Source organism: Danio aesculapii, chromosome 7 (genome assembly GCF_903798145.1).
Source record: "Danio aesculapii chromosome 7, fDanAes4.1, whole genome shotgun sequence".
Taxonomy (NCBI): domain Eukaryota; kingdom Metazoa; phylum Chordata; class Actinopteri; order Cypriniformes; family Danionidae; genus Danio; species Danio aesculapii.
Window position 1 is genome coordinate 62,681,657 of NC_079441.1, and position 144,179 is coordinate 62,825,835.

A 144,179-nucleotide genomic window follows, 5' to 3' on the forward strand; every position below is an offset into this window, starting at 1 on the left:
AGAACACATTTCACACGGCATTGATTTGAATGTGTGTTGTCGAGTGTTGGTGACTGATCGGCGATTCTCTCAGATCACGTCTTTGATCGTTTACACTGTGTGACTGTTACTCACGTGAACAAGTACCAATTTGAGTGTGATTTCAGGCATTTGTCAGGGATTTCTCTAAACCTGTCTGCGAGTCAGAATCGGGGCTAAAATCATGCAGTCTGAACTCGGCATAAGGGATCCAGATACAGTTTTGTTGCTCATTATAGCCTGATTTAAAGTTCTGCATGATTTTGCGCATGATCGCCTTATCTCATGGCGCATATCTTGCCAAGCATTGTGAGCATTTCTACTTCTGCATTATGTCCACGATGCTCTGATATAACACTCCTGAAATGCTTGGCAGTAGGGTTTCTCAATCCAATACTCAACCCACTGGCCTTGTTCCACTCCCATGGGTTTTGGTCTAGCCCACACTCATTGCCGATATCAACCCGGCCAATCACAGATCTTACATTTTGTGTTGTCACAACAAGGTACAGTGAAGCAGACTCGATGCAGAAGTATAAATTTGCCTTTAACTACCACATGCTTCATTGTTGTAACCCAGGAAACCTTGACTGCCAGTGGTCAATGGTTTATGAAGGCTGATCACTGAGGAGTGTCATATTGGCCCATATTATGTGAACTGCATGTGTAGCTAATTGAAGATGCTAGTTGAGCAATGCATTTTTGCTGACTGAGCAAGCCAGGAGGGAACAAAAACACACCAGCATCCAAAACGTGCTGGACCCTGCTATGCTGAAATTTTCAGCAAGGTAAGCATTTTGTTTCTTATACCAAATATAGTCAGTGTGCCACGTTGGACCCTCAAGGGGCCACGTTTGGATTTTCTGTTGCTCTCTCTGTAACCCCATTATAATAGTTACTAGCGAAATGCCACCAGTTCCCAGAGACACTAATCAACACAAGACAAACTTGGATGATGGCTCCTGCCGGCAAGGACCCCTTCATGGAGGTGTAGACGCTGCTTCAAGCTCAGTTTGATATGGGAATAGAGTCTTCAAACAGGATGTCCTGGACTTTATTGGGGCATGCTAAGCATTACAGCATCACACTTCCTCACTGGGAGTTTGAAAAAGGGATTAGTAGCATATGGCTCATTGAACAAGAGCTCTGCTTTTCATTAGCTAACCCCACCACCCAGCATCATCCAACCAAGCAACTCAACTCATTTCTGTCTGTGAAAAAAAAAGCATTCCACATATGTGTGTGTGTGTGTGTGCAAGAGGGTCTGTTTTGGTGAGGTGGGGGTCGAGTCATAGGAGGGAAATCTGGTTTTGGTTTAAATATTCATTCTTTTTCCAAAAGCAAATGTGTGATTTTGACACCCAACGATCCCACAGTTGATATACGGGAATATTAAGTATGATAAAATGGCATCGTTTTTTATTTTTCTTTGGGGCACTTCACACACTATACCATTGTAACACAAAATGTCTTGTGGAAAACAAGTATTTTTTTTCTCACAGAGGACAAAGCATGTGAAAATGGTTTCAACAAATATGGCACCGAAGAGTCTTTTGATGTCTATGGTTGAGGAAAGCTGACACTGTTTGTATAATAGACACACTCAAAGATGTACCCGAAAGCAATACCCAAAAGAATATACAAAAGCACACATTTGCGTAGCGCTAGCAGGATAAGCTACAAAGCTAACAAGTTGTTGTGGTTGTGGCAAAGAAAGAAAAATAGAGCATTGTGCTGAAAGTAAGAGGCAGTCTTGTACCATACAAAGACTGCGTTCCAGACTCTATTTTTGGGGTGAACCAACAACACTTAACCCTTCACCTCTGCTGATGTCGACAACGGTTCCCTGCCTCCTCTCAGTCTTAGTGTCACGCAAAGCGGAAAAGAGCAATAAGTAAAGCCTCCTCCAACATGTCCGGCTCTACATCTCTCTCTCTCTCTGGTGTTAAACTCTACCAAGACTGCAATGTCACATCTAATTACTCAAACATCCAGACACCTCTCCACGAGGCATATGGGGGAACTACCCAGTGTTTGGTGACAAATAATTAATGAGAGCTGGGCTTGGAAAACATTAGCATTCCTGTGGCTAACACTGAGTTCAATACCATTTCCAAAGTCATTGTAAAAGTTGATTAGTTTAACCCTTTGATTGCTGTTTCTTGCCCTGGCTGGCAAGAAAAAAAGGCTTCAAATTACATCTGGATTCTCTTCATCTTCAAAACTAAAAGCATCTCTCAAGCAAAGTCAAGTCAAAATGGCTGGATTGAAAGTTAGCACACACAAATACGTACTCTAAGGTTACCACCCAGCATGTCAAAGGTATCAGAGGATTTTTTTAAACCCCCCCTTGCCTCGAAACCAGAGAGCAAGGCCACTGGCCTCTTGCTTTACAGTCTACAGCTCCATAACACCTGTTCTTAGTCTGACTGACAAACAATTGTGTCATTATTCACTGCCCAAAAAGACAGCTTGACTGCATCCCCGCCACAGCCAGCTCCCATGCCCTCAGCACCACTTAGGCCATAGCGAGGTGACACCAGTCAGGTTTACCAGCTCGGTTTGTTTATTTAGTCAGCTCTAACAAAATTCTGCAAAAATATTTAGAATACTAGGAATATAGAAATATAATATATAGAAATGACAACATTGACTACATTTACATGCACACAAATAATGCAATTGATGCCAATAATCAGAGGAAGGGCTTAACTGACGGTAAACACTTTTGCATGATCGTATTCCCTGCTTTTTTTGCCACCATAGAAATGTGATGTCAATGGCACTTTGGCTGGGTTTGTGGATAAACAATCAAATAATGGTGGTAGCAAGTTTTGTTTAACTTTGTTTAACAACTTCGATCGATTCGAATGGATGGAAAGTTTCAGATCGTCACATACATCATTCATAGAGCTGTGTGAACTTGTTGGTCATCGAATAAGTCCAGAAGAGTTTTTCCATTGGTGCACCTGACCACTGTCACCACAGTCTACAAAAGTACAGTGACATTTATATGTATTTATTCTGTAAATCAGTGACTCCCGTAGTACTTGATTCCATTATAGTGCCAAATGTGGTATAAGGTGCTTACATGCCAGAATGCTTCGATTAAAATTGGTGTACACCACCTATGTTAATACCAGTATGCTTACTGTGATTGTGAGCATAATAACATGATTTAGATCTATACTCGCCGGCCACTTTATTAGGTACACCTGTCCAACTGCTCGTTAACGCAAATTTCTAATCACATGGCAGCAACTCAATGCATTTAGACATGTAGAGATGGTTAAGATGATCTGCTGCAGTTCAAACCCAGCATCAGAATGGGGAAGAAAGATGATTTTAGGTGATTTTTGAACGTGGCATGGTTGTTGGTGCCAGACGGGCTGGTCTGAGTATTTCAGAAACTGCTGATATACTGGGAAACATCTCTAGGGTTTACAGAGCAGGGTCCGAAGAAGAGAAAATATCCAGTGAGCGGTAGGTCTGTGGGGGCATGGTTAGAGCTGATAGAAAGGCAACAGTAACTCAAATAACTATTCGTTACAACCGAGGTATGCAGAAGAGCATGTCTGAACGCACAACACGTTCAACCTTGAGGTGGATGGGTTACAGCAGCAGAAGACCACACTGGGTGTCACTCCTGTCAGCTAAAAACAGGAAACTACAGCAACAATTCACACAGGCTCACTAAAATTAGACAATAGAAGATTGGAAAAACATTGCCTGGTCTGATGAGTCTCGATTTCGGCTGCAACATTCAGATTGTAGGGTCAGAATTTGGCAGCAGCAACATGAAAGCATTAAGCCATCCGGCCTTGTATCAACAGTTCAGGCTGGCGGTGGTGGTGTAATGGTGTGGGGGATATTTTCTTGGCACACTTTGGGCCTATTAGTACCAATTGAGCATCATGTCAACACCACAGCCTACTTGAGTATTGTTGCTGACCATGTCTATCTCTTTATGACCACAGTGTACCCATCTTCTGAAGCCTACTTCTAGCAGGATAACGCACAAAGTGTGAATCATCTCAGACTGGTTTCTTAAACATGACAATGAGTTCACTGTACTCAAATGGCCTCCACAGAGCTCAATCCAATAGAGCACCTTTGGGATGTGGTGGAACGGGAGATTCACATCATGGATGTGCAGCCGACAAATCTGCAGCAACTGCGTAATGCTATCATGCCAATATGGACCAAAATCTCTGAGGAATATTTCCAGTCTCTTGTTAAATCTATGCCACGAAGGAGTAAGGCAGCTCTGAAGGCAAAAGGTGGTCCAACCCAGTACTAGAAAGGTGTACCTAATAAAGTGGCCGGTGAGGGTAATTATTGTGTTTGCATGTGATAAAGTTTAATCGCAATATTACCAAATTCCCATAATAATTATATTAGTATGGTATAAATAAACATATTATTTATTGAAATTGTTTTTGCATTCACGTCTGAAACTGTTGCAGTCTATAAATATAAATGAAGCACTATTTTTGCAAACAGTTTTTCCTAAATGAATTAAAGTGCACAAATTTAAGGGACAATGCACTGGAATGACTAGGGGTTAAGTGTTGTGTCCATTGTCATTGGGCAGGAGGGGTAAAGGGTAACAAATAGGTTGTGCCTGCCTGAATTCAGGCCTCCTATCTCAATGTTACAAGTTTCTTTACTTTACCTTCACATCATACAGTAATTTATTTTCCACATTTAAGCCTCTATACACTGTTTTGCTAATGAATTAGCGAGTTATTTCAGTGACATTAGCCATTCTTATAAATTTGGTAAGTGGCTATGTCTCCTACAAGAGTTCTAGGTCAAGTCTTTGTTAAAAAGTGAATTCAATGTTAATCCTAATCCCCCTCTTCAAAGCCAGCATTCAGGCCATTGCGGAGACAAAACCTCTGCACTGCTGCTGCCCCTCGCTACGTGCCTGCATAGAGTGTATTTAGCATTGCAACAAGTGATTAAGGGTTCACAGCATCTAGGGAATTTGATATAAAATGTATAAATGTATGCAGAACAGTAAAGTTAAAATAACTCTCTGAAATTAGATGTAAAGTTTCAGGGGTTTAATGGCAGGTGATACAAAAAAAAATGAAAAATAAATTAAATATTATGCTAAGGGGTCCATGTATGAATGCTCTTTTCTGCCACAATATTGAAAAAGGTAACTGTGATTTTTTTTTTTTGACACATTGGAAATAGATTCTTCGCCAACTACTTTTTTCCACACACTAATATTTACAGGCACATATTATCAACAAATAAAGGATTATTTTTGTGCAGTTCTTTGCACAACATCAAGTAAATGCCACGAAACAACTCAATGGTGTTGTGACTGAATATGTTTGACTTTTCTATGTCCATATGGACAACTTTTGTGCCATTGTCAGTTTGCTTGGTCGCTCACTTTGTACAGTGTTGTACTTCTGTTGTAGAGTGCTCTTGTTTGAGCCCAGTGAAGCACGGTTACACAAAAATAGTTAAAATCAATGTAATATCAAGAAAAAACTACATAACCATCATGCACTTTTTGCGTACCTTTTTGAAAACCTTATTAGTTGGGTTTCTTCATCTGAGAAATATTGCTAAGCTAAGAAACATGCTTTCCATCTCAGACACAGAAAAGATAGTTCATGTTTTTATGACTTCTAGACTAGATTACTGTAATGCTCTTTTCACTGGTTTGTCCAGCATCCTCTATTAAAAAACTTCACTAAGTGCAAAATGTAGAAAAAATATGACCATATCACCTCAATTTTATCTTCCTTACACTGGCTGCCTGTTAAGTTCCGTATGGATTTTAAAATATTGATTCTTACCTATAAAGCTTTAAATAGTTTATCTCCTCTTATCTCACCCACCTTCTGTCTCGCTACAATCCAACCTTTAGGATCTTTAATCTTTAAAATCTCAAATCTCAGGGCTTCTGGTAGTACCCGGAATAGCAAAGTCCACTAAAGGAGATCGAGCCTTCTCATATATGGCTCTGAAACTCTGGAATAACCTTTCTGGTCATGTTCGAGGCTCAGACATACTCTCTCAGTTCAAAACTAAATCAAAGACCTATCTTTTTAGTAAAGCCTACACACAATGCTGTAGAATGCGTGAGTGTGCTCCATACTGGTGAGTGGGCTTGACAAACCACTCACTCTTACAGTATTAATACACACTTTCTTTGTTTGTTTACACAACTCTCATTTTCATGTATAGCTCTTCATTGTTGCATTGACATTAATATATCTTGTTCAAATACATTATGAACAACAGCTACGCTAATTATTTTCTTTGTTCTCTATTTTCTATGTTTATAACTTTGTTTATATATAATAACTTTAACTGTTAAAAGCTATTATAACTATAACTTCTTTTCAGATTTTGGTTGTAATGCAGTAATGTGCACCTTTTGTAAAGCTGCTTTGAAACAATAGTTAATGGTAATTAACGCAATACTTATTTAGAAAAATTTAGCCGGCGCCCTCTAGTGGATTTGTCATCTGAAATGTGCAGTAAAGCGTTAAAGAAGGTGGAGATATCACATAATTACGTTGCTGGTTACCAAACATTTATGAAAGTCTGCTAGGGCAACTTGTTTCAAACTTCTAATAAATTTTGTTTCCATCTGATTTAGTTTGAAATGACACCAAATACAGTTTGTTCTCTGATTTTGCTTGAAGTATAAGTATACAAAGTAACTACTAGTTACTGTAATTAAATTGCTTTTCTGCTGAAAAAGTAAAGCAAGCGATTACTTTTAATTTTTCTGAAATGTACAGTTACTTAAAATATACTCGCCTAAAATACTGTGCATAAATTCAACAATTTGGTATAGACCACTTCAGATAAATACAGTACTTGTAAATACATATTTTTGTTATACAAATATATTTACAGAATAACACATTTTTCAAATAAAGAAGTTTAGATTCGTCAGACGATTACACATGCTTAAGAAACAATGAATTAAGTGGGAAATTAATGTAAATGTATTGTATGTTTAAAATATGGAATCATTATTACTTTGAAACACTTTGTTTAGATACATATGTTTAAAATTTGTTAATAGTTTTAATAAAGCTAAAAGACCCAGTCAAATTGAAGGTTTCTATAATCATGGACCAGGCCGTACCTTGAGCAGATTATGTGGTGGTCATGGAGAAGTGGAGAGCATAAGACCCCAGTTACAGACGAGTCTTTGCATTGATCTCGTGGGCCAGCCTGAACACCCGCCAGTGAACCCACTCAAACCTGCAGCTTCTCTATGATGAACATCCAGCATTTTCCAGCCTCCGGCACAAAGACTGCAGCTCTGCACAAGTAGTTTGGAGAAATGGTCGTGCCCAACTGAGCCTGGTTTCTCTCAAGGTTTTTTTTCCTTTACTTTTGTCAATTGGTGAAGTTTGTTCCTCGCCACTGTCTTGCTTGGTTTGGGACTTGTAGAGCTGTGCATCGATGGATTTGCTCTTCAGTGTTTGGACTTTTAGCAGTGAAAATAAACTACACTGAACTGAACTTCAACTCTGAAAACTTGACTGACACAGTTTCAATTTACTAGAACTTTTATGTTAAGCTGCTTTGACACAATCTACATTGTAAAAGCGCTATAGAAATAAACAGGAATTGAACTGAAGTTTGACAAAGTATTTTAAATACAATTTAAATTATATCATTAATAATTTATTACTTTTTTGAAGTAACTTCCCCAATACACTGATCTCGACCATACACCCTGCTTGTTTAGCTTCAATTAGTGTTTGATTCGCCAACCTGTCTCACAGCCCATTTGTGAAATACATTTAGGGCTTATGGATCAAAGGCTGCTGCAACTATTTACCAGTGTCACAGGCTGGAGTTTGAGCACTGTGACCGGAAGAGGCCAAGGCACGGGCCAGTGCAAGGTCAGAAGTCATTGCTCTACTGCACTCAGACCTGCCAGACTCCTGCAGCCAACAGCCCTAATGAGACTATATGAAAAATAAACAAACTAGCAATTAATGAACTCACCTGGCTTACGGTGAGCTGAAACACACAACATTCTACAAGGATCCACAATTAAAGAGCTTCCTTTTATTTGTAATTCAGCGTATTATGGGAAAAAGGCGGGGAGAGAGTACACACCCCCCACATCTGCTGAACGTAAAGCAGTATATCCAGTTTCATGGTCATTACTGAGAGCCACATTCAGTCTGGTTCGCACTGCGGCGTTTCATGATGTCACAATGGACGGAGGACGAGCGAACAGTCTCATTTCTTGTTGAGGTTTAGGGGTTGTGTAAAACTGCGATTTGTCACTCATGTGCGGACGGATCCTGGAAACAGATGTGCAAAATTCAACCACCAGTCAATCACTCTTACCACCTCAATCGCCAGCAAATACATTCATCTGAATTTGACCCTTGACAACATGTTACAGTGGCCCCAATTCACTCTCAGTCCTCCGACTGAACCCAAGTTCTTCATCTTGAATGCATTGCAAGCATATGAGTGTTCATTTTTTTTTTCTGTAAAACTTTTTGCAAGCATGACAAAAGTGTCAGGTTAAACAAATATGGCACACTTCAAATAAACATTGATTTTGTTCTAACCATGTTAGTCATAAATTCCAGGCCATTTTCTTGTTAAAAAGGAACACAATTTTTATTCTTACAAATGTAAAGGTTTACATTCACCGGCCACTTTATTAGGTACACCTTAATAGTACCGGATTGGACCACCTTTTGCCTTTGCCTTGAACCGCTTTAATCCTTCGTGGCATAGATTCAACAAGGTACTGGAAATATTCCTCAGAGATTTTGGTCCATATTGACATGATAGCATCACGCAGTTGCTGCAGATTTGTCAGCTGCACATCCATGAGATATGGTGACTGTGGAGGCCATTTGAGTACAGTGAACTCATTGTCATGTTCAAGAAACCAGTCTGTGATGATTCGCGCTTTATGACATGGTGTGTTATCTTGCTGGAAGTAGTCATCAGAAGATGAGTACACATTGGTTATAAAAGGATGGACATGATCAGCAACAACACAGGTAGGCTGTGGCATTGACTCGATGCTCAATTGGTACTAATGGGCCCAAAGTGTGCCAAGAAAATATTCCCCACACCATTACACCACCACCAACCTGAACTGTTGGTTGGTGAGCCTGTGTGAATTGTAGCCTCAGTTTCCTTTTCTTAGCTGACAGGAGTGGCACCCGGTGTGGTCTTCTACTGCTGTAGCCGATCCACCTCAATGTTGGATGTGTTGTTCGTTTAGAGATGCTCTTCTGCATACTTCAGTTGTAACAAGTGGTTATTTGAGTTACTGTTGCTTTCCGTCAACTGGAACCTGTCTGGCCATTTTCCTCTGACCTCTGGCATCAACAAGGAATTTGCACCCACAGAACTGCCGCTCACTGCCACATTCAAAGTCACTTAAATCATCTTTCTTCCCCATTCTGATGCTCGGTTTGATCGGCTTGACCATGTCTACATGCCTAAATGCATTGAGTTGCTGCCATGTGATTGGCTGATTAGAAATTCGCATTAATGAGCAGTTGGAATGTGTACCTAATAAAGTGGCCGGTAAGTGTATATTAAATGCAGTTTAAACTTTTTCAAAGTGCACTGTAAAAAAAATTCTTGCTCAAATCAAATGAACTTTTCTAGTCATTTCAACTTACATTAATCAAACTGACTAAAAATATTGAGTTAAACTTTGCATACCTTAAAGGGTTTAGTTGCAACCTGGTTTACTTATTAAACTAAGTTAAAGCAATATGGAAATATTTGTTGTCTTGACTTTGTTTCATTCATTTTTTTAAAGTGTGCTTTTCCGAACAATTTTATATTTACTTTTACTGTATCCGTGAAATAATTTCTATTAAAACATCCATTTAAAGTCTGTGTGAAAAATCAAAAATCTAAATTTACATGCACATTGTTATCTTTTAGGTGAACAATCAATCATTTCAAATTAATCCAATGAAAAATGTTTGTTTTGGTTCTTCAGTCAAATTCTGACCATTTGTTTCTGCGTTTGGAGTGGTGGTCCTTGTCTACTGATGTCAGTTTGAGGGCTTCAGCCAAAATATTCTTAACCACACACCTCTTACTGTTAGTTTGCTATGAGGGAATGAGGAGTAAAAAGAAAGCCATGCCCCTTACTCAGTATTCCATTTATGTTAGAAGTACATCAGCATTTTGAAGTTAAAATCTTAGCAATCTCTGTTTTACATAGACTTTAATGCATTTTTAAATATATTTGTAATTACACATTTATAGTTTCATTTTATCGAAAATGTTCACTTTTCACATAATATAGAAAAACATTACATGGAAAAATTATTCAAAAGTAATAAAATTCAAGTACTTTACATCTGTCAACAGATCAAAATAAGTATTTAAAAGTATTTAAAGCTTAGCAAAAGATAAGTTGTAACATTATGAAAACTACTGTATAATTTAAAGATTTTGTACAAAGAGAAATTAAGTGTGTTGAAACCGTTATATGATTGGGATTATTAAGGATTCAATATTATAGTATCTGTAGTTTATTTTACAGTTTCTTTAAATATATTTTACAAATTGTAAAATTAAGCGCATTTATTTTTCACAATGGCTGACGAAACATTTTTATTAAACAAATATAAATCAATTCAAACATTTTAATGTATTCAATGCATTGAAATGCTAATTATACTTTAATATTTTCCCTATTTTTAAAAATTATTATTAAAAATAATGAGGCAAATGAATCTGCATTAAAATAAATAAATTCCTAAAAAACACACTTTGTTTTGTTGCTTTGCTTAATAATATTACTATCAGTATTAAACTCTTCTATTAAATCAAACAATGTGATGCAAACATCATGAATGCACAAATATAAAACCGGGAATTACATCTCAGAGAGATTTTATTCATTCATTCATTTTCTTTTCGGCTTACTCCCTTTACCAATCTGGGGTTGCCACAGCGGAATGAACCGCCAACTTATCCAGCATATGTTTTACGCAGCAGATGCCCTTCCAGCTCCAACCCATCACTGGAAAACATCCACACACATCCATTCACACACATACAGTTGAAGTCAGAATTATTAGTCCACCTGAATTATTAGCCCCCCTGTTTAATTTCTTCCCCACTTTCTGTTTAACTGAGTTTTTTCAACACATTTCTAAACATAATAGTTTTAATAACTCATTTCTAATAACTGATTTTATCTTTGCCATGATGACAGTAAATAATATTTTACTAGATATTTTTCAAGACACTTCTATTAAGCTTAAAGTGACATTTAAAGGCTAAACTAGGTTAATTAGGTTAACTTGGCAGGTTAGGGTAATTAGGCAAGTTATTGTATAATGATGGTTTGTTCTGTAGACTATCAAAAAAACTGCTTTTATTCTAGCCGAAGTAAATCAAACAAGATTTCCTTGCTCTGTTAAACATAATTTGGGAAATATTTAAAAAAAAAAAAAAAATGCAATGGGGCCTAATAATTCTGACTTCCAACTGTACACTACGGACAATTCTGTACACTCCCTAATTCACCGATACCGCATGTGTTTGGACATGTAGGGGAAACCTGGGAGCACCAAGAGGAAACCCAAGAGAACATGGAGAGAACATGCAAACTCCACACAGAAACGCCAACTGACCCAGCCGAGGCTCGAACCAGCGACCTTCTTGCTGTGAGGCGATCATGCTACTCACTGCACCACCGTGCAGCCCCATCTCAGAGATAATAGTATATTTCAAATTCAGCCTAATCTCATGAGGAAACGTAACAATTTTCCGTTATATCAGCTTAGTGGCTACTTCGTAGGAATTCGTATGTGTTCAGTCGTACAAAAATGGCACCCCATCCCCGTCCCTATACTCAACCGTCATTGGGAGATGAGCAAATTGTACTAAATTGTACGAATTAGCCACAAATTAGCCACTAAATCAAAAAGTTACGAATTGCCATAAAATTGTGTTGTCTAATCTTGTGTTAAAGTAATTTGCATTATGTGTTCAGTCATGTTCATTGTGTAAGGAAAATAAGGGTTTTCTTTCGATGTATGGTTACACGGTTTCATTATTTAATTTCATAAGAATTTTTGAAACCCAAATATAACCAATATGTTTCTAAGAACTTGGTACATGGTTGGTTTCAGGAATAAAAAGTGCAACCTTTTCCTTATCATGAATTTGAAAATAGTAAATGATGAGGACCACATTATACTGCTGAAACAGGTATTAACATTTGTTTTGGGTGATCCAGTTACAATTGGTCAAGCTGGTATTTAACAAACATCTTCATTGCATCTCTTGTGACCACTTGTGATTGGACTTTGTTGAGGGATGGCTCTCTGATTCTATAACAACTTCTTACCGCGTCAGTGCTAATGTCAGGCATGCTGAAAATGTTCTGTGAAGTGTAGAGCATGTTTAGCCACAGCTCTAACAAGAAGCATAAACATTACGGGGGGCTTGTTGTCTTTCAGACCACTGAAAGACATTGGCAAACAAAACCATGGTGTTAAGTGCTTTCAACACAGGATTCTGTCAGCGCTCCAATTTCACACAGGGAGTACGCTCATGCTTTTTTCTGATTAAGCTGGAAAACCACAAGAAATTAGATTAAGTAATGAGAAATCCATTTAACTACGCTTAGTGGTTGTTACGCCATGGAAGGTCTAATGGGAATGGCAAGCATCATAAAAACAGGGGTTGATCCTGGGGGTGACAGGCATGTGGTGTCTGCACGTGGCCCTCTTTGGGTCACTGTGGGCTCCGTCATCACCCTTGTGAGACTGCTCATACTTATGCTAAAACAGGCAGAATCTAGGGATCGAAGAAAAATCGAGGACAGCTATTTGATTTATGTAGCCTCCAATTTAAAAACATTTTTTGGTGTTGTTTAGAGTTGTTCTTAGTGTTTCATAGAATCTACCACTTTTTTGGGGGTCAGGGGCTAGGGCTCATCTTTTATTGGACAGACAGAAAATGTGGGAGCAGAGAGAGAAGCTAAGAATCGGTAAAAGGACATTGAGCCGTGACTCGAACTCAGGTCACTGTGAGCACCACACTGTAAAAAGCTATTAGTTTGCTATAGTGCAATTGTGACCTTTTGTGCAATAGAAGAAGGTTCATTGGAAGTTGGTTTTTAATAGAACCAATAAACAACATTTATTTTTAAAAGTGTATTAAAAAACAACGTTGGGGTTTAAAACAACAATGGCATCCAATTTCAGAAGCAAGCATTTGTTTTGGTTCACTTTTCAAAAACGAACAGAACTGAACTACAAATTTGACTCTGCACCACCAAACCAGTCATAAGTGCTCATTTTTGAAAACTGAGATTTATACATCATATAAAAGGTGAAGATATATGTTTCCATTTACGTTTGTTTTGATAAAGGGATGTTTCACCCAAAAATTTAAATTTCTTCATTATTTTCTCACCCTCAAGTGGTTCATAACATTTATAAGTTTCTTTATTCTGTTAAAAAACACAAAAGATGATCTTTTGAAGAAAGCTTAAACTTCTGTCTGTTGACTTCCATGTTTAGTGTTTAAGGTTTGAAACTCATAAAGGTTTTTATGGGTCAGTAATTAATGGCAGACTTTTAATTGTTGGGTGAACTATCCCTTTAAAATAAAATAATATTTAGGCCAAAAACCAACAAATAGAAAAAAAATACAGAGGAAATCGTGTTTGAAGTTGTTCGAATTAAGTCTTTAGTACATTTCCAATCAGAAACTGAGTTTTGATTTATTTACCATAAACATGACAAAATAACTTCATAGAACATGGCATTTTCTTGATATTCTCATGATTTTGGCATTCAAAAAAATCCATAATTTTGATTGATGCCATTGTTAAAAATATACCTGCCAACTGGTTTTGTCGTCCAGGGTTACAAATATTAACACAACCTTATAATCTGGAAACAGATTGTATTCATTCAGATTTTTATAAATTAGTGCAAGTTAACACCTATTTTACAGACAACATATAAAATTATCTTCACTTGTGTCATACATTTGTGTTGCAACCAAATAAGGATCAGGAAAATATTAGAAGCTTTTAATGTTTGGGGTTTCATTGAACATACATTGTGATACTACTGTTATTGTGTGTATGCTAGTGTATTAATGTTGGTATAAAATTAAGTTAGAACATGATTAACTTAGTTTAATAAGTTACAATGACCTAAAAACTCTGCTGTCAGGACTAAGTGATCATATATTTTTTTACAATAGGCATCACACTGTTGAGGTGGTTTATGATGGGTTTATGTCCCTGTAATTCAAAACTGTTTAAAAAAACATTAACAAGACCTTTTCATACACTGTAAAACAGTCAATTTTATCAAATGAAATGAGTGTAGTTAACTTAAAATTTACTGAAAGTTAAATCTACTCAAGTGAAAAGAGTTTTGAACTCAGTGTTGAAGGTAATAAGTTAATTAAATAGCTCATTACTTCAACTTAAATGGATTAAGTTCACTGTACTCATTAGGATTAGTTTTTGAACTTAAATGGTTTGTAGCAATTGGTTTCCTCAAATGGTTTGAGTTGCCTTAACATATTGGGTTTTACAGTACTCAGTTGGTTTGAGTTCTCTTCATTTATTGGGTTTTACTGTGCTCAAATTGCTTCAGTTACTCAAATAGATTAAGTTCACAGTACTCATTAGGATTAGTTTTTGGTGTGTTGCAATCGATTTCCTCAAACAGTTTGAGTTACCCTATTTTTTGGGTTTAAATTAAATTTTAAAGTGGATTAATTTAATTACAAATGTATCAGTTTTCATTTGCACATATTGTACTATTTAATGTTCAGATGTTTGAAGCAGTTAACTAATAAACTAATAAATATATACACATATACATGAGTTGAGCTGACTCTTTTTAAGTCTGATAAGTTCAGCCAAGTAAAACGTTGATATACAAGTCGACACATTCAATCCAGATAAGTTAACTTAAAATATTAAGTTGTGATAACTAATTGGCGCAAGTGATTACAATAAGCAGTTTTAAGACTATAAAATGCACTACGCCAATGGAAAGTCCTCATAAACCACCAAAACAAGTGTGTGTGTGTGCGCGCAAGTATATTTAAGAAGGTATAGAAAAGAACAATAGTTGTGTGAAAGTGTAAAAGCTCAGAGAGGGTCCATATAAATGTTGCCACGAAGTTTTGAAAAGGAGAAATAGGAACAATGCAGTTTGCAGCAAACGCTCCTCTGCCATCCATCTTTTACACAATCAACATGGCCCTTTCACATGCACTGGCCCCTGCTGGGGACCCCGTCCCCTCTGTCAATGGCCTTATATTTAAGGGAAATTAGGTGACATTGAGTTTCAAATGAGTCATCGACAGCTGCTTCGTCACTGTCGCTGTAAGAAGTGGCGTGACATTGTTGTCCTGCTCCACTGGAGAGCAGAAAGGGACGGTACTGTACCAGAGGGCGAATCGCAAGATTCGGACAATAGAAGTCGGTTATTTCGCATAGGCCGAGATGTACGAGTTGGAAAATGTGTTGATTGTTTTCGTCGCTCAACGCACTCTCCCCCTCGCACCCTGAGCACTCAGTGTGACAACCATTGATGCCTTATACAGTTACAGGCCACCACAATCATTTTACTGTTGGAAGGTGCAGAGAAATCCACTGTCCTCCCAAAAGGTATTTGAGACCTGCAGCTAAGAATCAAAGGGCTGCAGAGGTATAAGGAAGACCTATCTGGTTTCAAGACGAAGTGTGGGAGAGGAATAGAGAAAGAGTGTGAGAGAGAAATTAAAACGGAGTGCAAAAGAGAGAGAGAGAGAGAGAGAGAGAGAGAGAGAGAGAGAGAGAGAGAGAGAGAGAGAGAAGTGCTGCTGGCAAATCACTTTAAGGCCGTCATAGAGATTTATGAAAAGTGTGTGTCATGAGGTAGATGATCTGTCTCTCGGGAACTGGAATCAGTATTAAGGGTGTTGCATTAAAATCAGTTCAAAGCAAATAAAAGTGTCCTTTGGCATGTTCAACCCTGACAGATCAATTGGGCGTGTCTACACCGCAGAAATCAATCCAACACTTTTGACGTCTCGCAGGCTATGAGATGGAAAAGGTGCAATGAGGCGCTGCGGCCAGCATTTACGAACACTCTTAAAAATCATCCCGTAAATCTCTCCTCGCATTGTTCTGTTCTGTTCTGCGTTGGATGTAATTTGGGGCTCTGTTGAGGGCAAAATAACAAGACATATTCACATCAGTTAGCAGGACACTACGTAAATGGTTAACATGCTCTAAAACATGCTGGGGTATTTAAAGGGGTTAACATTTTTTTTCTTTCTTTTTTTTTTTCAAACCAACCTGAGGTAATGAGGTATGAGAATAAAGTGGTTGCCAATTTGTTTGCAGTGCGTTGGGACTGTACGGGAGTTCTTTCTGAGCCCCTGACAAGCAGGTGAGATCAAAGTAAACCTGGACAAAAGGGGCTCAACAGTGATTTGTCAGGGGACGAGAGGCATTCCCGTCTGGCTCTAGCCAGGCCCTCAGATCACTAGCGCAAAAAAAAAAAAAAACACCATGAGAAAAAGTACAGCAGAAAAGGTTCAGAGGTCAGCTTGATTTGGTCTGGATTGTGCAAAAGAACCAGAAAAAAAACTAGTGACTATTAAGCTTTGTTGAAGGGGGAGGTGGGGACCAGCACTCCTAAAAATAAAGGCTAATCTTTGATTCTTTGAAGCACCAAAATCTCTTTGGCCATATGGATCGTTTAATAGATAAATAGTTCTTGCTGGTATGTTCTTTATTTATGTCATGTGAGAAATTATTTGGAAAATGGTTATTTGATGGCATCAAGCTGTCCTTTTTTAATTTAGCTCATAGATTAATCATTTTAATATGATTTCCTTTCAATTCTTTTCGTGCTTTGTCTTTTAGTGTTAGTGTTTAATGTTTGCAAATAAAATTTCAAAAAGGTAAGTTAATTGAATGTATTATTATATGACCTGTAAAAGATCTAAACCAGTTTGAAGTATATTTGTATATTTATTATGAGCAACTATATGCATGCATAACAAAAACACTGATGTCTAACACATTGACTTGAGTAGTTTTGGCTTTGTATGTCTGTTCTAAATTTATGTTCATAAATTAATGTCGAGTACCAAGAATGTTGACTGCACTGGGTGGGCTGTAATACTAATAGAAAACAGTTATTTCATGCATGCATACTGTGGTAATAATGTGCTTTTTCAAAATAATTATTGTGACATCTTTATCACCACACACCATTTGAAACTTTTATGGTGAACATTTTAATTCAGCAAATACATTTTTAAAAAAACAAAGTATATGTGTGTGCATATTAACGATAGACATTTTCACAAATATTTCATATTGTGAGGCAGAAAAAAGTGTGTACACTAAGGGTTCATGAGATCATTAATATACTGACATGAGCTAAGAATAAACGATGCTAGTACAGCATAGTTCAACATCTACTAATTCATTATTAAAATCCAAACTCATGCCTAATTGTTATCATTAAAGGCAATAAGTTACCATGAACTCAGAATTAACAGCTTTATGTTCATTAACTAATGTTAACAAAGATTAATATATAAGGAAATACATGTATTGTTCATTGTTTGTCACATTAACATTAACTAATACAACCTTATTGTAAAGTGTTACCTTTTTAATAACCTGTGTGTACATATTATCACATAGTCTGCTATATCTTGAATTATATAAACAAGAGAACTTATAATCGCATTATAATTTTGTCAATTCTTTAATAAATCAATTTATAAACGATAATAAAAGTGATTTCCCTGTAGCTCGTTTTTAAGTGGTTAAACTGTTGGTGTTACAAATTTAGCCAATTTTCTAGCAGTCCACAGTCTTCCCTTGTTTAATCTGAAGAAAGGGTAGCGGAAAAGGTAAAGTGATAAATGAAGGGATGATAAAGAAAACGCCTATAGCATGGTACGATTTAACCGTTCGGCTTCGAAATAATCGGCAACATCCTGAGTGAACTCCCCCTCCTCTCTCTCTCTCTCTCTCTCTCTCTCTCTGATTATTACTGCTGGGCTTTGTGGGCGGCTGTGGGCCGTAATTAAAATACTTCCAGAAAGAAACAGCCGACCACATCAGAAATGCAACCCTCTGTCAGGATCAAACCACATCAAAAGCGTCTCTCTCAGAGATGGTCACCAGAGCGGCTGGTGATGTACATCAGTAGGCTCATATATACTCTCCGTCTAGTCTGACACACACACCGGGTCTGAAGCGCGACTAATAAGTCATTAATAGCAGCTACCTGCTATAAAAGTGTGTGGCGAAACAATCAGGAACGCCAAGTGATGTATGGAAGACGAAGACAAATGAAGGGTGCCTTCCCACGAGGTTTTCAATAGCATGCGCTGGTGTTACGCCAAAGGGCAGGGAGATTTGTAGATGATGGTGCTAATTACGAGAATGGTAACCATAATGCGACCAAGATGGAAGCAATTTAGGCAGAAGTCATTTGCGTGTTGCTCTTCCACCCACTAGCAGCACACACCAGGAGCTTGAGTGTAAGTGGCTGTAGGGCTTAGAGTCGCACTTGCAGTCTGGTTCCTGAGAGAACATGCATGTCGTCTACCGCAGTTTTAGTTTCCATGGCCTGCTTGACTAAATGGAAATTGCCGTGAAATGTGTTTGAGAGGGAGTGGAATATGTTTATTTTCAAAAGCAGGACAGAAACTTCGGGAGCCGGCATTTGGATTTATCTTCTCAAAAGGCAGGAAAACGTAGCCGCGTTTTCTTTACGGATAGCAGTGAATACAAAAACAGGTCTTGATCGGTTCATTCAGAGCATCCTGTAGTCTGTAAAATATTTCGATTGATTACTTGAAAGGAGCTTCGGGTTGATAGTCTGCTGTTTCAAGAATATCATTCATATTGAGCACCAATTTAATATCACATTCTGTTAAAATAGTAATATAACAAGAGAGAAAAACGAGGGGTTGGATTTATCTGAAGCTTGATTTGTATAAACTGAGTTTATTTTAATTTATTTTTCAAACAAATAAGTTTTACTGATAACGTTTTCCGTTGGACGCGAGTTTGCCGATTAGTCAAGCCAACCATTTTGTGTTGTCAGTCACTGATTTATATTATGAGTCAGAAACATTCCACACATAAATGTGGATCACTGAAAGCCACGTGCGTGTGTCTATGAATGTTAACATCACTGTCGAAATGTGCCAACGAGCATGAAACGAGAATTAACAGTGGCTCACCCAGAGGTCAGTGTTCATGCTTAAATATAATTTTCGGACCTTTCAAACGAAGCAAACTCTGCCCTTGGATGTCTCTCTCTTTGTGATGCGGTTTTCCGCTGTAAGCCACCATGTGTAGTGCTGTGTAATTTTATCCACGCTGCAACCTCTTGGTTCACACAAGACTGATACCTTGCCTCCCCTTTTCCTTTGTATCAATTGGTCGGGGTTTGGGCTATTGTTGCAGGAGGGCTCTTTTATTTCTGTGCACACTGTCGATCAGCGAAATCTCACGATAGGCTCCCTGTGAAACCGACTGGCTCTTTTCTCCTCCTCGGTCAGATACAGTTTGCTTGGAGAGCAGAGTGGAACTCATGAGCACTGACGAAGCGAACCCATGCTGCTGCCACCAAGCCGGCTCTAGCAGATGACCGCGGCGTATTAAACAGAGGACAGAGGGATACAGCAAGATTTTATTTTAATGTTCGGTTAACTGGATGACTGACAAATGATACTTCTTTGATGGGACCCCGTGCGCCAGCTCTTTCTATTCCAGCGAGATTTTGCCGACATCCCGCCATGCCACAATGGTTATAATTCTGCTCTTGTTGTTACTGAGCTTCTTGGATCCGAGTTTGGAGGAATCTCTGGCTCCGAGGCAGAGCAGGACCCCAAGGGCGCCTTGTGCCAGGGGCCAGGCGTGTGACCCAAGGCAGCGGCGAGATGCTGGTGGACGCGGCGGGGTTTACGAGCACCTCGGAGGAGCTCCAAGACGCAGGAAACTTTACTGCGCCACAAAATATCATTTGCAAATTCACCCGAACGGGAAAATAGACGGATCTCTTGAAGAAAACAACCCTTTAAGTGAGTAAAGCGTTTGATATTTGAGAATGTCAGTTTTATGTGTGGTATGATCTGAGTTCACGAGACTTGCGTAATTGTACACTGGAAAACATTATGCGCTGACATTATTCGAGAGACAGCGCCTTGCGCATTAAATAATTAATATTGAACAATAAATCATACTGTCTGCTATATATTAAATGAAGAAACAGAATCGTTTTAATTCGGTTTCTTGCAGCATATACCAGTTTAAACAGTTATTACCGCTAGCTTAAAACTAAAAATCTGATTTTAAAAAACGATGCAACAAAATAGGTCACTGTTTCATTATTTTGTGACAACAGGCACTTCAAATCACTTTTGCTCAGCAGATCTGTTAATAAATGTGCTATTAGAGTGGCATACATTTTGGAGCCTACATCGTAATCTTCATTTGTCTTTTTTTTATTTTTAATTACAACATTCGTTTATCTGTCTTAGTTTTCCAATTAGTCAAATCCGAGTGCCCATGAACAATTACCATATGAAAACAGGATTCAACAGACAGTTTAACATAATGACTTAGACAACGGATGTGTTTATCCAACGTAAAAGGATGATTATTCGAAACAGAAGAATGAGGAGAGCCATTAATCAGTGTGGAAAAAAAGGATGAATAAACATCCTCTTTAAGAGGCGTTTAGTGTCTGTATATCTAACCTGACAGCGTATGTCGTGTAGACTGTAACTCAATCAACGAAAAACTAATACACATATAAATTAAATTAAAAAATGAACATATGCGTCATACTCTTTTGCAATCAATTATAACGAAAACATACACTTCCTTGCCTTTTTACGTTTATTATTACCATAATCAAGATTAGTTATAGTATTTTACATTAAGGAAGAAGTATAGTTTATTACGAATTTAATACGCTAAAATGATTTAGTAAAAAATATTTATAACAAATAACTATTCAAGTAATCAAGCTTAATCACTAACCGTTATTTATTTTTAATGATACAAATAAATTAATTACTTATTAAAAATACGCTTTCAGACATGGTAAATTTGAAAGCTTTCAGATGAACTCAGTTGAACTTGTATTGAGTTCTAAAGATCATACTGCAATTTAAACTGCTATTATAAGTGTTTTTCCCATTTATAGCATGCGCACTAACTAGTGATCCACTCTTTTCCCAAGGTATACTCGAGATCACAGCCGTCGACGTTGGTGTGGTGGCAATCAAGGGCCTGTTTTCGGGAAGATACCTGGCTATGAATGAGAAAGGACGTCTGTATGCTTCAGTAAGTGTTATGTCACGTCGGGAAAATCAAGTAGCTGATATTCGGCTAGCAGTAGGATCAGATAACGACTAGGGCTATTTGAGGCTATCGCCACATGGTGGTGTTTTTCAAGCGGAACGAGTATGCATGCCCACATGCTGCTAGATTACTGAGAGTTTGATTACTCAGTTTTGTCTCCCTCACTGGAGACCATGTCACTGAATTTTCTGGTCAGCAAAGAGTGATGACCACATCCACAGTTGCAACTTTAACCCATTTACAATGAGTGTTTGATGCAATCCAATGTGAAAACAGTTTAAACATTAATCAAACATCAAAAGCTTTGAACCACTTTGTAGCATGTCCAGTCAAAGCTGATAAGTAATATGTATTTTTAACTCTTTTAGGAAGTCTTCAACCGAGAGTGTGAGTTTCTGGAGCGCATTCATGAGCTAGGCTACAACACTTATGCATCACGGCACCATGCGACCACCCAGCCTCCTCCAACAGGGTCCGGCGCAGGGGGCAGCAAACGCCGTGCCAGTTCTAAGAGGCAGTGGTATGTGTCCATCAATGGAAAGGGACGGCCCAGGAGGGGCTTTAAGACACGAAGCACGGACAAAGCTTCCCTCTTCCTGCCCCGAGTTCTGGGCAACAAGGACCATGAGATGGTGCGCAAGCTCAGAGAGAGCCAGCGGCACCAAACAGGCTCTCATAGGGCCCCTGTCGGTCGAGCAGAGCGCAGGAGACGACGACACAGGGGCTCCAAGGGCCACAACAGAAGGGCTGACATTTAACACTCTCTTGCCACAGATGGAAATCCACAGCCACTGAGAGTCCAAAACAAGAGTCACATGGGACAATTTTTTTGGGAGAGGATGATTTCGAAGAAAATCTTTTGGGGAATTACGTGGCAAGAAGAGCGAAGAGATTCTTGAAATAATAATAAAAAAGACAGTCCAAATAGGTTCATGTGACCAAACTCAACACTACTGAAAGACGTGTAATTATTGTACATAACTGTATAGCAATTTACTCTTTTATTTGAGCAAAATAGCAGAGTAAATGTTTGTAATCACAGATTAGGATGTTATACAAGTGCTTAACAGTGTCGATGATATGTTATGTATCGGCTTTATAGGTGGTGTACAGACAAGCACTTTTTCCTTATCGAAGTATAAACTAGAAAACAAAGATCCACACACATAAAACAGATGCTTTTTAACTCACATGTGATAGGCTACTGTTCTTAAACTGCAATCAGGAGTACTTTGTATATTACTAATGTAATACATATTTATTTTTGTTTATATGTTTCTAAGTTATTGATGACATAGTTTCTACCCTTCGAATATTAAAGAATTTTCTTCAGAAGAGATTAGTAGTTATCATTGTTAGAATAATACTGTTATCTTTGAACAACTGAACAAACCCTTAAGAGTAGACTCCTCAGTTTTCTATCCCTTAATACAAATTTGAGTCTAAACAATATATATAATGGAATCAACTCTGAGGCATAGTATTGATAAATATCATATCTGTATTGAACACTGTAAGCAGGGTAGCCTAATGCATTAAAACGGCATTGTTTGACACTGAAATCTGGAGAAATGTCACCAATAAATTATATTAAAAAAAACACCATATGGTTTTATTCCAAAGCATTATACAAATGTACAACATAAAGACTAGTGATTGGTAAATGTTAAAATGTAGGTTTTTATCATTTGAATATCAATTTGAAAAGCCTTGACAGCTAAATTAATGTCGGCAAATGAGGCAGTGACTGCGGATATATTAAGCGCAAATGTAATAGTGATCGCATAGGGATTGAAGACTCTCTCTTGGGACCATCCCCCTCTTTCTCCTAAACTGCCTCAAATGACATCATCTAGATAAAAAGAAATAATATTAAAGAACTAGTGGGTTACAAATAAGTCTATGATTATTCATATAAATTGAAAGTGATTTTATTAATATATTTTTAAATACGAACCTATTTCGTGTGTTTTGCACGAAGAGCGGTTTCTTCAAACAAGAACAGAGATCTGTGCTTTTGAAATCTATAGGAGAAAAAAGGACGTGTTATTCTATACTTCGCAGGTTCGAAAGCTTCCTGGCGGTCACAATGGCATATCTCTGGGGGAACCTGGGAAGCCGTGTCGCATGAGACATTCTTCTTCCCTTTTCTAAACGACGAGAGACTGAGATCTGAAAAACAGGGCAATCCCCGATGATAAAAAACGTGTCTTAAAGTGTAACGCGTTGTATAGTTTGTTATGAATGCCAGACTCTAATATTACTCAACAGAAATGCCGGATAGTAGATAAATGGAGGTGTTTGAATAAACCTTTGTGTTGCCCTACTGATACCTTATTTTTCACATAGCCATAAATACACGGGATGCGAGATCAAAGCTTTCCGCGACGTCAAAATTATATTCTTTAGTCGCTTCGATCACTCAAAAACCGAGGAGTGCTTTCTTTCCTCTCTAAGCCGTACACAGGAATCAGAGAGTAAAATTCAATACCTTTAAAGACCTTTTTAAAGACTCGTTCTATACATTTTAAGACCTCATCGTCACTTTAGGTCTGAACAGGTAACATTGGCGACGTTTTAAATATATTAACTACTGATTGTAAGAAACTAATCCTAAACTAAAACATTATTCATAAACTATATAAAAATGTTAATCCTGAGGGTTTTGCATAGAACAACAGAAATAATGGTGCTGCTTTGGTTACTGCAGTAAACAAAGCAGTGTGACATGAAATATAGCAGGATTTTATCGACTTTTCGATTTTATCAACTATAATTATACAAGTGTATATTAAAAATGCATGATGCAAAATTTAATACATTGTAGCAGCATTTAAGACTTTTTAAGGGCTTTAAATTTCTCTAAATTGATGTATCAACTTTTAATACGTTTTAAGACCCCGCGGACACCCTGCATTAAAAATGATAAGAGTTTTATAACAATTATCACGAATGTCGGGGTTTGTTTTGACAAATGGGTATTAAAAATTCTGGGTAACACATGATTAGCATATTCTTTAAAATATTTTAAATTCAGTAATTATTTTATTATGTTAAAAATACATAGATTTAAAAAGGCTGTATACAGAATTGTGCCATATAAGAACCTTTATTTGAAAATATTTTTGTTTCAATTTAAATGCTGAATGGCTGACATGAGGAACCAATGACACGCCAAGAGCTTTTCCGAACTCTCAAAAGCGTTTTGCACCCAGAAGATAGATAGATAGATAGATAGATAGATAGATAGATAGATAGATAGATAGATAGATAGATAGATAGATAGATAGATAGATAGATAGATAGATAGATACCACTGAGATTACAAATCTCAACAAATCTCAAAATATGTTAAGCCTATTCTCATGCACTATGGTCCTATAGTTCTACCTATTCAGGCACACGACGCCCCTATTAGTTCAGTGGCATACAACAAGTAAACAGAGACCCAGGGGTTAAGGTTCAGCGTCCAGATCGAGCGACTTCTGATGACCTGCCTTTAACAATGACGTGTCTGCCGCCAAGTCGAGGGAATATTAGCGCTCATTAACCCAGCTGCCAAAAAAACTCCTCAAGGCCATAAAAATCGGGTTGTCTGACGGGGCTCATTTTAGATCATAAATCGCGCACGTAATTTAAAAAAAGAACAGAAAGTAAAAATAATAATGACAATGATGATTATTAAAACAACAACATGAACATACGAATACAAACAAACAAATAATTGTCAAACATGAATGATTTTTACATTTATTGATAATTAGATTACCCCACGAGTGATTTCTCAGAAATTACTAAAAGCCGTGAGCTATAGTGAAAACGGCTCCAATTAAAATCACTGCGATTCAGTCTCATTCTTCTCTATCCTGAGGGCCTCAAAGGGCTGCTCCTCGTGCCCATCTAATTGGTATCGTCAGGAATTCCTCAAGTATTGACCCAGCGGAGCCTGAGGGGTCTTTGTTCGTACAGACAGGCCTCCTACTGGTCATCTTTGTGGACCTTGTAGAGTTATTGACCTCTGCACTAACATCACACTATATTGCTTCCAGCTTAACTGTTTTTTAAGTGATACATTTATTAATGATGAAGGGTTGCCATGTATGGTTATAAAAATGACACCGTTTATTGTTAAGATGCTTCGTATTTTATTGTGTAGTTACATCTTTTAAGGGTATTATTACAAATACCAGTAAAATTGGGCAACTGTGTCTTCATTCAAACAATCAATTTGCAAAGTAGGCCTGATAGTTTAGTGTAAATATAATTATTTCCTCTCTGAATTAGTCTCACTAGCACGATGTCAGGTTAATGCACTTTAATGTTTAAGCAGCTCTGTTAACATTTGTCAATTCTGATGGCAAATGTATTTCCAAAAGCCTCCCATAGAGGGAAGCACTGACTTATGTCCAGTTGCTGTCAAATCATTGAAATTTATCATAAGGAAATTGTTTTTGGAGAGACAATAAATAAACAAAATATTCTCATCTGTGTTTAAAATCAGTGAAATAAGATATTGTGTGCAGGGGCACGACAAAAGCGATGATAACAATATCTAAAGTGATATCTATAAAGGTGATTAAGTCGTAAAAAGATGTTTAGAGGGCCTGTTCCACTTTCTAAGGATTACACTGTAGTAATTTCACTGTATTATGATGAGAACTCGCAGTGGGAGTCGCGTGTGATAAATGGTCCAGTTTAATTCATCTCATACTAATAGAATAAGTTGGTTAACAAGGCCTGTCATCACATATTCCGTGTCACTGTTGTTCACCTGAAATATCTGAACCAAACCTCTTTCTTTTATCGAGAACTTCTTTAGTCTTTAGATTGAACATAATGTTTTTATTTCTATACACTGATGAGAGGCGGAACCGAGGCGCTTGAGCGCGACTGCAGCACCATGGAGAGCGGCTGAGAGTCGTGTTATTATTAAATTCACTTCATTCCACTGCTTGTACCTTGTTCAGAACATTGATACAACTACAGATATAAAGCAGTTAAAATCTGCACAGTTTTATACAATTTCGATCTTCCAAAAGCACGCACTCTTTTTAAAATTGAACACAATTACTTCAGTTCATGCAACACTTTAATTTTCGGTCCCCGTTCCAGTTCAAGTGCAACTATGCAGACTACATGATGAGTAAAATGGTGTGTGATTCCAAAAAGAATCTTTGTTGAGAAACATGTGCTATTGTCATGATAATTCAGCAGTGCATGCTACAAAGCACTGCACGCCTTTTCGATTTGGGCATCCAAAATAGGTCGTTACAACAGACTGTTTGATCAGTGTCTGTGCCCTCCACTTGTAGGCCTATATAAAACCGGCCACACATTCTTAGATCAAATGAACCGCTTGACAATACGACCCATTACTGTGTGCAGAAGACCCCCATCAGCAAGCATTTAGTCAACCGTCAGACATTGGATCAACTTTTTTGAAGTCAACAGATGAGAGTATTTTGTCTGGAGAAAACTACGTCAGGCGAAACATAGGCGGGCAAACAAGAGTTACGGCAAAGGACGTTTCTGTTTGTTTGGCGTAATGATTTGTACAAATCGACTCCAGTTTTAAAATCAAAAACTAATTTAGATAGGCTAACGAAGTTTTAGACATTTTAACATTCCCTCATATTAAAATGTTATAAAGGCTATACATTTAAGCTAATTGTTTCACAGTTTCATATTTTACTGTTATGCAAAAGTACTTGCATCGTTGCATCATTAGTTCATCCATCACTCACTTTCAATAGGCGGCTGGCGTGATTTTGCCAAGTACGATGCAATCCTGGATTAACATCTATGTGGATCCTGGAACGTCATTTTACATTTACATTGACATGTAGTCAATCATAGCAAACGCTTTTGTTCAAAGCGACTTACAATCGGGGAGAAATTCAGTGATTCAAGAAGAGGCAAAACAGACAAGAAGTGCTAGTTATACAAAGGAAGTTTTGTTCGAAAAATTAATCCATACCTTAGCCCTACCCCCTAAACCCAACCCTAAGTGTAGCTGCATAGCAATCATGTAGAAGTACACTCAAAAAATAACTTATTGGATGAACTTAATTTAATTGAGGGCAGGATTTCCATCCAAAAGTTTAGCACCAACTACACACACACACACACACACACACAATTAAAAGAAGTTGAATTGTTTCAACTTGATTTCATCAAATAAAAGTTTAAATTTGTATTTTTATTTAAATTAAACTAAACTCAAAGGTCTGATAATATCATGTCTATTACATGTTGTACATTTCGAAGTCTCTTAGTTTTATTTGAAGTTATCCTAAATTAACTAAAGAGCCATTTTTAAGCATATTTCATGTGTTACACAGTTGATTGAGACAGATCTCAGCAAAGCAACACGTTGCATTTTGTTAAGCTGCCAACCATGGGTGCTTCTGCAAGGTGGCAATCTCAAAACTCAAAGCATTACATGAAAATCTTCTAAATCTTCAAACTAAATTAAAGATTAAACTTTAACAAATCTTTCTATTAACTTTAAACAACTAAGATTACTTTCATTGTCAACATTTATCTTATTTAAATCCCACACAAATGTTGGGAGCTACAAATCCCCTAGTTGGACCAACACAATTCCTTCATGTTGTCCCAACATAAAATGCTTAAGTCAACTTAATAGTTTACAAATTTAAGTGGACTGAATAAAAAACTAAATAATATTGCCAAAGAATATACAAGATTTGAGTTGTTTCAGCTCATTTTAATCAGGTAGTTGGAACAAGCAGCAGTAATCCTTTTTTGAGTGTACATAACCCTAAGTGTAAGCCTAAACTTAATTTAAACTGTAAATGTATCCTTTAAATCTGATTAGCTGATTGGAATGTGGTTCCAGGATCAGCTATAGATGTTGATCCAAGAACATACTGGGGTGAAATGACATTAAACTTCTTAACCTTCCCCTGCCTCAGCGAAATGAAGCGCCAATTAATTAGACATAGGTTTAACCGGCGGTTGCCCATAACCCTGCCTTGAGAATGCACTGCCTCGTGAACACCCCAGGGCTGGGAAACACCCATACACTCTTGCATACTCATATAGACTACACCACAGCGATTTAATTAATCAAATTCACCTTTATCGCATGTCTTTGGACTGTGCACCCGAAGGAAACCCACTCGAACAGAGATCATGCAAAAGCCTTCTGGTCCAACCAGGATTCTAACCTGCGACTTGCTTGTATGAGATGAGCCACCGTGCAGCCCCTGCATTAGTGCATCTCCTAAATACTACATACATCTAAATTAGACACTTTTTAAAAATAAAGGTTCCTTCTTTATTATTTTTTAACTATAAATTTACACTACTTTGAGGGATGTAAACAATAACAGCGGTCTAAACGTATTTTTTTTTATTATTTCAATAGCTTCCGAGAATCCAAAAAGGTCTGCATATTGATAAATAATGTTATGATAGCTATTTTATTGCTAAGTTATGATTGAATTGCATCTTGATATATTTATGAAATAGTTTGACAACTAGCAGGAAATGTTCATGGGCCAATGACATCGCACACTGAAATGGTCTTCACCTTAGAGGCTCTGAACCCTCGATGCCAACATGATGCGTGTTTGATGATGTTTAAAATAAACAAATCCTTCAAGAAAAGTTCAGTCAAGACTTCAAGTTATTTTATTTTCTATTTTCAGCAACTAAAACTTGAATTTCTTTCAAGGCCCCGTTTTATTTTTTACATTTATTTATTTAGCTTGAAAGGGATTTGGCCTTTTAACGTAAGTCTTGTCATGCCACTCTACAACATGCAAATTTACTAAGTGTCTCTTTAAAAGTTGAACTTGTTTACACAAACAAACCCGAAAAAAGCCCTTCACCTATAAACAGGCGTGTGATTAAACCCTCTGCGTAATTTGCTCTAGTACAGTAAATACACCCTTAAGTGTTCATTCTTTCAAGTTATTTCAAGTTCATTCAAGCTAAAGTTGTGTTGAAGTGGAAGTGTTCATTCTTGGTGGATTTATTTCCACGCACAACATGAAAGCCTCTATCAACAGTAACTCAAACGACAATCTTTAGAGCTTTCCAGTAGGTGCTTTACTTTTTTGTTGTTAAGTGTTTTCACCATCCCCCCCCAACGGTCTTTCCGTTTTACGTCGCATCCTCTACACTAGCAGCAGGGAGCGCGCATTACCCGGGGCCGCGGAGAAAGCTTGACTCACAGTGTGTTGTGTCCAGCGGTTTACACGTTCTCCCCCACAAAGCAATGACGCACAACATTCACAAATACACACTCTTAAGAGGTCAGCAACAGAATTGTCAGGCTGAATTATCTAGCAGACCTTATGATGTCCAAAGGCTGCATTGCACTTCTTTACAGACTTCATAAATGGTTTGCACCCTTTGTCATTTTGTTAACAAGTCCTAATGTCATCTCGCATATTTTTTTATATTTATCCTTACAATGGCGTTTTTTCAGAGAACAATACTTTTCTTTTTAAACTCCTGCTTGAATTAGCATTGCAATTCTTTTGAATTCAACTTTTGTTTTATTCCTGTTATTGTTCATTTATAGAACAGTCTACTGTCTGACACTATAGTCTGTTAAGGTTGTGATTTCCGATACATCCTCCCTTACATAAACTATTTTATTTCTGTCCGATTATAGAGGAAGCTTACACAAAGGCATAACAACTATAGGTATATATGTTGAGGTTTTGAAAAGTGTATCAGCACTAATCCTAATTACGCGAACTATTTTTCAGTAACCTGAAAAAACAATCCTACTTTCCAGAGCTTGTAATCATGGCTACGATTTCCCTTGCCGACGTTGTGTGTTTATAGCGTGTTTGAAACAGTAGATGTCAAAAGATATTGGCATCATCACACATCTATAACCTATAGGAATATTAAAATGATGTAAATATTATGCACGAGATGACATTAACAGATTCGACTTTGAGTTATTTGCCTACGTTTGGGACTGATAAACACACCATACATATAGACAAAGCAAAAGTCTGTCAAAGTCAACAAATGATGTTTTATAGTAAGGGATCGGTTATGACGTTTGCGTCTCAGTTCGCACGCGCGCACACACGCGCGCTGTAGTCTCACTGCCCACGGCATGGACGTGCGCACATTATAAGGAATCAGTGTGCTCGGAGTGGCGCAGAAGGCTGCTCCGTCATGCACTAGGTAGTGTGTGATGTAATTTCGCAGCAGATATAAATATCGTCGGCAAGGGAAAGTATACAGCATGGCTGTGCGTGGCTAGAATTCACGGTCAACGCGGTTTTTATTGACAGCTTGAACAAAAGTCTGAAGTATAGTGTCTTGAGAGGAAGCCCACTGAGCGCGACTTCATGCCGCTCACTTGGGTTGACCGTAGCTCTGTCCGTGAGTAAGCTGTTTTGTGCGTCTTTTTGGCTGCCGACTCAAACATAGAGAAAACGGTGGCCGGTGTCTTCAACTCCTTCAGGCACTCACGTACCGCTCAGAAGGATGAGTGTCCAGTCGGCCCTCTTACCAATACTGGTCTTAGGACTACTGACAAGCTCAGTGCGCTGCGCTCCGCTGCCCGGTGGACACAGCGACCCCGTGGAGCGACGCTGGGAGACCCTCTACTCGCGTTCGCTAGCACGAATCCCCGGGGAAAAGAGAGATATCAGCAGGGACAGCGATTATCTCACGGGCATCAAAAGACTCCGACGTCTCTACTGCAATGTTGGCATTGGGTTTCATCTTCAAGTATTACCGGGTGGTAAAATTACCGGCGTGCACAACGAAAACCGCTACAGTAAGTTTAATCTGTTACTTGAAAGTGTGCTTGTTTAACGGGCTGTTTGAATGACATTTAAGAACTAAGAATGTGAATCACTAAAACGAATTAAGCAATAGAAACGAATCCTTCATGAGCGCAATCAGCGCGCAACAGATGTTATTCTGTACTGTATCTGTTTCCTGTACTAATATAACTTTATGCTATACGCGAATCCAACATCATGCCATGCTGATAACATAAACAAAGCCTGATGTGTTGCTTTCAAATACATTTCTCGAATCGAGGCAGGTGTGGAAGTGCACTAGCATCTGGCATCCTGCATTACGCACGCAACAGGTCTCTGTAACCAGAGCAGGACAGGAACCGGGCCAAAATCCCAAGCCTAAACTTAGGAGCGAGATAAACTTATCCTTTACAGTTGATTAACCCTTCACTTAAATGGTTCTTAAGTTCTTTAAATAGTTATTTTTTACATGATGAACTTTTTTGTTGCATATAATTTGAGTAGCTGTTTAGTTATTTTGTAATAGAAAGATATCCATTTAGAATTATTAAATATTCTCCAGATTACTAGTTTACTTTTTTTAACTAGCACAGATAGCAAAATAAATAGCTATTAAACGGTTCTTGGTGGAAATTGAAAACCTTTTAGAAGTTAATTTATTTATAATTTATGAAATCATGTATAAGAAAGATTTCTGTGTCCATAATAGTCATTGTCCATGCTCGTGTGCACAGTTAATGTATTTCCAAGACAAATAAAATATGACAACAGTATGTTAACAATATGACAGGGAGGCGCTTCGTGTTTCCACAGTCAAACTCAAGCTGTATTATATATGTTTACCTTGTTTGCCAACGTGCATCACAGGCTAAACTGTCATTTTATTTACTTAAAGAGGTGCAATTTACATTTTTTTCCTTAGACTAGGAAAATCTGAAGTGTTATTCATATGACGTTCATATTATATAATAAATAATAGTTTTTTTTTTCTGACACGAAAGCGTCAAAGAAATAAATGTTTTAAGGATTGACTCATTGGAAAAGTAAGTAATTTCGACTAAAGATAACTCTTGGGGGCTTTTACAGAGACATAATAGATGCAATATCGCATACGGGAAATTTGAAGAGGCGGAAAGTGTCATTTCCTTCAAAAAGGATGCTCTGGCAAGATAAACGTAAACATGTACAATTTTTAGAAAGGCAGTCAACGCTGGGAGTTGCCAGACAGGGCTAAAGATATAAGCCAAACAAGGTCATTTATTTTCTTTGTTGTGTGTTTCAGGTCTTCTTGAGATATCTCCGGTGGAGAGGGGAGTTGTGACACTGTTTGGCGTGCGGAGCGGGCTATTCGTGGCCATGAACAGCAAAGGGAAGCTCTACGGATCTGTGAGTATGAAATGATTTACAACAGGTTTCCGCCCGTGAATGTTCTTATCTGAGCTCGATGACATATCACCCTGTACTTGAGATGTATCCCCTTGCCACCAACATCCCCCTCCCAGTCCCACAGTCTCCGACAGCGTAACATTGTTAGACTCAGTCGTGCCGTGCTTCCAGTGCCTAGTGGTGTTTTCATTGTGGGATGGACAAACCCAGGAACGGTAGCGCAGTAGATCATTCGGACTACGCATTCCATTCTTAGCATTGCCAGCCAACACATGCACCTACTGTCCTTTCCAGAGTAAAGATGAACTGGCCAAAGAGGACCACCCAAACACCACTGCTGTCTTCTCAGATTCCTTCATGAACCAGACCCAGAATTTTTTTTTAAGACCCAGATATCGCGTAATTTGATGACAGTCCACCCTAATAGTTTGATTGTCTCCTAGAACTATAGTTATAAACCAAAGCTGTCTTTTTGATAAAACACTGCCAAAGTTTGTTTTTGTTTGTCCCACAAATTCCACTTCAGAACGACTTGGGTTTTATTTTTAAATTACAATACTGATATGAGAGAGTCTATTGAGATGTCAGTGAAAATAACGGCTATTTCCTTTCTGTTTCAGGAGCAGTTCACAAACGAATGCAAATTCAGAGAAAAGCTCCTCGCAAATAATTACAACGCGTACGAATCGCTGGCACATCCTGGGATGTACATCGGACTAAGTAAGGCTGGCAAAACAAAAAAAGGAAACCGAGTATCAACATCCATGACGATGACACATTTCTTGCCTAGAATTTGAGCTCATTTTGGACGGCGCAAGGCGGAGGAACGACGATGCACTTTCTACCAGAAGCTAAATGTGAGGTTAAGTGTATCGTGTCATGATGTATGTATATATTAGACTATTTATAACTGTTAGTTTTATATTTCAGCACCGTCCTCTTTCCGAGGTGGAAGGCAACAATTAATTTATTTGCTATTTGTTAATTTATCCTCATTGCTGCTACCACGTGTTCATATACAAGTGAAATTCCTACAAATGTAAAAATCCTATTTTTTGCACTGTTTGTGTTGTTCTAATACGTTTTGGAGAGGTAGTCAAGAAATACGCCATATTTAATTTGTGATTTTCAGGACAAACATTATTTAAAAGTGTTCAAAAGACTTATTTTCAATGTCTGCAAAGGACTAACAGCAATAAACACGATTCCTCGCTTCCTATTTTTTAACCGCAAAAAATTAAATATGGCGTCTACGCTGACTACGGTCCATTTGTCCTTCGTCGGAAATAATATGTAAGTCTTAGGTCAAGCCTCCAAACGTTAAGGTGTATCAACCCCCATAGTATTAGCACTGGAGCAATTGTCCAATGTCTGGGCTCCTTTGTGCGGAGCTCGGATCTAACTGAAGCAGTATCGGCTTACTCTAGCTTACTGAAGTTGTACCCCTTCAAATCTGTTTTTAGCTCTGCTGGGGGGTTGAACTTTGAACTTATCTGCAGTCAATCTTTGTCACATCTCTAAGGCTCTAGATCGAGAGAAGTAGCTTCTGTAACATAGAGACATGAATTTTAAAAATCCAAAGTTATTGCCATGCAGATACAGTATACCCAGAACCCTTTAGACAGACAATGTCAAGTTCAAGTCAAGTTCTGCTGTGGATTTTGGAAGATATAAAGATCAGTATTTTTAAGATGGTAACACAAAAACAAAGAAATGACAGTGTTGTGTGTAAGAGTAAGCGTAAATACAAATTTCACAACTTCCACAGTGAGTTACGAAGAGGCATTTTACCCACTTTGTTTGTCGTTTTCTACCTCATGCAGTTTCCAACTGACATTTTCCTACTTTGAAAATCAGCTGACACCGAATGTTTAGCTCTAAGTTGCTCTTCTGAGGCTCCTGCCACTCTGTGAAGTTCTGGCGGCCATTGCGTCCTAGTTGCGCCTTGTCACGTTTGAGCTATCTTTACCCTGTGATTTACTTTTAGAAAGGATAATCATGTTGGAAATATTTGCAGACAGCTGTTAGACTACACTATATGCTCAACAAGTAACCCTATATTTTTCTTTATATATTTTGTAAATATGGTGCAAAACTCAGAAGCTGCTTCAAACTTATATGGCGTTAGTTAAATAAATATTAAAATATGATACATTCATGCAGGGATAAACAGGTTTTCCATCTTATAAACATATATTTGAGCAACATTATCTTTAAAAAAAAAAAGCATTCCTTACTGTCATCATCAGGTACATTTCATTGAGAGAATCTAAAAAATATACCTGTACTTGAATATAATTCTGAAGTGCAAATGAAAAGATAGTCTTTTGGGCTTCAAGAAAACCATTTAAGAATTAAAAAAAAAATGAAGCTAAACTGACTGGTTGACCTTAACAGAATCAACACATTCGTAATTGTTTCATTTACTGTAATTTCAACTGTTACGTGTCCAAATTTGTTTCTTAACATGCCCTGCCTGGATGTGCACATCAATTAGTTTCACTTGATGACTCTGAGCTACCTAAGCTAATGCTGGAGGAGGGAAGGGTTGTCTGTCTTTCTCTTTTCCACATCTGTGCCAAACCTCTTTCCAATGGACGTGATTTGCATCAGTGTGGATGTTGTTTACAATAGACCCAATGGCCACTGAAGGCAAATTGCTCGTCTGACCCTCATCACAAATCACTGGACTTGATTTGTTTAACCAAAAAATGCAATATCAACAAGCACGACCTTAGTGAAAACAGCCACTCCAACACAACAATGTTCCGAATTTTGTCCGTTGCCATTGTCCAGATGTGCTTATGAACAGGGATGTATGCTGTGTATTGAAATCAATTTTCTCTGTCAATTCCCATAAGGTTTATCGATAGCAGAGCTCTAAAGTAAATGGGCTAACGTCTGAGTCCTGTCGTAGTGCGCTCTGAATCCTGTTTTACCAAATATTGTCTGTAGTTTTATACAGGTCCTGTTAAATATTGTGATGTATGTGCTGTGCACATGATGATACCCTAACTTAAATGGAAGTTAATAAATATGTAAATCATGCAGTCTGAGTGTTTTCAATTCTTCCAACAAAAGCAAATGACAGTTCTATGAAACAGTTATGACAGCTGTGATGGCACAAAACACGTAAAACTAGAATATCTTCCAGTATAACTATAGAAAGGGGCCTTTCCCTGCTGCAGCTAAAAATATGCTCACAGACTTGTGTCACTAGACTATGTGGGCCCGCCTGGAGTGCCATGCCTGATATTTCTACAAGGACAGCTCTGCCAAGACACTCTACTGCTGTTATTTAACTTGCCAAGGCCTAGTTTACAGATTGGGTGGTTTTGCCATCCGCACAGCCAAGCGGTCACTCCTGGGAGTGGAAAGCACTCTTTTGCTTGTGTGAATGTTTCCTAAGGTTCAGAAGAGGATTCCGCTGTAACCCTTCCAGGCATGCGGTTCCATGAAAGAGGACCCGTTTAAAGTGGTTTGGGCCCTTCCTTTTTCTGTGTGCTGACTAATGAGCAGATATGTCAGACTGGCCTTTGTGAAGCCGTGATTGGCTTTTACTTTAGATCAACTGCCAGGGCTATTGTCTTCCTTTAGTACAATCCACAAACTGACATTTTATGCAAACAGAGTTATGCATTTCCATTTTTTACTGGCACGTAAGTGTAGGATGACAAATGGAGACATGAATGACAAAGAACAATCCACATCAGCCCTAACATCTACTCAACTGTCTACTGTAGCAACAGTTTGATCTGTGGATATTATATATACATTTCTCTTATAGTTGTATAACTTTTAGATAATGTGCCTAATAAATAAAATGAAATGTTTATGTTATAGTTTCGAATAGTTTTACAACACTTATTTGATGTATTTATTATATTTTAATATTATGTTTAAATTTGATAAATCTAAATACATAATGATATAATTAGTAAATAATTAACTGTAACATATATCTTGAATACATCTATTAGAATGTTTCTTCATTACAGGTAAAACCATTTTTTTTACAAATAGAATTAATTATTCATTCATTAATGATTAGATGAATGAATTTAGTTTCTGCATCAATTAAAATGTACAAAATTTATTTTATGTACATACATTGTAAAAAAATCCTGGTTCACTGGACAATCAGTGCTTTTGAAAACACTTTTGGTTGAGTTTAGGGAAGGAGGAGGGTGGGTCAGTCGATCGGTCAGTCAGTCAGTCAGTCAGTCAATTGCCAGCGGCCTCTAGTGGATTTACGCAAGAACAGCAGGCATAATTGGCACTCGTGAGAGAAATTTGAGATCTGAAAAAACATACACAGTGGCCTCTTGTGCATTCACGAAAACAAAAACTGCAAAAAATTTACCTCCTGGGCATATTTGGCACTCTCCAAAAGGTATATAGTGGTACATTTTCAGAATGAGCCTGGGTTGGTTAAACTGACTTAAACCAGCTTGCATAACTTATAACTTAAGTTATAACATGATTAACTTAGTTTAATAAGTTATAATGAATTAAATACACATGCTGTCATGACTAATTGTTCATATAATCTTTTACAGTGTATAAATTATACTAATTACTGTGTATAAAATACACACAAATTGTATTGTACACACAAAGGATTGTGGCAAATAATAAAATCAAAGTTTACAATTAAAAATGCATGAATGACCCTGAAAATCATGGGTCAGGTAAATCATGGTCAAAAATGCTCAGAGTTAAAGAGACTCTAGGGGCCCTATCATACACCTGGTGCAATAAGGCGCAAGATGTGTTTGGTGCGATTTATTGCTATTTCAGACCAGCGCAACCCTAATTTTCACATTTTGCACCACCTTTTAATACAAAAACAAGCTTAGATTTGTCCATCTGTTGGGGTTTGGAGATGAATGTATCACCATATGGGGCATAAGTATAGGATGTGTGTTTGGATAGAACTCAATATAACAAAAAATATAACAAAATAACTTTTTGGATATAACAAAAAGTTATTTGACCACACTTCAATATTATTGTTCATTTATTCGGTAGCTGGAAATTAGAACTGAATTTAGAAATAGTTTTGAAACAAATCTTTGCACTTAAAATTAAATATGTAGGCTAAGGTCTTCAGTGGAGTGTGGCACCGTTTCCTCATTCACAAAAGTAAAGGAGTAAAGTAAAGAGTAAAAGTAAAGTAAAGAGAAAGTAAAGAGGCCGATTGAAGGGGACTCATTCTTTATCCTCGCACAGGTTTTCTCGCTAGTGAAGTGTACAGTTTATCTACTTACAAAGTCCACCATGTAAACACACCCAGAACTCATTAAGAGAATAAGCACAACTCTGTTAGACCATGCGGCAGAGCGCAAACCATATTTTTCCATCCTTAATTTTTTTTTGCGATATGTGCTTTAGACTTTACGCCTAGATCGTTAAAATAAAGCCCATAATGTTTTGAGAAAAAACTCCCCTAAATTTATCTTTGACAAATATATTATTTTGAGGAAGTGGCACCATATTAAACTTTATACTTAACTAAAAAACTTAAAATAACATTGCCTCATCTTAAAAAGCTCATACTAATAGGTTTTTCAGATAATAATTGTTGATATTTTAATTGTGCGGAAAACTGTGTAACTGTCAACTTTTCCACTTTTAGTTCTTTCAAAATACAAACTGAGCTTTTTAATTCAGAAATGAAAACATGTTTATCACAGTACATTCAAGATAGCATATGTATGAACTGCTTTATACACCACATCATCGATCCCTTATTTACAATACACAGTCTGCCTATTGAAACGAAGCTCTCAATTTAAAGCGGGACAGGCGAAGTGAGACAGGTGTGGTCACTTAATACACATGTATTCCTGGCCATGAGCTGTGCTAAAAGGAGCCCTATCATTGCCCAAAAAGAATGACAACTTTTTGCTCCAATAAACTTGTACGAGGGCTGTAAAGGCCTTTCTAAAAATAGTTTCTCCACACCGCCTGTATGCGTCAGTTTCATTGTCTGTCAACCAAATAAACATCCATCCACCTCTCAAGTGCCTCTTCTCCATTAAGTTGTTTGGCCCAAAACTGTCTTTATATCATAACAGGCCTTTCAAGTTCTCCAGAGCACAAAGACTTCACAAGACAGGTCAATGGCTCACAACAATGTGTTCGCTAACAGAACGTATATTGGGAGTAATTCACTTGCTGATGCTCTGGCAGCCAGGTGGAGGATTTGAGTAGGAGGAGGAAGGTGGAACACTTGGGCTACTGTGGCTTAGTCTGTGGTTGTGTGTATTTAGGCCTTCCTTCAGTAAGAACAGAGAGGTTGTGCCACGATGTAGAGCTTGTACAGTGCAAGCCAAGACCACTTATGTTACAAATAACACATGAGCTTTTGGGTTGATATTGTGTGTATTTTAAAAAGATTTTTAAACATATTTAATCTGTTATGCTGTCTGCATTTAGTTCTGCTTGATGTAGAAAAGCTGTGATACTGTGAAATGCAACCAATGAAAACATTTTTTTAGAAATGTAACTGTAAGTAGTTATTATGTATTATGATTCTTCTGAAATAAAGAAAAGAAATGAAAAAAGAATGAGAAATAAAAAAGTAACTGAGAAAAAAAGAAAGAAAGAAAGAAAGAAAAAAAGAAAGAAAGAAGAAAGAAAAGAAAGAAAGAAAGAGAAAAGAAAAAAGAAAGAAAGAAATAGAGAAAGAAAGAAAGAAATAGAGAAAGAAAGAAAGAAAAGAAAAGAAAGAAAGAAAGAAAGGAAAGAAAAGAAAGAAAGAAAGAAAGAAAGAAAGAAAGAAAGAAAGAAAGAAAGGAAAGAAAAAAGAAAAGAAAGAAAAAGAGAAAGAAAGAAAGAAAGAAAGAAAGAAAGAAAGAAAGAAAGAAAGAAAGAAAGAAAGAAAGAAAGAAAAGAATACAAAAAGAAAGAAAAAGAAAGAAATAAAAATGAAAGAAAAAGGAAAGACGCATAGACACAGACAGACAGACAGGTAAACAACAACAGACAAATAGACACACACACACAAACAGATAGACAGACAGACAGACAGACAGACAGGTAAAAAACAACAGACGGACGGACAGACGAACGGACAGACAGGCAGACAGACACACAGGTAAAAAACAGACAAATAGACACAGAGACAGGCAGACGGAGATAGACAGACAAAACAGACAGACAGATACATAAAAGCAGGCAAATAGACACAGTCAGAGACAGACAGACAGCGACAGTATGACAGACAAATAGACAGAGAGATAAAACAGACAAACAAATAGAGAGGCAGACAGACACACAGACATAATGAATAACGGAGACAGACAGACAGATAAATAAAAACAGAAAAATAGACACAGGCTGACAGACAAACAGGTAAACAAAAACAGACAAATAGACACAGACAGACAGACAGACAGACAGACAAACTTACAGACAGACAGGTAAACAGAAACAGACAAATAGACACAGACAGACAGACAAACAGGTAAACAAAAACAGACAAATAGACACAGACAGACAGACAAACTTACAGACAGACAGGTAAACAAAAACAGACAAATAGACACAGACAGACAGACATACTTACAGACAGACAGGTAAACAAAAACAGACAAATAGACACAGACAGACAGACAGACAGACAGGTAAACAAACACAGACAAACAGACACAAACAGACAGACAGGTAAACAAACATATACAAATAGACACAGACAGACAGACAGACAGACAGACAGACAGACAGACAGGTAGACAAACACAGACAAATAAACAAAGAAAGACAGACAGACAGGCGGGTAAAAAAAACAGACAAATGGACAGACAGACAGACAGACAGACGGGCGGGTAAAAAACAGACAAATAGACAGACAGACAGACAGACAGGCGGGTAAAAAAAAAACAGACCAATAGACAGACAGACAAACAGACAGACAGGCGGGTAAAAAATAGACAAATAGGCAGACAGACAAACTTATAGATAGTTAAACAAAAAAAAAACTTATAGATAAGCAGTAAACAAAAACGGACAGACGGACGGACAGACAGACAGACAGACAGACAGATAGATAGATAGATAGAAAGATAGATAGGCAGACAGATAGATGAAGGTGGAGGACAAGCCTGCTAAAGTAAATAAGCTGTGAAGCAAATAAGATGAATTCAAATTCCCACACCTGGTCTGAGCCACAAGCAGCCACATGAATGCCTCTGCTCCAACCTCCACTGGCAGCAAATCCGTAGCCTCCGCAATCACTGTTATCCCAACACACACCTGCTAACAAACTCACAAAATGAAACGGATGGAGGCCTTCCAAAAGACAACTCAACAGGGCACAGTGCATTAATGAAGGCTAAAACTGATATCTTTATTTTCAAACAAGTTAGACGCAGAAATCATTTGAGATTGGGGTCAGTGCTTTTTTGTGCGCATGTAAATATGAGCACTTGTGGTTTGTTTTTGCATGTCGCAGCAGAGGGAGAGTACAGGGATATTCAGATGCCTGAGGCGCTCTGTCTGAGAGTTGTATTTAGATTGAGTGTTTGTGCCTCGTGCCCTCTTTGTAGGGCCAGCTGTAAGTTGTCTGTTTGGGATACTCCAGATGTTTGCCCATAAAGACAAGGCACTTCAAACAGCTGTGAAAAAAACATCCTCAAACCCTCACACTTCCACCATGTTTAGAGGTGTATGCTGGGCATTAGCGAAGGGGAAATGACTGCAACTCTTTCCCTGTAATCATGGGTCCGGCTGGACAGCATTCAGACGGAGAGGAAGGGAAGCTGACAGTCACTTTCTATTCTGCATCTTTAGCTTGTAGGGGAATCTCTGAATGTTCTCACCTTTCCCTAGGGAACTTGAACTTGAGCAAGAAGCTGCTGCTGCTGCATATACAGGCTCCATATGTATGCTATTGGATGAGAGTTTGTATAAATTAATTTACATTTGAAATAAGAAAATGTTTCTTTTGATGAACAAGGCTGCCTTTATTGAAAATTGCTATACCGATATTATAATAATGAATAATTCCTTACATGGACAATCAAAGCGCTTTATTATGCGTTCACACCGAAAGCGGCGAGAGCGTCAAAGTAGCCATAAGTCATTCATTTTCTTTGCCAGTGCGGGCGTCAAGGAGAGTTGAAATCTAGTCAACTTTATGGTAATAAGCTATCATGCGGTTCGGTGGCAAGCAATCGAAATGTATAAGTCCACCACTTGAGAGGATTCCAGAAAACACAGCCCTGTGAACTTTGGTTCCGACCACAGTTGTTCCCAAGGGTTTGATTATTGCAATCACTGGATTTCCAATTATTTCCAATGTTTTCTTCCAGGCACATACATAAAAAAAAGTTACTGGAGAGTTAATTAAGTTTGTTTATTGTCATGTGCACAGTAAGGAAACAAGTTTCCCTGTACAATTAAATTCTTACTTTGCTGTCCACAGTGAAGTCACACACATAATATACACATCATACATGTCATACACATACAGTTGAAGTCAGAATTATTAGTTCCGCTTTGAATTTTTTTTTTTTTAAATATTTGCCAAATGATGTTTAACAGAGCAAGGAAATTTTCACAGTATGTCTGATAATATTTTTCTTCTGGAGAAAGTCTTATTTGTTTTATTTTGGCTAGAATGAAAGCAGTTTTTAATTTTTTAAAAGCCATTTTTAGGTCAATATTATTAGCCTCTTTAAGTTATATATTTTTTTCAATAGTCTACAGAACAAACCATCATTATACAATAACTTGCCTAATTACCCTAACCTGCTTAGTTAACCTAATTAACCTTGTTAATCATCTAAATGTCACTTTAAGCTGTATAGAAGTATCTTGAAAAATACTAGTCAAATATTATTTACTGTCATCATGGCAAAGATAAAAATAAATCAGTTATTAGAAATGAGTTATTAAAACTATTATGTTTAGAAATGTGTTAAAAAAAATCTCTCTGTCAAAAAGAAATTGGGGAAAAAAATTAACAGGGGGGCAAATAATTCTGACTTCAATTGTATATACACATATTTACACAGAAGTATAACTATGAAATGTGTGTGTGTGTGTGTGTGTGTGTATGTATATGTATATATATATATATATATATATATATATATATATATATATATATGTATATGTATATGTATATATATATGTATATATATATATATATATATATATATATATATATATATATATATATATATATATATATATATATATATATATATATATATATATATATATATATATGAATGTAAACAATATATAATACTAATTGTGGAGTAATGTAAACAGATGTAAACAAAGTTGTTTAAAATTGTGCTTATTATGCAAAAAGTGCCTAGTGCAATTGGCTTATGTGAAAACAACAGTATAATGGCCTGAGCAGATTGAGTGCAATTGCATGCATTAATAGTGCAAACTGGGACGAAGAATAAAACGTTATACTGAGCAAAAAATGAAACTGTTTATGTCTACTGGCTATCTGTTTAATAGTCTGATGGCTGATGGGGAAAAAAAGTGTTCTTGAGTCTGGCAGTCCTGCATCTCACACTCATATACCTCCGCCCTGAGGATAGGAGCGTGAATATCCACTTGTTACGTGTGACGTCACGTGAAGCGGCTTCCGGGTCCAAGCGCTCTATCAAACTGAAAGGGCGGACTCATCAAATGGTAATAAAAAAAAACGTTTACAAAGCGATGTAATGATTTTGAAAATCACAATCGCAATATATATATATATATATATCCATGCCTAATATCCAATGGCCAGAAAGTGATTACTTTTTTATAAATGGGTAAAATTTTGGTATTTGTGATGCTGCAAGTCCAGAGACCGTTGTGTACACCATGATTTTATATAGAATTCACTTTAAAGTGTGATATGACTAAAAAGTTGCCATAAACGAACATTTTCTCAAATCAAATGAGTAGCGGCTTGGACCCAGAAACAGTATTCTATACGTCATGACTTAACAAGCAGATTCTGTGTTGTGGGTGCGATGGTATATAGTCTGCAGAGAAGGCAGTGGGGTCCTTTATGATCTTCTCGGCATTCCTCAACACTCTGCAGATGTTTGCAGTCCTTTGCAGTAGCGTTGCCATACCACACAGTAATACAGAGTTACTGATGTGCATTAATGTTATCTTTTTTTTCTTTAAAAAAGCGGGAATCTCATGCAACAATATAAAACAGTATTGCTGCTTCAGAATATTTCAAACATATGGACACATATTGGATAAGTGGAATAAAGCCACACCACACGCAACTTGATCTTCCACAGTTAAATGAATTTGCTAAAAAGTGTGCAACATTTTCACATTAGAAAGCATGTTATATATGGAAGGCCATTGGGGCCAAAACGTCTGCAACAAACGCGTTTACACGTTATTACGTGTTAACACGTAATTTACGCGTTAACGCGCAATTACGCGTTAACACGTAGGTACGTGTTAACACGTGATTTACGTGTTAACACGCAATTTACGTGTTAACACGTTTTTTTTAAACTAGTGTCATTTTTAAAGCACAATCATTTAATAATTTCTCCAACCTGCTCATTTTAAAATGTATAATGTCATTTCACTTAAATAACAATAAATGATTTGGAGTCAATGAACTGTAGTAGATATTTTGTATAATGAAAGGCCAAACATCTTCTGCAATGATATGTTTGATGGCCGGGGACATTATAATTCTTGTCATTCAGCTGCTGAGATTTCTTTGAAAATGTGTCCAGAGAAATCAGTATGAGCTTTATTTGACAAGTGTGGGCAATCACACTAGAAATGTATGTGTTTTTTCAGGAGCACAGGATACATACAAATCAACACAAGGACACAGAATGACATAAGTGGATATAAAATAAACAATAAAACATTTTGGTTACAAAAATCTTAAAGAGTAAGGGTTGTGTATATGTATGACCATAAAAATAAACAGGTAACAACTGATCTAATAATTAAGATCTATAGAGATAAAGATGTGTAGAGATCTGAAGGTTGGGCAGGTGCACAGCAATAATCCTCTCCGCTGTCCTGACAGTCCGCTGCAGTCTTCTTATTTCTGATTTGGTGGCTGATCCGAACCAGACAGTATTTGAAGTTTTGTCAGATGAAGTGGTGGCAGATTGTGCATTCTCATACTATATGTAACAGGTCATTAATTACTAAACACATAAATGATTTAATGCAGAGTAGCCTATCTTGGTGAGGTTTATGTCTGCAAATAATGCACATATTGTAGAACAAACATTTTATAATTTATAATTGTGTTATACATTTATGCTTGTAATATATGTTAATTGTTTACAGAACTTTGGACTATGTACTTTTGTCTCTGTACTGGAAGATCCAATCACCAAGACAAAATATTCTTGTGTGCAAACAACTGACAATAAATAATTGACAAGTTTCCATAAAACTATGTAATACCTAAGCTCCTTTCTGCCTTTTAAGAAAAAAACTAAATTATGATTAACTGAATCAAAATTACAAGATAAAAAGTCGAAATAATGATTTAATAACTCAAAATTATGACTGAATAAATCTGTAGAAATTACATTATGACAATAGGTGGCGAAAAACAACCATCTAAATGTAGAACTTAATTCTCTAAAGATGATTAATCTAATAAAACAAAGTTTTTTAGAGAGTTATTAAATCTTTAACTGAAAATGTCATTTTTTCAAGCATGCAGTTTTCTTAAACAAGCTAATGAAATAACCTAAACTTAAACTAATGTTCCATGGTAATTTACTTGACAAGTACCTTTGCATTGTAGTGGGTAACACATGCAGTTGAAGTCAATGCAAAATGTTAATTTAAAATAATATTTCCCACATTATCTTATATATATAGTCATAATAAGTCTTATAGTATATATATATATATATATATATATATATATATATATATATATATATATATATATATATATATATATATATATATATATTCTCGATTGAGCAAGAGGGGCACCTCAGCCAATGAAGGCAAACGGGCAGTGGCTCTAGGCACCGGGCCACCCCACTGTGCACATATATATATAAAATGTGTGTGTGTGTATATATGTCGATCAATTATTATGCAAACTTTAATACCTTTTTTAAAATATTAAGATGTTGTTAGCAATTTTATCTTGACAGACTGGCACAATTCAGCATGTAGACTCTCAAATTAAAAAAATAAATCACGCATTGCGGCCAGGCATGCACAGAGCATCTCCGTTCTCACAATGAGTTTCTGAGTTCTATCATCCAACCAAGTTCGTTCTTCCGAAGTAATCTGAGAACAAGGTCAGTGCTGCAAATAGCTTGTAAAGCCTGGCTCATTCAAAGAGACCTGCGCAATGAATGATAATGTCATTAATAATCAAAACAGTATAAATCAGGCTCCTCTAAAACAGTAAATATTGCACATAAAATTTAAAAAATGGTGTTTTGGCGCTGAAGCATATAGCGGACTTGTGCACTTCAGATGGTATTCCCTCTTGTTTATTGTGTAGATAACGGAGAAAGAAAAAAACACACATTACAATTAAGATACAAATTATATCAAATCAAATGTTTCAAAAAGATAATTTTCCAAGAAAAATACAAGTGTATGTTTTTGCTTCTGCCTATGAATGGATGATTTCTTTTGTTGTGTGGAAAATAAGGGTTTGATTAGTGCTCCACTGTAATTGTTGTGTCTTAAACCCCTGTCATATGTCTGCTACATTTTTAATTTCTCATTATTTTAAAGATTATGTCATGCATGATTTTTCCTCATTCTGATGTGGTTTCATTTTCTCCTCACTTGCTGCAGGAGTTTTAAAATCCTAACCGATAATAAAATCTGGTTGCAGCGCACACGAGGCGAATCTTCTGCGATTTCATTATCTCAAATCTTAAACGTGCGCACACTAGAAGATATGAAAACTGCGGCACAGCACACTACAAGATACTCTTAAGAGTGTGCCTGATAGAGCACCTAATTGCAGAATAACTCTGCTTTTTATTTATTATAGGCTAGGTTACAAATATTTGACCATATGCCAGAGCGAACAGCCTGCAGAATGAAAAATGCTGCTTGGGGGAAAAAAAATGTTTTTTTCCTACAACCCTACTGTATAAAATTTCTTTTTTACGTATAATGTTCTATTACTTAAAATTTTGTTAAAATGTATAGGTATAGTTTATATATAAAATGAGCCCTAGCTTATTCCGCTTTGATAATTATGCAAGGATAATATTGCATATTCGGTTTAGGCCTGGATAAATTATGTATTTTATAAAATGATTGTTTATGGACTAAGCTAACTGTAATTCAAGCGAAAGGAGAGAGACCGAGTGAGCGCGCGAGAGGACTCATATCTCCTTGGTGACCAATCTTCATTGATTGCGGATTCCAGCAGTAAGAGCAGACTGTGAAGGTTTAGTAACAGAGTTTTTCTTAAAATGTCGCAATGCACACAACATAATGAGTGACATATCAGAATTAAAAAGAGGATAAACTGTTGGTGTGCATCTCGCTGGCGTATCTGTGATCAAGACAGAACGTGTTTGTTTGAGATGATCAAGAGCCACGTTATCCAGGGTAAATCACCAAATGAAGAAGAGCCACAGCCATCAGGAGGAACTTTGGATGCCAGAGGAATCTGTCTGAAATAAATGTCTTTGTGTAGTGAACAAGCATGAATAACATTCAGGTTTTAGAGTATTGGAATTCTCAGCTTCAACCTGCATGTTTTTCATGCTTGTTAACCATTTATTAATATGATTTACTATTACCATTAACAAAGCATTTGTGAGTGTAATTTATTGTAGTGTACACTCCAGCATTATCTAATGTTACATTTGCTCATTGTTTGTTCTTGTTACCACTAATGTGTTAATTAACACTGTAACAGGCGTTAATAAGAGTTATCTTACATTTCTTTGTGTTTAAGGATCACTTTACTTCTGTTGTTTATGGGGACTTTTATTTTGACAAGAAATCCGATTTTCAGAGCTAAAAAGAAATAATGAGAGAACAGTATGTGCATTTCATGACGGTTTAACAGAGCTCGTACTAAAAAGGACGGTCACCAAGTTTATTCAGCAACCCCCCGAAAAGGCATACGGTTTGTTAATGTAGACTATTTCATTTAAATTATTTTCGCTAGTCTCTCTCTCTCTCTCGTAATTTTTTATCCTCGTATGAATACAGCCCAACGCTATTTTACAGTTAGATGACTGGTAAAGAAGCAGGCTATCGGAAATTGAAATAAGAAACTGTCTCAGCGCAATCTCTGCCTTATTCCTCGCTGCCAAATATGTTGAGCTCCTTTTAAAGGAAGTGGACCAGATGGCGTAGGCTCGACGTAGCCATTGTGTAACAAAACGATTGCGCGCATCACCACATTAATATTTACGAGAAGGATTACGAGCTGTTACGACAGACACAGTCATCGGGACACCACAGCTACGTTTTACTTGAATTATTCATGATGAAGTGACCGAAGCACTACGATGCGCTTACGGTGACCTTACCTCATCAACCAAGATCATGACGGGAGAGTAACGCACGCGGAAGTGCGTTAAGAAATACAAACCGAAAGCAGCAAGTATTGCTGCTGTTTAATGTCTGGTTCAGTTATATATCGAAGCTAGTTTCTGCCAGATACGGCAAAATCATGCTTTAGAAATAGAGATTATGATTTAGAAAAGTCTAAATTATTGGATAAAAATCAAAATTGGAGGTCCAAGGTGGAGGTGAATAATTAATCTAATGAAATCTTTATAGTAAATTGAATCTTTAACTGAAAATGAGATTTAAAATGTTTAAAATTTCTATTATATAGTATAAAACATATACTTTCAAATAAATATCAGGACATACAAATATACCAATTAATCACACACACACACACACGCACGCACGCACGCACGCACGCACACACACACACACACACACACACACACACACACACACACACACACACACACATATATATATATATATATATATATATATATATATATATATATAGATAGATAGATAGATAGATAGATAGATAGATAGATAGATAGAAATATTACAATTCTGTCTAAAGATGTCAAAGTGGCATAAAACAGTATATATAATGCACAAATATTTAATACTACTCCATTCTATACAACAGGATGAGTCCATTTTTATGGTTGTCATGTTTTATGTTTTGTATTTGTTACTGCCAAAACATAATTTTATGTGTAAGCCTTGAATATTGTGTTGTGCTCCACCCTGATTTTCCACCTTTGACCTTTTCCAAAAATTTTACCCTTGTGCTCTCCCCAGCTCTCAGGTTAATTAGCTTCCAGCTGCTAATCATTATGAACCTGCCTGAGTCAGAGTGGTTTGGCTATAAATACTGCCTTCTGAAGCTATAGTGAGTTGAGGAACACTTCCTAGTTGGTATTTGTGATAGTGGTCACTAGTGGTTGTGGTAGTTGGATTAAGCCTTAAAGCCAAATTAATATTATTGTTCCTGCATGTCCATTACTATTTACTATTTTGTGTACTTAATTTGAGATTTACTTCCAAGTGTGACTAAAGGGTGAGTGCCTTTTATTTTGTATATCCTTTCACCTGTTCGTTTGAGAGGGGAAGCTCAGGGAAGTTTGTGTGTTTTTTTTTTTTTTTTTTTTTGCATTAGGTAAGCTAGTCCTCTAAATTTAGCTGCTTTCTCTTTGTGGTTAGGCTATACTCCCTCAGCTTGACAACTACTTTCTATTAAATTTCCTATATTTCTAATAAAGATCTTATAAATAAAAATAATAAAATTTATTTTATTGAAATATTTATATTTTTCTCTCTCCTTAACCCTGTGCTGACTCTTCACTCTGGGGCTGAGGATTGAAGTGTGTTCTTCACATTGCTTTAATTCTAATTCAATATTTCTACCAAATTTTAGTCTGTTACATATTTTTGTCAAACGAGCTCCTTGATTTAAAAAAATATATATAAACCTTTGAAGAGTACACTTGAAAACATGATTTATGGAAATTATTAAAACTGAATATTTTAGTAGTTTTCAGAAAATGTTTTTACATTTGAGTATAGAAGATTTAATATGAAAAGATTTATTAATAAAAACATGTAACCTCTTCATATAACTTTTAAAATTTAAGACCGTTAAAAGATTGTCCAGTTTACTGGCCACTCGATGGATGAAAACACAATGAAGCAATATAGTCTAACTCTTTATCTATCTATTTTTTTTTTTTTGTTTTTTTTTTGTGATTTTTACAGCGAACCTCTTCAAGACCGGACCTTCTGTATGAAATTTAGACTTGAAAGAAACTAGTTTATGAATACCTCCTCATGTAGAGGTGAATAAGTTGACAGAAGCTGAATTAAACTTGCTCAAACGCTGTTGCTGTCAAACATTGTTTACTTAACTTAGTCAGTTTAATGATGAAGGGATTGACCGACTATTTTACAATGCTCTCTTGTAAAAGTGTTTTATTTAGATATATTTGTGGCTGCTGTATTTTGAAGTTTATTTCGATACATGGAAAATGGATGTAGTTAGTATTATAAAATGCATTTCAATGTGATGCGGTGGTGCAGTATACTGTTGCCTCACACCAAGTAGGTTGCTGGTTCGAGCCTTGGCTGGGTCAGTTGGTATTTCTGTGTGGAGTTTGCATGTTCTCTCCTCGTTCGTGTGGGTTTTCTCTGGCTGCTCCGGTTTCTCCCACAAGTCCAAAGACATGCAGAACAGGTGAATTAGGTAGGCTAAATTGTCCATAGTATGGGTGTTTCCTAGTGATGGGTTGCAGCTGGAAGGGCATCCGCTGCGTAAAACATATGCTGGATAAGTTGGCAGTTCATCCTTCTGTGGTGACCCCTGGTTAATAAAGGGACTAAGCCGAAAAGAAAATGAATGAATTTCAATGTATTTTTTCCCATCCCTGCTCCTCCTGCTTGCGTGGGTTTCCTCCGGGTGCAAAGACATGCTGTATAGGTAAATTGGGTAAGCTAAATTGTCTGTAGTGAGTGTGTGTGAAGTGCTGGGCTTCAGCTGAAAGGGCATCCGTTGTGTAAAACGTTCTGAATGAGTTGGCGATTCATTCACCTGTGGTAAACCCAAATTACTAAAGGGACTAAGCTGAAAAGAAAATGAATATCGAAAAAATTGCCCCTTAGCCTATTTATATAACTATTACAAATATGTACATGTTATTAAACAATGTATTATATTTGATGTAAAATAAATGTATATTTTCACACAATTCTCAGTTAAAGATTCAATAACTATAATAATTTAAAAAAAAAAAAACTTTTTATAAAATCATCCTTGGAGAATTAAGTTCTACATTTAGATGGTGCTTTGTGGCCACCTATTGTTGTAATGTAATTTCTACAGATTTATTCAGTCATAATTTTGAGTTATTAAATCATAATTTCTGCTTTTTATCTTGTAATTTTGATCCAGTTAATCATATTTGGGTTTTTCTTACCTCATTTGTTTACACACAAGAATATTTTGTCTTGGTGATTGGAGCTTCCAGTAGAGTAACAAAAAGTACATAGTGCAAAGTTCTGCAAACAATAAATATATATTACAAGCATGAATGTATAACACAAAATTATTAAGAAATACAGTAATTTTATAAAATGTTTGTTCCACAATATGTGCATTATTTGCAGACATAAACCTCACCAAGATAGGCTACTCTGCTTTAAATCATTCATGTGTTTAGTAATTAATGACCTGTTACATATAGTATGAGAATGCACAATCTGCCACCACTTCATCTGACAAAACTTCAAATACTGTCTGGTTCGGATCAGCCACCAAATCAGAAATAAGAAGACTGCAGCGGACTGTCAGGACAGCGGAGAGGATTATTGCTGTGCACCTGCCCAACCTTCAGATCTCTACACATCTTTATCTCTATAGATCTTAATTATTAGATCAGTTGTTACCTGTTTATTTTTATGGTCATACATATACACAACCCTTACTGTTTATGATTTTTGTAACCAAAATGTTTTATTGTTTATTTTATATCCACTTATGTCATTCTGTGTCCTTGTGTTGATTTGTATGTATCCTGTGCTCCTGGAAAAAAAACACCCAAAACATTTTTTGTGTGTTTGCCCACACTTGTCAAATAAAGCTCATACTGATTTCTCTGGACACATTTTCAAAGAAATCTCAGCAGCTGAATGACAAGAATTATAATGTCCCCGGCCATCAAACATATCATTGCAGAAGATGTTTGGCCTTTCATTATACAAAATATCTACTACAGTTCATTGACTCCAAATCATTTATTGTGATTTAAGTGAAATGACATTATACATTTTAAAATGAGCAGGTTGGATAAAATATTAAAGGATAGTGCTTTAAAAATGACACTAGTTAAAAAAAAAAACGTGTTAACACGTAAATTGCGTGTTAACACGTAAATCACGTGTTAACACGTACCTACGTGTTAACGCGTAATTGCGTGTTAACGCGTAAATTACGTGTTAACACGTAATAACGTGTAAACGCGTTTGTTGCAGACGTTTTGGCCCCAATGGCCTTCCATAGTTATATGCATAGACTGTAAAATATATGGACGGAGCATCCGTGACGTCACCCATAGGTTTCTGAACACTGCAAAAGAAGCCACAAGTAGGCGCGGCCAACCGTCGCCATTTTGTTCGCGCGTCATCGCACCCACGGCGGGATACCAAACTAGGGCAAAGAGGCGGAGAGTGGGCGGAGCTACAGACGCCTGCTGGCAGTTTGCTTAGACCTGGCAGACAGACTTTACTTTGGGAGAAACGCTTGATACTTCATTACCTGCGACTCGTTTGTGTTCTGAGCACATGTGCTTGGCTGTACACTATATCAATAAAGTGTTTAGACTTTTAAAAACACTGTAGTAATACATTGAGCCACTAAGCATTGTTCTTATGACGTTTTTCTACAGGAGGAAAACGTAAATTACTTCCAAACACTTCAAATCTAGTGTGTGTTAGTAAATGCAAGACTATTGATGAACTCCAGCATAACACTGTATGACAACGCTTCAGATGACTGTTCTAGAGCCTACAGCTAATCAATCTGTCACATTCTGGAGTGCTTTACGGGTCTAAAGGAATATATTAATGATAAATGATCTTAAATAAAACAAATACATTTATAGAGATGGTATACAAGTATATAACTTTACTCACATGGGAAACGGAGGCCACGTGAATGGTTTGTGAGCACAATTAAGTGCACACAGCATCCCATATCATCTGATAATTGTAAGAAATAAGTCCAAAAGGCAGCTGACTGTGTAAAGCCACATAAAACAACACAAAAATACGATGAATATGCCGAGATCAGTGGCTAATCTGCCGGATTCAGCTGAGGTGAAGTGACGGCGACCAGCGAGACCTAGCTGTCACTCAAGTGGCCACGCCCTTAATTATGCAAACTTAATATAACCTAAAATAAAGGAAATGGATGAGTTATAAAAAAATTCACCCCCCTCACAGTTGTCATGGAGGGTAATAATAGCTATATGAACCAAAATCGTTCTTTGTACCAGGCTGTAAACACCTTTTTTTCTGCTGTAAAGTTGACCATTCTAACAGTGGGCTCAATTGCCACTTGCTCTATTATGGAGCCAGGACTAGCGGAATTTTGATGAATTGCAGTTTCAGTTACTTCCGTATTGGCTTCCCGAGGGAGAGCGGGAGGTTGCCGCTTGGTTATATGCAGGAATGTAACTGATTTGCTGATAATGCTGCAACAGCTCCTTTAAATACGAGAGCAATGTAGCGAATTTTGACGCATTTGCTGCTGGAGCTGTAAAGGCAGACAGCGTTGTAGCCAGAGAGGCCAGAGCGAACTTTGACGCACTCACCACCTTGAGTGTGAACGCACAGTTACACAATGGGAGGGAATCTCCTCATCCACCACCAGTGTGCAGCATCCCTCTGGATAACACGACGGCAGCCATTTTGCGCCAGACCGCACACCACACGCCAGCTGATTGGTGGAGCGAAGACAGTGATGGAGCCAATTATGGTATGGGGATGGTTAGGAGGACATGATGAACAGAGGCCATGGGGCAAATTTAGCCAGGATGCCAAACTCTACCCCTACTCTTTTTCAAAGGACATCCTGGGACAGAGAGTCAGGACCTCTCATCCGAAAGACAACGCTCACTGAGCAGTATAGAGTCCCCTTCAATATACTGGTTAGGAACCACACAGACCGCAGGTTGAGCGGCCCCTGCTGGCCTCACTAACAGCATATCCAGCAGCAACCTAGCCCCCATGTGGTCTCCTATCCAGGAACTGACCAGGCACAGCCCTGCTTATTAGCTTCACTGGGTGACCTTGAAAGTTGCAGAGAGCTAGCTGCCGGTAGGGCTGTGCAATTAATCGAAAATTTAGTTTCGATTTCGGCTTCAAACGATTATGAAAAAACATTAATTGAGATAAACGATTATTGCATTATATACCGCCCCCTTTCCAGATGTACACATTTGTTGCTCTGCAAAAGAACATTACTAAAAGCATGCACTGTAATGTAACTTTTGCAGCACGGGATGCGCATCGTTCATTGATGTACATTCGAATCATTCATCTTTTAAAAAGCGCGAATGAGATCGCATGCTGTTGTGTGTGTGTGCGCTCAGCTTCAGAGACGAGCAGAGCACACACATCTAAAGTCATCTTAAATATAAGCGCTTTAATGGTCAAATAGGTGTCAATACACGGTGTTTAGTGATTATTCAAATTAACCCTCATTTGTGTAATAAACAATCGAGTTTAAACAAAAGAGAAACCATATATCAGAGCCGCACTGCTCTTAAAGTGACAGTGCGTGATATTCCTGCTGCTGACTGTTTTTATCATTTATCAAACAACAAAAGGAGAAAATCCCTCACTGCTCTCGACTGAAGGACTTTTGTAGCTAAAGTTTTTTTCTTACAGTGAAGATGCTTAAAGCACAGTTTGTTTAATATTTTTATTTTATTATAGTTATTTTGCTTTCCTTATTTACAGGGAGAAAAATAACTGTATATAACAGTTGAAGTCAGAATTATTAGCCCTCCTGAATCATTAGCGACCCTTTTCCCCCCAATTTCTGTTTAAAGAAAAAATATATATTGCTTAAAGAGGCTAATAATGTTGACCTTTAAATATGTTTCAAAATATTTAAACCTGCTTTTATTCTAGCCAAAATAAAACAAATAAGACTTTCTCCAGAAGAAAAAATATTATAGGAAATACTGTGAAAAAATTCATTTAATTAAAATAATTCATTAAACATAATTTGAAAAATAAATAATATAATATAATATATATTAAAAAAAAAAATTTCACAGGAGGGCGAATAATTTTGACTTCAGCTGATAATCGTTTTTAATAATCGTGATTACAATTATGACCAAAATAATCGTAATTATGATTTTTCCCCATAATAGATCAGCCCTAGCTGCCGGTATAGTTTTTCTTGGCATTTTCAAAGCAATCTTACAACCGAAGCACGGTTGTCCCCCCTCCCCTCTGCCCCGACGGCCTGCACTCACACTGCATCTTTACCATCCGAACCTGAGCATGCTTACGTCATCGATGATACGAAGCAGCGCTCTCTTTCAGTACAATGGAGATTGCTTTAGTTATATCGTTTTAGTTGTTTGTGATGCAGTGACACGCAATCAAATCCACCAGAACCACCACTTTTGATGCTCATAAATTTATCATTAAAGTCCTCATGCTACACGTATTAGGAGGTTTGCTGAAGGTGCAGCTGATGTAGCGAGGGGTTTGCATCTTTAATAAACTATGACAGTCTGCGTTCATTGAAAAATAAAAATTATTAATAAATCCATATGAAACAGTCCCTTAAAAGTGATGTTGCATCTTCAGGTTTAGGCTCAGGCGCTTTTTGCACTCACACTACAAGCATAATGCGCAAAAGCCCAACCTAACCTTGCTCTGGCACACCTCTTCCAACCAGGCCAGGGCAGGCCAACTGAACTGCACCTGAGCCCAATTCGGAGGACTCACACTTGTCAAACAAACTGAGAAACATGCCTGAGCACACTTTAGATAGCATAGAGTGCGCCATAAGTGGCTAATTCGTTTTGTAAAATCTGAAATTTGTGATAACCTGTGTGTTGATTAAATGAAATCAATTCTATAATATAAGTATTTATATTTTTTTATTATTTGTTTTGCATTGATAATTTCAGTGATGGCTACATATTAAGTTATAAATCATAATTATTAATTTAGTCATCCATTTATTTGATTCATATTTTTTATTCATTTCAACAGTTCAAAACTAGCTGATGATTAATTATAATGCGTGTTTGAGATGCTGTTCCAAGAGAGAGCCCCGAGCTCATAAGATCCTTGAGCCCGGGGCTCTGTCCCATTTTCAGGGCGCAAGGAGAGTTTGAGCTCAGGTAGGTCTCGAGAACCCCGCCCTTATTTAGGGCTAATGACAAATTAGGGATTGCTATGTAGAGATATACGTCTGGTTAAGAGCTTGACTGTAGTGCCAATTTGGATTGTTTGATTCACCTATGACGCATGTATTTGGGGTGTGGGAGGAAACTGGACAACCCGGAGGAAACCAACGTGAGCACGGGGAGAACATGTAAACTCTGCACAGAAACATCGACTGGCCTGTTAAGGATTTGAAAACCTTCTCCAGAGTGCTCAGTACCTTAAGGCTGATTTATACTTCTGCGTTAAGTGCACGCGTATGCTCCAGCGCAGCCTATGCGTGATTGCATAGCCCTCACATGGCCATCGGCAACGCTGATGTACACCTCTCAAAAAACTTAACTTCACGTTGCAACGACGCGTAGCGCAAGATCTTTGTGATTGGTAGTGCTGACGGCGGTGGGCAAAGGTGAGAGCCGCGTGAGCCCGATGGAGTGATTGTTTACTAGTGTTGAGTCCTGTGAAGGAGCTCTAGATAGAAACTGTTGTTTTGTGTTTACCTCATGATTGTTGCATGTCCACCGGTTACCGCCTCAAAATCAGTGAGTTTGAGCCACTTGTACATTAAGGTAGTGTTCAGAAAAAAACAAAATACCAGCAAAGAAACTTGCGCTGTGGGACACGCTGATCACTCGATGCAATAGTATAAACCAGGCTTTACACTGTGCCAAGGTTTATCTTCAAACAAGACAATGACCCCAAGCACACAGCTAAAATAATAAAGGAGTGGCTTCACAACAACTCCACTGTTCTTGAATGGCCCAGCCAGAGCCCTGATCTTACCCTAATTGAGCATCTCTGGAGAGAGCTAAAAATGGCTGTCCACTAACCTTTACCATCCAACCTGACAGAACTGGAGAGGATCTGCAAGAAGAAATGGCAGAGGATCCCCAAATCCAGGTGTGAAATACTTCTTGCTTTTTTCCCTCAAAGATTCATGGCTGTATCAGACAAAAAGAGTGCTGCTGCTAAATACTGAGTAAAGAGCCTGAATACTACTATACTAGTATTTAGACACTGTTCTAAGAATTATTTGTTGAATATTTGTACACTGTTGAAATTTGTACACTGTTGAATATTTCTATATTGCTTTAAAAATCAAAAAGCTCTTAATGCTATATATTAAAAAAGTAAGATAAATTAAAAATTATTTTTTACGCTAATATTGCTAGTTAATTGCTAGTAAATATCCAAAATACTTCTTTTATTTCAATGATAATATTTGAATAAAAAGTACTTCTCAAGCATAAAAACATTTTCATCATATCAACATGCTAGACAGGAAGTTTGAATGGTTTTAAAAAATGTAGTGTAAAGTACTTCTAAGATATACTCTGGATATACAGTACAGTCAGCGAGCTTTTATACACAAAGTTCTATGAACTACTATTTGTAGTAAGGATGATCTGAAGATAAAAAAACACAGTAAATCTTGCTGATCTTAAGAGCTTTAAAGGCCCAGACCTTTGTGCCGAACAAGAGAGGAGGATTTCACATGGCTTTAATTAAAGCAACACCAACAAAGTGGGTCATGTTGGCACAACAGGAACAAGAGACACCTAGTCAAAACAGTCTTTGAGGGCTTCAAAGTGAACGCTGAGTGCCTGCATGCAGCGCTGGTGAGACAGTAGCTCACTGACATACAAGTACTTCAGAGGTTTAATCCCGCCTGTGTTTCCACAACATAAACGCATCCACCTCAACCAAGCACACGGCCATTAAGAACTGAGGCATGTAATCTTACACATGAATTAATTGCAAAACATCCTCTGGATTAATCAGGAAGCTGAGGTTAGACTTACAAAAGAACTTATAAAGTAGTTTTGGTAGTGTGACATGGTAAGTTTATATTCTGCAGACTGAAGTAAAGCTTTGAGGTTTCCACAAGAGGGCAACACACAAGAAATAGTGGCTTCACTTCAACCATAACCACTTCAAACATGTCATACACATTTCACAAACATTTTACATGAAGTGCTCTGACAAATGGAACTATAATAAGATATTAAATTTTACATAATTTGTATAGTTTTAGCCCAACATGGCAATAAAGTTGAGTATTAATTAAAGCAATGACAAATAATTTGTAATTAATGTCATGGGAAATCATATAAAAATGTTAAATTATAGTAATAATTAGTGTTGGAAGAAGATAAAATATTAAAAAGATTCAAAATAAAAGGTTTTTACATAATGGAGTGTGTGTATTATATACTGTACATTATACACACCATGAAAGCAACACTATACAAAACACAAATGTTTACATGGATATTAAAATTGACATATATTGTATTATATATGAAATACAACAAAATGGTACATTGTTATACAATAACTCGTCTGATTACCATATCCTACCTAGTTAAACTAATTAACCTAGTAAAGCCTTTAAATTTCACTTTAAGCTGTATAGAAATGTCTTGAAAAATATCTAGTCAAATATTATTTACTGTCATCATGGCAAATATAATGAGATATTAAAACTATTATGTTTAGAAATGTGTTGAAAATAATCTCTCTGTTTAACTGAAATTGAGAAAAAAAAATAAACAGGGAGGCTAATTATTCAGGGGGCTAATAATTCTGACTTCAACTGTATGTTAATACACTTAAAAATGCTAATAAATCACATTACAGCTATTTTCATTGATTTAATGATTACATCTCATTTACATCATTTATTTATTATTTATTTATTATTATCATTTATTTGGTAGCAAATTATGCAGAATTTACTTAATTTTTTTTCTCCTTTAAATGTTCCTTTCAAAAAAGAAAAAAAAAAAGAAAAAAAAAAGACCTTACATACATTCAATTTGTCAGTTGGCTGAATTACTCTGCCAAAAATATTTCATTTAGAATAAATTATATATACAGTTGAAGTCAGAATTATTAGCCCCTTTTGATTTTTTTCTTTTTTAAATATTTCCCAAATGAGCAAGGAAATTTTCACAGTATGTCTGGTAATATTTTTTTCTTCCAGAGAAAGTCTTATTTGTTTTATTTAGGCTAGAATAAAAATTGTAATTTTTAAAAACCATTTTAAGGTAAAAATTATTAGCTTTTTTTCAATAGTCTACAGAACAAACCATCGTTATACAATAACTTGCCTTATTACTCTTACTTGCCTAGTTAACCTAATTAACCTAGTTAAGCCTTTAAAGGTCACTTTAAGCTGTATAGAAGTGTCTTGAAAATATATAGTCAAGTATTATTTACTGTCATCATAACAAAGATAAAATAAATCAATTATTAGAAATGAGTTATTAAAACAATTATGTTTAGAAATGTGTTGAAAAAAATCTCTCCGTTAAACAGAAATTGGGGAAAAAATAAACAGGGGGGCTAATAATTCAGGGGGTTAATAATTCTGACTTCAACTGTATTTACATTTTAAGGATTATTTTTTGTCGTTTAAAGTCTCCGTGGTTATTGTATTTTTTTATTCAAACAACTGCAGCTTTGGTAGTGGTATTTGTTTATTTACTTACTACTACAAATGTAAATAGAACATAAATTTCTCAGATGTTAGTTACTGATGCGAGTGAACAAATAAATTAGTTAACTAGTAAAGTACTTAACTAGTTAAACGAGTTTATTCACTAACCCCCATTGGGAAAACCCAGTAGTAACGTGCTAAAAATTACATCACCAAACAATGTAATCCAATAAATTACTTTTCATGATCTAACTGTTGAATCAGGATGGTCACATAGCACATTATGGTTGTCATTATGGCTTTTGCATTCTAGGTGAGCTTTCAATTCAGTAAAGGGGCATCTGAAAGAGCTCAAACTGTGTAAACCACTGGCAATATGTATTTTACTCGTTTGTGCGTCATAATATCGACTCGTAAGCAAACACCCCTTGTTTACTTTACAGTGGATCTCCCCATGGAGCGCAGAATCCTCCAGCGAACAACTTTGACCATTCATAAAGAGGAAGAGATACAAAAATAACATGATCAAAGACTCTTTTAGGGTTATCATATGCTATACTTTTGCCACAGTTTCATATCCGTTTGCTTGTGTGAGGCCACTGATTCACTGTTAACAAATTACAAAATACATCCAGACAAGGACCTTTGATCAACTGGGTATTACATAATCAATAATACATAATATTTTTGGGGCGCGGGGGGGTGGGTTGGTTGGAACGTTTGTGAATTAATATGATTGTCATTGAAGAATAAAGATTGACCGATTAATGGCAGGGACTTGTGTGTAAATTTTCCCGATTTCCTCTGCAGGACTACAGTGGTTTGTGTATGGGCTGCAGAAGCATCAGAGATATTTAGAGCGAACTAAATGGCAGCAAAGGTCAGCATTCAGACTTACATCACTTCCTGTGCACAATTCTGAAAAACAGCACAAAGACAAGCTTTTAAAGTGATGTGACATCACCGAATATAACAATGAATACGTATTGCACAAATGACATAAAAATTATGAAATAATGCTGGAAATTCTATGTGGCTCAGCAGAACAATGCAGCATTCATTCATTTCTTAAGATTTTAATATGACATCTGCTCTCTTTACGTTTTGCTTAATATTACTTTTTGAATTTCATAGGAAATAAATGTGCACTAAACACAAACTTTAGTGAACAGTACTCTTGGATTTAAATTTAAAAACTCTATGAAATAAAAAAAAAGCTCTCATCATGGTGCTACCTTTTGAAAAGGTACACATTTGTACACTGTAAAAAGCAATTATTTGACTTTACTTAAAAAGAGAGTAAACTTGTTACCTATACACTATGTGCATAATTCTAAATTTTAAGTCAAGTCAATGGGCTTACTGACTATTTTTAAAGTAAAAACAATGTGTTGCTTTTAAGGCAACAGGTTTACTCACTTTTTTAAAAGTAATCACTTTTTACATTGTACCTAAAGGGTCCATATTTGTACCTCAAATGTACAGTTAGGTATTAGAACCTAAAACGTACACTGTAAAACCCAACAGTCAACTTTATCAAATAAAATTAGTGTAGTTAACTAAAAATTTAATGAAAGTTAATTCTACTCACTTGAAAGGAGTTTTGAACTCAGTGTTGAAGGTAATGAATTAATTAAATACCTCATTACATTACCTTAAATGGTGGAGGTTCATGGTTTGAGTTGCCTTAACTTATTAGGTTTTACCCAGTTGGTTTAAGTTCTCTTCATTTATTGGGTTTTACTGTGCTCAAATTGCTTCATTTACTTAAATGTATTAAGTTCACAGTACTCATTGGGATTAATTTTTGAACCTTAATGGTTTGTTGCAATCGGTTTCCTTAAAATGGTTTGACTTACCTTAACTTTTAGGGTTTTACAGTGTACATAAGTGCACCTCTTGACATTTATGAACAAATGAGAGTGGCCATTAAAGTTTATTTTACTTTAAAGTTTATTTTGCATGTAGTTTCCCCTCTTCTTTGTTATCAATCAATCCAAACGTCCCAGTAAAAAACGTTAATGAATACAACGAATTCACAGCGCCATCCAGCGACTATTACGATGAATTGAACCCTACAGACAGCATTTTCATGAATGGGAATATTTACTCTAAATTATTGTTTAACTTCTCAGAAAATCCTGCGAGATCAGCAATTCACAAAACAGGCACAATACTTTAAAAAATAGAACAACACGTTTAACTCCATATGCGTAGGTCCGTAAAAAGTCAAAAACTTTCAGTTTACACTTTCGGCTTACAAAAAGCGGCACTAATTTTGTTTAGTTATTTATTATTATTTTTTTATTTATTTATGAAAATTTAAACAAATATAGATTCAATAAAATTTGTATCTTTAGTAGATTTTGTGGGGTTTAATTGTATATAGGTTAGGCAACTGTCCGGTGACTGCAAAAGAAAAAGTAAATAAATCAAATTAAACATAATAATAAAAAAATATTCTACAAATATAATAATTTAAAAAAAAAAGACTTTACAATAAAAAAGAGGTGCAAATATTCTTCAAAACATTTTTGATACGAGTTCGTATAATAACTTATTTTAATAACAATTGTTTTCACGTATTTCGGTACTTTTCATTAAAATTTAAATCCCAGTCTCTTTAGAATATTTTTTGTCATAAATGTTTTTGTAGAATTTTTAATCAACATGTAAATATGGACAAATAACGAGTTTTAACCAAAGTTAACATCCTTGTAAATATGAAAAAGAAATACGCTATTTAATGCATTTTTTATCAAGCGCCGTAAGAAAACTTTAATGCTTGCGTGCATGTAACGCAAAAGTTTAAACTTTGGTTATGCATGACAGATGCATCATAATGAAGCGTTTATAGAATAAAATTGTCTGATTTATTGCGTCTTGGCCGTCTGTTGGATGTCCAGCGGGGTGTGTAACTTTCTTCTTAGAACTGCCAAAGGGGGGAAAAAAGCTTATCGATTGATCTGATAAGAGGACAATTTAAAGGCCAGTTGCAGAGCTTTGCGCCAAAACAGAGCAATACACAGGAGATAGCGTGTGTGCATGCTTCCTATCAGAACAAGGCAGCCTTTAATTACTGCAGATAATACTTAATTATGCTCATCTTACTTTTTCTCACTGTTTGTGGAAGTAGCATCGGCGTGGAGAGCCTCCCGTTGCCCGACTCTGGTCCACATTTGGCAAATGACTGGAGTGAAGCCGTCCGGCTACGACATCTGTACGCAGCCAGACATGGCTTTCATCTGCAAATAAACACAGACGGAGAAATCAGTGGATCACACATGCAAAGCTCGGACAGTAAGTGACCGCAGCTCAAAATCACTGTCATAGTTACTAACTCAGCACTTTACCTATGGGCCAGGAAGGATGTCCAAGGTGAAAAAGACTTGATCAATTTTTTAAAGCAAAATTTTATAGTTGTCAATTTCTTAAAAGTTCATTCATGTTGTCTTTAAAAGAAATCCGCAAAAGTGTCATGTGGTGTAATAGTCAATTAAAGACAACGTGGGTGTAGCCTGAATGACTTAAACAAATTTTGTTTATTAAACTTGTTTTTCCATGTACATATGCACATCATTACATTTGACTGTATATTATATAAGTTTAAGATAAATTGTCGTTCATGAAAAATTTTATCCATTAATCACCGAACGACTTAAAAATAGAAAAATAATTCGTTTAATTTCATGCGACATACTGGGGGAAAATACAAACTGCGTAAATTTCAACAAAATTTTAGTTTTTTTTTATTGATATTTTCCCGAACACATACATTTGGGTTACTGATTTTTGGACTGTTATCATAAGTTATTCTGTTAGATTAGCTCCAGATTTGGCTTCAGTACTGACTAATCTAATGTATATGCACAAAGATAATATTGTTAAGCGTCCTATAGAAAATATTAAATTAAATGAGAGATTTGTGAGGAGTGTACTCGTATATGCTGAGCACTGTAAATAGAAATATTTATCACATTTATGTAGCATAAGATGATCATGTTTTAATTGATTTTCATTCATAGTTATACAATAGAGACATTTTTTACTTCAACAAAATTATCAAAAGTAATGAAATAATGATGTGGTCAGAGAAAAAGGTTTCTAGAGTCATTTATTCATTTTTTTTATTATGAATTATTTTACTGGACAAACACTCACTTGTCGTTGCCCTGCAAGTCACTGATGCTCTTCTACAAAAAGCATATGCATTTTCTAGTTTAATGAAAATAAAAATATTAGGAATTTGCACTGAAGTAGCAAAGACGAGAATCGTTAAATCTGCCGACGAACAGTGTGTAAAATTAGTTTTTTATAGATTTCATCTCAGCTTGTTCAATACATTTAATGCATTCTGTAATATCATATTTTTTGCCTAAAGGTCTGATGGAGATATGGCCAGTGGACACAGGCTGCGTAGCCATTAAAGGGGTTGCAAGCTCCCGATTTCTTTGCATGGAAAAACTGGGAAACCTGTACGGATCGGTAGGTTTTACAATCACATAATAATAAAAAATCTGTATATGCAAATTTGCACGTATACTTTCAAACTGACATTTAGGGAAATAATGTTTTCGGTATGCATGCGATCATGCACAATTAAGATTAGAGCCCTTAATAGATACGCCAATGTCAATTGTTTTAAGTGGTTAGGACCTATACTCAAAAACTAATTTCAGGAAGCACATATTGATTGAACCGACAAAGGTCAAGTGCGTAAGGTTACGCATTTTAAATATACTGCAGTTTTTGATAACTGACGTTCAATAATTTCATTCTTAGAGTGGAATTTCGGCTCCCAGCCATCAATAATAATAAAACTACACATTCGCCAGAGATAACCTTGTTGTGCTAAGGTCACCAGCAACGTCCTTTATGACTGAGGAAGTGTAGACAAGCCGATTTCGCCACAGACATCCAAGCTTTATTGACATTATGTTCTGGTCACGGGTTCATTCCTCCCATCTGACGTTAGAACATTATTTTGGGGTTAGACCAATCACGGAGAACTCAGTCATCATAAATATAACTCTAAAAACGAATATCGTGTTTTTGGTAAACATCCTTCTAAACTGTCCGTGAATGGATACAAAAGGGAAAATTGTAAAATGTGAGAAAAAGATAAAACCCAGCAAACAATTGTGTTTAACAGACATCTAATAGACATCTAAACGTAGACAGCTTGGCTAAAACAAGGCTAAACTTGGTCTGTCAGTGAAAACTTATAGACATCTAAGTATAGCCCAAAACTACTAGTCGTCAAATAGAAAGATTAGACAGACTTTATATGTGTAGTCATTCATTTCTGTATATTTGATGACTAGTCTAGATAGATGTCTATTAGAGTTTCACTGACAGCCCAAATTTAGCTTTGTTTTAGCCAAGACATCTATGTTTAGATGTCTATTAGACATCAATTAGACATCAATTAGATATCTATTAGATATCTTTAAAAAAAAATGCTTGCTGGAAAGGATTGCAAATTATGAACTACTGCAAAGTATAACTTGAATGCTTGATGGCACAACTAAAGGGATTGACCAGAACACACAAGAAATAATTCCTTAAAAATTCTGCTGATTTGAATGGTGTCATAGCAGCAACCTTTGCCCATGGTGGGGTATGTTTGCATAGCTAAAACCTCATTGAAAAGAAACAGCAATAACAACCTTGGCCTCTTCATGTGGTGTGCAAACAGCTATCAAAAAAACGTAAAACGCACGCAGGGCAGGGCAGGTCAATGAGACATTCATATATTGTGATTTATTCAGTTTTTCTTTTACTTTGCAGCACACTTACACTAAAGAGGACTGCTCTTTTTTGGAACGCATCCTTCCAGACGGCTACAACGTCTACTTCTCGAGCAAACACGGAGCTCTTGTGACTCTAAGTGGTGCGAAAAGCAAGGTGCACAGTTATGATGGGACTTCTGCATCCCAGTTCCTCCCCATGGTGAACACACTTCTGGAAGAACCTACCAAACAGCACTCAGGGGAACAGCGCTCTCATGTTAACCATGGACAGGACCATCAGTTAGGCTTTGAAATAGACAGTATGGACCCTTTCGGAAAGATCTCTCAAATAGTGATCCAGAGTCCCAGCTTTAACAAAAGATGAGGAGTGATTGATCTCTTGTGGACGTTCAAAGAAAACGACCTGAGGTCAAGAAATAGAAGACTGTAGAAAATCAGTCCTGCCACGAGGGTCAGGGCAAGACTTTCTGAAAAAGAAAATGCTGGGTCCAGTACAAGCTAACTGCACACTGGAGAAATGTAATGCAGACTGCAAAGGAAAAGCAAAATCACTCCATAAGGTGATGCTTATGGTGCATCACCTGCTGCTTGAAGTTATTTATTTTTCACAGTTTTTAACCAACATGCTCTCTATACATTCTAAAACTTATGTTATAGTTAATATGTGCCTTTCTGTACTTCATTTCCTATAAGTGAATGTTATTTGTTCTTTACAAAAGAGGACATTTCTACAGTGGTTATAAGTACACTGTAAAAAATCCAGGTTGCCTTAAATTTTTAAGCTGATTCAAATTAACTTTGTGAATCTACTGAACTTATAATATGTTAAACTGACTTAAAACAGCTTGCATAACTTATAAAATTAAGTTAGAACATGATTAACTTAATTTAATAAGTTACAATGACCTAAAATTATTTACAGTGTATAACACAAATCTTGATATACAAGTAGTCAACATTTGAAATGAATCAAAACTTTTAATCAAAGTTGTCTTTAAACTATATAAAAAAAAAACACCCATTCTTTTTTTAAGACAATTTAGATTTTTTAGTCCACTTCAAATATTGATTACTGTATATATCACAATATACCTTACCCGTAAATTCAGCCAATTCATAGTTTTTAAATGCCGTCCACATGACTAATTTAGTCATTCATAAGTGATTATTTTTCTCATTTTACACTGGAAGAAAGATTTCATTCATCTGATTACAAAATGTAGGATAAGCGTTCACATCTACACTCCCGGTCAAAAGTTTGGGGTCAGTAGGATTTTTAAATGTATTAAAATAAGCTTCTCCTGCTCTCCAAGGCTGCATTCATTTAATAATAATAAAAAAAAAAACAGTGCAAATTGTAAAATTGTGAAATGTTATTGCACTATAAAATAACTGTTCAAAAGTAGTTTATAATTTAATTTAACCATTTATTTCAGTGATTTTTAAAGATGAATTTTCAGCTTCATTACTCCATTCTTCAGTCACATGATCCTTCAGAAATCACTCTAACATTAATTATTATTATTATTATTATTATTATTATTATTATTATTATTATTATTATTCATAGTATAAAAGCAATAATGACTGAAGTAATAATTTCAATTGAAACTACATACAATAAGAAAGCAGTTAAAATCTCAAGAAATATTTAACAATATTTTTACATTTAATATATGCCGCCTTGATAAACAGAATTATTTTATTTAAAAAAACATAAAAAAAAAAAAGTAAAACTGACCTCAAACTTTTGACCCGTGGTGTAAATTTGATCACTTGACCCAATGAAGAATAAATAATTTTCATTTAACAATATTTTCTAGCTCCATGAAAACCTGGTACAAAGCATATTTGTCTTGATGAAGAAAGTCAATTAATTTAAATTCTTTTTTTGTTCTAACACATCTACATCTACCCATCTAAATGTGATCACTTGAGCCAATTAAAAATACATCTTTTGCCTTAAACAATATTTTTTTAAGTCCATAAATGTTCAAAGCATATTGAGTTTCTGTTTAATACGCATGCACTGGCCTGTGTAAGTAACCTTAAAAATTTATATCGGCCAAAACAAATATTTTTTAGTTGAGCTCTTAATCAAAAACAGTTATATTTAACTACACTGTAAAATGCTGGGTTCCACACAATTAATTTGTGTTGGGACAGCAAGAAGGAATTAAGTTAACTTAATAGTTTTTACAAATTTAAGTGGGTTGAGCATAAAATAATTAAGTTGTCCCAAAAAACCCTCAATAATTATGTTGTTTAAACTCATTTAAAGTAGTTTGAACAAACAGAAAACACTATTTCTGAGCATATGTTTTGAACTTGAAATATATTACTTGAAAAAATAAAACAAATAATCTTAAATTGAAATAAAAGATACATTTTTAGCACGGCTTGAATTTTTTTTTTTTCAGTGTATTTAGAACTTCTGGGCAAATGTTTGATTGAGAATGTTGAAATATAGATCAAATATAAAAACGAATAATGATTTAGATGCCCAACATAAAATATTGGCGTGTAAGACTGCAGTCATTACTAATATAAACAATGTATTTTTGTGACACCATGAAAAAAAAATGCATGAAATAACAGACTTTTTATTTTGTCTACCCTATATATATTCTAATATTGCACAGCCCTACTTACAAGAAGGGGTAAAATATACTTCTTTCCCCTTAAAATCTATACTTATATCCTAAATGTGTTTTTTGTAATGCTTGTGAGATTTCCATATCTGAGAAACAGCCGAATGTATTACTATCTGTCCTTGCCAGATGCCCTTGAATAACACACAGCTTAGCAATATTGACAGGAATGCTTTTGTAACATTGTGGCTCCCTCTACTGGTAATTCACTTGCATTTTTAGATACTGATGTTAAATGGAATTAAAATGACTACTCACTCGGTATCATCTTATACAGGAGATCAGGCTACACGAGAAACAGTTTTCAGAGTAATACTTGTAACAAATCTGCAAGAGTGTAAATAATTCCTCATTGTATCTCTCTGCAATATGCTGTATTGACAGCTATTGTTGCTTGGTTTTCACTGTTGTGTCTTCTGCTAGGATCCATGTTACAAGTATACATTACTTGAATAGGTTTACAAGTAAATGCTTTTAGACTTTTTTGTTTTTTGTAATTTTACAATACTTTTTAGATTTTATATGTAAAGATTTAACTGTCTATATAAAAAATAAATCAAAATATACATATTTGGGTCAAAAACAAGATGTTCTATTTTGGTGTCCACATTTAATTGCATTTAGGAATAAATGTATTCATAAATTGCACATTAAATGCAAGTAAAGCAAGAACATAAATGTTCCAGATATATTTCTATAAATTAAAATGTCAAAATATATGAGTATACAGTTGAAGTCAAAATTAGTAGCCCTCTTGTGAGATTGTAATACTTTTTAAATTTGTATTTAGGTTTAAAGGAGAGATTTTTTTTTCAACACATTTTTAAACATAATAGTTTTAAAGATAAACAATTTCTAATATATTTTGTCTTCGCCATGAATATGCAGCATTGCCAGCTATTATTGCTTGGTTTTTACTATAGTGTCTTCTGCAAGCATCCATGGTACAATTATGCATTAGTTGAATAGGTTTACAAGTAAATGCTTTTAGATTTCCTCCTGTTTGTAATGTTACAACACTGTTTTACAATACCTTTTAGTTTTTTTATGTAATGATGTAACTGTCTACACACAACATAAATGAAAATATACATATTTTGGGTAAAAGACAATATGCTCTATTTTGGTGTCCACATTTAATTACATTTAGAAAAAAAAATGCATAAAATGCACTTTAAATGCAAGTAAAGCAACTATGTTCCAGATACATTTCTATAAATTAAAATGTCAAAATATATGAGTATACAGTTGAAGTCAAAATTAGTAGCCCTCTTGTGAGATTGTAATACTTTTTAAATTTGTATTTAAGTTTATAGGAGGGATTTTGTTTTTAACACATTTTCAATATAATAGTTTTAAAGTTAAATAATTTCTAATATCTAATTTCTTTAGTCTTCGCCATGAATATGCTGCATTGCCAGCTATTATTGCTTGGTTTTTACTATAGTGTCTTCTGCAAGCATCAATGGTACAAGTATACATTAGTTGAATAGGTTTACAAGTAAATGCGTTCAGATTTCCTCATTTTTGTAATGTTACAATACTGTTTTACAATAATTTTTAGTGTTTTTATGTAATGATGTAACTGTCTACACACAAAATAAATGAAAATATACATATTTGGGTAAAAGACAATATGTTCTATTTTGGTGTCCACATTCAATTACAATTAGAAAAAAAATGCATAAAATGCACCTTAAATACAAGTAAAGCAACTACATAAATGTTCCAGATATATTTTGATAATTTAAAATGTCAAAATATGAATATACAGTTGAATTCAAAACTATTAGCCCTCTTGTGAGATTGTAATTATTTTTAAATGTGTATTTAATTTTAAATTAGATATTTTTTAACACGTTTTAAGCATAATAGTTTTAAAGATAAATAATTTCTAATATCTCATTTGTTTTGCCTTCGCCATGAATATGTTGCATTGACAGCTTTTATTGCTTGGTTTTTTACTATAGTGTCTTCTGCAAGCATCCATGGTACAAGTGTAAATTACTTGAATATGTTTACAAGTAAATGCTATTAGATTTTCTCGTTTTTGTAATGTTACAATACTGTTTTGGGTCACACTTTATTTTGATGGTCCGTTTGTTGAATTAAGTTACATTAATTATTATTTCACGTTAGATTATAAGTAGACTGTTAGGTTGGGGTTAGGGTTGAGGTTAGGGTTACCGTTAGTGTAAGTTGACATGTACTTGCAAAGTTATAGTCAGTTAAATATCTGTTGAAGGAGCAGTATCAACAGATATTAAGCAGACAGTCTACTAATACTCAAATGGACCACTTAAATAAAATTGTTACCGTTTTACAATACTTTTTAGTTCTTTATGTAATAATTTACCTGTTTATAGACAAAATAAGGCGAATGGTGCAGTAGGTAGTGCTGTCCCCTCACAGCAAGAAGGTTGCTGGTTCGAGCCTCGACTGGGTTAGTTGGCGTTTCTGTGAGGAGTTTGCATGTTCTCCCTCCGTTCGCGCACAGTCCCCCACAGTCCAAAGACATGTGGTACAGGTGAATAGGGTAGGCTAAATTGTCCGTAGTGTATGAGTGTGAATGAGTGTGTATGGATGTTTCCCAAAGATGGGTTGCGGCTAGAAGGGCATCCGCTGCGTAAAACATATGCTGGATAAGTTGGCGGTTCATTCCACTGTGGCGACCCCTGTTTAATAAAGGGAATAATTCGAAAAGAAAATGAATGAATGAATAAACTAAATAAATTAAAATATACATAACAGACAAGATGTTCTATTTTTGTGTCCACATTTAATTACATTTAGAAAAAATGTATACATAAAATGCATATTATGTCAAAAAATATGAATATACAGTTAAAGTCAAAATGATTAGCCCTCTTGAAGTTGCGAGATTGTAATTATTTTTAAATTTGTATTTAGGTTTAAAGGAGAGATTTTTTGACACATTTTTAAACATAATAGTTTTAAATATAAATAATTTCTAACATCTCATTTCTATCATCTTCACCATGAATGTGTTGTATTGCCATCTATTATTACTTGATTTTCACTGTATACAGTGTCTTCTGCAAGCAGCCATGGTACAAGTATAAATTATTTAGGTAAATAGGTTTACAAGTAAATGCTTTAAAAAAAATTAGTTTTGTTTTTGTAATGTAGTACAATACTGTTTTACAATACTTTTTAGTTTTTATGTAAAGATTTAACTGTCTATAAACAAATTAAATAAAAATATGCATATTTGGGTCAAAGACAATATGTTCTATTTTGGTGTCCACATTTAATTACATTTTAAAAAAAATTTATAAATAAAATGCATATTAAATGCAAATAAAGCAACTACATAAAAGTTTCAGATATATTTTGATGAATTAAATCAAAATATATGAATATACAGTTAAAGTGAAAATTATTAGCCCTCTTATGAGATTGTAATTATTTTAAAATGTGTATTTAAGTTTAAAGGAGAGATTTTTTTTAACATGTTTTTAAACAAAATAGGTTTAAAGATGAATAATTTATAATATCTCTTCTTTTTTTGTCTACGCCATGAAAAAGTAAACATAAAGTAATGCAAGTCATAGGAGAACTGTGGCTTGTTCTGTAGCCAATCAGCAAAAAAATCTTAAGGAAGCTAATAATTAGGTATGCTCTGATTGATCAGACAGAGATCGGTATCAGCAGATAATCACATTTCTTGAGTCGATCGGTACTTGCTGATCTGGCTGATCTCACAAGCAGATCACAAGTGTTTGTTTACAACTTTACAAGCATGAAATATGCACGTGTGCATTTGGGATATACATCAGCAGAGCTACAACACATGAGAAATGTTTCCAAGTTGCACTGTTAGTAATATTTCATCTTCATTTTTTTCTATCTGTTTTATGTATTATTTTTTGTAAAGCTACTTTTAACCATTACATGTATGCAACATCCTTAATTTATTCACTTAGGTAAGGCAAGATCTCATACTTTAGAAAATTTGCTTTATGCAATGGCACAGTTTTATAAAGCTTGAAACATCAGAATCGGTACTTGGTATTGGCCGATCACGTGTTAAAATATGTTAAAGTTGTATTTATTCAAGCCAAACAAATGTATGTATGTATATATATATATATATATATATATATATATATATATATATATATATATATATATATATATATATATATATATAGGGAATACTGTGAAAATGTCCTTGCTCCACTGAACATCACTTGGAAAATATTTGAAAAAGTACAAAAATGACTAGGGCTAATAATTTTGTAATAATAAAAGTGTGTAACAGCATATTAAGTATGTACAACATACTTCTCCTGGCTAACATATATTGAAATAAAATGTGTAGCATTTATATACTTGTCATAGGATATACTGCTATTTTCTGATTTGAATTGCTTTTTTTTCCTCACTTGTAAGTCGCTTTGAATAAAAGTGTCTGCTAAATGAGAAAATGTGATCATATGAAATTGAAATTAATAAAAAAAACGTTCTGACAAATGAGCAAAGCTGTATATTTTTTAAAGAACAGTAACAATATTACAATATTTGAGTGATCCGTAAAAGATTGTAGGTTCAACTTGGCTCAACACACCTGCACGGATGTTTCTAGAAAGTCTAGTAAGAGCTTGATTAGCTAGCCCAGGTGTGTATGAGTTGGGTTGGAACTAAACTTTGCAGAACGCCGGCCCTCCAGGACCGAGTTTGGACACCCTTGGTCTACACACTTCATCAAATGATTCTTTATCTAAATTTGACTGACAATCTCTTGGCATATAAACTACTGTTACACTGAAGGACATTTTAGTAAATAAATACCTGCTGTAAATAATGCCATATGAAATATTATAATGTTTTTGCTCATAAAAAGAAAAAATATTCAAGATATTCCCATATTCCTTAATTCACAATCGAAATTAGATATTAGGCCAACATTTAGGTAAAATATACTGATACATTTTTTTATTATTGATTGTTTTCTACATTTTTAATGTATACTTGTTGCAGTTCCTTAGTTTTTGACGATATTATTATTATCATAGTCGAAGTAGTAATATTTTTATTGCTGCAGGGCCGCATGTAAGTGCTAGCATGCTAGCATATCTCCAAAATACGCCTTCGTTTGAAAACATGAACTGTTTTTTCATGATAAGACAATAATAACGACTTATTCACAATAAAAATATTGAGAACAAATAAATGATAGCTTACCTAACGTTTTTGGTTATGGCACCTTAAAATAAGTTTTTTTGGTCTTCACTCTTCAGTGCAGATCTATAAATATAAACACCGGTAACACAAGGATACGATACTTTAAATATCGTTACACGACCGACGTCTTTCTTTCAGTATACAAACAACTGGCCATCCAACTTATTTCAAGATCAGAAATACACTTAGTTAGTGACGCAAACCTTTAGCTTTCCTTCCAGTAGACGGCGCGTTGGTTCAGTCTCATCAGGGTTAACATTCAGCTAGGAACGAAGAAGAACGATTCCGGAAGTTAGCGACTTCCAGTAAACTGTTCAGATCAGAAGAAGAAACCGTTCTATGTAAAATGGCTTTTGTGCCCAATAATGATGATTTATTTGACTCCATCATCATGGCCGATGACAGGTAACTGAAGTCACGCACGAACTGTTGCGTCACGAAGTTTTCGTTTTCAATGAAGTCCAGTGTATGAGTGTGTTTAACTTAGTTCAGTGTCTGTCACTGTTAATATTTTGTATATTGGTTCATAAATGTGCTTTTCTCTTTTAGGTTTCATGTTGAAGGTTATCAGGAAGGCTTTGAGGAGGGAGTTCGACAGGGAACCATCGAGGGTAGAAATCACGGGCGGCTTCATGGAGCCAAACTCAGTGCAGAGGTGAATTACACACATAATGTCAGATTCACTTGGTTTGGATTAAAGAAATAACACCATTTGTTTTCCTACATGGACGTAACCATTAAATTTTTTTATTGTATTTTAGTAGATAAAGTTGCATCAAGTTCATTGTACTTTTAAGTTCTGAATAATGCTATAGCTTTCTGGAAAACCAGTGTCAGGGGGTTTGCTGTTGTGTTTTCACAATGACTTTGTGTGATTTACAATGAGATAACACAAGCATTGTCCACGCATTGTGTTATCTTAATTAATCAGTTCAAATTATCTAGGAAAAACATTATTAGTCAAGGGATAGTTCGCCCGAAATGGAACAAACAGAAAATATTTTGAAGAAAGGTAAAAACATATAACTATTGACCTCCATGGTATTTGTTTATCCATTGAGGTAAAGTTGGTTTTATATTCGCACATTCATACTTTCTCCTTAATAATACCATTTCAGAAAAGTATTTTTGCAAATTGTGAAATCATATTAGCAGCCAATGAATATCAAAGTACAACATGGTTCACAGTCAATTAAATTGTGCTTATGTTGTTTTCAAGTTATATTTACATGTGATTTTAAACTTTATAATCAAATTAGCGTAGTAGATAATATAGGGAACATTAAATGAAGGAATGTGCGAATATAAAAGTGTGCCAAGTAAATATCCCCCACATCATTGCACCACCACCACCAGCCTGAACAGTTTATACAAGGCTGGATGGATCCATGCTTTAATGTTGTTGATGCCAAATTCTGACCCTACCATCCGAATGTCGCAGCAGAAATTGAGACTCGTCAGAACAGGCAACGTTTTTCTAGTCTTTTGTTGTCCAATTTTGGTGAGCCTGTGTGAATTGTAGCCTCAGTTTCCTGTTCTTAGCTAACAAGAGTGGCACACGGTGTGGTCTTCTGCTGCTGTAGCCCACCTGCCTTAAGGTTGGACGTGTTGTGCGTTCAGAGATGCTCTTCTGCATACCTCATTTGTAACGAGCGGTTATTTGAGTTACTGTTGCCTTTCTATCAGCTCGAACCAGTCTGGCCATTCTCCTCTGACTTCTGGCATTAACAAAACATTTGCACCCACAAAAGTGTCGCTCACTGGATTTTTTTTTTCGGACCATTCTCCGTAATCCCTGGAGATGGTTGTGCGTTAAAATCCCAGTAGATAAGCAGTTTCTGAAATACTCAGACCAGCCCGTCTGACTACTTGCCTAAATGAATTGAGTTGCTGCCATGTGATTGGCTGCATTAATAAGCTGTTGGACAGGTGTACCTTTTATATATATATATATATATATATATATATATATATATATATATATATATATATATATATTAGAGATGCACGATATTGGAAAATTATGCATTGCAATATTTTTTTTTATTCTGTGATATGGCCACAATTTCACTACATAAGCTGCGTAAATGTTTGCATTGTTTGTTGATTAAGGATGCTTCTGTAGAGGACTTCATAAAATATAATAAACAATCTACAAGCATAGAAAATTTCAATTAAGAAAATATGCTAATTAAATAAATTGCTTTTTATTGTAATCCAAAGAGTCAATGTATAATAATCAAATGTACAATAATACTGCATAGTCTTAGTTTTATAAACAATTCCAGAAAATTAATTGTTGTTAATTTTTCAGTGTTACAAAAGGTAAATTTTCTTATACCTGAATGCTTTTAAAACCCTCACACAGTCATATGTCATTTCGGTAATATATAATGAGTGGCATAAAATGTTCTTAAACTGACAATAATATAGTTTATTGCAATATATTTTGGTTCAATATATCGTAAAAAATGATATTGATAGGCCTAGATATGTATTAAGCCATTTAAAATATCTTAAAACAATTTGTTATTAAAGGAATAGTTAATACTGGTTTTATTAATGGTATTGACATAGCGAGCTACTTAAACTAAGTATAGATAAATGCATGCAAAAACGTGACCTTCTTTTCACCTGTTTTTTAGGTTACTTTTTACTATGGATTTGCACTCGCATGGAAATGTTTCCTTCAAAGTAGCACTGATGTTAAAGCAAGGTATGTTCTTTAACCCACAAATACTTCACATATTTGTCAGCAGCTGAATGTCAGGTTGTTTCATTCAGTGTCTGCTTTCTTCGGGGTGCAAACTTGTCACCTTTCAGGAAAATTTACTGTTGTCATATTGAAAGGTTGTTCATGTAAATTCAATATAATTATATCAACTTGGGTTGTCAGTATTCAAATTCTGTTTTAAATTTACCTTAATGTAATGTTGCATAACAACAACGTCAGCAAATTTTAAAGGCCCTATATAAAATAAAACGGTAATACTGATTATTAATATTATTCTAGAAAAAGACTGAAAGCTATGGAATCTTTAATCGGAGTCATCCAAAACTTCCCATATGAAGACCCTCAGTATGAAAAGCTTCAAGAGGACATGGAAAGGGTGCGCGCCAAGTTCAGACAGGTAATGCTATCAACCGCGTCCTGTAGTTTTAACTATTAGAACACAAGCCAATGGTACTTAATAGGTTATTTTAAGCAGTGGTCATTCAAACAACATTAACAAGTATCGTTTTCACAGGTGTGCTCTTTACTGAACGTGTCGACGGACTTTCGAGAATATGTGAGTGGATCGACATCAATGTCCTTCTGAGACTACCAGAAGCTTACAACAGCAGTTATGGCAAACTCGGAGCACCTCAGAGAGGCCGTTTATAAGCAGACCGTACTGCCCATCATCTGCAGAGAGCCAGTTGTGGTGCGAGCGTTTTTTGTGGTGGTCGTGTGGAGTGTGTAAAAGTGTAGACCGGTTTCACTTTTACTGGTAAGGTGAAATTCTGCAACCAAACTCTGGAACTTAACTCTAGAAAACACTGAGTGAAAGGGCTTGAGTTGTATTTTTAAGAGTTTTAAAGTGGAGAAAAATTAAGCAGTAACATGAGTCAGTCTAATATACAAACCAAAGTTTTGTTCTTCATAAGAACTTTCCATGTCCTAATATGGTTCCTTTCCGTTGGGTGGAATGACCTTGATTTGCAAACAAATGCTTTGCTAGATAAAGCTGCTCATGAAGACTATAAACGCCATCTTGTGGTGGAAGTGGAGATTTACTCTTGTTGTTAGATGGCTCCGCCTGCTGGTGAGCTGAAATTAGTGCAGGATTGTGATATTTGAATAATAATGTAATGGAGCTGATAAACGCATACCATTTTGTTTGAAATTCCTGTGGAAGTTTTGTCTATTCAAATTTAATTGATGTTAATATTAAAGGTATTTCATAACAAAATAAATGATTCACATTAATTATTTTGACAAATAGCTGACTTAATTCTGGATATTATTGTTTTATATTAATATTAATGTTAATAACTGCTTTTTCAACATACTGTTGTTACTATTACTTGTAGATGTTACATGTGGTTGGTCCTTTATTAGTTCATTTGATGTATTTTAAAGGGATAGTTCACCCGAAATGTGAAAATAGGCATTCTCACACTTGTCACAAACACAAAATACAAAAGAAGTTATTTTGGAAAATATTAGAAACCTGTCCCCATTGACTTCCATAGTATATGATTTTCATACTATGAAGGTCAATGGTTACAGGTTTGTAACATTTTTCAAAGTATCTTCTATTGAGTTCAACAGAAAAAGGAAACCCACAAAGGTATAAAAACCCTTGAGGGTGAGTGAAATTAATTATCCCGTTAACATCGTGTTAGTTTGGTCTAAAATGAAAATTCTCCCATCCTCCCTTTTGACGTTTCAAACCTATAAAACTTTCATTCATTTTTGGAGCACAAAAGCAGATAGTTTTAATCATGTGAGAGAGATTTATTTCCTACAAGTGACAGTCTGCTTACCCAAAACTATAATGATTGATTATAATTCACCACTTTGGAATATTACATTTCTATCTGCTTTCTGAGCAGTTTTGAGATATTGAGTATACATCCCATAATGCAAAAATGATCTGGGGATCATTCATTAATTTTCCTTAGGCTTAGTCCCTTTATTTATTAGGGGTTGCCACAGCGGAATAAACCGCCAACTTATCCAAGATATATTTTACCCAGTGGATGCCCTTCCAGCTTCAACCCAGTACTGGGAAAGATCCATACACTCTCACATGCACCCTCATACACTACGGCCAATTTAGTTTATTCAGTTCACCTATGGCACATGTCTTTGGACTGTGGGGGAATCCGGAGCACCCGAAAGAAACCCACGCCAATATGGGAAAACATGCAAAATCCATGCAGAAATGTATAGAAACAGACCCAGCCAGTACTCGAACCAGCGACCTTCTTGCTGTAAGGTGACAGTGCTAACCACTGAGCCACCGTGATGCCCCTGTTTTTAAAACCTTTAAAACTTTTCCTTTTTTTTTAAGAGGTTATGTTGGAAAAAAAAATTATGTATACAACTAGAGCTTGCTTGTTTTGACACAATATTTAAATATTTTGCACAGAATTAACATTAAATTTGTAATCATTAGATTATTATTATTGTATTATTAAATTGAATAAATTATTTAAAAAGTTTGATTGGGCAAATAAATCTTTTTCAACTAGGCCATTCGAAAACCTCCTTGGTGTTTAGCCATGTATGAGTCTAAAATTTCACTCATAATGGTCTTAAAATCTTAAATTTAACTTGAAATTTGCAGAAACCCTGTCTTATAAATGTGTTGTCACAGAATATATGTGAATAATTCAATTTAGATGTCAGACAGAACCTTATTAATTAATAATTATATATATATATATATATATATATATATATATATATATATATATATATATATATATATATATATATATATATATATATATATATATATATATGTATGTATATGCGTGTTCTCCAGCCTCCGGCATCTAGACTGCAGCTCTGCACAAGTAGTTTGGCTAGAGGAGAAATAGTTGTGCACAACTGAGCCTGGTTTCTCTCAAGGGTTTTTTTCCTTCACTTTTGTCAATTGGTGAAGTTTGTTCCTCACCACTGGCTTGCATAGTTCAGGACTAGTGGAGCTGTGCATCGATGGATTTGCTCTTCAGTGTTTGGACTGTCAGCACTGAAAATTTAACCAAAAAACTGACACATTTTCAATCTACTATAATCTTCAATGATAAGCAGCTTTGACACTATCTATATTGTAAATGCACTAAAATAGAAGTAGAAGTATGTAAAAGCTGAATAGAAGTATAATGGCTGGTTTATACTTCTGCATTCTATACTTCACATTAGATTGTTATGATAACATGATATATGCCTTCAGTGATTTCCTGAAGATAAATACCAAAAAATAGCACAACTGTAATAACTACAGCAGTCGCGATCGTCTGATCTTACATGAAGCAAGAGATCGCGATTATGTGTGCAGGTGCTGTCCCAATTCTTAGGGGTAAATTTTGAAGCCCTTCCCCTTAACCCTCGCTTGTAAGGGCCAAGGGGAAGGGCTAGGGGTACAAAAATAGAATTGGGATTGGGCCTTAATCATAAGGTAAACACAAAACAAAATTTTACATCTGAAGCTCCTTCATGGGACTCCACACTTGTAAACACTTGCTCAATCGGGCTCACGGCTTTCAGCATCGCCCACACTTGCCACTGCCATCAAGCCAACCAATCACAGAGCTTGCACTAAGCGCACGTGTGACGTGTAGTTCCATTTTTTTTAAAGGTGCGCATCAGCATCGACGTCAGCAACAGCGAGGGCTCTACGACCGTGCAAAGGCTTCACTGGGCCATACGCGTGCGCTTGACGCAGAAGTATAAATCAGCCTTAAATGCATGGCTGCGGGAAAGGCAGGCATCGTGGGTCAAAGCGATCACTTGATGCAGAAGTATAGACCAGCCTTTAAACTCCCCAGAAAAGCGTCAAATAGAGCTATTCAAACCGTCTTGTGAAACTGTATTGCAATATTTAACGCAGAAAAATAAATTATCACAATATCAGATTTTTCCAATAACATACTGCGCTCCTATTTAGTATAGTTTTTGCCATGAATATAGCCAATTGTTCTGATTTTGCATTAAAACATAAAATAAAAACATTGAACAGTTTAAACAATGGCTGTGTTCCCATCCTAAAGTTATGAATCCTAAGAAATTCCTCTGCTGGCTCTTCAGTGCGATTTCACGGGTGGTCAGCAGAGTTTCCTGACAGATAGATAGTTTTCCTCCTCTCTCTCGGGCCCTGAATGGGGGACAGTTGCTGTGGCCGCAACAATGCTGCAGTGGGGCCCGTGCGAGAGGCCAGGGGGCTGCGCGACGCACTCTGCTTTTTTGTTCTGCTCCCCCTCACACTTGAAGAATCCGAGGTGCAGATCAGAATTCAGGCGGACAGCAGTTGGCAGCGTATTAGAAGGTGTTTCTGGAGATGCCAGCTGGTCTACGCTGTGGGCAGCAGCAGGTAAACACTAGGCCCCGTTGGCGGCACCTTCTGAGCCCTGACAGATAAAACCCTGCTCTTCCCTGAAGACCTCCAGTCAGCCGCTGCAAGGCCCTGCCCCGACATTAAATGCTTCTGCTTGAATCATACAATTCAATTCAAGTTTATTTGTTTAGTACGTTTCATACACAATTGTGATTCAAAGTGCTTTACATAAACAAGAATAAAAGAAACAAGTATAGGAAATAAAAACATAAGAGAATAAAAAATGATTAAAAACAGATTAAAATGTGTTAAAACAGGTATGTAAAAGAAAAGAAAGACATAATAGTGTGATCTGTGGGACGTAGCACAGTGAAGGTAAAAGCACATCTAAACATGTGTTTTCAGTCTTGATTTGAATGTTCCTGCTGTTGGAGGATCGTTTCTGGAAGCTGATTCCAGCAACGGGGGTGTAGTAGTAGCTGAAGGGTGGTTCACCCTGCTTTGAACTGTTTGAATTTCTAGTTTATATGATCCTAAAGATCGGAGTGATCTGTTTATATAGACTGAGCATATCTGTAATGTATTGAGTTCCTATGCCATTTTTGGGAAGGCCAGTAAGGAGTCCATTACAGTAATCCACCCTGCTGCTGATAAAATCATGAACAAGTTTCTTTAAGTTTTCACTGGAAACAAAGCATCTAATTCTTGCAATGTTTTTGAGATGATAGTATGCTGATTTAGCTGCTGCTTTGACATGACCGAAATTCATATCTGACTTCAGAATCATACAAAGATCCTTGACCTTATTTTTTGTTGTTTGACCCTTAAAGCCAAGGTCTCTGTTCCCAAATGCAATGACTTCAGTTTTTTATTTTGTTCAACTGAAGAATGTTTTGGCACATCCAACTGTCAATTTACATCAATGCATTCATTGGTAGAGGGAGTCAATGGGCCAGAAGTCATTAGGCAGTAAGGCTAAGAAGATCTGATCTGAGATCCGAGTGTCATCAGCATAGCTGTGGTAGGAGATTTAGGAAATTTTAAAGCATTTTCTTTATCAGTAACTATCAGTACGTATGCTATCTGTTAATTTACAGTTTGTCAGTTTTTTTTAACCTGCCGTGCATAGGAAGTAACGTCCCTCTCCTAATGTTATGAGAGAATTGTAAATTAAAATTATGAAGAAATTCAAAAAAATACTTATTTTTAACATACAAATTTATTATCATAATAATTAGGAATCTGTCAAAACTTGTTTTAAAGCTGTTTTAAACCTGCGGGTAATTATCTTTTATTTGTTCTTATGTTATAATTAGTATCTATGAATGTCTGTACACTGAAAAAAAAAAAAAAACGTTATGACTCAATGTCAAGACAACAAATATTTTTATGCTGCTTTAGCTTATTGTAATGTTAATCAGGTTTAAACAATTTTTTTAGGTTATACACAGTTTAACTTAATATTTCTAAATCTAATATTTCAGGTTAACTTCTATATTTTAATCAGTTTGATTGTGGTAAGTTGAGATGACTCAAAGTTCATTTGATTCAACTAAAAAATTTGAGGCAGCTAGATTTGTTTACAGTGTAGATTCAGGTGTCTCTTTATTACATGCATGATCCATAAATGATACATCATCTTTCTCAGATATTGTTTGTGTGTGTGTGAGGGATGGAGGGGGAGGCTCATTCCAAATGCAGAACAGAAGAACATGAACTTGGGGGGGTGTAAGACAGAGGGCCGAGTCTGTGAAAGAGAGTTAGAGGAGCAATGTTTCTTTGGTTTCCTTTCAGTTGTGGAACAGAGTGGATGGGGCCGGCGAGAGGGAGGGAGGCCGAGAAAATGAAGCAGGACGCTGGAAGGTTTCAGAAAATGTTCAGGAATTTCAGGAGCAGGTGGCGAGTGGTGACATGAAAGGAGGACGTGACAAATGCAACCGACGGGCACTTGAAAAAAAAGGCCCCAAATTGAATGGTGGCATAGTATCTCCCTTTTTTTTTGCCTTGGTGCCTCATACCCCCCACTCTTTCCCTCGAGCGCACACACACTCAGACAAGCTCCAATCTCAGCATTGAGCTGCTCGCTTCCTCGCATGGCTTATGATGTGGATGATAAATGCGCAATTCCTATTCACGACACAGACAAGAAAGGTTCGAGCACTTCAGTCAGATGAAGGGGTGAAGGGGGCAGCATGTGGCCTTCAGGGAGTTTGGGCTAGTCCTCATGCTCTGCATACAGTAGCATAGTATTTCAGTTTTGACAATGTCTCAGTCAATCAGGCTGTTTGGTGCTGGAAAATGATCAGTGTTGACTTGAATGAATGACATTTTCCATAAGGCTTCCATAAAGTCTTGTCACCTATCCACGTTTTAGGAACAAATAATTACTTGTCTTCTAGTTGATCATTTGGTATCAGAAGTGGCTTATATGAAAGTCAAAGACCTCTAGATTACGCTTATTTTATCAAAATAAAATATGATCATGCCTTGATTTTTAATTATTTAATTTCCTTCATCTTATCCCAGACATGCTCAATAATGTTCATGTATGGTGACTGGGCTGGCCAATCCTGAAGCAACCTTGACCTTTTTTGCTTTCAGGAATTTTGATGTGGAGGCTGAAATATGAGAAGGAGCCCTCTCCTGTGGTTTGTAATGTAATGGGCAGCACAAATGTCTTGATACCTCAGGCTGTTGATGTTACCATCCACTCTGCAGATCTCTCGCACACCCCCATACTGAATGTAACCCCAAACCATGATTTTTCCTTCACCAAACTTAACTGATTTCTGTGAGAATATTGGGTAGGTGCGGATTCCAATAGATCTGCAGTATTTGTGATGATTGCTATGCAGTTCAACAGATGATTCATTTGAAAAATCTACCTTCTGCTACTTTTTCAAATGATCAACTTGAAGTCAAGTTATTATTTGTTGCTTTTACAGCTGGGCTTAATCATATGGCAGGCAAACTAAGCTCATGAACAATTAAACAGCATGTGTCTTTCCTGAGTGCTTATTTAGGAAAAGAAAATATAAAGAAAAATGTATAAACTGTTAATGCTTACCTCTCAACATGCTCACTATTGATCTGCTCCTTCAAAAGGTCATCTGATCGCTGCCGTTGTTGATTCAAATGCAAATATCTAAATCAAATCCAAAAAACATGACATTAAAAAAACATGAAGCCATCTTTTCTAAGTTTTAATAGCTTATTTGTTTCCTCATATTAAGCCTAATAATTGCACCAGTTTGCTTAAAAAAATTATTGAAATTTATTTCTTGATTTTATTAGCAAAACTTTCTCAATATTTTATAATAAATCCAGACTATACAATTTTAAAGTAAAATATGCACATTATTTTTAATAATCAAATCGATAATTGCCAATTTTTTTTCACCCCTCTAAATCCTTGAAAATAGGTCTATCAATTATTTCGATCGACAAAGTTGTATAAAATCAAGCACTTAGGCATGCGAACTGATTATACACACATTTGTGAATCAAATAGGTAACTCTCAAGTTGGAATGGGACGATAACCATTTTTAAGGTATACAGCGGTTTGGAAAAGTCAAGGTTTTAAAGCAGACAAAATTGTCTGCTATACTGTTCCTATGGTATATGTAAGTTTTTTTTTATGTTTTGTTTTACATTTTTTAGGACAACAGTATCACCAGCAGAAAAGATATCCAAAGATGCCATTTAAAATTGTAATTAAAGCAGTGTTTTTGAAACGAATGAAGACAGAAGTCAATGATTCATTTAAATTATTTTGCCTGACATGTTTACTGCTCCAAAATATTTAAAAGTTTCTCAAAATGAAATATATTGTGTTCAAAGGGGAAAATGATATTTAAAAAGAATATATTTTAGAGCAGTAATCGCAATACTGTAAAACCGTGATTTTTTTCATCCTAGGTCAAGAATCTTATACCGGCCCATGCCTACTCTCAAGACCTCAGTGAAATCAAGTTTAACACTGTGATAGGTTTGTTCATGAACCTTTCTCACTATAAATATTCCACAACCAACTGTTAGTGCTATTATAACAGCGAAAGTGAAAGCAGCTAGGCCATGAAGTGGTAGACCACGTGAAATCACAGAGTGTGATCAACATATGCTGAAGGGCACAGTGTAAAGTAGTTTCTGCAGAGGCAACTGCTACAGACCTCCAAACACGTTGTCCTCAGTATAGCTTAACAGTGCATGGAGAGTTTCGTGGAATGGGTTTTTATGGCTGAACAGCTTCTTCCAAGCCTTACATCACTGCAATGCAAAGTGTGGAATGCAGTGGGGACGTGTGCTCTGTATTGAAGAATCATGCTTTTCTGTCAAAACGTCTGATGGATGAGTTTGGTAATTTCCAAAAGAATGGTACTTCCCTGACTGCATTGTGTACAGTTTGGATTATGGTGTGTTTTTTTAGGGGTTGGGCTTTGGCAAATTAATTAGAGAGAATGGAACACTTAATGTTTCAGCATACCAAGAAATTTTGCACAATGCTCCCAAATTTGTGGGAACAGTTTAGGGATGGAGATTCCTGTTTCAACAAGACTGCATATCAGTGCACAAAGCAAGGTTCATAAAGACAAGATTGAGCAAGTTTGGTGTGAGGAGTTTGACTGGCCTGCTCCCTGACCTCAACCCGATTGAACATTTTTGAGAAGAGTGAAGGCAGTGAGCCAGGCCATCTCGTCTAACATCAGTGTCTGACCTCAGAAATGTGCCTCTTTTGCTCTAGAAGAGGGGTGTCCAAACTCAGTCCTGGGGGGCCAGTGTATTGCATAGTTTAGCTCCGACTTTCTTCAACACACTTGCCTGGACATTTTAGTATACTTAGAAAGAGCTTGATTAGCTGGTTCAGGTGTGTTTAATTGGGGTTGGAACTAAGGGCGCACTCACACTATGCTATCCGAAGCGTGCCCAGGTGCGTTTCCCCATTCGTTTGAGAAGTGTGAGTGCTCTGAATCTGGCTCAGGCGCGGTTCACTTGGCTGGCCCTGGCCCAGTTGGAAGAGGTGTGCCAGAGCACGGTTCACTTGGGCTTTGGCGCAGTACGCTTGTAGTGTGAGTGCAGCGCCTGGGCCCGAAACTGAAGACGCGACGCCACATTTAGGGGACTATTTCATATGGATTTATTAATCATTCTTAACTTTCAGTGAACGCAAACTTTCGTAGTTTATCAAAGGTGCAAACCCCTCCCTGCACGACAGCTGCATCTTCAGGAAACCTCCTAATACCTGCAGCACAAGGACTTTTATCATTTTTGAGCGTCAGAAGTGGTGGATCTGTTTGGCAAAGTGTTTGACAGCGTGTCACTGCATGCCGAATGACCAAAAATAATACAAAATGATAAAACTAATGCAATCTTCACTGTGCTGAGCGAGAGTGCTTCTCTTCCTGTTAAACTGAACAGTCCCATCATTGATGATGTAAGCGTGCTCAGGTCCAGTTGGTAATAATGCAATGTGAGTGCAGGTTGAGGGGGAGAGGGGACAATCACGCTTTGGCATGGTTCAGGGCAACTGTACCTAATACGAGTGCGCCATAAAATATGCAGGACACCAGCCCTCTGGTTCTGAGTTTGGGCAACCCTGCTCTGGAAGATGGTCAAAATTTCCCAAAAACACATTTACAAAACATTTGAAAATATTTCGTAGAAGAGTTGAAGCTGTTATAGCTGGGTTAAAAAAAAAATAACTAAACCTACTAAACTTACTAAACCCTACCGCTTAACATTAGGATGTCATGTGCATGCGAGGTCAGATATCCCACATTTTTGGCAATATAGTATACATTTACTTTTCACATACAAAGGTCAAAGACACAACATCCAATTTTGTTTTCCACAAACCAAATCTATTTCATAACGAAATACTTTATATACATAGAATATTTTATTTGCAAAAACTGTTGTCGAGTTGCTAGACAAGGAAGACTGAGGGTGTTATCTTATTACAAGTTTTATTCAAAACAAAGTCACTAATCACAAAGGGAATGCAACGGGTTGATATATATGCTGTAGTGATCTTCATACACAGCAATATGAGTGTCAATAGTTGTAGCAGTCGATCTCACTAGTGTTCGCTCTCTGTTGACACAGTCATTCAGCACAGATACTGTATATTGGGTGAATTTTATTTTACAGTACACGTGCTTAAAGGGTTAAAAATACAAATTTTATCATCATCTACTCACCCTTGCCTTATTTCAAACCACTCTGCATTTTTTCCTGTTGAACACAACAGAAGATATTTGGAAACCTGCAACCATTGAAAAACAAATAACAACAAGTGATTTGTAACAAGTGAAGGGTGAGTAAATGAGGATAGTAATTTTGAGGTTAGGATCAGGGCAAGGGTTAGTACCTAGTTATCTATTATTTTATGTAATAGCAATGAAAATAAAAACAAGACAGTACAAAAAGTGCTACAACCTGTAACCTACCTGTAACATTTGACTTCTAAAGTATTTTTTTTTCCCTACAATGGAAGTCAATGAGTCTATTTTTTTTTTTCAAACTACACTACGTGAAAAAAGTCTTGTCATCGATCCCAGTTGTTAAAGCAACAAATAATAACTTGACTTCTAGTTGATCATTTGGAAAAGTGGTAGAAGGTAGACTTTTCAGATGAATCATCTGCTGAACTGCATCCCAATTATCACAAGTACTGCAGAAGACCTATTGGAACCCGCATAGACCCATGATTCTTACAGAAATCAGTCAAGTTTGGTGAAGGAAAAATCATGGTTTGGGGTTACATTCAGAATAGGGGCGTGCGAGAGATCTGCAGAGTGGATGGCAACTTCAACAGAGGTATCAAGACATTTGTGCTGCCCATTACATTGATGCCCAACAAATTCTTCAACAGGATAGTGCTCCTTCTCATACTTCAGCCTTCACATCAAAGTTCCTAAAAGCAAAAAAGGTCAAGGTGCTCCAGGACTGGCCAGCCCAGTCACCATACATGGGCATTATTGAGCATGTCTGGGCTAAGTTGAAGGAAGAGGCACTGAAGATGAATCCAAATAATCTTGATGAACTTCAATGATGAACTTAACCATTCCAGATGACTTTATTAATAAGTTATTTGAGTCATTGCAGAGATGTATGGATGCAGTCCTCCTAGCTCATGGGAGTCATACACAATATTAATTATTTTTTACTACTCTACTCTATATTCTATACTGTACATTATTTTTGTTAAGTGACAAGACTTTTGTCTATGCAAAGTCAGACCTTACTGTCCTAATTAAATAATTAAAAATCAAGACATGATCATATTTTTTGGTAAAATATTCGTAATCTAGAGGCCTTTGCCTTTCATATAAGCCACTTCTGATACCAAGCATAAATTCCTTTGTGTTCAACCGAAGAAAGAAGCTCATAAAGATTTATAACTACTTGAGTGAAAGTAAAAAGTACATTTTAATATCTAGGTGAACTATCCCTATATCTATAATTACATTGAATGACACATTAGTAAATGTCTATTTAAAACAAATGTATTATGATACAGTTTAAATGGTTATTGTTTAAATAAAACTTTTTATGTGTCAAAGACGAAACAGTAGCTTCAATCTCTAAAACCCTTGATAACCCTGTTTCATCTCTGGCACATTAAGGTTTTGTACGCAGATCGAAGAAAAGCAAACCTTTAAGTAGAACTTTAGCCCTTGGAACAGTGTGTATGAGGGAAGCTATGTTGCTCCTTCATCTGAAACCGCAGACACTGAGATGGCAAAAGCCAAAGACACAGTATTATCTCAAACCTCAGTCAGTAGCAAAGGTGCGTGAAATAGTCCGAGTTCTTGCTTTCTTGCAGTCTCCTTACTGAAGCCTGCAGGTCCGTCGGCAGTGTGTCTCAAAAAAGAACATCAAAGACTGTCTGCCGGGGATGCCAGATAATACTTCGACAATAAAAGAAAGGTATCACCTGCTTGATACATGAGAGAACAGCGTTTATTTTCTCAACAGACCAATCTTTTCTCACCTCAGCAAGGCTCAACAAACACTTCCTCTAAAAATGTTTTTTTTTTTTTTTCTGAGTCTGTTTTGTATGTACACATAATGCAAATCTTATGCTTTCTGGATAATTAGGATTTGGTTTGAGTTTTGAGGCAAAAATAAGAACTTCTTGTTGCTAATCATTGGATTTACATCATAAATCACTTTTTTTTTTCAACAAAAGTTAACTAAACTTTTAAAAATAAAGATTCTTTATTGCCATTGAAGGTCGTTAATATAAAAGAAAATGTTTTTAATGTTCTTTACACTATATGAATAAGAGAAAATGGTTCTTTCTTCAAACCCTAAACTTAAAAAATAAATAATAAATAAAATAATAACAGTTTTTGGAAGCTTTATTTTTAAGAATGTAAGGAATTTCCAGAAAATTGTATTTATTTTATATTCTTACATTTTGCCAAACAGCTTGGGTAAATTTGGATTAATTGTGCCTGTTTAATATATAGTTTTTTCCCAGTACTGGGTTGCAGCTGGAAGAGTATCTGCTGTGTAAAACATATTCTGGATAAGTTGGTGGTTCATTCCGCTGTGGTGACCCCTGATGAATAAAGAGACTAAGTCAAAGGAAAATAAATGAATGATGATGGAATGAATGAATGAATGAACGAACGAAAGACGAACGAACAAACGAATGAATAGTATTTAGTTTGCATATAGCAAGATGCTATTAAAGAAACATTGGTAACACTTGGTGACTTTTTATTTAATGTACTTAGTTAGTAATTACAATTAATTATGAAAATCACATGCAACTAACCCTTACATGCATTCTGATCTTAACCATGTAGTAAATACACTCAACAGCCACTTTATTAGATACACCTGTCCAACGGTTCGTTAACGCAAATTTCTAATCAGCCAATCACATGGCAGCAACTTCATGCATTTAGGCATGTAGACATGGTCAAGACGATCTGCTGTAGTTAAAACCGATGATTTGAGTAACTTTAAGTGACTGAACATGGCATGGCTGTTGGTGCCTGGTCTGAGTATTTCAGAAACTGCTGATCTACTGGGGTTTTCATGCACAACCATCTCTAGGATTTACAGAGAATGGTTCGAAAAAGACAAAATATGCAGTGAGTGGCAGTTCTATGGGCGCAAATGCCTTGTTGATGCCAGAGATCAGAGGAGAATGGCCAGACTGTTTCCAGCTGATGTAAAAGCAACAGTAACTCAAATAACCGCTTTTTACAACCGAGGTATGCAGAAGAGCATCTCTGAATGCACAGCATGTCGAACCTTGAGGCGAATGGGCTACAGCAGCAGAGGACCACACCCGGTGCCACTCCTGTCCGCTAAGAACTGGAAATTGAGGCTACAAATCGCACAGGCTCACCAAAATTGTTCAATAGAAGATTGGAAAAACTTTGCCTGGTCTGATGAGTCTCAATTTCTGCTGCGACATTTGGATGGTAGGGTCAGAATTTGGCATCAACAACATGAAAGCATGGATCCATCCTGCCTTGTATCAACTGTTCAGGCTGGTGGTGGTGGTGTAATGGTGTGGGGGATATTTACTTGGCACACTTTGGGCCCATTAGTACCAATTGAGCATCGTGTCAACACTACAGACTACATGAGTATTGTTGCTGACCATGTCCATCCTTTTGTGACCACAGTGTACCTCTTCTTCTCATGGCTACTTCCAGCACGATAATGCTGGATAATTACGGATAACGGAATATTTCCAGTATCTTGTTGAATCTATGCCATGAAAGAATAAGGCAGGGGGTCCACCCCGGTACTTGTAAGGTGTACCAATAAAGTGGTCAGTGAGAGTACATGTTGATGTAATTAATGTGTAATTGCACACAAATATAGTGCATCAGAAATATTTCTTTTGGGTATTAAAAGTCCTACTTTGAACTATATGTGTCAATGAATAACTTAAATGTTAAATCTTTTAGTAAACACTACCTAAAATAACTAGTTTTATTATTAGTTTAAAGAACAGTTTAGCAATCTGAAGAACTTTTTTTTTCTTCATTTAAGGACCTTTTGTTGAATGGAAAGGTTCCACTGATACTAAAACCATGACATAGGAGTGTGTGTGGTTGAGTAAATGATGACAAAATGTTCATTTTTCAGCTGTGTGGACAAAATAACAATACAAATCACACAAGACAAGTGGTTTTCAAAGCTCAAGTTTTATTCTAGTTAACCTCATATCTAAGATGGGTCAGCAAGATTGTGCATTTCAGACCAGTGACCGGTTTGTGAACAATAAAAAACAAAAACAAAACAAAACAAAAAATCCAACCAAGACAATGTATTTCATGATCAACACATTTAAATCCTTGGGAATGAATACGACATTAAACTAAAAGACTAGACGATTTGTTTTACAACAGAATTGAGACAAAGGGGCCAAGCATTTATCGTGCGGGGATGTGAGGATACAGTCAGTCGCTTCTCAGTTCCCCCTCAACACATTCAAGAGAAAAGCTTGGGACCTCCGGAGTCTCTTTTCCTCAATTGCATGACTGGTGTGTTTACATGCCGATTCAGTTGTATTTTTGTTTTCCCACCTTGAGGTAAAAAAGTATTCCTGATACTACAGAGGATAATATATCTGTGTCCCCTGGGTCCTGGATCACCTCTCCCATCATTCCTAGCTTATCACCACATCTCTTTCAGCAAATCATTTCTAGACTCAATGCAAACATTTAGCAGCACCATGTCAAAAGGGAATGAAACTACCCAACCAACAAAGTAAAGGATCCCATCAGCACTGAATACGAGGATCTTTACCGGAATACATATTTGATGGGTTTTATGCGAAGAAAGATGAAGGGAAACGTCACTGATGATTGTAGCTGCGTCACATTTATTAAGACAATGACTTGGTGGGGACCTGCCAGGTCTCCTTAGTTCAGAACAAGACAGGCAGCCACTTATACATGAATTTCTGCACCGTGTTAAATTACTACAATACAAAACTATGGCTTTGTAAGTACGCATGGCAGTCACTCAGATTTGTTTAAAATAAAAGCTTCATAAACTCATCAAGATGGGCTAGAAGAGGGTATATAGTCTCCTTTAATGAAACAGCTATAAAAAAAAAATAAAAAAAAAAACTCAAAAGAGTTTATGGCACCAATTCCATTCAATGTGCTTTCTACTCGCTCGCATCAGGACCCAGTAGGATGATGATTAACAAGATCATTCGCATTTAAAAACAGAACTAACAGGCAACAAAACAATAAAATAAAATAAAATAAAATAAAATAAAATAAAATAGCACTAAAGAAAAATCCCAGACTAAATTAATGCTAAATCACGACTGTAGTTTGAGGTATTGTGGGTATAACAGGAACATTTGACTATTTTTTCGTCTGTTTTTTTATTACTTTTTTGTTTGTTTTGGGAATAGCATAGCGTAGAAATCACATTAACAAAAATTGATCACATAAGAAACTACCAAAGGAACCAAAGTTGTCAATAATATCATAATTTTCTATGAGAAAATTAAAACCTATTACATTGTATTGACATTTTATATAAACAAAACCAAAAATAGCAGCAAAACAAGACAAGAGAAAGAAGCATGTCTTTTTCTTTTTTGTTGTTTTCCATTTGAAAGTTTCATACTTGCTGGAAATCCCTCCATAGCAGCTAAAAATGAGGAGTGTCTTCTCCCGGGTTCTCCTCTTTTTGTCTTTTCTTTTTTTTTTCTTTTTTCCTCACGGTACAAACGTCTCAGTTCTGCTTTTACTCTTTGATGTCCAGCCATCACCCTTTTTTGCCTCCCTCTGCCATCTCTAACATCTCTCCTCCTCATCATCTTCCAGAGATCCACAAGACAACTGATGTCTCTGGGTTTGTGCAAAATCTACTTGAAGCCATAACTTTTGTTTTAACAATTACTAGACCAGAGTACATCAAAAAATACTTTAACTATGGTGTCACGAGTTAGCAACTAGCGGGTCATTATACATACTTCAAACATAGGTACACTTGGGCATACTGGCCGTAAGAGGGGAACTGATAAAATAAATAGTTCTTAATCTTTGATTTAACATCGTAGTGTTTCTATCACTCTAAATGTGTCACGGTAGCTGTACTATACCGCAGGCTTACGTTTCAAAAGCCTTCAAAGAGCAAATATCTTCTAAAATGTCCCCCTCGTCACCTTTCTCTAACAGACCACTAACACCATAGATAAAGAGACCTGCTCCATCAACCCTTCTTCCATTCCATGTTTTCCCCCATTGTTTTAACAACTGTGGATTTCTTTCTCTCTTTTTCTTTTTTTTCTCTAAAAGTCAGCCTTAAACGACGGACTGAAAGTGCTTTTTTTCTTTTTTAAATGGAATGGTTTTTAGATAATACATGAATCTAAACATAAAAGCGGACTGTGGACTGCACTGCTGGGAGAGCAGGTACAACGTAAGCTTATTTTGTCATGGCAGTGATGACATTATACATTAATGGCAGTGAAGGCAACAATTCAAAGAAATGGTTCGGTTTGGCCTCGAGTTGGGACCTCAGCCCCAGGCAATCCACAGCCTTCTAGATCATAACAAAAATACATGCGTAAAAAATATACTAAGGTTACATAAACCATTTTGGAAGAGAAGAGAATCTTGTTAGGGAATCTGTCTAGGAATTATAATAAAGTGACTAAACGCATAGCAAGCGGGGGGTATATTTACACGGCTAGACTGCAGAAAAAGCAGGGAGCACTTGTAGCAAGTGTAACAAGTTACTGTCTATGAGAGAAAGAAATCGAACATACAAAATAATGTCTCTTCTCTTTCAAAAATAGTTTGACACACTTGAAATAAAATACCCATGGTTGTCTTTTTAGCGACAAGTCAAGGCAAGTCACAACTACTGTTGTATCATTTATACAATTTGTAAAATCCTAGATAGCCTATACCATTTTATTTTTGACATAGAAGGGGCGGCCAAAGAAGAAAATTAAGATTTCCATTCATTCCCTGTCCTCCGCCGGTGGTCCTGGCCAGCGATAGCCCGGTCGTCAAAGCCGCAGGGGATGCCGCTCAGCAGTCAACAGTTTGGGCATGCTGAGTGGGCAAGTTTTCGAGGTATTGGTCAGATGGTGGGGTGCAGGTAGGAGCCCGTTTTCCCTCTTGTCCCATGACGCCTTTGGCCAAAGCCCATACCCATCAGAAACAAAGACGAAGAGATTCATCACACATAAGATGAATAGCGATCCCTTCAAATGTTAATGTCTCTGACGTCTGTGGGAGTGCAAGAGAGGTCCACGTCCTCCTCCACCCTTTTGGTCTCTGTGGAGATGTGCTGCTGAGCTTGTCTGAGACTCGATTCCAGCAGGGACTCGATCTGTTCCTGACACGATCGCAGACAATCCTATGGAAGAGAGTAAGGAGTTAGTAACAGGGACACAGGAAAGAGACTTATTGGAAGTAATGTATGGAAGGTGGCATCACTTACAGGGTCACTTCTGATGACTTGCGAGAGGAAGTTGGTGAGGTTCTGGGATGAGAGGCAACTGTCGGTGCTTTTCAGGTACAGTCCTTGCACCGCTGCGGCAACACTGCCTGCCGCAATCATGGAGGGAGGGCTTGCGATGAAGTTGACATCTGAAAATAAGAAGAGGACTCTGGTCAAACCTAAGGAAGTTCTCAGAAAGTAAGTAGACAACAGAATACGACTCATTATAAGGAATACTGCTGGAGATGGGGATTGAGTTCATAATCAACCATAGCATGACTAAACTATAATGAGAGCAGGGTTGGGAGGGGACAGTCCATGACATTTGGGGCCATTCTGCGGCAGGGCTCAAAGCCTTTGGGGGGAGGCAGAGGACTTTGCTGTAGGTCCTGAGCAAGCCACCCCCTACACAGCCCTCTCATTCCCAAAACATCCAATAAATCATGCCTCTTTGTGCACGTTAATACTAAAAGTGCATGGAAATCTTAGGGTTTTCAAAATTTTATCATTTCCTGCTTCAGAAAACACATACCTATCACATCAACTTCCTAAAAATGGCTTCAGAGCTCTCACACACTCATTAAGCCAAGCTTATAAATCAAAGCCGCCTCTTGCCCTTATATTCTCACTTTGCACTTCGCCCACACATGGAGAATAGAGAAATACAACTGCCTTTCTAATAGGAAGTCATCTAGCACTGCTAGCTCAGAGAAGAGAGGGCAATTGTCAAGACAAATTGAGCATAAAGGCACAGGAGTCTTTACCCCAGCCTATTCATTACATTCACCAGCACCCACCCCTTCCCAGTATCCATCCAACCACACTCTCCCTGGCTAAGATCCCAGGCTACTTCCCAAAGAAATGCGGGTCATAAACATAAAAGTGGAACGAGCTGTGGTGATACACACCATGTAAATGGAGGAACAAAAAGAGTATACCCAAGTAGTTCCTTCCTGAAACATTACTGGCTTACTCTGGCAGGTGATAAACTGCCTGCTGTAGGTTGTTCGACAATGAGGTGTAAGGTCAAAAAGTGGATTTGCAGCCTAACCTCGAAGCAAACACTAAAAGGGTACCTGGGCATCAAGATGTCTAGACATGAGAAAATATCAGGTTACAAAGCCCTTTTCACATGGAAAATGTCAGAAAACTGCTTCCGCTTTTTGGTTCACATGCACTGTGTGCATAGAAGCGGTATCGTGAAGCAGGCAGGGCTTCTCAGAAGCTGTGGAGCAGTCAGCAATCACCACAAAAGGAAACAGACTTCCTCTCTCTTGCAGAGCCTCTCACTGGTTTACAACAACTGCGAGTAAGGAATTAGGACAAGCAAGATGGCTCTTTAAATTGCAATAAAGCAGTCTGCCTGAAAGTAAAGCACTGGGTGAGGCAAGGGAGGGATCATCAATCCAAGTCGATGATAAAGTGCTTAAAACTTTTGCACAGTTCTCTAAACAAAATAAAAGTAAGCTCAAAAGTCAAACATACCTGTTGCACAGAGGGCCACAAAGGTCTGGGCGTGTTTGCGCAGTATCTGCTTGGAGCTCTGATGTATAGGCAGTTTGGCGAGGAAGTGTTCAATGAAATCATGTGGTGTCACTGAGGCCAGATCCCACTTCAGTTTATTTAGCGCCAGCAGTTCCATTTGCTACGGGGGAGATATAAAATGGTCCAAGTTTACATAAAGCTCTAGACGATTTTTCCATTTCAGATTTTACACTCTTTGACCGCTAGATGGAGATGTCGATTAATTGCACAGTCACGCAAGGCCTACGTTCAATTAACGCACACATCAAAAGCACTAAGTTTGTAACATGTACTGTTATTTACACAGATATCTGTTGGGTGTCTTAACACTTGGATCAACTCAGTTAGATGGCTATTTTTATGCAATACTTTTGCGTATAGATCTTTGAGCAAAAAGACATTCCTTGCATTATATGAATTTAATTCAGCACAAAAATATTACAAAACAATATCAATCTGCATAATTACAAAGTATTGAATGTTTACCAATAATTCGCCGGGACGGACGGAGTTGTCTGTGTATATGCACAACTTCTCTGCTGTTAGTGGGACAGTCTCTTTCATTTTTGAAGCCAGAAACATACAAGTTGCTCCTAAGAGCTGCAACCTGGTCTTTTTGGTGGGCTCCACAGATAAAAATCTGTCCAGGTAGTTCATAGCCAAAGGAAAAACTTCCTCTTCACATTTCTGCTCTTCACAGACCTTTAAAGAAAAGAAAATGCATACGATAAATATTAAGTCAAACGGCAGCATTTTTTTAAACTAAACGTGTGGAAATCGAAAATAAATTAAAAAAAACTATTTCTGGAGAATTAATTAAATAAACGAAGTGCAAATATTTTTTAAGCTACAGTATGCTTTGATCTTATCGAGTTATCCCACGTGTTTAGCATCTGCTGATTCGTACACGTGCAGTGGAAAGGGTTAAATTAGAAAAAAAGACACGTGCGAATGCTTACAAATAGTATTTAATCAGTATTTTAAAACTAATCCTAAGTGTTGTGCGAAGTATAAATGTTATAATTTGCTTCTGATGCTAATGGTCGTTGCTTTCGAGGCAAAAAGGTGGCGTCCGAGCTCGGTTCAGGAAACAATTTTCTAGTTCGTCATCTTTTCAAAAAATATTTAAAAATATACGAAAATTGTTTTGCTCGACTTTAAACACATGTAAATGTAGTGTAACTCATGCTTTATTCGATTATGTAAAAATAGTTCGAATGCAATAGCAAAAACTATGTGAAATTAACTGAAATCCAAAGCCCCATCATACAAAGGGAAGCATGCGACATTTAGGAGAAGCGGGTGTTTCATAAATTAATATAAATTATTCCAAAGCATTAAATCTAATGTTAAACATCTGTAAATCCACATTTTTAGATGGGAAACATAATCCGATAGTTTATAACACGAAGTTTAATTTAGAATTGAAATAATATAATATATTTAGACCGTCGTGCAGGAGGTATGGCAAACTGAAACAAAACTTTTAAGACACAAATATTACGTTTTCTAGCAAAAATGAGATTTATATTATACCTGTGATTTAAAGGACAACTTGTAAGCGCCTTTATGCAGGTGATGTCAATTATGTTTCCATTTTAGAATTTAGGGAAATAAAAAACTTAAGCAAACGATAGCAAAGATGGCGTATAATAGGCTACTGGCACGAGTGAGAATGCATACGTGTACATTGGTATTAAAATAAAATAATAAATAAAATTATTTATATTTTCCGAACATTTATAAGGAACGAAACGCATGCTTGAAAAAACAATAAATCTAAATAAAAAGGCAAAAGCGAAAAGCACGGAAAACGTCTCATGTGTCGGATTAATATTTCGTAATAAAACATTTTTACGTAAAAAAATAAGCAACAATAATCGGACAGCGTGTTTCAGTGTGATTTTTCTGGGATGGATAAGCAATGCCGATGAACTTAAGTTACACTAAAGCATTTTATTAATTTAATAAACACTTCTTGGAGTCCAAAGAGCAAGAGCAGAATCATCATGAGGCAACTTGTGTAGCAGCAAATGCAATATATATATTATCCAAAAACAAACCTCGAGCATCCACGTCGCGACGATTTTCCTCATTTTAGGCACAATTTCTTTTTGAACACACTTGAAATAATTTGGCGATGGGAGATAGTTTTCCTCAGCTTTGAGCATTGTCTGTAAAACTCGATCATTCAACAGGTTGCTGTCTTGGTAAGCTCTTCTTATGGTATCCACTTCGCAGCAAAACAACTGGTGCTCCATATCTTCAGTGTTTAGCAGTGAGAAAAGTAAGAAAGCTGGAGCTCGTGTCGGACACTGGTCCCGTGGATGCTTTTTGCTGCCTCTGCTGAACCCTCTAAAAGTCTCGCTGCAGCTCTCCGCTTGACAAAACTCCCCTATGACGTGACTGTTGTTAAGGGAAGATCAAAGCAGCAGCAGCGAGCCTGTGAGAGAGCGAGAGGCTGTCTGCTCAGGGCGGAGGATCAATCTAAAGAACTATCTGCTTCTCAGTTTTGGCTCCTTTCTTTAACCCTATGGAAATAGGAGGTCCTACGCCGAGTGACGAGTGACCAAGGAGAAGCGGTGGTGGGGGGTAGGCTGGGCCGGGGTGGGGGCGCAGGGGGCAGGCTGCTAGTGTTGTGGGTATCGGGGGTGGAAAAGACCAGGGTAAAAGCGTCTGAAGGTGTGTATTGGGTTAGTATTGGTAGGGGGCGGTATAATAGCCGAAATCAAGGTGCCCACACTGTCGCATTGAAAAACTTTTGTCGCTGGAATTGTATAAGCACATATCAAAAGTTTTATTTGTAAAATAAACTCGAAGTGTACGTTCACAATCACTTGTCTGCTATTAAACTCGCATTGTTTATGATTTTAAAGAATTTGTGATTACTTTATGAAGTTTCATATAGCTAAGTTTCTTCACAAACTTGAATGTGGTGTCAGTGTGCTATATGTGAAACAATGTGTGGTCTTGGGTGGATGATTTATTTTTATTTTTATTTTTTGTTTCTTTTTTGGGGGTTAGACTAAAAGAAGGAAGCACAAATTAGCCTAAACCAATGGAAGAGCACGTCAGTTGCCAGGCAGAACTGCGGCACGAGCTTTCATCTGAACACTTCTCTTGCAAATGTGAAATAAACAAAATATATTGTTAAAAAATAATCAAGTGAAGCATTCTTCTTGTCGTCTGTATTTAATAACAAAATTCCTAAAGTGTCATTTAATTTTTTTCCCTTTTTGTACATTAATACATTGCATATTTCAAATAACAATAATAATTAAGTCACTAGATTATTTACAATCAAAAGCAAACAGCCTTAAAAGAGCACTATAGCTCGCCAGTAAAGTTTAAACACGCCATCTGCAGCTTTAACAACACAAATTGTTTGATAGAGTTTGATCAAACAGGGGCGCTCTCACTTTAAAGACCTCACTGCTGTCGCTTCAGGATGAATTGAAGCTTTACAAATTCCGCACATTCCACTTTCAGTACCGTAAAACAAGTAATTTGCCTGTGCGGAAAACTTTAGCTGCAGAAAGAAGCTAGAATAAAGGAACAACTTTAAATGTTACATTGATTTAAGTTTTCCCCATAAGTCATTTTACCTATACACTTATCAACAACACTCTTTGTATATTAGGCAAATATATCACTTTATTTAGTAGCAAACAGTAGTTTAGGCTAGTGTGTTCATTCTTTGTTTAAAAAATACTTTATAAGCTTACTTTAATAATATATGAGGCTATAATAGCAATTGTTATTAGGCTACTGTATTAATCTCTATTACTTTAAACCTCTATAAGAACATGCTTATATGAACGAAAAAAATATAACTTTTTTTTTTTTTTTTTTACAGAAAAGACAAAGACCAAAACTTTAGAGTTGCAGAGAGAAGCTAGAAAAAAGCAACAACTTTAAATGTTACACTAATTTAAGTTTTCCCAAAAGTCATTTTACATTAGCATATCAACAACACTCTATATTGGGCAGATATATTAATTTATTTAGTAGCAAACTGTAGTTTAAGCTAGTATGTTCATTCTAAGATTAAAAATGACTTTATTAGCTTACTATAATAATATATCAGACATAATATGCTACTGGATTAATTACTATTATTTTAAACGTCTATAAGAAAAGGCATTTGAAAGAAAAAAAATATTTTGTTAACATAGATTGTTTACATAAAAGACAAAGACTTTTTTGTGCTTTTTCTTTCACATTTCAATATGTGCATCATACAATTTACTGGACGAGTTTGTTAGGATAAATGTAGGCCTATAGAAGGCTAATAATTATAAAACGGTAATAAAGATCAACTTATTTTACATTAGATTAATAAACTTGTTAAAACTTTTTTATTTTACTTTTAAAGCCTACCTGGCAAGATTCTGAAATTCGCCTATCAATAACAATAATCAGAAGTTGTTTCAGGAAACTTTCGAACTAAATAAACAGTAAATAATTACTTCAACATGTCAGAAAGCTTTCTAGGGCTACAAAAGTTTAGCTAACAATGAATGAGCGACCATGTGAGTTTTAGCTTGTGCCTGCATTACAGTTATTACGGTGAATAGGAAGTTGCGGTTCTCCTGCCCAATCGGAAACCACCCTTTTCTGTTAGCTGCATAACCTACAATGCATGTACATGTGACGTTAGACTTCGTTGTTAAAGACACTCGTTTCCAAATTATTAAGATGTTTAAGATGTGGATTTCCAATAGAGTCTGCAAAGGACTGATCCGATCACAGAACCTACAAGCATTAACACTTTACGTTTCATATTGAGCCTCATAGACAAAGGCTGTATGTGTTTTGAGGGAAAAATGTTTATGGGAATCTTTTATTTTGTGACCAATATATATATAATGTAAATATTTTTAATTGTAGAGCAGTTGGGGGGCAAATAATAAAATCTTTTAGGTCTGGACAAAATTGAAGTTGAAATTAATACTCTGTAAAACCCAACAGTCAACTTTATCAAATAAAATGAGTGTAGTTAACTCAAAATTTATTGAGAGTTAATTCTAATCATTTGATAAGAGTTTTGAACTCAGTTGAAGGTAATGAGTTAATTAAATACCTCATGCTTCAGCTAAAGTGTAGTAAGTTCACAGTATACTCAGATTACTTTTTTTTTTTTTTTTTTTACTCAAATGGTTTGAGTTACCATAACTTTTTGGGTTTTACAGTGTACAATTTACTTTTTGTGTTTTACTTGGTATAAAAATTAATCAGTCAAGTCATTGCAGAGTTATAAATGTTTAATTAATTAGCGTGTATATATATGTGATTTTATAAATTTACAACCCTAGACCACAAAACCAGGCCAAATTGAATGGGTCAAAATGATTGATTTGTTTTTAATGACAAATATAATTACAATATTAAGTAAAGATCATGTTTTGAAGATATTTCTCTTCCAGAAATTGCTTACTGTGAACATATAAAACCTTAATTTTGGATTAGTAATTTGATTGCTATTGACCATTTCAATGTGGTCATGTCCTTGGCCCATGAACATTTCCTGCTTGTTATCAAACTATTTTATAACTGTAGCAAGAGGCAATTCAATCATAACTCAATGTTAAAATAGCTATCATAACATTATTTATCAATATGTGGCTCTTTTTAGGTTCTCGGAAGCTATAAAAATTAAAAATATAAAACAGGAAATACGATGGGACCATTGCTTTTGTTTACATCCCTCAAAATGGTCTATAACTTAATTTTACAACTTTAAAAGCAATTTCCTAAGTATTCATTTTTTTAAATCCCCTTCATTCCAGATTTCAGTGGGGTGTATGCACATGGACTTTTAATTTCAGTCAGCCAGCCCCAGAGCTTCCGGTTAACTGTCATTCCATACAAAATCGATGCGTTTAAGATACGATTTCTTTTAAAAAACAGCGATCTTTACTGCCTGGCTGAGATACGATATGAATTTTATTTCAGACCAAACAAGAAGCACTGCATTAAATTATATTTATATTTTTAAAAATATGGAAATTAATTTTACCCCAGTATTTTCAATGGAGTTTCTGAACTCGCCTGCCACTAATGACGGCGCCTGCGTTTAAATGAGTTTCTTTTTACACTTTAACAACCAAATGGATGCTTAAGTTTATTTAACTGATTATATTTGAATTACATTACAACATAGATGCTGCAAAAGGTAACTTATAAAGTTAAAAAATAGTCACATAAAGCGCTCGCCGGAAGTTCATCATTGGCTGAAAAACAATAGCTGTACATATAGCCCATTAGTCAAATAATCTTGGCCAAATGTCCCATCTACATCAATAAAAGCTTATCTATTCATTAGGTCTATCAACCAACATCTTAATTTCCAAAAATCTAAATTTATGACTAGTTTTTTGGTCTATGGGCACATTTATTCAACACTTATAATTAGTTGGGTTTGGTTTTAAAATTCATATTGAAAATCTCGTAAAGACGCTCAGGTCTAAATTGGGTTTTCTTTTTCATATTAAGAAATGCCTTCCTTTTGAAGCAAGAAAAAGAAATATCCAAAGCTGTTTCCTTTATGGAGATGTAGTTTATACGCATGCAAAACTGTCATTTAAAAAAAAAAGTTGGACAGTATATATCATGTTGCAATATGATTTGTGATGAATGCATCTTCACGCACTTATCATTGTGTTTTGTACAAAATGGTTGGATGGTTTTCCCTGCACCAAAGGAGAAATATGCATATGCTTCTATTCAATGCTCTAGGGCATTATGGAGATAACAATATGCCAAAACTCTACTCTTCCCTGTTGATCACCCCTGACCTACTTTCTGCTAAATCTGAATTTCATGATGTGAATTTTAGGATATTGAATTTAATGCTCTGGATTTCATTCATTCATTCATTCATTCATTCATTCATTCATTCATTCATTCATTCATTCATTCATTCATTCATTTTCATTTTGGCTTAGTCCCTTTATTAATCCGGAATGAACCGCCTACTTATCCAGCATTTATCCCTTCCAGCTGCAACCCATCTCTGGGAAACATCCATACACACTTATTCCCACTCATACACTACGGATAATTTAGCCTACCCATTTCACCTGTACTGCATGTCTTTGGACTGTGGGGGAAACCGGAGCACCCAGAGGAAACCCACATGAAAATGCAAACTCCACACAGAAACGCCAACTGACCCAGCCGAAGCTCGAACCAGCAACCTTCTTGCTGTGACCTTCTTGCAACAGTACTACCTACTGCGCCACTGCGTCGCGCTCTAGATTTCTTCATCTTGAAAACTTGAAACTTAATTTTGAAACTGGAAACTGGATATCTGCAGCGTATGAAATCATAACACAAAAAATCTGGAGTTTGAAAATACGTCTATAACAAGCTCAGTTCAATATTCATGTTATGAAATTCAATTCCAAATTAGAAAATTTAAATGAAGAAATTCAAATTCAAAAACATTTTTAACTGCATATAAAAATTCTGATTTATCAAATTGCAATTGTCAATAATTCAAATGAACACTATTAAAATTCAGATTGCTTTGGCATATTATTAGCTCCATGCATTATTGGGTAAATTGCCATCTCATATTTGTAACCTTTTATCATATACTTGTTATAGTACACGAAATTCTTATAAGTTACGTTTAACTGTTTCCATAGTGTGTACGGAGTTTGGTAAAACAGTGTTTTCCTCATTTGGCCCTACATTATGGAATAAAATGCAGAGTGTTATCATGAAACAATTCCATCTCTAAATATTTTTAAAAATCTTATCTGGAGGAATCATGTGAATGTTTTGTGTAAATTTTAATTAGTGATCTTTTATGTGTGTCCATTTTTGTATATGAAACTTTTTGTGCTGCCATTTTGGCCAGGATCCCCTGGTAGATGTGATCTCAATGGGAAATTCCTGGTAAAAAAAGGATTAATAAAAATAAATTATAAGTTATATATTTGGGAGGCACAGTCATTACTACCATTATAGTGCATCATTTGGTTAGATTTTGCAACTTTTGAACCACTTTAGCAGTATAACATCACATCTGACGTTAGGTAAGTACACTGTAAAAAATTATATGATCAATTAGTCATAATTGTAACATAATTGTAGCATAAGTCATTGTAACTTAGTAAACTAAGTTATTCATGTTCTAACTAAATTTTATAAGTTACACCAGCTGTTTTAAATCAGTTTAACATAATATAAGTTCAATGAACTCATAAGATTAATTTGATTCAACTTCAAAATTTAAGGCAACCAGGATTTTTTTAGGCTTCAGCTACTTTCAGTGGACCTCAGTCAGCAACAGTGGGCACATTTGTAATCTGCATACATTTATAATGATCTACTTAAACAGCTGCTAAAGGATTTAAATTATAACAAAAGACTTGCTTCTATGAGGTAATGTTCAGGTGGAGCCTTAAGAACGTTGCCCATTTAAAGTGTCTTCGGATGCCTGCGTATGAATGTAGGGATGAGGGCACAATAAATAACTCTCTCTGGCTACCTAGAGGCAAACGACTCAGTCCTGGTGAGTGCAGAGATTAAGAAACAAAAGTAGCAGGACAAAAGACTGTCCCTTTTTTAAAGATTCAAACGGGGTGTCGGTGTAATTACCAATGAGTGCCCATCTCCTCCCCCAGCTCTGGATCGTTTATTCCTGTACATTTACATTATTCAGTTTGTCATACTGTATTGTGTCAATGACAAGGGCACATATGCGATTTGCAGAATGCGTTAATTATTAAAAGCCACAAAGAAACGGTTTAATTTTAAATTCAAAACCAAAAATTCATTCCCAATATTAAAATTTTTCATAATAATGAATGACATCTGTCAACTGCAGCTAAAGACAGGAGTAGATGGGGGTTTGTGCACAACAATACTGTTACAGTTGTTAGGGTGTTTCAGTTATATTAAATATGCATTTTGAATATGCATTTTAACAAACCAGTTAATCTAGTTGTTACCACACGAAACCTTAAATGATCTGACAAAAGAAGTTTAGCATTGCAAGAGGCATTTTTGTATTCATTGTATCCTTTATAGTAATATTCAACACAAAACAGATGTATACTTTAAAAAAAAGAAGTATAGCGATTGATCACCCTAAAATAAAAATTGACACACTAATTATGTCGCATCAAGTGCTTCCAGTCTTTTATGAGTTTCTTTCTTTGCTAAACACAAATTAATGCATTTTGAAGAAAGCTGAAAATCTGTCAACGATGACTTCCATAGGTGGAAAAACAAATACTGTGGAAGTCTTTTGTGTTCAAACGAAAAAAGAAACGCAAACAGGTTTGTGACAAGTGAAGGGTCATTAAATGACATACTTTTCAGTTTTGTGTGAACTATTCCTAAGAAAAAAAGGTCCACCCATGCTGGTTTAGATGTAGTAATATGCCTTGACATGTAAAAAATAAATAAATAAATAAATAAATAAATAAAAATAAATTGACATTGTAATGGACTCTTAAAAATGCTTTAAGCATCTTATTGCTATGGGGTATATGCACAGCCAATGATCAGTGGTGTAAAGTAATGAATTACAAATACTTAAACAACTGTAATTGAGTAGTTTTTCTCAGAAATTGTACTTTACTAAGTAGTTTTAAAAATGTGTTCTTTTACTTTCCCTTGGGTACATTTCAGTGCTGTGTCGGGACTTTTACTCCATTACCTTCCTTTAACCTGCAGTCACTTTACTTTTTCTTGTCTATGGGGATTAGAAAAATAAGTCCTGTGATTCCTGTCCAATCAAATCACACATAGAAGGTAAATCGCATCATACTGAACTACCTCAAGACATGGGTGATTTAAAATTGCAGCAAACTGTTTGGAAGCATTCAAAGTTTCCAAGTTGCCCAAAATCTTTACACGCATGTCACTGATGAGAAGATGTTGGATGCTTACTGTATGATGACCGAAATGGCCGTAAACACCCAGCAGACACAAGACATCAACCTGGCATCAGATTAACGTTGTACCCCAACGTCGTGGGGACATTGCATTTTGTTTGAAAATGAAAATCGTGTTGACATCAGAACTCAACGTCAGGCCGACGTCAGTGTCCAACATCCAACCTAAAAGCAACCAAATATCAACGTCTAATGATGTTACAGCTTGACGTTGTGTGGCTGTTACCACTATGACGTCTATCAGATGTTGGATTTGGTTGCCATACCTGACGAATAAATGTCAGTATTTGACATCAATATGACGTTGGTTTAAGATGTTGGCTCGGCATTGGATTTTGGTCACTTTCTAATACAATCTAAAATCAACCAAGTATCAACATCATTTGTTGCTGTTATTGGTCATCAAAGTAACGTTGCCCTTAGATACTGGCTAGATATTGAATTTTGTTCACCTGACATCACAACCTAAATCTAACCTAATATTAACGTCTTATGACGATGTGTGCCTGCTGGGCAATAACTAAATAATGCACTACAGAATGTTACATTTACACACGTCCACAAATCACATGTAAATGCATCAGCTTTTTACAGCGTAATACTCCCTACTCACTACTCTTGAGTACTTTTAAAAGGGTAGGTTTTTACTCATACTTTGAGTAATATTACAACAGATACTTTTACTCTACTTAACTTTTACTCTACTTAAATTTTTAGGCAAGAAATGGTACTTTTACTTAAGTATGAACTTTCAGTACTCTTTCCACCACTGCCAATGATAAACTTCCGGTGAAAGCTTTATTTGACTATTTTCAATTTCATAAGGTTCCTTTTACAGAATCTGTGTTGTAATGTAATTAAAATACATTCAGTTAGACTTAAGCATTCATTTATTTGTTCAAGCGTAAAACGAGATGAAAGACCGTGTAACCCCTAGTACCGTCAGGATCAGCAGGTAAACACAGAAACTTCAATGGAAATAACTTGGGTAAAATAAAATGTCATAATTTAAATGGAATTTAATGCAATGCTTCTTGTCCAGTCGAAGACCCACTTTATATCACATATCTATCAGGCAGTGAAGATCTCTGATTTTTAAAGAAATCGGACCTTAAATGTGACACTTTTATAATAAAAAAAAGTTATCGGGAAGTGCTGAGGCTGGCTGGCTGTAATTGAAAGTAATTGTAATTGTGCATATACCCATTGTATCATTCATAAAATAAAATTCAGGAACTCTTTAGCGGTCTGCAACATCAGTTCCACAGGCAATATATAATACAGTAAAATATACTCAGATGCTAGAGCAGAACTAATGGCTACCTAATGAACAAATTGCTGGTCATCAGTCACTTGAGCTAATCTCCCACCTGCCACTTTTTTCCTGCAGGCTCTTTACGTAGTCGTCATCTTTCCTACTGCACATTACCTCTCATTAAGCCCTGGCTATTTGTCTTGTGCCCTCAGGTGTACAAGTACTGATCTTGTCTGTCCTGAAGAATACAACAGACCAGCAATCACTAACTGTTGGGATTAGATGTATACTTGAACACAATCCTTCAATTCAGGTGCATTTTTAACTATATGTTTACATCCACCCAAAACATCTGTTAGCAATTAGCAATTTGCTACTTTTTTTTTTAGCAAACTAGCAATCTCCCAGCAAACATTTGAGTGTCTGATGACCATTAAAAAAGGCATACCTTTGACACGTTCAGTCATGGTTGAAAAATATGTCTAAAATGAGAAGTGAAATGACGTCGCTGTTGTCTTCTGGCCGTCTTTTCTTCACATTAACCTAAAGTATAAATATTCCATATTCTGGTTGTTTATCAGATGTGTTGCCGCATAGTTTAAGTGTTTTAATAGCCTAATTATACATGTAAAATAATAGCTTGTTAGCTAACTTGTTAGCAATTGAAGGGAGAAGAACTTAAGCAAGCTGAATAAAATTTCGAACACAATGAAAGCAGAAATGTCATGAATGGATAGTATAGACTAACACCAAACCAAAGTTTAGGCGAACTAGCATGTTTGTTCCAACACAGTCTCACAGCAATTCGCAACTTTTTGATTTATTAGCTGCATACATTTTAATGTGATTTGCTCATCCCCCAGTGACAGTTGGGTTAATGCTGGGGTTTTTGGGGTTTTAAAAAAAGACATGTTCTTGTACAAATGAAATTGTATGAATTCATGTGAATAAGCCACTTTTCTGACAATATGTAAAATAGTTAAGTTTCTACTTCCCAAACAGATATCCAAACAGTCTTTGTTCCTCATTTAAAAAAGGAAAGCGAAAACTAGTAGTCCATCAAAGTTGTGTTCTGTCCATTTGTGATTATTCATTCATTCATTCATTCATTCATTCATTCATTCATTCATTCATTCATTCATTTATTATTTTAATTTCACCTTAGTTCCTTTATTAACCTGGGGTCACCACAGCAGAACGAACCGCCAACTTATCCAGCATGTGTTTTACGCAGCGGATGCCCTTCCAGCTGCTTCCCATCATGAACATCCACACACACTTATTCACACACATACACTACGGACAATTTAGCCAACCCAATTCACCTATGATGCATGACTTTGGACTGTCAAACACAGGGAGAACATGCAAACTCCACCCAGAAATGCCAACTGACCCAGCCGGGGTCAGCGACCCCGAATCAGCGACCTTCTTGCTGTAAAACGATTGTGCTACCCACTGCGCCACCATGCTGCCCTGTAATTTGTGATTACTTATGAGTTATTATATTGAGTTGATGTAATAACAAATTTGTAATGACAAATGACTTTTAAAAAAGTATGTTCTATGTTCTTTGAAATACTATGAATTCAAATGTACTACTTGATGTCTAGTGGGAAAGATAACAATTCCAGAGTTCCACACAAATCATTCCTGTTGTCCCAACACAAATTGATTAAGCTAACTTAACACTTTTAACAATTTTTTGTGGATTGAAAATAAAAAAATTAAGTTGTCTCAATGAAATCTCAAGAATTGTGTTGTTTCAGCTCATTTTAAATAAACAGTTTGAACAAGCAAAAACAATATTTTTTTGAGTGCAGATGATTTATTGGTTGTTATAAAGAAAAATGTGTATTTGAATGGTCAGATAAGATAACTTCATAAAATAACATTATATTGAGTGCTGTCTTTTGCTTCTCACACAATTATTTGATAAACGGAAGTCAACTGAACCAAAGACTTCAGAATACACAAAGATGTGCCACTTGTATAGTTTTGAATGAGAAAAAGTGTAATGGTCAATGTGGCGAATGAAGCCCTGCATACTGTACAGGAGCCAATCATAGATTGATCTAGACTGATGTTTCTTTGGGGGACTAGATGTGTGCTTTTACGACAGTTTGGTGGTCAACAAACACACTGGAATCTCACAAATACTTGACATAAGAAATACAGTATATCTCCATAAAGCTTGAAATCTGTGCTTTTAAATGAACCAAGTGCACTTAACACCAGAAGTTTTTTGGTTTTGTTATACAGTCCGTCCTGTCAAACGCACATCACACGACAGCAACTACTCAAACGCCCACAAACGTGTAAACAAAGAGTTGCTGTCATTTCTGGAGGAGATTCGCCATCAAGAACAAGCTGTGGATTACTTCAGAAGACCAACGCGTTCAGACGATCATTATCCAGAGGATGACAATGTGTAACACTGCCATAAATGAGGTTGGTGTCGTGATTTCCTTCCTTTCGAGTGCACATGCGCATTAGCTTGGGCAACCTGAAAAAATTGCTTGATTCTGACGTTTTGAAATGAAACTTATGACGATTGTTGCTTAATTTTATTGGGGGTCCCTGCTGAAAAATCCAGCTAAATCCAGCCTAGGCTGGTTGGCTGGATTTAGCTGGTTAACCAGCCTGGTTTTAGAGGGGTTTTGGCCATTTCCAGGCTGGTTTCCAGCCATTTCCAGCCTGGTTTTAGCTGGTCAAGCTAGGTTTTAGCTGGTCATTTTCCAGCCTGACCAGCTAAGACCAGGCTGGAAATGGCTGGAAACCAGCCTGGAAATGGCCAAAACCCCTCTTAAACCAGGCTGGTCGACCAGCTAAAACCAGCCAACCAGCCTAGGCTGGTTTAAGCTGTTTTTTTCAGTAGGGGTTCCAAATATCTAATGTAATTGTAAGCTTGGCAAACAGTTTTGGAGAATTTGATGTTTCCCCATTCAGACAGAATGCCCAATCTTACTGCCAGGGAGGTGTTTCAAAATGGCCGCCGAGTGAAATGACTTGTCTTAAAGGCACTTTGACTGAACATGATCTCTTTCGCCTACAACATGGACGCCAATTCAACATACTCAGTTGGGCAAACTGTTGCTGATATGTAGACCATACCTCCCAACCACCCAGAAAGTGCTAACCAACTCTTGGCTTGGTGTATTATGGCCTGAATAAAAATGTGAATTCTGTTGCTTTAAAAATATAACATTGAATTGGAAAGTTAAACATACAATAATGATTTCCAACATAAATTTGTGTGTGCGATAAAAAGTTTGCATTGCGAATATACACTCACCGGCTACTTTATTAGGTACACCTTACTTTTACCGGGTTGGACCCCCGTTTACCTTTATAACTGCCTTAATCCTCTGTGGCATAGATTCAACAAGGTACTGGAAATATTCCTTAGAGATTTTGGTCCATATTGACATGATAGCATCCCCAACACCATTACACCATCACCACCAGCCTGAACCGTTGATACAAGGCAGTATGGATCCATTATTTCATGTTGTTGATGCAAAATTCTGACCCTACCATCCGAATGTCGCAGCAGAAATTTGAGACTCATCAGACCAGGCAATGTTTTTCCAATCTTCTATTGTCCAATTTTGGTGAGCCTGTGCTAATTGTAGCCTCAGTTTCCTGTTTTTAGCTGACAGGAGTGGCACCCGGTCTTCTGCTGCTGTAGCCCATCTGCCTCAAGCTTGGATGTGTTGTGCATTCAGACATGGTCTTCTGCATACCTCGGTTGTAACAAGTGGTTATTTGAGTTACTGTTGCCTTTCTATCAGCTCGAACCAGTCTGACCATCCTCCTCTGATCTCTGGCATCAACAAGGAATTTGCGGCCTCAGAACTGCTGCTCACTGGATATTTTCTCTTTGTCCAATCATTCTCTGTAAACCATAGAGATGATTGTGCACAAAAATCCCAGCAGATCAGCAATTTCTGAAATACTCTGACCAGCCCATCTGGCACCAACAACCATGCCACGTTCAAAGTCACTTAAATCACCTTTCTTCCCCATTCTGATGCTCGGTTTGAACTGCAGCAGATCATCTTGACCATGTTTACATGCATAAATGCATTGAGTTGCTGCCATGCTATTGGCTGATTAGAAGTTTGCATTAACAAGCAGTTGGACAGGTGTACCTAATAAAGTGGCTGGTGAGTGTATAATGTCTTAAAATGCAGATAAAATAATGACTTCATGATGAAAGATCTTATTATAAGATGTTGTCTTACTGTAATGAAATCGTTATAATAATAATACAACTATACCAATATGGTAATGCACTATATTACAGGTATAGAAGTTGCATAAGTAGCTTAATTTTCCAGGTACTTAGTTTAAAAATGTCGTGTATACAGCTGTCTATTTTGACATTACATTGAGAGCTCAACAGTGTGTTCTTTCACATTTGATTTCTGTTTTGAGATAAAATAAGCATAAAGCTTCCTCTTTTTTCTGCAAAATAAGCTTTATAATATAATCCAAAAGTTCCCTGTGAAGTTCTTCATACCACTTCCACAATGTTCTTTTGCACATCTTTAAGCGGAACTAACAAAATTGGCACAAAAACATATGTAATCAAGTTAAACATTTAGTTAAACCCAAAACCTCTTTGTTTAAGGCATCCATTATAATTTCAAAACTGGTGCACTCTCACCCAGTGGCTACCTATTATTCCACAAATGCTGATGAAGATGAATGTGGTGCCAAATGGAAGTAAATGGATTCCCCAACACCCATGCAGGAGGTAGAGCAGCAGCTCGAAAGAGAACTCTCAATGTCTTGCCACCATTTTAATCAATAATTGCATTGTATGTGAGTGTTTTCGATTGCTGAGTGTTATGTAACTACCCCAGCAGTCTTAAAACATGTCTGTGTTCAGTATTCTGGTCATCTTCACAAAGGCAGTCTGTTAAGAAGATAAGTAGGTTCATGGGCCCCTGGTCATCTGAGATATAGCAACCCATACAGATAGAGAAAGCATTATCCCATGCCCATTATTTGACACCAGAAGTATCTGTTAGTTCAAGGGGCAAATCTCAAGCTAATACTACATACAGTGTACTACATACAGTAATCGGCTACGGCCTCTGATCAAATGAGGAATGCATGCTAGCATATATGCATAATTTTATGACTTAAGCCGTAATTTGCCGAGTGGGTGTTGACAGGGGTACACGGGGTCACCTTGCACTGCAGAGAAGCCTTGTTGTTCGGTGACCAGACAATGCACCGTCTTCTAGTGCAAATGCTTGCCCATGAGATTAGGATTTGAGAGCTTCTTCAAAGAATTCCGGATTTGGTAAAGCAGTACTTTGCTTTAGCCATTTATCATACAATTCTTTATTTAGGAACGCTAATAAGTGTGTATTTGCAGAGCGCATAAGCACATATGTAAGTCTAATCTCCAATGGTGCAAAGAGTGCTGAAAAAATCATACTTAAGTAAAAGTACCATTACTTGCTTAAAAAATGTAGTGCAAGTAGAGTAAAAGTATCTGTTTTAAATATTACTCTAAGTATAAGTGAAAAGGAGATCTTTCAAAAGTACTCAAGAGTAGTGAGTAGTAAGTAGTAAGTAATTTGTGGACGTGTGTAAACCTAACATTTTGTTGTGCATTTAGTTATTGCAGGCACACAACGTCATACATTAAGATGTTAATATTAGGTTAGATTTAGGTTGTGATGTCAGGTGACCAAAATTCAATGTCTAGGTAGTGTCTAAGGATAACGTTATTTTGATGTCCAATAACAATGTCAAATGACATTGATATTTGGTTAATTTTAGGTTGTGTTAGAAAGTAACCAAAATCCAACGTCGAGCCAACATCTTAAATCAACGTCATATTGACGTCAAATACTGAGATTTATTCGTCAGGTATGGCAACCAAAATCCAACGTCTAATAGACGTCATAGTGGTAATGTCCACACAACATCAAGCTGTAACATCATTAGACGTTGATATTTGATTGATTTTAGGTAGTGTTAGAAAGTGACCAAAATCCAACGTTGAGCCAACATCTTGAATCAGCTTCCAGAAATGATCAGATGTGCTCCAACATTAGGCACATTCAAATCAAGACTGAAAACACATCTGTTTAGCTGTGCCTTTACTGAATGAGCACTGTGCTACGTCCGACAGATCGCACTATTATGTTTTTCTCTTCTTTTTAATTTTTTTATAACACATTTTATCTGTTTTTATGCTTATTTATTAATTTTTTAACCATTTTTATTATTTGTTTTTATTTTTCTTATACTTGTTTCTTTTATTCCTGTTTATGTAAAGCACTTTAAATTGCCACTGTGTATGAAATGTGCTATATAAATAAACTTAACTTGCCTAGCCTTGTCATATTGACGTCAAAGACATTTATTCATCAGGTATGGCAACAAAAATCCAACGTCTGACAGACATTATAGTTTTAGCATCCACACAACGTCAAGCTGTAACATCATTAGACGTTGATATTTGGTTGATTTTAGGTTGGATATTGGACATTGATGCCAGCTACCGTTGAGTTCTGACATCAAAATGGTTTTAGTTTCCAAACAAAACACAATGTCCTGACAACGTTGAGGTACAACGTCAATCTAACGTCATGTTGACGTCTTGTGCCATTTTGGTCATCATACAGTAAACATCCGTCATCTTCTCATCAGTGACAAGCATCTAAACAGTCTCTGGGTCAATTACGTGTAAAGATTTCGGACATGTTGGAAACTTTGAATGCTTCCAAACAGTTTTCTATTATGAATCGCCCATGTCTTGAGGTAGTTCATTATGATGCGATTTACCTTCTATTTGTGATCTGATTGGACAGGAATCAGACAGATTTTTCTAATCCCCATAGACAAGAAAAAATATAGTGACTGCAAGTTGAAGGAAAGTAGTGGCGTAAAAATACTGAAACAGCACTAAAAATGTACTCAAGGGAAAGTAAAAGTACACATTTTTTAAACTACTTAGTAAAGTACAATTTCTGAGAAAAAACTTCTCAGAGTAGTTTGAGTATTTGTAACTTGTTACTTTACACAACTGCTGATCTCACTTGCAAACAGTGAGTTGCTGAAATTGTTAGTTATACCATTTGACTAAGTTATAGGAGACATATGCATAGTTGCCTTGTAGAATTTATTGCTGTGGTCAGCACAATTACTTTAGATAATTTGAAGTTCACATGAACCGAAAGTTGCTGAGACTTTTCTTTAATATTGTGGAGAAAGAAGGATCACTGAAGGATCGCCACTCCAAACAAAGAAGAAAATGGTCAGCCTTTGATTGAAGATTGCCTAAACAAGATCTATGTTTTTTTCAATAGATTAACTTGCACAGAGTAATTGTTCACCTAAAGAATAACAATGCGCGCTAGCAAAATAAACATTGTACATTTGATTTCACACAGACTTTAAAAATAATGAATGTTCGTAGGTATATGAGGTTGATTAAAGGTTTTGAAATGACTCCATGGCCTGTAACGAATGTGTATTGGGATTGGGAACAATTGGAATTATTAATACATGTTTTGCATGGGCCTGCAAGCGAATATATTATCATTTGTCCCCAACGTTTGACCTCTGATCCAACCCTGATGGCTGAATTGGGGGAGGTCACTGTCACACTGAGTCCATCTTCAGCTTTGAAGTGTTGACTCCTCTTCATATCTTTGATATGTGCTTTTTAAAAAAAGAACCGAGGCCTTGCAATAACAGACACAAGGTTTGGAGGGGGGTTCTTTTACACCATCAAAATCCTCCCCACCCACTTCCAAGAAAACCCATCAAAAGGAGAGGAAAGATCGAGCAAAGAGAAAAAAAGTTCCCTACTGAAAAGGACTCCTTTCTGAAGGCATGGTGGCACCACAATAGCCCATGAAAAGATGGATAGAGTGATTGTCCTGTTTAGTGATCCGCAAACGGAGAGAAACAGGGCTCCGCCGCAGTGCAGGGTGGCCTGCGTCAGGCCTTCACACGAATTGAAGCCAAGGGCATTGAGAAGAGGAAAAAAAAGCCTACGGATAATGGAGGTCCTTGGAAGAAATAGCATGTCGGCAGCAGGACTGGCCGCCGAGGGCTATGAGAAGACCAAACATAGTGGGCAAAAGCCCAGCACTTCCTAAGATTGAGGACTTATGATTAATTTGAGTTTTAACCACTACAATGAAAATATGTTCAGTCGTAGTCATTTACATTTAAGCATTTTGTGTCAACAATCATTTTTATTTTTTATAACTTCCTTTTATTATATGAAATTTAACCCATTTTGTGAGCCCACTGGCAATTATTTTTACTGTCAACAAACATTTATATTAATAATAATCACTTTTTCCTTACATTAATTGCCTTGAAACAAAACCATCGCGAGAAGTATTGCAATAAAAAGCTTGTCAAATAGCAGAATTAACAACTTCTTGCAAATTGCCAGGGTTTGTATTTTTGGGTCCAGAAATTTAACATTCACTGTAATAAATTCCCAGAATTTCACAACATGTTTCTGTAATTGTTCACAATAAATTACATTACAGTAATTACAGTAATTACATTACAGTCCTTTACAGGATTTAACTGTAAAATTTTACGTATTTCACAATTTTATTGTGAAATTAAGGCAGGCATCATGACTACAGCAAATTACTGAAAAAAAAATGCCTATATCTTTTGCAGGTTAGTTACAGGAATTCAAACACTAATATTTTATTCCACAGAGAAGTTAATACACATTAACATTTATGCTAGTGCTAGCACTTTTTCATATTTAGCAATATTTACAGAATCATTGTTGTAAAGTACCCTTACAGTAATTTACTGTGAATTTGCACACAGTACCTTACTGTGAAAGTAATGCAATTATTAGCCAGTAATTTACTGTAAATGTAAGGTCAAACATTTTACAGTGTAGCTGTTTATTTAAGTTGTGAATATTTCAACAAAAAACAGTCCTAACACATTTTTATATTTATAAATTCAATACTTCATTTTCAACTTCCAGATTTCACTTCCAAAATATTCAGTTCTGTTTAAAAATATGGTGTATAATATTCAAACGGCAATTTTCAGTTCGTTTTATTATAGTTCAAAAACTAGTTTCTCTAAATTCAGTGGTTCAAATTCGGCTGTTAAAATTAGATTTTGATTGAATTTGGATTGTTTTTTGTTTAAATATTCACAGCTTAAATGAAATGTTAAATTTCAGAACCCAAAAATAATTAGGGATGCTCCGATCATGAGTTTAACAGCCAATACTGAGTCCTGATTCCTTGTCATGGTGATTGGCCAATACCGAGTACCGATTCTGATGCTTCAAGCTTTATATAACTGTCCCATTGAATAAAGCACATTTTCCCTCCAAGTATGAGATCTCGCCTCAAAAAAATTATAGGTGGACAGATGGTAGGAAATATTACTAACAATGCAATTTGGAAACATGGCACACATGTTGTAGAGCTGCTGATGTTCAGTTGAAGTCAGAATTTTTAGCCCCCCTTTGAATTACTTTTTCTTTTTAAAATATTTCCTAAATTATGTTTAACAGAGCAAGGAAATGTTTACAGTATGTCTGATAATATTTTTTTTTCTGGAAAAAGTCTGAGTCTTTGAGTCTAAAGTCTTTGTTTTATTTCGGCTAGAATAAAAGCAGTTTTTAGTTTTCTATGAACCATTTTAAGGTCAAAATTATTTGCCCCTTTAAGCTATATGTTTTTTATAGTCTACAGAACAAACCATCATTATACAATAATTTGCCTAAATACCCTACCCTGCTTAGTTAACCCAATTAACCTAGTTAAGCCTTTAAATGTCACTTTAAGCTGTATAGAAGTGTCTTGAATAATACTTAGTCAAATATTATTTACTGTCATCATGGCAAATATAAAATAAATCAATTATTAGAAATGAGTTATTAAAACTATCATGTTTAAAAATGTGTTGAAATAATCTCTCCGTTAAACCGAAATTGGGGAAAAAAATAAACGGGGCAAATAATTCTGACATGCAAACTCCACACAGAAACACCAACTGACCCAGCTGAGGCTCGAACCAGCGATCTTCTTGCTGTGAGGCAACAGCACTACCTACTGCGTCACTGCATCACCCGCTGGAAGGGCATCCACTGCGTAAAACATAAACTGGATAAGTTGGCGGTTCATTCCGCTGTGGTGAGCCCAGATTAATATAGGGACTAAGAAAATGAGTGAATATTCATTACATATTCCGAATAATAGTAGTAACAATGAAAAAAAAAAACCCAATATATGTTAATTTCTGTAAAATGGCTGTAGAGCTTTATAATATATTCTTATTTGAACTATTTTACATTTAAATACAGTTGGTGTCAAAATTATTAGCCCTCATGTCAAATTTGAATTACTTTTTAACAATTTCCCAAGTGCTGTTTACCATAGAGAAGATTTTTTTCAACAATATTACAAACATAATAGTTTTAGAAACTAATTTCTTTAATCTTTGCCATGATGACGGTGCTTAATATTTTACTAGATATTTTTCAAGATACTAGTATTCAGCTTAAAGTGACATTTAAAGGCTTAACTAGGAGATTTTTGGATAAAAGTGGTTTGTTCTGTAGCCAAATGAAAAAAAAATCCATGTTAAAATTTCTTTTAAAAAATGCTTATATCCCAGCCAAACTAAAAGAATTAACATTATCTCTAGAAGAAAATCTGTGCAAGTTTTCTTACTGCATTAAACATAACTTGCAACTTATAAATTTCAAAGGAGTGCTAATCATTTTGTCATAAATACATATTTTTTTCCCTCTGTGGGGTTCAAGCCTTAATTAGGAAGAAATTCACACCCTGAACCTGAACATTGATTTTGCCCCTCCAACACATACACACATGCAAACTAAAGGCACACAGGCCATATTTACACATGTGATAAAGAGGATCAATGATGGCTGATTGATCAGGCAGATCTATTCTCCCGGTCGGGCCAGTCGCCGTTCACTTTCTTCCAGGAATGTTGTTTACGTTGTCACCTCCGAAAAGGCCAGATGGAGAATTAGAACACTCAAAGCTAATTAGAATGGAGGAATGGAATCATCCATCTTGTTTTCCAGTCACTCTGACAATGCCATGGTGGTCGTAAATGGAAATCCCATTTTGCATTTGGAGTCGTCAGTGTATTACAATTTGTTAAATATTGTTGACATGCTGGGCATTTGATGTTGTATTCTGACATTAATGTGAAATGGACGTCATGTGCTGTCAACAGATCCAAGCCCCTTTCACTTTCAAACAATCGTCTTCCCAACCCATCAGTCAGAATATTTCAATCTGTCAGAGGGAATATGATAATTCTGCTCACTGTTTTCTAGTGGTTAATCAGGCATTATTAATCGTTTAAATATCAATACGGAATATTAACGTGGCATTCAGTTTAGATATCAAGCAGATGTTTCAACTTAAATTTAGTTATTAAATGAATTGATGCGGATAAATTGATGCGGATGATGTCATAACTGCGATATCGGCATTATTATTTTTTATTTTGGTTAATTAATTAATCATTTGATCATGATAAGACTGATTATGGTGCTTTAAGAACTAAATCAAATAACATTAAATATTATTAGCTCTCAGTTAATGTCTATTGAAATGTCAACTTTATCTTAGAGGTTTTGCTTAGGTAAAAAAAAAAAATTCCTGGTTATTTCTCACGAGATCTAAAAAAGATCATAAACACAATCTATTATGATTGTATAGGATTTTTGGGATCCTATACTTAGCTTTATACAATATGACCATTTACTAAATATACTATATAACCATTTACTATAAATTTACACTGTTAAAAAAATCAGCTATTTTCCTTTTTTTTCGGCAGCTGGGGTAAAATAACGAAAAATAACGGGCGTTAAATTACAGAAATTTACCGCGAAATAACGGCCATTACATTACAGAAATTTACCGTAAAATAATAGGCATTAAATTACAGAAATTTTACTGTAAAATAACGGTCGTTAAATGACAGAAATTTACCATGAAATAACGGGCATTAAATTACAGAAATTTCCCATAAAATAACGGGTGTTAAATTACAGACATTTCTTTAAAATAACGGGCATTAAATTACAGAAATTTACTGTAAAATATTGGACGTTTAATTACAGAAATGAATCGTAAAATATTAGCCGTTTAATTACAGAAATTTCTGCAAAATAACGCCTGTTATTTTACAGAAATTTACCATAAAATAACGGCCGTTAAATTACAGAAATTTACCATAAAATAACGGGTATTAAATTACACTGTAAAATAACAGTTGTCAAATTACAGAAATTAACCGTAAAATAAAACATGTTAAATTACAGAAATTTACCGTAAAATAACGGCCGTTAAATTACAGAAATTTACTGGAAATTTTAAGTTAAGGAAATTTGTGTAATTTAATGTCCATTATTTTACGGTAAATTTCAGTAATTTAACATTCGTTATTTTACGTTTTATCCCAGCACCCCAAATAATGATTTTTTTTACAGTGTACTATATGTACCACTATATATACTATATAACCATTTACTATACTATACTTAACTACTATACTTTACTTAACTATAAAATAAAATAAAATACATCTGATGTTTCCCCATTCAATTAGATAATTAAAAATAATGGTATGATATGTTGATCTATGAAATAATCATTATTGTTTTTAAATTAATACATTTTGATTTATTAACTAATCATTTAATAAATAAGTGGTATTGCATAAACATGAGCAGAGTGGTTTTATATGTCCTTTTTTCCCCACCTAATTTGTTTTACTTGCATGGGAAAAAGCACCACATGGAAGCATCTTAATTTAAATATTACAGTTAAATAACATTGAATAGTAAAGTTCTCAGTTAAATGTCAACTTTAGCTCAGATGTTTTCCTCGATGAAATATTACTTGTCATAGGTTAAATAATTTGTTTATATCTCAAGAGATTTAAACACGATTATAGGCACAATCTATTATAGTAATAGAGGGTTTTTCATCCATCCATCCATCCATTCGTTCATTCATTCATTTATTCATTCATTTATTTATTCAATCATTCAATCATTCATTTATTCATTTTCCTTCGGCTTAGTCCCTTTGTTTATAAGGGGTCGTTACAGCAGAATGAACCACAAACTTATCCAGCATATGTTTACACATTCACTACAGGCAATTTAGTTTATTCAATTCACCATGCCTTTGGACTGTGGGGGAAACCAGAGAACATTTCATAGACATTTCTACAGACATTTAATTTTCACCGCTGAAAGTCCAAATACTGAAAATCAAATCCATCGATGTGAAGTCATTAAACCAAGCAAGCCGTGATAGTGACGAGGAACAAACTTCACCAACTGACGATAGTGAAAGAAAAAACCAGAAGCTGGAAAACGCTGGATGTTCATCGTGAAGTTATGGTTTATTTGCATTTTATGTCAGATGTTCCATCTCAAATTAAAACATAAAAAATATTTTAAATTATTAACATTATCATATCATATGTCAGATTATTTGGTCCTAAAAAAAATCTTAAACAAAAAAGATCTTCGCTGTTTGTTTTAACTATATTTAAACAGCTGAAACAACACAATCCTTGTTTTTTTGTTTTTTTTGGGGGGTGGGGGGGGGGGGGGGGGGCATTTTTAATTGATTTACGATCAACTGATTTGATCAACTTTTAAAATGTATACATTTTATAATAATTTATTTACTAATTTATAAAAACTAATAAGTTATTCCTTCGTGTTGTCCCAATACAAACGATTGTGTGGAACCTAATGCATTTTTACAGTGCATAAGAACATCCCATTTTTGCTTCTAAAAAGAAATAACTGAGATTTTTAATAAGGGGGAGATTTTTTTAAAGATTTTTTTTTCAGGGGACCAGCTCATTTAGCACGTGTATTTCAACAATAATACACTCAAAATAATGATTGTTGCTGCTTGTTCAACTTACTTAGCTGAAACAAACAATTCTTGAGTTGGACAACTTAATTGATTCAATCAACATTCAATCAACTTAAATTTATTTAAAAAAATTAAATTTAAGTTAAATTTATTCCTTCATATTGTCCCAACACGAATCAGTTGAGTGGAACCCAGCATTTTTACAGTGCAAGAGAACTTTTATCTTTAAAAGAAGGATATTTTTTAGATTTTTGAGATGGAATTGAATTGAATTGAATTTTATTTGACAGATTTTAGACAAGCTGTACAAAAATACAAGTATCTTATACATTTTGAAATAAAGACTGTCGAGGATAAAAGCACAATAAAGCCCTTGGCTTGTTTCCATTGCTGTCCTCGCTGTTAAATAAAACAAAGTATGGCTTCAAAATACAGATGATGCATAAAACAAACAGTGCCTCCACATTTTTAAAAACAAGAACAAAATAATTCACAAATACATTCATTCATTCATTCATTTTTCTTTTCAGCTTAGTCCCTGTATTAATCAGGGGTCGCCACAGCGGAGCGAACCGTCAACTTATCCAGCATATGCTCTATGAAGCGGATGGCCTTCCAGCTGAAACCCTCTTCAAAATCAAGTAACATATAAAATAAAACATCCTCGTACACCATGCAAACTAATTATCCTCATCAAACAACCATCTTTTGATAGCTTTTTTTAAGCTCCTTAAATTTCCTTGATCGATTTTGGTAATTTGTTCCACATGATTGCACTTGTACACTGAAAAAAATTATTCAAAGATGATTCCTTGGATTTACTAAATTTTTAACGTTAAGTGGTTGTAAACAATTTATTTGGGCTGAATTTAAACAAACAAATTAAGTTAAACATTATTCAATTTAATTTGTTTGTTTAAATTCAACACAAATAAATTGTTTTTAACAGTTTTGCAGACATCATTTTTTCAGTGTATATAAAAACATATTTTTCCTCACTGGACTTCTAAATTTCACAAATCTATTTTAACACTATAGGTGCACTTAAAAAGTTATTTTTGCTGTTTGTTCAAACTACTTATTTAAAATGAGCTGAAACAACACAATTCTTGAGATTTGTTTGCACAACTTAATTAATTTACATTCAATCCACTTAAATTTGTTAAGTTAACTTGATCGATTTGCTTTGTGTTGGGACAACATGAATGAATTGTGTGGAAACCTGCATTTTGCAGTGTAAGTCGACAAGCAACACCGGACTTTTAGAATTTTGAAAGCTTTTTTTTCAAATCAACATCAGTAGATTCTTAACCTTCTCTCTCTCTCTCTCTCTTTCTCTCCCTCTCCGACAGTCTGTGGACGCTGGCTCTCTGCTCATTTGCTTCTGAATGCCCTTGTAACCCTCTTTTTTCCTGTCTTGAGGTAGACATACAAAGAGTACTCGCATTCTGTCACACACACACATCCACACACACAATATGAGCATGCTGGGAGAGGGGGCTGGAGAGCGTTATCACCTGCTCCTTCTCCCAACAGCCATTTGAATGTCCTGCTCAAAGGCTGTCAGTGTGTGCCCCAGGTGACCTGATAAATCTGCAGAGCTCTCCGTCTGCGCCCTCGCCGTCTCCACACTGTATTTACATACATCTCTCCATTCACGCTTTCACTCTGGATGGAAGGAAACCAGAGAAATTTTAACATTTTAAACAATTTATAAATACCGACTTGGATTCACTACAATTAGGTTATTTTGAGCCTTATTGACGTTCATTATATGGATAAAAATCTAAAAAAAAAAAAAAAAAAAACAAAACTAAACTTTTATAGTGTGTTCAGCATAAGAAATAAAAACATGACATGATGAGTAAGTAACAGACTTTCATTATATGGGCAACAACATTTGGAATTAGTTAATAAATAATAATAATAATAATAATAATAATAATAATAATAATAATAATAATAATAATAATAATAATATTATTATTATTATTAATAATAATAATAATAATAATATTATTATTATTAAGAATAATAATAATAATAATAATAATAATAATAATAATAACAATAAACGTTAATAAAGTAAACTAAGAATTATGTCATAACATATTTTATCATGAACACAAACAGATTCTTATAGTTTTTAAAAATGTTCAACTGTTTTTAAGTTTCATTACAAAGATAACATTTTTTTAAAAACTTCTCAAAGTAAATATATTCAGTTGAAGCCAGAATTATTAGCCCCCCTGTTTACCCCCCCCCCCCAATTTCTGTTTAACGAAGAGAACATTTTTTCAACACAATTCTAAACATAATAGTTTTAATAACTCATTTCTAATAACCGATTTAAGACACTTCGATACAGCTTAAATTGACATTTAAAGGCTTAACTGGGTTAATTAGGTTTATTAGGCAAGTTAGGGTAATTAGGCAAGTTATTCTATAATGATGGTTTGTTCTGTAGACTATCGAAAAAAAAAACTAGCTTGAAGGGGCGAATAATTTTGACCTTAAAATGGATTTAAAAAAATTTAAAACTGCTTTTATATTAGCTGAAATAAAACAAATAAGACTTTCTCCAGAACAAAAAATATTATCAGACATTCTGTGAAAATTTCCATGCTCTCATAAACATCATTTGGGAAATACTTAAATAAGAAAAAAATTCAAAGGGGGGCTAATAATTCTGACTTCAACTGCATATATATATATATATATATATATATATATATATATATATATATATATATATATATATATATATATATCATCTTTTAGAAGTTAAACATTTTTTGGTGTGTGTGTTTATTGTATCATAGTAAACTCATTTTGAGTTAATCTATCCCTTCGTGCAGCTTTTTGAAAAAAATACATGATATCATAAAAGCAAGTAAATCTTTTTTGGTTGAGTTTTAGTTGAGTTACAAATGATATGATCAATTAATCCTGACAGCATATGCTTTCAGGTCATTGTAACTTATTAAACTAAGTTAATTATGTTCTAATTTAATTTTTATAAATTACGCAATCTGTTTTAAGTTAGTTTAACATAATATAAGTTCAATGGACTCATAAGGTAATTTGATTTTTTCACAGTTTAGTTTTTGTAGCGGAATACAGTTTTACATTTTTTACAGTGTAGTTTTGGTTTGCGTTTATTTTTATTACAAGAGCAAAATACAAATAAATAAAATAAAAATACTTTTTTAAAACATATTATGTTCCATTGGAGAAAGAAAGAGGCTTAAAACTACATGTGGATGAGCTGAATTTTCTTCTTCTTTTTTCGGCATGAACTTTATCTTTAAGGCTCACAATGTTTTATATGTAATATCATAAACAAGAACAGACTGACTAATGTTAATAATTTACAAAACAATGTTGTTTTAAACTCCACTGACTTTCCTTCAATGGGCATAAACAGATCTGAGTATTCTTCCAATCAGATTCTCATATGTTCTATTGAATAAAGTCAGGTTTGGAATGACGTGTATCAGTAAATAACAGAATTTTTAGATCAATCCCTACACTGTTAAATATTATATGACAAAAAATGACGACAACAAAAGTTTTTATGTTACTTAATTTATTTAGTTTGTTAATTAACTTATTTATTCAACATTTTTTTAAATGTAAATGTTTGACTGATGTACGTTGAGATTGAGAAAGTTTCTTTGATTTAGCTAAATAAATCAAGGCAAGAATCTTTACAGTGTAATTACGGTGAAAAATATAACATAATTAAAAAAACAACAACTAATTGACTAAAGAGATTTATCCCAATGAATTTCATTACCCAGAATGAAAAAAAGTCATAAATGTTTGGAATGACATGAGTGTAAGACAGAATTAGCATTTTAGAGTGAGTTTTCCCTTAAAGCCCCTGTTTTAAGTTTACAGTTTAGGACCCCAGTTACTTTTTATTACATGGAGAAATGTTGACGCATTCTTCAAAACATCTTCTTTGATCCAAAAGAAGGAAGAAAGAAAGAGGTTTGGGACAATAACAACACACGGATGAGTAAATTCACATTTTTGGATGGAAACATATTGAGTGTGTTTCAAGATGATTATACTAATTTTAATTCAGCAAACTATTTTTAAAAGCAAATTAATTAATCTAAAAATTCTAATCTAAAAAGTTGAGCTATATTTTTTAAAAAGTAACTCAAATATTGTTACTTAATTTTTTTAAGTCATGCATTACTTTACTCATTACTTTACTCGTGTTACTTGCAATGCGTTACCCCAACACTGGTTATGAGCAAAATAAAGCTACCTGTTTGCATTGAGGTAAAATTTCAGAGTCGTGTTTGGTCAAAGTCGGACATTATGACAGCTGTACAAGCTTACAATGTGATAGATGAATTATGTCCGTACCCTCAGACAAGCTACACTGTAAAATAATATCTGTAAATTAGCAGTTTTCCATTTTGTGATGCATGTTTCTTATTTTTCTCCATTTTATTTTTGAATTGCATTATGCGACCTTGATCTTTCTTCCAACAACTTTTATCCTTGAAAAGCTGACATTTATTTATTCTTTGAATAGTTTAAAGTGATATATTTTCTGGGTTGACATTGTATATTACGGTACAAAAACAATGTAATAAACTGCCAGTACATTTTCTGTCATTTTACAGATTTATTTCTCTTTATATAATTTCTTATACATTATTACCCTACTGAAATGTCAACAAAAGACACTTTGTTGAACTGCAAAGTTGAATATTCAACATCAAAAGTCGACAAAGCAGAGCTCAAGGTCCCATTATACAATTCACAACCGCAAATAAACAGAAAGCACAAAATACCGTAACTGTTATTAAACAGTGTATCTTTACAGTTCACAGTCGTATAGGATTACTTAAAATTGCACAGTGTAAACCCAGATCCACTGTCTGTTTTAGTGTTCCACAAGAGAAAGAGTGTTTTAACAGTTTGAAATGGCATAAGGATGAGTAAATCACATCATTTTTCTTGTGTTGTCGAGCGATCCCTTTAACCCACACATCTTTTCATCCATAAAATGAGTGTTTCTCACAGTGCTTGCCGAAGACCGCTGATCTTGAGAGCGCCGCCCGCCGTGGTGATGTGAGAGATTATCTTCAGCTGGACTCAGACTGCTTCAAATGAAATACAGGCCTCTTTCAGTAGAATTCATTTAGAGCATGGATATGACTGTGTGGCCGAGGAAATGCAATACCAGCAGTGTGCCTGAGGCATAACAAGAGCAGAGAGGAAGACGAAGGCAGCATGTTCAGCACCAGCTTTTGTTTGACCCTTCATAAAAAATAAAAAAAATTGACGGGGTTGTGGCACGTTCCGAACAGCTCCTTTGAATAATTTGCATGCGTTTTGCCTTGGCTGCCTGAGGCAGACAGTTCCTTGATAGTTCATAATGAACTGTTTGAATAACTCGGAAAAGCACCGGGAAAGAAGTTATAAGTAATCCAGGCCAAAAGTCTAGCACAATCAGCCTATGACATCTTAAGCAAACCGCGACAGTTTTTTTTTTGTTTTGTTTTTTTGTATGCGCTGCATTTCAGAAATCTTCTAGCAGGGCTTCAGGCTAAGATGAAACGGTGTCAATGAATTTAAACAAATACCACTGAATAGTTAAAGGGAATCATTCTCTTTTGTTTAAAAAAGGAAGTTTGCTAAGTGTGGAGAACGTTCACCATGGTTTTTTTTAAACACAAAGCATAACAAACAGTCAAAAGAGCTTGTTTACTTTGTGATGTGAGTCATATGTCAAGTACAGGTGCTCTCGATAAGAATGAAGAACAGCTAATGTGCATTATGACTCACAGACCCTCCTTTCTAACGGCAATGGAAGATGTATGCAGGATGCTCCAATTTGGTGTGGCCATTTTAAATTAGCACCTGAGGCCGTGGCTCAGACTTTTGGTCTAATTACTGAGAATCAGAGTTTAGCGGGTTGGTTTATTTAGCAGCTGACAGTTGTTTTAGCACCTGTCTTCCAACGGAAGTCATTGTTTGCGTTTCTGCAAAAGCAAGTGACCAATTGTTCTCCGCTCATAATCTCTCCACACTTTCTTGATATTGTATTACAGGTGGGCAGGAATGCAAATGTGGATTCTCAGTGGGCACTATGATGTTAAAACTACATAAATAAAAATAAAAATAAAAAAAAAAACACGTCAATGATGCTAATCGATTTGATGTCAAAACCTTCAGTGTAAAAAAAATCTTGCTGGCTTAAATTTTTAAGTTGAATTAAATTAACTTTTCTAGTCCTTTCAGCTTACATGAGTTAAACTGACTAAAATACTAAGTTAAACTTTGGATAACCTAAACAATTTAGTTGTAACCTGATTACGCATTCATTCATTTTCCTTCTGCTTAGTCTCCACAGCAGAATGAAGCGCCAACTATTCCAGCATATGTTTTACGCAGTGGATGCCCTTCCAGCTGCAACCCAGTATTGGGAAACACCCATACACCATGAAAAATTTAGCTTACCCAATTCACCTATACCGCATGTCTTTGGACTGTGGAGAAAACTGGAGCACCCGGAGGAAACCCACGCGAACACGGGTAGAACATGCAAACTCCAAACAGAATTGCCAACTGAAACCTGATTAACTTATTAAAATAAGTTAAATCAACATAAAAAAATGGATATTGTCTTGACTTCTTGATGTTTTTAACAGTGGGACATCTAAAATTGGCATCAAAAATATGTCAAAGATCGATTACTGTCTTAAATTAGATTTTTGACATGTTTATGAATCAGTTCTAGACATCACACTGTAAAAGTATAACTTAATTTAGTTTAAACCTGACTAAATTATTAAAATAAGTTAAAGCAACATAAAAATATTTGTTGTCTTTTACATTTCTTTACAGTGCGACGTCTAAAATTGGCATAAAAAATAAGTCAAAAACTGATTAAAGGACTCCTAAATTCGATTTTTGATGTGCTTTTGACGCCAATTCTAAACATCACTGTAAAAAAATACTTAAACTTAAACAGATTAGATAAAATCTTATTAACTTAAATAATTTAAAGCAACATCAAAATATTTGTTGTCTTGACTTTTTGTCATTACATTTTTTTACAGTGTGACGTTTAAAATTTGTGTCAAAAATACATCAAAAATTGTTTAAAGGACTGTCCTAAATTAATTTTTGACATACACCAATTCTAGACGTCCCACTGTAAAAAAAAAATATATGTTAAACGATTTAGTTGAAACCCGATTAACTTATTAAAATAAGTTAAAGCAAGATAAAAATAATTGTTGTTTTGACTTTTTGTCATTCAATTTTTTTACAGTGTTAAATTGGCATCAAAAATAAGTCAAAATGAAAGATTGAAGGACTCCTAAATTTGATTTTTGACGTGTTTTTGATGCCATTTTAGACGTCACACTATAAAAAATATAACTTAAATAATTTAGTTGAAACCTGATAAAATTATTACAATAAATTTAAGCAACATAAAAATAGGTATTGTCTTGACTTTTTGTCATTACATTTTTGACAGCTTGACATCTAAAATTGGCATCAAAAATACGTCAAAAATTGATTAAAGGACTCTCCTAAATTTGATTTTTGATGAATTTTTAATGCCAATTCTAGATGTCACACTACAAAAAATATGTTAAACAAGTTAAACAATTTAGTTAAAACCTGATTAACTTATTAAAATAAGTTAAACCAACATAAAAAATATTTATTGTCTTGACTTTTTGTCAATACATTTCTTTACAGTGTGACGTCTAAAATTGGCGTCAAAATACGTCAAAAATCGAAGAAGAGACTTTCTCAAATTCGATTTTTGACGTGTTTTTGATGGCTATTTTAGACATCACACTGTAAAAATATGTTAAACAATTTAGTGGAAACCAGATTAGCTCATTTAAATAAGTTAAAGCAACATAAAAATATTTGTTGTCTTGAATTTTTGTCTGTACATTTTTTTACAGTATGACGTCTAAAACTAGCGTTTAACTCTCCTAAAGTCAATTTCTGACGAGTTTTCTGACTGTAAGATGTCAATTTGATGTCATTTTGACTTGAAGTTAGTCAATTGACATCAAATTGATTTGCATTGTCACTGTTTTTTAATGTGATTTTTGGTCTTTGCCTTACAACTCTATACTAGTTGCAGCGGTACAGTGCGAGTTATGTAATAAAATGGTCTGACAGCTGTAAACTGGGACCCTCAGTAGGCATTGAGATGTGGGTATTGTTTGTCATGGGAATGTGCATATTTATATTGGCTGGGCCTCATCTCCTCCATCTCAGATAATGACACTGTGCTCCTCCTGTGATGTGCCCTTTATGATCTATAACAGGGCATGAAGGTTTGATCTTTCTCCGAGGCTCCTCTCTGGAACTTTTTTCTGTCTATTGGTTCCCACTCTTGTCTTTCCGAGCATGTTCGAGAATGTCAGAAGCACACCGGACAGGCTCATTATCTTTGTCGATTGTTGCACAGCCATTGGAGAGCCATCTTGTGGTTCCCTCTGTTCACGGGGGACGTAATCGCATTTGAACTCCCGCCTAGGTCAGTGACAAAACGCACACAAAGCAGAGGAGCGATGCGTGCCGCTAATCAGGTTAGCGCAGTTCATGGCGCCGCGGCCTGTAGGATGCTGGGACTGCGGCAGATGAGTGCTCCTGCGCTGCGGGGTTTCCATCATCCACCGTCCTATCCCTTTCTATGCCCTGTAATAATGCCCACAATGTGTTTATTAAGAAGACAACGCAGGACGGCCTCATCGCCAGTAATCTCAATTATGGTAATAATCTCAGGATACTGACAAACACTTTTTGTGCTCCCCTCTTGAAAGCAAATCTTCCCCAACACTAGACGCTAATGGAATTTGTATCAAAGAAACATCCTCCCAGAGAAAATGGATGAATCCAATGGGATCTCATTAGTATTCGGAGGTATTCGGAGGCTTTTGCACTCTTAAAAATAAAGGTTCCAAAATCAGCGATGGCATAAAAGAAAGTTTTCAGATTTATTGTCTTAGTGTGAAGAATATTTTAAAGATCTAAAGGTTCTTCAGTGGCATCAGAGGCTCGTTGAAGAACTGGAATCTTTTCATTGCTCAATTGTTAAAAAAATGTTCACTGTATGATTTATTATTATTTTGACGTGTTTTTGACGCCAATTCTATACGTAACACTGTATAAATATAACTAAACAATTTAGTTGAAACCTGATTAATAAGTCAAAGCAACATAAAAATATTTGTTGTCTTGAGTTTTTGTCATTACATTTCTTTACAGTGTAAAGTCTAAAATGGGCATCAAAAATACATCAAAAATTTATCAAAGGATGAAAAAAGCTGATTTTCTAGTAGACAGTAGAAAGTTTTCAGACTTTGAGATGTCAGTTTGATGTCATTTTGATCTCATTGACATTAAATCAAGTGTTTTTTGAGGTGATTTTTGGTTTTTGTCTTAAATGTATTCGGAGGCTTCTGCACTCTTAAAAACGGAAGTTCTAAAGTCAGCGATGGCATAAAAGAAATCTTTCAGAATTATTGTCTCAGTGTGAAGAATATTTTAAAGATCTAAAGGTTCTTTATTTGCATTAGAGGTTCCTTGAAAAACTGTGGAATCTTTTCATTGCTCAATTGTTAAAAAAATGTTCACTGTATGATTTATTATTATTTTGACGTGTTTTTGACGCCAATTCTATACGTAACACTGTATAAATATAACTAAACAATTTAGTTGAAACCTGATTAATAAGTCAAAGCAACATAAAAATATTTGTTGTCTTGAGTTTTTGTCATTACATTTCTTTACAGTGTAAAGTCTAAAATGGGCATCAAAAATACATCAAAAATTTATCAAAGGATGAAAAAAGCTGATTTTCTAGTAGACAGTAGAAAGTTTTCAGACTTTGAGATGTCAGTTTGATGTCATTTTGATCTCATTGACATTAAATCAAGTGTTTTTTGAGGTGATTTTTGGTTTTTGCTTTAAATGTATTCGTAGGCTTCTGCACTCTTAAAAACGGAAGTTCTAAAGTCAGCGATGGCATAAAAGAAATCTTTCAGAATTATTGTCTCAGTGTGAAGAATATTTTAAAGATCTAAAGGTTCTTTATTTGCATTAGAGGTTCCTTGAAGAACTGTGGAATCTTTTCATTGCTCAATTGTTAAAAAAATGTTCACTGTATTATTTATTGTTATTTTGACGTGTTTTTGACACCAATTCTATACGTAACACTGTATAAATATAACTAAACAATTTAGTTAAAACCTGATTATTAAGTCAAAGCAACATAATACATTTGTTGTCTTGAGTTTTTGTCATTACATTTGTTTACAATGTAAAGTCTAAAATGGGCATCAAAAATACATCAAAAATTGAACAAAGGATGAAAAAAGCTGATTTTCTAGTAGAAAGTAGAAAGTTTTCAGACTTTTAGATGTCAGTTTGATGTAATTTTGATCTCATTTACATCAAGTCGATTACATTCTTACTGTTTTTTAGGTGATTTTTGCTTTTTGTCTTAAATGTATTCGGAGGCTTCTGCACAAAAACAGAAGTTCTAAAATCAGCGATGGCATAAAAGAAATCTTTCAGAATTTTTGTCTCAGTGTGAAGAATATTTTAAAGATCTAAAGGTTCTTTTGCATCTTTTGCATTAGAGGTTCCTTGAAGAACTGTGGAAACTTTTCATTGCAAAATTGTTAAAAAATATTTCACTGTATAGGAATAAAAAGGGCTATCTAAAACAACTTTTCAGAAAATGTTTTTTTTTTTTTTTTTTTTTTTGTGGAAACTAAATTGGTTCCTGTATGTTATCAAAGACCTTTGGAAGCATTATTTTTATGAGTATGTGAAGAATGTAAAAGTTGAATCATTATTGCCAATAATGAACTTGTTTTTTTTAAGAGTGTAAGACCTTCTAGTGAACCATTTGAAATGAAACATTTATTAAAATATCAATGTATATACACTGTAAACAATATTTCAAGGCGTTTCAACACTGTAAAAAGTTGACTCAATTCAAACTTGTAAGGCAACTTGCTGCAGAGCTGACTTTTTACCCAAGCACTTGACTCAATTTAAGTTGAGTCAACTAAAAAAAGCTCTGCAGCAAGTTGCCTTACAATTGTAGGTCAACTTTTTTAGTACACAATTTTTTTTAATCATAGAACATTAATATATTTTTATTTAGCATTTCAAAATGTTGCTTAAACTAATTTATTTTTGATTTAAACTTGACACCAACATGTAAAAGATTATATTATTGGCAGCATTTGTGCTTATTACAGTCAACAAATATGTTCGTGTAGAACTTTACTTCTTAGATCCAACATTTTACACATTGTAAATTTGATTTAATTATCAACATTTCATACTATCTGAGTTCTGAAGTAACGCTGACTTGAGTATAATTTCTTAAAAGAAGAAATAATAAAATAACATTTTGTGATATAACTTTGGTACACACAAACACACACACACCAGCTGGCACAAGACGTCAACATGATGTCAGATTGACAGTGTAACCCAATGTCGTGAGGAAGTTGCATTTTATTTGGAAATGAAAATCAGGTTGATGTCAGAACTCAACATTAGGGTGACGTCAATGTCCAACGTCCAACCTAAAATCAACTAAATATCAATGTCTAATGATGTTACAGCTTAATGTTGTGTGGATGTTACCAATATGATGTCTATCAGATGTTGGATTTTGGTTGCCATAACTGATGAAAAAATGTCAGTATTTGACATCAACATGACGTTGGTTTAAGATGTTGGATTTTGGTCACTTTCCAACCCAACTTAAAATCAACCAAATATTAATGTCATTTGATGTTAAAATAACGTCCTTAGACGCTGGCTAGACATTAAATTTTAGTCACCTGACATCATGACTTAAATCTAACTTAATGTAAGGTCTTATGACATTGTGTGTCTGCTGGGATGTCACATAAAAAAAAAAAATTATTATGATTATTTTTTTACCAACATTAGACTTTTCAATCCTTTTGAACTTTGTAATCGAATTCCAAAAAGCTGAATTCTTTACTGTCACTAATCTCTTATGGATTTAGCATAGTAATAAATTCTCTAGTATAAACGCAGAAATGTGTACCCCACAGTGGCACTCGGTACCCACAAAAGAGTTTTGTTCCTCTTCAAAGTATATATGTCTGTGGAGTTGTCAGTTGTTACAATTCCTCTAATACCTCGATGTGTTAAAAATGCAAATATCTTCAAAATCCTTATTTTAGCACATGCTTATATGCATGTCGAGGAGAGTGGGAGTGTGGGAGTGTTAGTTACGACGTCTTACTAGTATTAAACCCTTATAAATATTAATTCTTCCAGTCTAAAGGCAGGGAATGTGACCTTTGGCTGTGAATCGCAAAAACTTTCTCTAAGGAGCTTTAAAGCCCACCCCAGTTCAGTGATCTAAAGATGCATTCCAGGGCCAGTTCCTCTCCCATGAACAAACCCTATAGAAACTCTACATATTCCCCACTTCAATAGTATTATGGAGTTTATCAGCTTCAGTGCAAACAAATTCTCCTTCAGAACATGAACACTATAATTTTTCTGATCATCTTGCCAACTATTCCTGCTCCATGCATAAGTCTGAGATCATCCAATTGTAATGCGGAGAGAAAGAAGGTCATTCATGGATGAAGATCGGGGACTCTCTTCAAAGCGAAATCCTTGTTTGTTTGTTGTCCTTTTCCCTTCCTAATTGGAACCGTTGTCCCCCAGTGTGAACTCTAGCATTTGCATATTGACTCCGTGACTGTAAACTCAGGCAGGAGACAAGGGCGACCAAAAGGATGTGCAAACCAGCGGAGCCAGATTTCAGGGTTTTGTTGACATTATCATACAGTTGGAGAGATTAAGGTGAGAATGGCCAGGCGAGCTCTTCTTCATTTACATTTCCTCCATACATAATGTATCAATTGCCTCCCTGCGGTTCACATTCCAATCAGCCAATATAGTATGATTGAAATGTAATTCAAGGATTACACTTGAATATGTATGTTCTTAGATAGGTGTTTACATTTTGTGTAAAGAATGTTTAGCAGCACAAAATCTCAAATAGATTACATCAAAAACTAATATCAAGTTTCAATACAGGGACATTTTAAACCAAACCATGTGTACATGCCTGTTTTATTATTTACAAGAGTTTTAAATCTTGTTTAATGTTTCCTCATTCATTACTGATTCATAAATATCATTTAACAATATCTGAGTAGCAATACACAATATTTAACAATCTGAATCAACCATGAAATATGTCAAATGATTTTATATTTTACATAAAATGTAAAATATACTGTATTTTCCTGCTTCTACATCATAGTCACACATGATGGCTTTTTTAAATTTATTTTTTAATTTATTAGTCTAAAATATTACTTAAAATGTGTATTTTTCTTTATTATTATTATTATTATTATTATTATTATTATTATTATTATTATTTATTTATTTATTAATCTTCTTAAATGTTTATTCAAAATATATTCTTTTTTTCATTCTTTAAAATAAAAAAGCAATTGTGTTCATTTTATCTGGACAATCTTTCATATTTTTGTTTTAATATTTAAAATATATTTAATAAAAAAAATAAAAAAGATGCACGTCTTAAAAGAGTTTTATTCAAGTCATTGTATGTCTTGATTACATTTTTTACTAAATCAAGTTATACATTTACTAGCTATACATTACCTGACAAAAGTCTTGTCGTCCATCCCAGTTGTAAGAGCAACAAATAATAACTTGACTTCTAGTTGATCATTTGGAAAAGTGGCGGAAAATACATTTTTCAGATGAATCATCTGTTGAACTGCATCCCAATCATCACAAATACTGCAGAAGACCTATTGGCACGCGCATGGACCCAAGATTCTCACAGGAATTAATAAACTTTGTTAAAGGAAAAGTCATGGTTTGTGGTTATATTCAGTATGGGGTCATACAAGAGATCTGCAGAGTGGATGGCAACATCAACAGCCTGAGGTATCAAGACATTTGTGCTGCCCATTACATTACAAATCACAGGAGAGGGTAAATTCTTAAGCAGGATAGGGCTCCTCATACTTTAGCCTCCACATCTAAGTTCCTGAAAACAAAGACGGTGAAGGTGCCTCCTGAATTGGCCAGCCCAGTCACCATACATGAACCTTACTGAGCATGTCTGGAGTAAGATGAAGGAAGAGGCATTGAAGATGAATCCAAAGAATCTTAATGAACTCTGGGAGTCCTGGAAGAACGCTTTTTTTGCCATTCCAGATGACTTTATTAGGACGTTATTTGAGTCATTGCAGAGATATATGGATGTAGTCCTCCAAGCTCATGAGAGTCATACACAATATAATTCTTTTTCCACTGTTGCCATGACTTTATATTCTATACTGTACATTATTTCTGTTAAGTGACAAGACTTTTGTCTAAGCAAAGTCAGACCTTACTGTCCTAATTAAAAATCATGTTCAGATCATATTTTATTTTGGTAAAATAAGCATAATCGTTTATAAAAGCCACTTCTGATACCAAATGATCAACTAGAAGTCAAGTTATTTTTTGTTCCTAAAACCTGAATAGGCGACAAGACTTTTGTCAGGTAGTGTCCTAGCTATTTACATGTGTATTATGGGATATTTCATAAAAAGAATATAGATTGAAATGTCAAGAGGCTCATCAAATCTTAAGACTATTTACCAGCATATGATTTACACACACAGCAGACGTTCCCCAGTACTGGGAAACATCCATACACACATTCATACACTATGGCCAGTTCAGTTCATTCTGTTCCCCAAAAGCACATGTCTTTAGACTGTGAGGAATACCGGAGCACCCAGAAGAAACCCATGCAAACATGGGGAAAACATGCAAACTCAACACAGAAATGCCAACTGAACCAGCAACCTTCTTACTGTGAAGTGACAGTGTTGCCTCATTGGACACCATCTAAAATATTATTTCAGTTATCCTAAAATTCCTAAGCCAAAGTTTCCAAAAATTAAACATTGACCACCAAATGCAAGATAACATGACAGCATTTGTACTTGTGTATCATCAACAGGATCCGAGGTGCAAGTAATTTATTATTTGGGTGAAAAAAATAGAAAGTGACCTTTTATCCTCTCCTAAACACATGGCACATGAAACCATGATTAATTCACTAATTATTCATGAGATTCTCAACTTTGGATGGAAAAATAACCACTCCACACACCATGTCTGCAGTGTTTTCAATGTGTGCCAACAACAGCGTGTGAACATGCTCAGAGTTTGCGCCTTGATTGATGGAAGCTTCTAGAGAAGTTGTGGCATGCTGTACTGGTTGACGTTCTCAGGTTTGACCTTTGTCAAAAGGGTTCCCGTGTACAAAGAGCAATGGCTTCAGTGGGTTTTATAGTCCGTTCTGACAGACATTTACAGCATTGAGAAGCACAGAGCAGCAGCAGTTAAAGCCATCACAGTCCGAGTGAGGATGCCCCCCCCCCCTTCAACCTCCAACACAAACGACGTCTCTGGCAGCAAGAATGAAAAACATTTGAAAGAGAAAACATGAATGGGGCATCTCACCATACATTTCACACCTTTCTCCATTTGTTCTACCAGCATGAGAGACCATCCAGTGAGAGGGAAACTATGTTAAACCTTTTGCAATCTAGCGTGAGCCTGCAGCTCAACAAGTCTGGTCCAGTTTCATCCAGGCATTAGTTGGTGGTGCTGAGAGGAAAACCACAGCAAGCTTAAAGTGGTATTGAAGTCTATTAGTCCGATGTCAAAACAGCTAGAAACTAGGAAGTGGGTGTTTATTTACTGATTAGCTTATAGACTAAAATTGATCCAAAGTCTAGGGAAGTTCCCTCTCAGTGCGGTGAATGTATTGGTTACATCACCAACCAATTCTGAGGAATATGAATTCCTACATAGATTGAGTTATTGAATACGTTGAACTTCATTTTTGTTTGCAGTATTACTCCACTTGTTTCAAACCTGAACAAGAATAAAAAAAAATATCCTGAAGAATGATGACTTTTTAAAAATTTTGATAGTATTTTTTGTTCCTAGTATGGATGCCGGTGACGTTTTTTATTTTTAATTTTTTACCAAACCTCTAGAATATCTAGAATTCATAAAAGTTTAGAACCACTTGAGTGTGAGAAAATGGTGAAACTTTTGGGTAAAATATCCCTTCAATAAAGGAAAAAAACATAACCTAATGTAAAAGTCAAAACTATTTAAGACTCTCCTCCATTTTTGGGCCAATCAATCAATGTGAACTATATGTTCAAAAGGTCATAAAAGACAACATGTTAATCAGGTTTTGCACAAACTTGTGGAGTAACTCCATAACCATAAATCATGATTATATCATTTGTAACTAAATTGGACATTTAAACTTTATACATCTGTTATTTTACGGTAAATTTCTATAATTTAATGTCTGTTATTTTACAGTAAATTTCTATAATTCAACGTCTGTTACTTTGCAGTAAATTTCTATAATTTAATGTGTGTGTTTTTACGGTAAATTTCTGTAATTTAACGGTCGTTATTTTCGTTTTCTTTCTTTCCTGGCACCCCAGCTGCTGGAAAACAAATGCAATATTACAGATTTTTTTCCCAGTATATATATATATATATATATATATATATATATATATATATATATATATATATATATATATATATATATATATATATATATATATATATATAGTGCTCAGCCTTTATAAGTTCACCCCTCACAAGTCTATCTTTTAAATTCATATGTTAAGTAGGAAGCTATACAATATTATATTTGTGCATATACATTAGATTAGTGAGTATTAAAGCCAAATTTGGAGCTTTTCTAACAAAATAACTTACAATAATGGTCAAAAAACTAGTACACCCAAATTTATATGTTGTAGAATAATATTAAATACATATAAAATTGATTTTTGAAATTTTGTAGGTTGTCATTTTATTTTGTAATATTTTGCTTGAATTTAATTGTGTTATTTTTCGATTTCTAAATATGTTTGGTAAGTAAAATATTATTTTAATGAACATTTGTTTAATAAATCAGTTTTGTTTAAATGCACCAAAATACATTGCCTATATTCTCTGAGAAATTGATAAAAATATTCATTTTCAAAATGGGCTGTACTCAATTATGCTGAGCACTATATATACACCCATGTACACCTGGAATTAAGGTGGGTTTAGCTTGATCGTTTAGGTCAAATTCACAAGGAGAACCACTGAACTAAACCCAACCAACAGTGTTATCAAAAGCAAACATAAAGAAATGTGTACTTCAGCCATAAAGTTTTACCTTTATTTTACATTGCTTTTACCTCTTTTATGAAATTGTGCTCTACATCACAAATACAACATTGTACAAAAGGAGCACACTGACCACACAGAACAAAGAATGCATGAAAATAATTTATTTTTCGTCAATATGTCCCTGTAAATATCTTGATCAAAACTTGGTGTCATACTGTCCTCAAGTATTCATTGAACCTAGAAACTGCAGTAAAATGTATGTTGAAGTAAATTTTTGTCATATCACATACATTTAGGCTGAATCACTAATGAAACTTTACTAAATTTAAAAATGATACAGCACATTTAAATCCTGTCTGGCTTGTGCTATACACAGTTTGTCCTTTAATAAGGTTATAGGTATAATTAGATAAGTATTTAGCTGGCTTTCAACTACCTCTGGAAGTGGTCAAAATTGGAAAAGTTTAGAATGTAGACATGTAAGTTACACAAATGAAAGAGCTGAAAGGAGGGCTCAGATATGTAATTATCTACAACAAATTGTATTGCTACAAACCATTTATGCTGAGAAAACAAGAGAATGCAGAAGACAGGTAAATGCTACTAGCGTTAGCTCTCTGTACAGGTATGTCGCAACACTGTATAATCCTGCGCTATCTATCTATCTATCTATCTATCTATCTATCTATCTATCTATCTATCTATCTATCTATCTATCTATCTATCTATCTATCTATCTATCTATCTATCTATCTATCTATCTATCTATCTATCTATCTATCTATCTATCTATCTATCTATCTATCTATCTATCTATCTATCCCTATAAACAAAATTGCTTCTAGATCAAAAATTGGCCAACAGTTCCAGTGTAAAAGCCTCTATAGCAGTGGATCCGTGGATCAATTGGTACCGGGCTGCACAAGAAATCATTAATTATTTACGTTTTATTTATTATCTAAGTCTGATTGATCTTTAATTTGGAAAAGTCTTTTATTTTGAAAAATGAGCATATTCTCTCGTTTACTTCTCTGTCACTTGAGTGCCCAAATTTAATCCACAAGCAGCAAAATGAGTGAGAAACAGACATCTTTGGAAAGTTTCTTTGCTAAAGTGAAACGGCCCAATGAAGGACCTGCGAACTGCCAGGGAATAGATCCGCAACCAACGAATCAGGAGGATCCACCATGACTGTTCAAGAAGATCAAATGCTGGTGATTGCAAATGATGGCGGACTTTTAGGGGCCGTTCCCATATTGCGTCTTTTCTAGAGTTCGCAAGTTCGTTATTACCAATGGAGGTGCGTGGCTTGCATGCTCAAGCGGCGTGGCGTGCTTGAATTGACTGATCATCTTCAGCTTGTATGGAATTTACACATTTCGTTAATTCCATATAATATCTGGATTTTAATATCGTTTAAAATATCTGGTCCATCCCCGGTCCTGATTTTAAATATTTATCGTCCACCCAAACTTAAAATTTACTTTTTCTCCGAATTTTCTGAGTTGTTGACACTCACCAGCGCACACTGCTCTGCTATTCTTCTGACTGGTGACCTGAATTTTGGAGTGATTATTAATTCACTTGCAGGGGCTGAAGTTTCGATTAGTGACCATAAACTCCTCACTTTCAATCTCACTCTACCCACCACGCAGATTGCCAGTGCACTGTTTTCTTTAGGCAACTTGGAAAAATTGACCATGATCAACTCAAGCAAATAACTGGTGGATTATCTATTATTTATCTGTCGACCAGTACAATCTTGTTTTCAAGCGTGTATTGGATGACATTGCTCCCATGAGAAATCGTGTTGTTCCATTTAAAAGATCATCTCCGTGGTATACACATGATTTTTGTAAAATGAAAGCTGTTGGCAGGTAGTTGGAGCGGAAGTACATTAAATCTGGTCTTCTGGTGCATAGACTTTTGTTTGATCAGCACCAAAATAACTATCGCGATGCTCTTACAGCCGCAAAAAGAGAATTTTATTCAAGAACCATATGTAGTAATAGTTCTAATTCCAGAGTTCTATTTCGTCCAGTCAACAATCTGATCAAACCCTCTTGTAACTCAGACCTCAGACTATTGATCGATGCAACGAGTTTCTTAAATTCACTACAGATAAAATGAATGACATATTCAACTCTATTGCCTATATTCATACTTCTGTCCCTGTTGAATTGTTTCCCTCCTTCCTTCCTGTCTCTGGTTTCTCAACTTTTAACAGTTGACTCTGATTTTATTATACATCTTGTACTGTCAATGAATTCTACCACCTGTATACTCCATCCATTTCCTATGCCTGTCTTGAAGCCCTCTGTGTCTGTTTTTGAGCCCCACATCACTGTCATTGTTAATGCCTCCCTCAGTAGTGAGTTTGTTTCACCTGTTCTGAAGATGGCTGCTGTGACTCCAGTTCTCAAAAAACCTGGCAGTGACATTTCGCTGATGCCTAATTATCGGCCGATCTCAAATCTACCATTCTTGGCTAAAGTCCTTGAGCGTGTGGTGGTGTGCCAACTACAAAACCATCTCCAAACAAACAGTTTATTTCAGTCTGGTTTTAGATTGGGTCACAGTAGTGAAACTGCCTTAGTTAGAGTTGTCAATGACCTTCTTTTAACTGCGGACTCTGGGGCATGTGGAATCTTAGTTCTCTTAGATCTGACTGCAGCTTTTGAGACCATCTGTCACAAGATATTGCTGGACAGGCTTAATAAGTGGATCGGTATATCTGGTACGGTGTTTAACTAATTTTTAGTTTAACTAATCTCACTGACCGCTCACAGTTCGTCAGTTTGGTGGTCATAGATCTCAGAGTGTCCCACTGCGTCAGGGTGTCCCCCAAGGATCTGTCCTTGGCCCACTCCTTGTCCTCTCGGACAGATCATGCATAAATTTGGCCTGGGGTATCACAGTTATGCTAATGACACACAGATTTACATCAGTGCTTGCCCTGATCTCACCTCTGCCACGTCAGTTTTATCTGCCTGTTTACTGGAAGTTAAAGCCTGGATGAATCAAACTTTCCTCAAATTAAACAGTTCTAAAACAGAGGTTCTACTAACTGGCATTCCTACCAATGTTAACCAGTGTAATGATTTTAAACTCTTTGTTGGTGATCTTCAAGTGTCTCCCTCTACCCAGGTGCGCGTAGTGTTTCACCTACGTAACATTACGCGGATTAGACCTTTTTTATCATGGCCTGATGCGGAGAGGCTTATCCATGCCTTTATCACATAACGTCTTGACTTCTGTAACTCACTCTTTGGGAGCCTACCAGCAAGCTCTCTGAGAGGTTTACAGTACATTCAAAATTCTGCTGCACGGGTTTTAACACATACTTCTTCGCGCCACCATATCACTCCTGTACTTCAGCAACTTTACTGGCTTCCTGTTAAATCACGTATTGATTTTCAGACTCTGATTTTAACATACAAAGCAGTGCATGGGCTAGCACCTGACTACATTTTTGACCTGGTAACTCTGGCCACTCCCACCCACAGCCTTCGTTCTTCATCTGCAACCTTGCTGTATCAGCCACGCTGTAAACTGAAGACTATGGGTAGTCGTGCTTTTTCGTATAGTGTGCCTAAGATATGGAACGGCCTATCCACCAGCATCAGGAATACTGTTTCTCTGGAATGTTTTAAGAAACTTCTTAAGACTCACCTTTTTACCATTGCTTTTAACTTAGATTGAATATTTTTGTTAATTTTATCATCCAATTGTCTTGAATTGTTCATATTTTATTGTGGTCTTTTTATTTTTTTACTGTTTTTATTGTTCTGCTTTGTTTGCATTGTATCTCTGTTAGCACTTTGGGACTGAGAAAAGCACATTATAAATAAAATGTATAATAATATTATTATTATTATTATTATTATTATTATTATTATTATTATTATTATTATTATATAACATTGGTGTCGAAAATATATAAAAAATGTTGATATGTTGGTAACATGTTACATACAGTACAAATTCCAGAGTAAATTTGTCATTTGTAATGGAAACATACACACAAATTTGATCTTGACCATCAAAGCATTGGAGAATACTCCAAAATTACCACACAAACTCCTACATAAATGACTTAATCTTGCGTGTTGTAGCACATTCCAGTTTTAGACCAATATTCACTGTGTACCCCAAAAAAGGGGCCCTCAAAAAAAAGAACTGCTGCCAAAAGCGTCTGAGGTTGGACGGATGACCTCCGGATGCCACCTGGGCGGGAACTCAGCCGTTTGCTGGGGGAGGGCCAGTTGGTCCAGGCTACGTGGGCCCCATACTCTGATTATTCTGGACCCCCAGGGACCCCTGTGCAGGGCTACTGAACTGCGGCTGCCCTTCTAAGTTAAACTAGAGCTGGTCACCTTAACCAATTGCCACAGGGGTAATATGCCCTTGCATGACATCAGTTTACCTCCATGTTATTAATTGTGTTCTGACTTTAAGCATACGTAATCTGACAGGCTTGCAAATTCTCAATACTGAAGCATTGATCTCCCCCCACCCCTACAGTACCACAAAGAAAGCACCCACACAACATTCCTCTATGCTTAAAATGAAATCAATGACATCAACTTGAATGATTCTCAAAAACAAGCCCGTACAGGCCACGGCTCTCCAGAGAAACTGGACTTTTGTTATTTTTGGCTGCCACAATCAATCTTACAATATCCTGGCGGACTTTAAAAATGGGGGGCCAATATAATGAGACACGTCCAACCCCCCAAGAACTCGGCACTCCTATGGAGTCTGATGGCCTTCTAATGGCGGTGCAGAGCTTTTCATTCTTTTCAATTTTTTCTCTTTTCCCTTCTCTCCAACACTCACTCACTCACTCCTGGAGCCCCTCTAAGTGGTTTCAGATTTTGTGCAGTGCACAGGGCACAATCTTAATCAGGTTTGGTACGATGAAAGAGAAAAGTCTGGTTCACACAGATCAGGCAGGCGTAGACGGCAGACGAAATTGCCTGTCGCAATGTATGTATTCTCCCATGCCAGGCTCCTTTTTTTTCTCCACATTTGTTACACAATTGCTGCAAGCACTACCTGAAATGCAAGTTCAAGTTTAATTAACGTAAAAACCTGTTGTATTTGCAGTTCACTAGAAGGATGTTTGCAAGAAAGCTGGTCTTCACATGCACTGCGAACCATAAAAAAAATAAGATAAGACAAGCACAAATGTAAATGCATGCAAATATTTGTACTAATATGCAACTGCAAACACACACAGTGCGTTTAAGCTTAAGGTTTCATACTTGGCTCTATAGTAGATGTTCTCAAGTACCAATCAAATATCCTGTCGTATTGTTGGATACATACCTATTGTTTCCTCCTCGGATGTAAACGCTAATATTTGACCTCAAATACCTTTGTAAATATCTATGGTGTTTGAGTCCTTCCTGTCTATGCAAGGCTTATTCTTGTCATTCAGCTTTGAAGGAAATAAAGGTGTGGGGGCCACGGCTTTAGCCAAAGGGCTGGTTTACCTGTCACACAACCATGTCTGACAATTTCTGTATACTGTAGTTTGTCTGTGCTAAACAACCTCTCCTTGGCAGTTAGACAGATCATTCCCACCCAACGGAGACAATTAGGTCAATACCGGGCTTGACGGAGCTGCCTCCAGGTGCTTGCGGCCTACCCTTGCTCCTTCATCATGTCACAGTTAATGCTAAGCTGCAGCATTAAAACTCTAGGTTTGGATCATGTCATGTGGGATTTTGTCTAATTGATCACTTGTTTTTAATATAATTTCGTAAGACAGCTACTGAAGAGTTGCGACACTTTATCAATCCAGTTTAACCAGGAGCAAACAGTTCTGAAGTAGGACTATTTGCATGAAACACTACTTATTCTTTTCACCACAAACATCCCTTCTTTTCATGCAAATTAGGCTAATACCTTGTGCCTTATTCACAAAACCGAGAGTTGTTGGTCTAGTGCAGTTAGCATTGCTGTATCAATGGTTGCCAGAATTGCATGTTTTTTCTATTGATCAAGGAAGCAATTCTGTGAAAGTGTGATCTTTTCCCAATTACTCTTTGAACTCTATTTTAATGATCTACGCGCAACGTCTAAAGCGAATGGCGTAAAAACTTTAAGGTCGTATCCGAATCCACTTTTGATATTTTAAGGATGAAAAAAATACGCTTTGAACCCTTGCGTATGGCCTAACAGGGTTGTGCTTATTCTCTTAATGAGTTATGGGTGTTTTGAACATAACGTGCACTAAACCAATCTCTCATTTCCTTTAAAGAGTCAGTTGAGTCGTGCCATAGCGCATTCGCTATTTACATACCGGACTATGTAAGAGGAAAAACGGTTCACTAGCGAGAAAACAGTTAAATAGACCATCTGCAGCGTGAGGATAAAGAACGAGCCTTCTCCATTCGGCCTCTCTACTTTACTTTTACTCTTTACTTTACTCCTTTACTTTCATGGATAAGGAAACGGTGTTCTATTAAGTCTATAGAATACACAAGATGTGTCACTCATATACTTTTGAATGGGAAAAAAAGGTAACAATCAATATGGCAAATGAAGCCCCGGCTTCTAGTACAGGAGCCAATCAGCGATCGTTATATGTCGAATAAAGCCCACCTTCTAGTACAGGAGCCAATCAGCGATCGATGTAGAATGACAATTCTCTGGGGGAGGGGCTTGGACTAGACTTGAGTTTCTGCAGATTTTGTGTGATAAGAACATT

The 144,179-nt window shown here is 35.7% G+C and overlaps 5 protein-coding genes across 5 annotated transcripts; 4 read left to right on the forward strand and 1 right to left on the reverse strand.

The window, feature by feature from the left end:
- Positions 1-18,474: 18,474 nt before the first annotated feature.
- On the forward strand, positions 18,475-22,977 carry fgf3 (fibroblast growth factor 3). Its single transcript, XM_056462969.1, has 3 exons — positions 18,475-20,115; positions 21,282-21,385; positions 21,772-22,977. The coding sequence occupies exons 1-3, from the start codon at positions 19,839-19,841 to the stop codon at positions 22,159-22,161; spliced, it is 771 nt and encodes a 256-aa protein (XP_056318944.1). The 5' UTR covers positions 18,475-19,838; the 3' UTR covers positions 22,162-22,977.
- A 7,567-nt stretch (positions 22,978-30,544) lies between these two features.
- Positions 30,545-35,607, forward strand: fgf4 (fibroblast growth factor 4). The gene is made up of 3 exons (XM_056462970.1): positions 30,545-31,184; positions 32,456-32,559; positions 33,180-35,607. Exons 1-3 carry the CDS (start codon positions 30,890-30,892, stop codon positions 33,354-33,356), a joined length of 576 nt encoding a protein of 191 aa, XP_056318945.1. The 5' UTR covers positions 30,545-30,889; the 3' UTR covers positions 33,357-35,607.
- A 26,868-nt stretch (positions 35,608-62,475) lies between these two features.
- Positions 62,476-66,543, forward strand: fgf19 (fibroblast growth factor 19). The gene is made up of 3 exons (XM_056462971.1): positions 62,476-62,755; positions 63,837-63,940; positions 65,246-66,543. Exons 1-3 carry the CDS (start codon positions 62,554-62,556, stop codon positions 65,570-65,572), a joined length of 633 nt encoding a protein of 210 aa, XP_056318946.1. The 5' UTR covers positions 62,476-62,553; the 3' UTR covers positions 65,573-66,543.
- A 6,799-nt stretch (positions 66,544-73,342) lies between these two features.
- On the forward strand, positions 73,343-77,050 carry lto1 (LTO1 maturation factor of ABCE1). Its single transcript, XM_056462972.1, has 5 exons — positions 73,343-73,472; positions 73,617-73,722; positions 75,713-75,783; positions 76,081-76,198; positions 76,316-77,050. Exons 1-5 carry the CDS (start codon positions 73,414-73,416, stop codon positions 76,385-76,387), a joined length of 426 nt encoding a protein of 141 aa, XP_056318947.1. The 5' UTR covers positions 73,343-73,413; the 3' UTR covers positions 76,388-77,050.
- Positions 77,051-90,279: 13,229 nt separating this feature from the next.
- ccnd1 (cyclin D1) lies at positions 90,280-97,601 on the reverse strand. Its single transcript, XM_056462315.1, has 5 exons — positions 97,157-97,601; positions 95,580-95,795; positions 95,055-95,214; positions 93,570-93,718; positions 90,280-93,485 (listed from the first exon to the last, which is right to left on the reverse strand). Exons 1-5 carry the CDS (start codon positions 97,352-97,354, stop codon positions 93,333-93,335), a joined length of 876 nt encoding a protein of 291 aa, XP_056318290.1. The 5' UTR covers positions 97,355-97,601; the 3' UTR covers positions 90,280-93,332.
- Positions 97,602-144,179: the final 46,578 nt, after the last annotated feature.

What these genes read in the sequence shown, in the direction of transcription:
- fgf3 (XM_056462969.1), top strand. Translation starts at nt 19,839, where the DNA reads ATGGTTATAATTCTGCTCTTGTTGTTACTGAGCTTCTTGGATCCGAGT. An exon ending in TGAAGAAAACAACCCTTTAA is followed by an intron (nt 20,116 to 21,281) that starts GTGAGTAAAGCG and finishes TCTTTTCCCAAG; the next exon opens with GTATACTCGAGATCACAGCC. An exon ending in AAGGACGTCTGTATGCTTCA is followed by an intron (nt 21,386 to 21,771) that starts GTAAGTGTTATG and finishes TAACTCTTTTAG; the next exon opens with GAAGTCTTCAACCGAGAGTG.
- fgf4 (XM_056462970.1), top strand. Translation starts at nt 30,890, where the DNA reads ATGAGTGTCCAGTCGGCCCTCTTACCAATACTGGTCTTAGGACTACTG. An exon ending in GCACAACGAAAACCGCTACA is followed by an intron (nt 31,185 to 32,455) that starts GTAAGTTTAATC and finishes TGTGTGTTTCAG; the next exon opens with GTCTTCTTGAGATATCTCCG. An exon ending in AAGGGAAGCTCTACGGATCT is followed by an intron (nt 32,560 to 33,179) that starts GTGAGTATGAAA and finishes TTTCTGTTTCAG; the next exon opens with GAGCAGTTCACAAACGAATG.
- fgf19 (XM_056462971.1), top strand. Translation starts at nt 62,554, where the DNA reads ATGCTCATCTTACTTTTTCTCACTGTTTGTGGAAGTAGCATCGGCGTG. An exon ending in ACACATGCAAAGCTCGGACA is followed by an intron (nt 62,756 to 63,836) that starts GTAAGTGACCGC and finishes TTTTGCCTAAAG; the next exon opens with GTCTGATGGAGATATGGCCA. An exon ending in TGGGAAACCTGTACGGATCG is followed by an intron (nt 63,941 to 65,245) that starts GTAGGTTTTACA and finishes TTTACTTTGCAG; the next exon opens with CACACTTACACTAAAGAGGA.
- lto1 (XM_056462972.1), top strand. Translation starts at nt 73,414, where the DNA reads ATGGCTTTTGTGCCCAATAATGATGATTTATTTGACTCCATCATCATG. An exon ending in GAGCCAAACTCAGTGCAGAG is followed by an intron (nt 73,723 to 75,712) that starts GTGAATTACACA and finishes CCTGTTTTTTAG; the next exon opens with GTTACTTTTTACTATGGATT. An exon ending in TGCGCGCCAAGTTCAGACAG is followed by an intron (nt 76,199 to 76,315) that starts GTAATGCTATCA and finishes TCGTTTTCACAG; the next exon opens with GTGTGCTCTTTACTGAACGT.
- ccnd1 (XM_056462315.1), bottom strand. Translation starts at nt 97,354, where the DNA reads ATGGAGCACCAGTTGTTTTGCTGCGAAGTGGATACCATAAGAAGAGCT. An exon ending in TCGCGACGTGGATGCTCGAG is followed by an intron (nt 95,796 to 97,156) that starts GTTTGTTTTTGG and finishes TTTTCTTTAAAG; the next exon opens with GTCTGTGAAGAGCAGAAATG. An exon ending in TGTGGCCCTCTGTGCAACAG is followed by an intron (nt 93,719 to 95,054) that starts GTATGTTTGACT and finishes TCTTATTTTCAG; the next exon opens with ATGTCAACTTCATCGCAAGC.